This window comes from Galleria mellonella, unplaced genomic scaffold, assembly GCF_026898425.1.
Source record: "Galleria mellonella isolate WM207_F2 unplaced genomic scaffold, CSIRO_AGI_GalMel_v1 utg19, whole genome shotgun sequence".
NCBI classification, from domain to species: Eukaryota; Metazoa; Arthropoda; class Insecta; order Lepidoptera; family Pyralidae; genus Galleria; species Galleria mellonella.
In genome coordinates, this window is record NW_026442028.1 from 4,738,728 (window position 1) to 4,882,906 (window position 144,179).

At 34.1% G+C, this 144,179-nt stretch overlaps 1 protein-coding gene across 2 annotated transcripts; it reads left to right on the forward strand.

The window, feature by feature from the left end:
* The first annotated feature begins 4,434 nt into the window (after positions 1-4,434).
* Positions 4,435-121,089, forward strand: LOC113521143 (knirps-related protein-like). Of its 2 annotated transcripts, XM_052894062.1 has the most exons (4): positions 4,435-4,932; positions 39,108-39,270; positions 94,187-94,264; positions 117,543-121,089. In XM_052894062.1, exons 2-4 carry the CDS (start codon positions 39,196-39,198, stop codon positions 118,569-118,571), a joined length of 1,182 nt encoding a protein of 393 aa, XP_052750022.1. In that variant the 5' UTR covers positions 4,435-4,932; positions 39,108-39,195; the 3' UTR covers positions 118,572-121,089. The 2 variants fall into 2 exon arrangements, with proteins under 2 accessions (XP_052750022.1, XP_052750023.1); XM_052894063.1 differs by lacking the exon at positions 39,108-39,270.
* The last annotated feature ends 23,090 nt before the right edge of the window (positions 121,090-144,179 follow it).

Here is a 144,179-nt window from a genome sequence, read left to right on the forward strand (position 1 = left end):
TTGACTTTTTATCACAACAGAATATCAGTATTTTGCTCTTTCAAGCAAGGACAATCAAAGCAATAAACTGAGTTGTGACCATTTTTTTGTTGCTATGGCGCACACACACAAATGTAATAATGACTTAAATGACATAATATAGTAAATATTTGTATGCCTACGTCGCTTAAACCTTTTTTGCATGTTTCTTCTTTATTGGTGAAATAAATCAAGGTGTTATAATTCATGTTCAAAAAGAAAGGAAAAATGGTTAAAAAAATAACTTTGATAGCTATGTTTTGTTTTTTGCAATGGACATTAGAAAGGTATCCAGAAACGATCAACTTAAAGTGAGCTTGTTCTTTTGTATAATTTTTGGGCATTCAATGTTATGATGGAAATTTCCACTAATATGCAAAGAAGGGTTAAGAGAAGCAGATTCTGTCGGGGATTAGTTTGCCATCTCCACTCCTTAAGAAATTTTGTAAAAATTTTAAAAATAATAATAATAAGTTAAGTTTTATTTCAAAATAAATGTTACAAACATCTTTAAACATAGGTGAAACCCTGCTTCCTAAATAGATATATTCTGTAGGTACTTTAGGATATATCCCTATTCCTATATGTCATAATGGCAAAAAATATATACATAATAAAAAAGATATCTATCTATTACGAACAAACAAACATACAAAAAACATATCTATTTATAATAATAGTATAGATAACAGTTTATTGTAAATATATTGTACGCTCATCACCGCATTTATCATTAACCGCATTTACGTTTATGGCATTACAAAATGCGAGAGATTATAAAAAATTAATAACAGTCCATCGAAGAGCAGACGGCTGAACACGGATATCTTATGACAAAGTGCCTGAACCCTATTATGCAAATGCATGCATAATTTACTGAGACAAATACCACGTAATATAATGTATGCATTCATATATGCAAGCTAGTATTGTACTGCGGTGGATACGGAATCGCCATAAAGAGCCACTCAGTCCAATGTTTACTTAGTACTTACTAGTTTTCCTATTTTATAAGCTGCTTATGTTTACTAATGCACACGAATTTTTATAGCCTCTTGAATAAGTAAATATTCTCACGACTATAGTCTCTAATGGGGTAGCCAGAGGTCTCTGTAGATAATTACGAACAAACAAACATCCAAAAAACATGTCTTCTCTGTATATAATAATAGTACAAATAACAGTTTATTGTAGATATATTGCATGCTTATTGTCATTTATCAATTTAACCACTTACCATCAGGTGGGCCGTATGCTTGTTTGCCACCTTAGTGGTATAAAAAAAAAGACAGCGTTGTTGTAAAAGAACGCTCGACATGACCATAGTAAGTCGAGCATGTTCGAATTCAAAGTGGCCGAGGGCGAGCCTACCGCGGTCGCTCGAACTAATTTAGTTTACTTTGGATGTTTTTGAAATCTTTAATTTTTATATAATACTAGCGATCCGGCCCGGTTTCGCTTAATTAGATAATTACTTACTATGTATATACTTATATAGCTTGTTTCGTGAACAATCTTTAAAATCCGTTCAGTTGTTCTTGAGTTTATTCATTGTAAACATAGAATAAATTTTTTCCTATTTATATTTTTTTTTTTATTGGTGTAGACCTTTTGCTTCCTACTTCGATCGCTAAAGTTTCAGGCGTAGAAAAGTCAATAAATAAGCTACTTCTAGATGGCGTATCCAGATAAATCCTATTTGCGTGATACCGGAACAACCATACAGTCAGACCAGAGGGATATTTTGTACAAAAGTCTTTTGCTTGGGTACCTTTATCCCATTCGTGTTTCTACCGTGAAGCTGTTGTGTTTGCATGGCTGTGTTTCGGTTTGAATAGTGGGATATGGCAGTGAATTTACAGGGTACAGAGGAATAACACCTGAGTCCTCAGGAACGGCAACGCATGTGGGTATCATGGGCGAAATAAAACACTCTGTTATATCCATAATACTGTTTATGTCTATTGACGACGGTTACCACTTTCGATCAGGTGGGCTGTAAGCTTGTTTGCCATTCTAAGTTACATAAAAAAAGGAGAAAAAATAAGACAAAATTTCTAATAATTATTATACTGGGAACAATATAGAAATTGGATTAAAAAATATAATCACAATGATATATGTCACCATCGTAGAAAATACTTTGATATCAAAAATATTCCTATATATATATATGGTTTTTGAAGTATTTAGGTATATAGTTTTTTAAATAACTTTTTTAAATCTTACCTCTTTATTTTTATCATTATAAATATATTTTACTAACCAGGAGACCATCAAGCGACGTAAATATACATCCTTTGACAATGGATGTATATTTGCGGTATTTAGAGTTGAGACTCCGGGTCCATGGGGCCCCGAGGCCTTTCTTTTCAAAGAGATTTCACGACGGCTAGTGAAAACCTTTGGTGACCGGAAGGCTGCACTATACTTTGGTCAACGCATTTCCATTGCTATTCAGCGTGGAAATGCAGCAAGTATCCTAAGCACCGTACCAGCTGGCAGTGATCTCAAAGAAATTTTTTATCTTTAAATATATTTATTTTTTATTTTTTAATTACTCTTTATTTAGATATTTATAGTTTCTCTTCTATTTAGATATTTATAGTTTATTAAAGATTATATTTAAAAAAAAATCCGATTTCCATTATGGCAAAACCAGTTATTTCGATTTAATACTAAACTACTAAATCGCAGAAAGCCGGTAAGCAACATCGTAACTCCTAGGTGAGGTACCTAGGAGACTTGCTGCATTCAGTTGGCAGTGATCTCAAAGAAATTTTTTATTTGTAAATATTTTTTTAAGGACTTGTTTTTGATATTTATTGCACGTAGATGTAAGATGTGTTTTTATAATATAGATAGATAATTTTTTTTACTAACTTAAGTTTGAATTATGTATTACCTACTTTTTATTCTATTCATCTTACCTCGCCAATCCATTTTTTATAGTTACAATGAAATGCTAATCCTGCATACGCCATTGAATTAAGCTCATGGTGTAGGTAAGTACCTATGAGTGATGACGAAATAACTATATATATATATATATAATAAGGTGAATACTTTAACCGACTTAACATTAAAATAGTAGCTTATCATCCTCTTTTATATATTACATGTTTATTTATATTTTATATATCTATTTATAACACGAAGGAAAGAGAAGAATTCATGCGCCACTTTAACTTAAATAAATTTAACGTTGGTCTTATTCAATCTATGTTAGCTGAACATAAATCAGAAATTTTTTAACATCTCTGTAAATTATTGATGCCCATTAATTCTTCTCTTTCCGTGTCTTTTCGGGAAAGTAGATAAAGCTTTATTTGAGAAATCAGTTTAAGGTACGATAGGGCTGATATACCTGAAGAAAGTAAAAGCCCTTTAAATAATAATAATAAATATATATGTAAGTATATTTGTTATTTATATATATAATTATTTGTTTATATATATCAATTTTAGTATGTATGTATATCAATAATTACTAGTACCGCATCCGAGTATTCTAACACTTCCCAAATGTTGACTGGGAGAGAATGCTTTTAGCATTAAATCCGCCATGTACACATACATGTGCTTATGAATAAAATAAAAATTATAAAATAATTAGGTATAAATTATTTGTAATGTGTTGGAGTTTATTTTCCGTAAACCACACGTAACATCGCAACAACTAACATAAAAAGACAGCTCACTAAAACAACGCTAAAAGAACAATAGAACAAAAAAACGTCAACTTTTATATCCTTATTTAAATATTACTGTAACAATAAAACAGTTTTGTTCTACAGATAATGCTTTAAACGCTACGCTAAAAAGTCTATTGTTTAAAAAAAACAACCGCTATTCTTCTATAATTTGTACACGATTCCTTAACACGTACCGATTTGAAAATAATCGAATGGAATATAATCGAATCGGTCGTTTAAACAGAACAATAACTCATATATAAATGTATCTAATCTCGAATTTCGATTGACGATTTATGCAAATTTTTTGGATGGATCGTATTACTCGGATACCAGTTGAGAGGTCGACTCCCATAAGACAACTTTCTATTGGACGGACGTTTTAATAATTACCTTCACAATGGAGATTATACGTGAAAGAAAAGCAACCAAATCGCATTAAACTATAGAGTTAAGATAATCGCGTCGCGATCTATAACGTCGCGCGCGTATCGTTTTATTAATCGCGCTACGCCGGCGCAGGCGCAGTGGCAAAGTTCACGCGATCCCACCACGCCGAGACCGGTAACGCACCGAGCGTTAGAGACAAAGACGGGTATACAACCGTACCCGTACAAGTGATAGAGACAGCGATACGGATAGACGTTGCGTTAGAAGTTGACCACGCCCCTTCAGCATTCGAAGCTCCGAATCCTCCTCCACGAGCATTCGTGCGCGCGCGCCGTACAGGCAACACGCGACTCGCGTTCGAAATTTGGACTTTTTCAAAAATGGAATCGCAAACCGCAATTGCAATTCCATCAATAGAAAATGGCCAGTGTGCGGACTTTTTAAATTTTTCTTTTTTTTTCTAGAATATATTTTGCATTACTCGTAGACTATTAAATAGCGTGTAAATAGTTAAAGAAAAGACAATAAACTTAACAGTGCGGTCGTTTAGCGTATCGCTCGATTTCAGTTTGCGTTTTCAGTTAGGCGGCTCCTGTAAATTGTTCGCGGCGACATTTTTGTTTGTTTTCATCGAAAGTGACTGGACTGGTGACATTTGAAATCGAAGGTATTCGTAATTGAAGCACAGCGTTTACGTGTCGTCTAGTGAAATTTACTGACTTTGAAAAATTTTTTTGGAAAGTATACAAATTCTCTGTGAAGTGCTTCTGGATTAATTTTCGCACAACCAGCTGATTCAGTTGTTAAAAATCACACCAAAGAAATAAAGGTAAGCAGTGTTTAATACAATTATCCGACCCCGTTATTCTCTTGATTAATATATAAAACTTACTTTCGTAACAAAGATTTTATTTTAGTTAAATTGTAATAAAAGTTATAAAATCGTAAAATCAATATAATTTTAACTTTTAAAATGACGCGTCCTGGATTCCGGGAGTTATACCTACAAAAGACATCAACGCACTCCATACCAATCGTATTCACAAAAAACAATGTGATATTACAAAATAACACAAAGTGAAATCACAATATTATTATATTAATATTTCTAATAACAGGTATCAATTAACATAAAATATTTATTATTTTAATTGTTATTATTAAAAATTATAATCTAAGGGGCATTATGTAAAGATAATATTTGACCCAATGACGATAAAACATAGTGCTTTACACGTTATACAACATTAAACTTATAACTACCTATATTTATGCAAATCAATGATTGATTGATTGATTTAATACTTCAATATAAATATTTTTATTGGCATAAAATATTCAATTATATATTCCGAATTAAAAATACAAATCCTATAGACACTTTCGCCTTTCGGTTTCTCAAGGTTTACTGGGAAAAATACCTTTAAGGGATAAGTCCGTCTGTGTACATTTTTGTTATAATCTTATATCTGTACTATAAATAACTGTAGAAAAGTATAGAAATAAATAAATAAAACTACTCAACTGTGATAAATACTTTATTTCAGTAATAAATAGTGTGAAATCATAATATATGAAAATATTCGGTTTCACTTGATACGCGCGCGCGGGTTACAAATATGAAGTGGGTCAATAAACACCTATGTGACAACTGACTATTTTACATTTTCGACACAATTGTAATACAATATTGTTGCTAAAATGTAACGATCAATACTTATAAAGAAACATTATCTTTATTCTTTTTTATACTTATATATATAATTTTAATAACCTTCGTTTCGAATATAATATACTATTTCAAGTGAATTTATTTACTAAACTTAATAATTTCCAGACTAATATTTCCTTAATTAAAAAAATTTGATTGTGATATTTATAGTATATAAATTTTAAAATCATTAATAATTAATTTATATATTAGTATGAAATTTTTAGTTTTGATAAAATTTAATTACTAATTTTTAAAATCGGGTATTAATTACACTAAACGTGTTACATTTTCGATTGGACTTTTAATAGTGGCGTCGATTCTAAAGCGCAATTTTACTAAACTTATATCTCATAACCCATTATTTTAACTTAATAGTTTCGTGAAATTACCGTTTTGTGGACCATCACATTATAAATTTATAATAACTTTGACATAAATATATTAAAAACTTTGTTTATTCATCATGATCATTTAGATAAAGATTACGCTGTAATATCGAAATGAAATTATTTATTTTACAGATAAGTAATTTAGAATGGCACCTCAAAATCAAACCTAAATTATACGGTCAAATATAATGTTAAAATAATGTTTATTAATTTTATCCTAAAATTCCTAAACAAATATATTTAATAACTAAAATAAACGTTTACTTAAATATATTAATGATTTAATATAATTAATTATATAAAAATTTATATTAATAAAAATATGATAATGAGTATGTCACCTACTGACACCATAACTGGTATGCAATAGAATATTTACACTACCTGCTATCCCAACGAACATGTCCTGAAATTGCGAAGAACTTACAAAGTTGCGATTAAAATAATAACAATAAGGCCCGCATGGCTGAACATTTTACACCCATAAAAACTAAAATATTACGCACAATATAAATTCAAATTATAATAATATTTATTACAAATTTTTATATCCATACGTGATAGGAAAGTTCTTAAAAGCTAATTTGAACTCTACAAACACTTGTAGCCACCTATTATCAATTTAATTTATTATATAATTATTATTATTGGGTGTAATTATATATATTTATTATTATAATAATTTATAATATAACTTTATAACATAATTAAAGTATTACGAAATAGGGTAGAGTCTGTAACAAATCATTACTTTTACTCGACTAAAAATTCAACAAAATTATGCAAGATATTTGTGATGATTTGTAACGATTCTCGAATCGAAAATTTGATTCGAGCTAAAGATAACAATTTATAGACTGCTTAAGTAGTCTATGGTGTCTGTACTTCTATACTTATGTTATAAAGAGAAAAGATTTGATTGTTTGTTTGTTTGTTTGTAATAAAGAAAATCAACGACTACTCTATCGATTTTAAAAATTCTTTCACCTTTAAGAAGCTACATTATCATCGTGTAACATTACATATATATTATTTTAGAAAATACTACATAACTGAGCGAAAACCTTTGTTTAATAATGTACAAGAAACGGTTAAAATAATAATGACGCTAATTAAAAATTAATTCAATTTAATTAAAATTATTCTAATAACAGACTTTTAATATATTCGTTATTGGACCAGTATATAAATACTGTAACTAAAATATATAAACATTGCTATGTATTAACTCTATCCCATTACAAACTTTCGCATGTACAATATTAACATGATTCCATCAAACCGTGATTTTAATATCAATTCTATTTAAAATAATAACACATTAAACAATTACAAAGCTATAAAATCACAAATTGACAAAACCAATTCGTATCGAACACATAATCGTCGCTAAAAACGTAATTAAACGCAAAAAAATAGACAAAACAAACAAATAAATCGCAGCGACCTCATTCTAAATCGACTATTGAACAATTCGCCATTATGTACGATTTTAAAGATTATTTAAAAACAGTAATAAAAACATAATGTTACGGCCGAGACAATATGGCGGGCATGCGAACGTTTCCCACGGGGTGTGCGATAAAAAAAATAACAAAAACCACGCGGCGGACACGTAACATTATCTCGGTGACAACGAACAATAACAATTGTTTAATAGAATTAACATCGAGCCAGCGTCGAGCCACTACGTTCAGCCACTTCACTTATCAATCCGTATCTTTGTCAAAATTATAACTCTTAACAGTTTATTGACTTGCCACAGTTGGCCACGGATTATTATTTAATTGTTTACTTGTTTTGTTTATTGCAAACAATTAAATTAAAGTGAAATTAAATTACAGTGACTTTACCTTGTGGTTTCACCCGTAATTTTATAGGGTTAAAAGCCTCACTGTCTTCAATTAAAAACCCAAAACAAAACCTCACTATCCCCAATTAATAACCCAAAACTAAAGCTCACTATCCTCAATTAATAACCCAAAAACAAAAACTCACTATCCTCGATTATTAACCCAAAACAAAAGCTCGCTATCCTTGATTAATAACCTAAAACAAAACCTTTCTATCCTCGATTAATAAAACAAAACCGACTGGTAGTTCCGAAAATTAGCGCGTGCAAATATGTAGACAAATTCTTCTATTTTATATATGAATTATTAGCTTTTACCCGCGACTTCATCCTCGTGATTGGTATATGTTAACTGACCGGAATAAAACGTAGCCTATATTCTTCTCCGTCCCATATAATATGTGTATACCAAATGTCATAGTGACTTTTTAAGCCATTAACGCACTATAAGTTAACAAACAAACTCACTTTCACATTTATAATATTAATAAAGTTTATAGATACACAAACTACTTGTACCATGCGGTGTGGTCCCGGCATAGATTGGACCACCGATTCTTTTCTCGTGGGTGTAAGAGGCGAATAACGTAAAGAAACGTAATGCTCAAGGGCTGGGCAGCAGCGTCCCTCTTAGAACATCACCAAAGTCGAACTGCAGTTACCAACTCACCTGCCAAGTGTGGCAACTACTGACAAAACTCTTTTTACAGGAAAACCTATGTTCAGCTGTGGACATTTAATGGCTAATACATATAATAATATAAAACTTTATTACATTTTTATGTGTATACATCGCATATAGCTTATTCAAGTAACGTTTAAAAAATCATATAATATGTTATTTTTTATGCAACTTACTTATTTTTACCAGCGGAAGACTTTGTACAAAAGTCATTTGCTTGGCCATCTCTGTCCCATTCGTGTTTCTACCATGAAACAGTTGTTTGCATGGCTGTATTTCAGTTTGAAGGGTGGGATATGACAGTAAATTTACAGGGTTCAAAGGAGTAACACTTGACTCCTCGGAAATGGCAACGCATGGGGAGTATCATAGGCGAAACAGTATACTGTTATGTCCATGGTACTGCTCATGTCTACAGGCGTCGGTTACCATTTTCCATCAGGTGGGCCGTCAGCTTGTTTGCCATTCTAAGTTGCATAAAAAAAAGACTTAGAATAGCAAAAAGGCTGTCGTCCCACCTGATGGAAAGTGGTATATCTACCTTTAAACAGGTTTTGTGTAATAATGATTTTGCAGAAGTCTCAGTACTTAGATATCAACATCAAATCCCTAAATAGCTTATTTGCATACTTAATTGAGATTGAAGCGAAATGCCTTTAGTTTTTCTCGTCAACTATGCTTTAATTAATGCTTTGTATGCCATTTAAGGTGCAATTTGCGACGATTGCTCATTCCAGTGCAGGGCTTGTTCGTATACGCGTGGCTTTTTTTATAATTTCCCGATCTAGGACCGAGGCAGTGAAGTAAATAAATAGTTAGCTAATTAAACGCTGTCGTAGAGTTAAGAAATTATGATGAAATAAGTTTTACATTTATAAAATATATAGTTTAGGTTGAATGGGCAGGATTAAAGGTTTTTTTTTATACAACTTAGAATGGCAAACAAGCTGACGGCCCACCTGACGGAAAGTGGTAACCGTCGCTTATAGACATGAATAGTACCATGGACATAACAGAGTATACTGTTTCGTCCATGATACCCCCATGCGTTGCCATTCCTGAGGACTCAGGTGTTATTCCTCTGTACCCTGTAAATTCACGCCATATCCCACCCTTCAAACCGAAACACAGCCATGCAAACACAGCTGCTTCACGGTTGAAACACGAATGGGACAGAGGTACCCAAGCAATCGACTTTTGTACAAAGTCTCCCTCTGGTATTGTACTATATTAATAATTATTGTTGTAGTAATAAGTATTATATAAATCCTTTAGTAATAATATGGATAAAATCATATTACGCCGGCCCCAAATAATAATTGGGATAAGGATAGGAGATGATGATTAATAATTATTGTTGAACATAGCTTCACATATAATAGAGGTTTTGCTAGTAGTTGCCAAGCGGCTGTCGGGTTGGCAATCGAAGTTCGGCTTTTGGTGATGTTTTAAAAGGGACATTGCTGCCCATTTTGCCAAAATCAGCTCCCTTAGTCATTTTGACCATTTATTTTGATCTAAAAACTAAACTAATGCACCTATTTTAATATTTACGGGATCAATCTGTAAATATATTTTTTGAGATAAAAAAAAAGAATTATCCAAATCGATTAAGAACTGACGGGATTAATAGATAACACAATATTTACAATCGAAATCGGTTTTTTTTAGTAGGACATAATTTTTAATTATTAAATTAATATACCAACAAAAAAATTCAAGCCAAATAATAATTTCCTTTTGTAAAGCATTGTTTCAAATTGTATGAGCGATTTTCATTGAATCACGGAACAATAACACAATAGTATATCAGTCCTTTACCTCTAAATGACAGGAGTCAAGTAAAGAAAAAGGAAACAAAGCATAAAAGACAGGATAATGTAACAAAAGGAAAAAAAAAAACAGAAGAAAAGAAGAACTATCCTTCCAAGACTTGTTTTTAATACTTGCCCTAATTGTAATTTTTTTCTTTTTTTGTTTTGGAACTTAGAAAGGCAAACAAGCTGTCGACCCACCTAATGGAAAGCGGTAACCGTCGCCTATAGACATGAACAATACTATGATATGAATTCGTGAAAATTTTACAAAATATACTATGTTAAAGTTAAACCAATATTGGAATCAACTATATTGTTTCCAAGAGAATTGGTAACTAGGCATGATTCCTCTAGATATTGATGAGGAAATAAAACTACATCATGCTACTATACTAATAAGAAGGTATAAAATCTGTGAGTTTGGATGGTCGGAGGGAGACTTTGTACAAAAGTCGTTTGCTTGGTTACCTCTGTCCTATTCGTGTTTCAACCGTGAAGCAGTTGTGTTTGCATGGTTGTGTTTCGGTTTGAAGGGTGGGATATAGCGTGAATTTACTGGGTACAGAGAAATAACCCCTGGATGGCAACGCGTGGGGGGTATCATGGGCGAAACAATATACTCTGTTATGTCCATGGTACTGCTCATGTTTATAGGCGACGGTTACCACGTTCCATCAGGTGGGCCGTCAACTTGTTTGCCATTCTAAGTTGTATAAAAAAAATCTCTAAGTCCCTAATTGCGGTTGCTAATCCGCGCGCCAAGCGTGGTAACCATTGGCAAAATCCCACAAGGGGATGTCTTATATTCAGCAGTGGACGTTTAAAAGCTGGTATAATAATGATGATTCATTCATTAATTAACTTAATAATACACAACTAGTTTCCATTTCCAGATTCAACATTCAAAGCCTCCCAGTGTTGCGGTTCGCGTGCCCATAATTATACTGTGCCGCACAGATAATTGCATCCATTGACACCACGCCAAGCATTATGGATATGAACCAATATTATGTCTTTATCACGCAATTTATTAACATGATAAACATCACGGGTTATTGACTTTCGTCCAATTAGTGATTTGTTGCCTATTGTACTCTGCTTATTAATTAGCTGACCCTTGCTGGGTGCTGTATTGAATCTACCAGGCTCATTTTTTAATTATCAGCGTAATAATAGTCTGTCTCGTCAAGTTAGAACAAACAATATTTGTTATGCTGTGAGATACTGTAAGTGTAGTGAATAATTTATAAAAAAATAATAAATAAATATGGATTTGTAAAATTTTATTAAAATTCGTTGACCGATTTCGGAGATTAGCGTGATTTTTATATATTATATTAAAATTAATCGTTCAAATATTTATTCATATATTTATTTATTTATTTAATACATAAATCCGCAGCACTTAAAAAAATAACTTACATGCTAAATTTCTTATAAATACAGCCAATAATGGATTTTATTTATACAAACGAAAATTATATTTCTAAAGCAAGGTAGGCAAGTTAGAGTGGGTGTATGTAAGTAATATAAGTGCATGTATGAAAGAAACCATGTATAATAATGAGTGTCCTTAGAGTCAGGTTAATTAATATACAAAATAAATAAAATCCATATTGCTGCAGTTATATATATATATATTTTATTCAACTTAGAATGGCAAACAAGCTGACGGCCCACCTGATGAAAGTGGTAACCGTCGCCTATAAACATGAGCAGTACCATGGACATAACAGAGTATACTGTTTCGCCCATGATACCCACCATGCGTTGCCGTTCCTGAGGACTCAGGTGTTAATCCTCTGTACCCAGTAAATTCACGCCATATCCCACCCTTCAAACCGAAACACAACCATACAAACACAACTGCTTCACGGTTGAAACACGAATGGAACAAAGGTACTCAAGCAATCGACTTTTGTACAAAGTCTCCCTCTGGTATATATAATTTGTCTCTTCCCCTTAACCCTAAATAGCACTTCCTCATTACTAATTCGATCTTTTCAGTTATTTTTCTCCATTCATCTCCAGCACCACTTTTCAAAGACTTCAAGTTTATTTGTTTCTTTCTGGATTAGTCTCCAAGTATCACAAGCAAAGCTATACTCCAGATATATCTTTGTTGTATTATAACTAAAAAAAAAAATCTATATAAATTTAACACAATAACCATTGACTGTTACAACGCGAACGATTATCACTAGTAGACAAGTCATTTTCAAAGAGAAATCATTGGAAATCATTAAGGGTAGACATCTGGTAATGTCGTGAAACGATTCTAAAACTTGAACCTTATCTTGTTAAGTTTGGGTCGTTTCGAAAACGTTTCGCGCTAACGGTCCACCGGTTCCTTTCAGCTCGATGGCTAATTGCTAAGAAATTAGTCGCTTGCAACACACAGCCATAGCCATAGCTTTGTCCGCGTTTTTTAACTCTCGCAACTGTCGTGAATATTTCTCGTTGGGTAATTATCCGATTTGACATTGGGCCTCTTATCGGTAAAGATGTAAAGTGTAAAGTATTTAACTTTACATTCTCTCTGTGTTTATTTACAATTGTATGGTCATCGAAAATATGTATTATATATGTTAGTGTTACTTTGTTATACTTAACCAGAGGGAGGCTTTGTACAATAGTCGATTGCTTGAGTACTTCTGTCCCATTCGTGTTGCAACCGTAAAGAAGTGTTTGCATGACTGTGTTTCGGTTTGAAGGATGCGATATGGCGTGAATTTACATAGGCGTAAATTCACTGCTATATATACACGTCCCATATGGAATGAAAAAGAATAGGATTTTAGCGATACGATCGCCCATTGTTTTCTCATTGTGATTATTTGTTGTAATAGTTTATATTTATACAATAAAGAGGATCAATAATAATAAATTTAAACAATAAAGAGTATCTATCTATCTATCCCGGTCACGTGGACGAAGTCGCGAGTAAAAGCTTACTATTTATATAAATAGATAGAAATTGAGATTGGATGCAAGAATAGTATACCTGTAGATAGATGCAACAACGTGATGCGAGCCCTAAACGCCGTAACCCGTGCTAACCCCGTGGCCTTCCTGCCCGCACTCCAGTTCCCACGTGTCGGTAATGACATCATAATCGTAATGTTGAGGAGCGTGTACACTATCCGACACATCAGTAAAATTATGTAGTTTATTAAGCGACTTAAAAAAAATGAGCCCTCAATTTGTATGTACATTTATGTGTGTTACCCATTTTAACAATTGATAATCGTTTTTCATTACCTAATTTCAAAGTATTTATTTTTTTCATTTATTTATTTATTCGACAAAATATGTATCGTGTCATTCGTTAACAACAATATGGAAATATTTAAAAAATCTAAACTCAGGACATAAGGTGACTCATTACATACGAGTTCGAGATAACCGCGTAAACAAACCGTTGCTTTTATAAATTCAAACATTCTCTCCAAACATGTCTTGGAGTCATATATTTTTCTTAATTGCTAATGAATTACCAATCGTGTTCTTATTTGCATTCACACAAAGTTTGCTCTTGGTCAAAAATTATAATTCCTATTCCAAAAAAAAATACAAAAGATTAATACCGTATCACACAGTTCACGAGATGGCGTGTCGCATTAAATTATATATAAATTAATACACAAAACCTGTTTTTAATTCATCAACAATGTTCAACTGTTTTTATGTGTCTTCCATATTTTTTTACACGCCACAACGCGACGTATTTGCCATTTCGGATCATCAACAACCGTCGTCGTATGTCGAATTTGAAAAATCATTTTGTTTTCAATTGATTTTTTTCTCGTATCAATCTTATATTAACTTTATGACATTTCAAGTCATTGTTTTTTTTTTTTTAATATGTTTTTTGTGTCTCGATGTAAAATAATAATCTAGCCGTATGGTCCCGGCATAGAATAGGCCACCCCTTCCGTCCCTGTAGGTGTCGTAAGCTGCGACTAAGGGAGGGCGAGGGATAGGCAACAGCGTTTCTCTTAAAACATCTCCAAAACCTAACTGCGGTTGCCAATCCGACTGCCAAGCGTGATAACTACTAGCAAAACTCCCTAAGATGGAGGCTTGTGTTCAGCAGTGGACAGTTAAAGGCTGATATGACAATTGTTCCTATACATATATGGCTGTGTTTCGGTTTAAAGGGTGGAATGTGGCGTGAATTTACTGGGTACAGAGGAATAACACCTGAGTCCTCAGGAATGGCAACGCATGGGGGGTATCATGGGCGAAACAGTGTACTCAGTTATGTCCATGGTACTGCTCATGTCTACAGGCGACGGTTACCACTTTCCATCAGGTAGACCGTCAGCTTGTTTGTCATTCTAAGTTGTAAAAAAAAAAATACTCAACTGAGGTAGACAGCACCACTTCAATGTTAATAATTTACTAGCAACCCGCCCCGACCTCGCATGATTTTATAATAAAATGCAATCCTAACTAATCGCTTATAATGTAGTTTTCCATAAGAGAATTAATTTTTTTTTAAATCTAATTTTTCCCCTTTATAATATTAATTCAGAATAATGACTTAGAACAAGTTCTAATAACAAAATGGGTCATTGTAACTTGAAATAATGAATAAATAGTAATTTTCATTTATTTATTTGAACTTTAATACAAGAATAATGTACATACGAATAACTTAAAACCGAACAGCGTGACGTTTCTCTACCAGTTAAAAAATGAAATAAATGTATGACGTTTTTGTGCATTATACATAAGAATTATTAATTCACTCTTGCGCCACCAGCCACTTCTATATGTTCTCCTTTAGCCAAAGGTTGTTTGTAAGAGATCGCCCTAGCGATAAGACTGCCTATTGTACCTGTATAATGTATATAAATATAATAATGAGTAGGGATAATATTTATATTATTATATGTATCACATCTCCCATGTTTAGAACTAACAACATTTTTCATCGTGCCTCCCACCAAATTGTTTATAATTACTCCTCTCCATCCAAAGGTTGCCTGGAAGAGATCGCTCTTAGCGATAAGGTCGCCCATTGTTTTCATCATTGTGATTATTTCTTGTAATTGTTTATATTTATAATAAGTTTACTATTGTAATCTTTTGGAGGAAACAATAAATAGTATCTGTCTATCTATATTGTAACCTGTACTTCATGCTACTTGTATTTACAGTTGAATTGTTTATATGTCATTGTATTTTTATGTTTTTAGTTCAATAAAGAGTTAAATAAATAAATATTTTTATTTAAAAAAGCTTACATTTAAGCATTTTTGAATAATATTTTTTTCATTACACTTATGGTATGTACTCATGGAAGCTACAGTGCATTGTGAATGTACCACTACAATATTACCGTCTGAATCGCGTGTGTGATTTACTTTCCGTTTCGTATTACACTCGTCGTGTAGCGGAGGAAATATAACTTATATAACGCACTTTTTAAATTTTTAATCACAATAATCTTATATTTTGCTCCATTAAAAAAAATTAACCATGATAAAATTGATATGAGAATGACACAGAACAAACTCTGTATTTTTTTTATTATTATTATAATTATCAAAATTTATTTATTTAAATGACTTTCTTGAATAAAATAAAATATAGTACAAATAGCGGACTTAAAGAAAGCATTTTCTACCTTTAGGATGTACGTATGTATGTAATCACGAATGCGGTACTTCCTTATTATTATCCTTATTGGGATAGATAAGAGAGAGTAACAGCTGATAATGTTTACCTATACACAATAAATTATATATATATAATTTATATATATATATATATATATAATTTATATATATATATATATAAATATATATAATAATTTATATAATTTATATATAATTTATATAAATTATATGTATAAAATGTCACCAACATATTAGAATAAAATATAATAGTGACCCCCAGCTCTATCGGTTTACATTGTAGAATGTAATATTCTTAGTTGCGTGAGAGATAATAAGCGAGAACGCAGCCAGATCTGTCGGCTCATAATGACGAATGTACCGGAATTAAACATGATGGTTTCGATAAATATATTGTTAAAAAATATAAGAAAGTAAATATAATAATTGAAAATAAATATATATATATATATATATATATATATATATATATATATATATATATATATATATATATATATATATATATATATATATATATAGCTCGGAATATAAATAGATATCATATATTTAAAACTTTCAACGTAAATATTTAGAGACCATTATTAAGGTACTCAACTTTCGACGGCACAACCGCATGGATGGCTAAAATTTAACGCGTCCAATAACGCTACGTACTATAGAGTCGTGATCACATACTAGTCCGCCGTCCCGCGGAACATCCGACGGCGTTGTTTATAAGACACGGCCGCCTCGTCACGTTGCCAACTGGCGACCGACATCGGTAACGACAAATCGTGTATCGATTTGTTGAATGACAGAAATGTTTTATGTCCTTCGTAGAATCACGCCTTTTGCCGTCATGACGACTAGGAAAGTAAAATCGTAGTGTTGTTTTTTTCCTTTCCGTGCCCATCCCGAAATAATGTAATAAAGGGGGGAAGGGATTGTTAGTAATGGGGAGGTTAGTCCCCAATGCTATCAATATACCCTATCAGGTCGACCTCCATGCGATTCCCTCTAGAAACTATCGTGACAAATTTATCGTTGAATTCGTCACGATGAGCTAATTGACTCGCCTTTTCTTCCTCACCTATTCTCTCTCTGGTACCCCGCCAATGTATACCGATAGCGCAGGCTTTATCATCCCATTTACACCCATTAAAAAAAGCCTGTAACCTTTCAACTATGCTCAAAGATATCTCTGATAAAACTATATTTTACTCTTCTCCATCCAAAGGTTGCCTGGAAGAGATCGCTTTTAGCGATAAGGTCACCCATTGTTTTCACATTGTGATTATTTCTTGTAATTGTTTATATTTGTAATAAGTTTACTATTGTAATATTTTGGAGGAAACAATAAAGAGTATCTATCTATGCGGATTTTTTTAAATATTAATTGGCTATATCTACAGTATAGTATAGTTAACTACTATAATTATTCCCCTAACTAATACTGTTTGTTAACACTTAACGCCTCAACAGCGTAACCGATCACTATGGAATTTGATATAATTCGTACTAAAAATAATGGTGAAGGTCATAGTCTGTTTTCTATTTCGGCCAATATATATGTGCCGAGCGAAGTCGCGTGTTAAAACTAGTAATATATTTATAAGTCTTGTAAAATATAAATAAAAAAAAATACATTCAAATATGAATGTGTATAATTATACACCATTACACAGGTGTCGATAGATATATTATGAGTTATAAAATGTTTTGAAATAAAGCGCTTGTAATAAATTTATAGGCTTCGTATTGATGTATGTATGGAAAACAATTCGAATTTCCCCATAGTGTCATAGCGTCAGTTCACCGTTTCATTATAGCTGCTCACCCCAAGTAGCCGTGAAGTTTTATAAATCATTAAGTACAATGCCATCGGTCAGTTTACGACTATTAATTTTAATTAACTACAAACGAAGCTTATTATTGTATGGCCCAAGTTATAAACTGAAGCGTGTATATTGGATTTTCATATAAATAAAAATTAAAAAAAATATATCGAAAATATTATTCTTCTATTTAGTCTTACAACAACTAAAGAAAACATAACATAACTAAATAATCAATGTTGTTCTTAAGTTTCATAAATATACATTATATTTTTATATAAATTACAATAGTAAAATAACCATATGACTGAGAATGCTCACTATACTAAGTAAATCTACTTATTTTTACAATTAATAGACAATCTATTAATTGCACAATACAAAACTTTGAATCTAAAAATATTCATTTATCAATTTTCAAAATTCAATTATTCCAGTAAATCTATTTTTTTATTAAGAAAATAATGTAATAGGTAATACATAGTACGATACTGATTTTACTGCCTTTTAAAATTTTTATCATCATAAATAATATTTTATATCATTGCAATTCTGTTTTTTTTTCTACAAAAAAAAAGTACTTGTATTATAAGGAAACAATTGTACCTTAATTACGTTAAACTTATCGTTGACTGCTAATAACAAAAAGAGTTATCCAAATCAGTACAAAGAAAATATCACATAAAAAAAAAATACGTTCAATTTGAAAATCTCGTCCTATTAGCTCTTTAAAAACGAACTGTACTAATGTAACGTAGCGTAATTTAATCGCTAATCTCTCTTGATTCGCGCCACTCATTACCGCAGCATAGACGATGATTTCTATCTCTCCGTTCGCATGACCCCTTGCCTCACCGTACGATCTCTAATTACGCCTTAGCGAAAATTTGACATCGCCCATCTTCACTCCTCATACGCATCACAAACATATCTCCACTCCTCGCGGTAACAAAAAAAAAACTTTATCGCCCACAAAATAAAGTCCATTATTGGATTTTATTAGGAAACCAGGTTGCAGGTGATGTGTTGATATTTAATTTGTCAATGTTATCAATGACAGCCTCGTTATTATGTTTCGGTATTTCTTTTTTATCGAAAGTAACATGTGGAATGGTGAAAGATGATTTTGTTACTATATTAAACTACATATATTATTATAATACAAATATAATGCAATTTAACTAATTTTTTTAAAATAAATTGACTTATATTATTATTCTAGTTAATTAACATTATTTACTGTCATTTAATTAGAATAATTTACTTAAATTTAATTAGTATCTTTTGTATTCATTTAATTAGTTTCTTTTTAATTATATCATTTGTAAAGAAAATTTACTATGTTTCTATAACTACTAAATAAAAATTAATTACCAAAAATAAATTATTGTACCATGCAACATTGATCTTTGTAATCTTTACTGTAGAACTATATTTGAACTGTCGAGTAATTTGATATTAAATACATTCATAATGTGAATAGGTATATTTCTGGCATTCCTTAACCTTCCATCCCGTTAGTACATAAAAGAAAACAGTTAGGTAGCCGCTGGTAGTAGGTACACGAGCCATACCTTTCCCCGACCGACGCCACAAGCAAATCTACAAATAAAGGCGCCGTAATGTCTACAATCATGGAAGTGTCCTTTAGTACTCAAGACAAGACAATATAATATTACTCTTTCGGGCAACGACATAAAGTATAAACTTCAATTTGTTTTACTTTATAGTAAATATACAAATTAATAATAAAATAGACAAATTATTGTTTTTTTTTTATAATTTGTAGAAGTTTGTATATATTAGTTGTGTTGATTTGACAAAATTAGTATGTAGTATTAAATTTTAGAAATTATTCGAAAATTCAATTGTGTAACTAAGACTGCTCTCAACTATTGTTTTTTTCTGAATGCTTTTGTCTAAATTTATATGTAATCTTGTGTTACACTGTACAGTTATGGATTGCCTGTTCTTTCGTATCTACTCATTTCATGTCTTTCTTTAATATAATAATAATAACAATAAACTCATTTATTACTATTATTTCTTTATTGTCTGCGACTCCAACTATCTCTTCATCATCATCACCATATCAGTTATTAACTATCCACTGCTGAACATAGGTCTCCACCATAAGGAGTTTTGCTAGTAGTTGCCACGCTTGTCAGACGGGTTAGCAACCGCTCTTATCCTTTGGTTTTTAGAGGAACGTTGCCACCCATCCCTTGACCATTAAGTTCCCTTAGTCTTTTCAAGACCCACGGGAAAGGAATAAGTGGCTCATTGTATGCTGGTATCTCTATCTCTTACACTAGTATAATATTTACTTTATAACCATTACTTTAGTGGCCTCATGCGATATTCTTGTATTCTTTGTATTTTTACTCTCTTACTACATAAATTAAGAGCATTCACTCGCTTCATCTAAGTCCACGTTTAAACGCGATCACCCTTAATTCGTCCCAAGTAGTCGACGCGCACCGCATGGTGCTCGTCTCGCCGTCGTCTCGTGTGTACAAAACGCACTCTACCACAATAAGTAGCAATAAGTCGAGTGACATTTACTATTGAATTTCAATTTTACAACCGCGCCGTGTCATCCGGGCCGTGATTGATTTTCACAAATAACTTTTGACGGCATTGTACTGTCAGTCCGTTCGGCTTATTACGCGCCGTCGCCAATCGATGGAATCCATTTATTGTGTATTAACTTATTAATTGTGAAATACATTTGATGTAATACTCTACAGTTTTGATTTGATGTTAACACCGATCTTTAATCTTTCGCCGTACTGCCAATAAACATGGCGGCAAATGAGTTTTTTAATAGATGTAGCAGAAATGTGTTTCATTTATTAATGTTTAATGTTTATTGCTTACTAGGTATATTCCACGGCTTTGCTCGTATATGTTAACATCTAGATTAAAAATAATAAAATTAATTAAATAAAAGTTATTTTGAAATAAATAATTCTAATTCAATCGTGATAAAACTAATATAGAATCGAGTCAAAAATAAACCAAAATACAATATATATATATAATATATCTATCACGCCTATCTCCCGTTAGGGTAGGCAGAAACGTAACAACCTTATAGTACAGTTATAATAATATAAGACATAAAACAGCATAACTTAAACAAAGATATCTAAAAGTACACTTACTTAATTAAATCGAACATAATCAATTTCTAATATAGAACACTTACAGTTTTACGATTCGAAATAATAAACAAGATGGGAAAATCCGTAATTATATAAACATTAACAAATTGCTGGATCAATCAAGATGACATTAAAGGTACCGCGCAACGCACTCGGCTGCACCAATTAAACAACAATGGCGGCGTGACGTCACCTGCGCGTGCGCTATCGCGCGTAAACTGGCGCACTTAATTACGCGAGCAAGATCAAGGCTGCTACCGTATTCAGCGTCCAAATTATAAGTGGCAGCGGTTAATGGTGTAGGAACAAGTTGGTTTTGCGACGCAAAAATATAGATTAACACTGATTATAATAAAATTAACATTGATCAGCAATTATGAAACAAAATAAATAACATGTTACATTTTGTTTTACTGTTTATTAAACGATTGATATGGCTACGAGATGATTTAGTAAAATCGACCAATTACGAAATGAAGTTGGAAAAACAACTAATACATTATTTTAAAATTTAAATAAATACCAAAATTATTTATATTTGTAAGTGTTTAACTATTACGTGTCATTTATCATACAATTAAAATATTTAAATTAATAATTAAAAAAATGACGCACCAGTGAGAGATGATAGGTGAAAATGAAAAAGCAGATCAATTAGCCCATCGTGATGAATTTACCTAGAATTCAGCACGATGGTTTCTAGGGGGGACCACGTGGAGGTCGACCTGGTTGGGCATATTGCTAACAATAGGACTGGTAGTCCGCATTAATTAACAACCCCCTCCCCCCATTGCAAACATTAGCCCTGGTATTGCAGGCGTTCATAATCTACGGTACTTACTATCAGGTGGGTCGTATGCTTATTTGCCAACTCAGTGGTATAAAAAAATATGAGGTGGTAAAATATGAGTGGTATAAAAAAATATATACTACTTATCTAATTACAATTAACCCAAAATTTATTTCAATAGATTAGGAATGATGATTATCAAGCCAAAAGTAAAAAGTCTAAGGCCACGGCACATTCAATGGCATGACATACGAACATTTATGTCCAACAGTTGATTGATAACAGTAGTGTTAATGATGATCCAATACAGATAAGTAAATGAAGACAAATAACTCACGCAGTACGGTTATTAAATATTGTTCTAAACATCAATTATTATTTTTAGTAGTAGCCTGCCAAAGATATTAGAAGCGGCTCAGAAAGAGAGGGAGACTTTGTACAAAAGTCGATTGCTTGGGTACCTCTGTCCCACTCGTGTTTCAACCGTGAAGCAGTTGTGTTTGCATGGCTGTGTTTCGGTTTGAAGGGTGGGATATGGCGTGAATTTACTGGGTACAGAGGAATAACACCTGAGTCCTCAGGAATGGCAACGCATGGGGGTATCATGGGCGAAACAGTATACTCTGTTATGTCCATGGTACTGCTCACGTCTATAAGCGACGGTTACCACTTTCCATCAGGTGGACTGTCAGCTTGTTTGCCATTATAAGTTGTATAAAAAAAAAATATCTGGAGTCGAGTTAAATGCATTTATTATAATATTGTATGTTTTTTTTTAATAAGTGATAATGGTGTGGTAACCCCGTCTACGCTATCGGTATACAGTGGCGGGGCACCAGTGATAGATGACTGATGAGGATGAAAGCAGGTCAGTTAGCCCATCCTGACGAATTCAACTAGAATTAGCCACGATGGTTTCCAGGGGGAACCGCGTGGAGGTCGACCTGACAGGGTATATTGCTAGTGATGGGGTTATTTGACCCCATTACTAACAATCCCTTTCCCCCCAAATATTGTATGTTAGCACACAAGATTTATAACATTGATTTGGCTTTTGCTGTTATAATGTTGTAATTATTTTTAATGAATAAATAAATAAAAATAAATTAACTAATAAAATTATATAATTGCAGAATTCAAAACTGTAATTATCCGATTCACTATCCGCTATCTCCTATCACTTGCATTAACAACTGCGTGCACGCTACACCGCCGCTCGTGTGAACTGGGCCGAAGTCTTTTTTCACTTTTATCTATAAGTGGATACATTCACGGTAGAGTAAGCGGTCTGTCCGATATTAGAGAAATAAACACAGTGTAATGAATGCAATAGATACATACTGATGTTAGTGACGTAACACACATTTAGCTGTGCCCGTGACTTCTCCCGCTAAGCCGAGTTAAAGAAAATAGTTTATATTCTTCTTCTTGTAATATACGAATGAATGAATGAATGAAAACTCTTTATTGTTTCCTTCAAAAACTTATACAAATTATAAAAAATAACAATTGCCTATCGTAATAACTACTAGCAAAATCTAGTAGTTACCACGCTAGGTAGGCAACTTGGCGACCGTAGTTAGGTTTTGGAGAATGTTTAAAAAGGACGCTCTTCATTCTTTACATGGTCCCCCTGGACACCATCGTACTGAATTCCAGATATATTCATTACGACAGGACCTGCCTTTTCGTTCTCACTGGTGCGGCTACTAGCGGCCCGGTACGTGCTTTGCTACGTATAAAGTGTAATAATAAAAAAAAAATAAGATAAAGTTTATTTATTCAAACAAAAAAAAATATTTTATTAATTGCTAGCTATTTTAATTGTACTGTCAACACTGAAAAAAGTTTCAGTTTCACAGCACAATTCCCATCTTAAAAAAATTTTAATTTGACACAAAAATCCCCATTAACAAACTGATCCGCCATTTGTTGAATTCATTTGTTACAAAAAATGTGATAAATGAAGAACCGCTCGAGCGATTTTGTGCAAACTTCAAACTTCACATAAACCATCTACTAAATAGTGCGAACAAAGCCTAAACATTTGGTTTGGATAGGTGAGCCCGTTCTTGAGTTAAAAGGCCCGTTCTTAAGTTAGAGAAAAGTGGCATTAATTTATATATATAATATATTATATATATATATATATATAAATATATATATATATATTTAATTAGTACGACAGAAAACAACTTCAATATACATACAATGACTTCCTCGTAACGTAATTACGCATTATGGCTGTTTTTATCGCGTAAACATTGAGACGGAAATAAACCTAAAATAAAGCTAACCGCAAATCATCAATTCGTTAGAGCCACCTTTTTTTAACCGACTTCAAAGAGGAGGGGTTCTGAATTTTGTTAATTTTTTTGCTTCATCATCATCATATCAGACTTTAACTGTCCGCTGTTGAACATAAGCCTCCCCTTGGAGAGTTTTGCCAGTAGTTGGCAACCGCAGTCAGGCTTTGGAGATGTTTTTAAAGGGACGCTGCTGTCCATCCCTCGTCCTCCCTTAGTCGGCTTTTACGACATCCATGTGAAATGAAGGGCTGGCCTATTCTATGCCGGGACCACACAACCACTTTTTTATCTAAACCCCATAAACCGAATGGTAAAAATTCTTTTTTTATCTGAAAGGATAAACATTCAGATCAATCTGTAAGTATATCCCATAGAAATTCTATAAAATTACGGGTTTTCTATTGACTGCACTGAAATTTAGGCAGAGGAATATATCTATCTATATCGTCCAGAAAACTCTATAGACGAGGCATATATAATAATAAATCTTTTCAGTCCATTATTCTGCTAGTAATTCACATAATCAAAGGCAGGTTACAGACAGTTCTAAATACGAATCCAGAGGGCCTACCACGAAATGTTTACCGAAAGTTCGGGACCGAACGAAACAGATATTTAATCTTTAAATTATATAATACTTACCGTTTAAAGATATTAAACAATGTAAGCTTGTTTGCCATTCTAATTTGTATAAAAAAAAAAATGTAAAAATTAATGCTCCTTCCCATTCAGGGTTTGCTGGAAGAGAACTCTTACAGAGTTAAGCTCGTCTGTTGTACATCTTTATTTTATATATATTATATGTTTGTCATATTTTGTGTACAATAAAGTATAAATAAGTAAATAAAATATCGGTTCTTTGTACTATTATTGTTGGATTTATGATGTACAAAATATTAAGCTCCATTTACTTTGCTGTTTTCGGTATGAACGTAAATACGAAATTGAGTTTGATAATTCGGAATTTAATTTCATGGTAGAGTCCCCAGACTACGTTGCGCCGGCGCAGCGTTGACTTATCACGTAACTGCAATCATCCGTATCGCGTGATCTAATTATGAAGAATGTCATAACGTGCATCTTCACCTCGGCGTGTTACGAAATAATACAGATCTGTTCGGGTGGCCACCGTTTCCATTGTTGTACGGCTTCCGTTATAATCGGATGGTTTTTAAGTGATTACATAAAGGTCTACTCCTTTGTCAATTATCTATTTTAATATTAATAATAAATAAGTAAATTTAGATAAGTATTTTATGTTTTTTTAAATCAATAAAATCGATAGGTTTACTGCCGTATGATTTAGTGTCAATTGAGTGAAAACTTATTTAATTCAAAATTTTTTACCGCCATATTTGTTTTATATTTTCATAATAAAGTATAATGCTTTATTCTTTTATTATTATAAAAAAAAGCAATAAATATTTCTTTTTTTCCTGACGGAATCGGATCGCGGAAGAACAATGGAAACGGGAAATGTGTAATGTCAAAACGCATTTGAACTTTATAAGGAACCGGAGCGAAAATAACACGTGACACGTCAACCTGTAGCTGATTACTCATGTTATTATTTGAAATAAAATATTTCATACATTTAATAGATAAGTAATTAATGCTCCTTTCCACTCAGGGTTTGCTGGAAGAGAACTCTTACAGAGTTAAGCTTGCCTGTTGTACATCTTTATTTAATACACAATTGGAATTTGTTGATATTTTAAAAGGGACGCTGCTGCCCATCACTCGCCCTTCCTTAGTCGTCGTAAGACACTATCGGGAAAGGAAGGGGTGGCCCATTCTATGCCGGGACCACACGGTTAAGGAGACCTCCTTAATGGATAACAAAATGTATTCAACTTTATAATTCTCCTTGTTAACAAGTCAACGTCGAAATTCTAATGCTAATAGAGAACTTAATTCTGATATTACTCTGTTTTGTATGTATTTAGCGTGTCGTACATAAAACGGGTCTGTTTACGTTACTAATAGTCAGATTATGTCTGTCTGTTTATCCGTAGGTGCGATGTGGGCATTGAGTTATTTCGAAATGTTTACACTCGTATTGTTTAGACGTATTGTTAGTAAGCTGCTGAGGTTAATTGAGCTGGTTAAGGTTAACATCTGTTAGTGGATAACTTGGAACGGTGTTTAATTTACTATTTACTAGATTACTAGCTTTTACCGACAGCTTTGTCCACGTAACAGGAAAATTTATTTATTTAAACGTTAATGCACAGTGATACTATGTACATATGGCGGACTTAACACCGGTGGGGGGGGGGAAGGGATTGTTAGCAATTTTTTTTGTTTTTTTTTTATACAACTTATAATGGCAAACAAGCTGACGGCCCACCTGATGGAAAGTGGTCACCGTCGCCTATAGACATGAGCAGTACCATTTGACAAATTGTGACAAATTCAACAAGAATCGTTCACGATGGTTTCCAGGGGGAACCACGTGGAGGTCGACCTAATAGGGCTAATGTTGCTAGCAATGGAGCTGTCAAACTTCATTGCATTCCAAACACCAGAGGGAGACTTTGTACAAAAGTCGATTGCTTAGGTACCTCTGTCCTATTCGTGTTTCAACCGTAAAGAAGTTGTGTTTGCATGGCTGTGTTTCAGTTTAAAGGGTGGGATATGGCGTGAATTTACTAGGTACGGAGGAATAACACCTGAGTCCTCAGGAATGGCAAAGCATGGGGGTATCATGGGCGAAACAGTATACTCTGTTATATCCTTAGTACTGCTCGTGTCTATAGGCGACGGTTACCACTTTCCAACAGGTGGGCCCGCAGCTTGTTTGCCATTCTAAGTTGTATAACAAAAATACAAGTAATAAATAAATAAATACAAACAAACAATGAAGTCTTCCCTCTTTTTAATAATAATAAAGATAATAGAATATCCATGACATTGTTCATACATAAATGGAATGACCTACCGCACAACTACGTAAACAGATAACGTCGGTACATTTGCAAGTGTCTGTACCAAATATGGTGTCCTATGTGACTCCCGAAAGAAGAAGTTATTAATTTGACTGTACATTTTGTGCATATTTATTACACGAACTCTACAAGTACTACATTGATTTTAATCATCGTCATCACATCAGTTTTTAACTGTCTACTGTATATATACCATATAGGCTGCTCCCATAAAGAGGAAATTTGCCTATAGTTGCCACACTTGGCAGGCATATTGGCAACCAGAGGGAAACTTTGTACAAAAGTCGATTGCTTGGGTACCTCTGTACTATTCGTGTTTCTACCGTGAAGAAGTTGTATATACATGGCTGTGTTTCAGTTTGAAGGGTGGGATATGGCGTGAATTTACTGGGTACAGAGGAATAACACCTGAGTCCTCAGGAATGGCAACGCATGGGAGGTATCATGGACGAAACAGTATACTCTGTTATATCCTTAGTACTGCTCGTGTCTATAGGCGACGGTTACCACTTTCCAACAGGTGGGCCCGCAGCTTGTTTGCCATTCTAAGTTGTATAAAAAAAATCGTCTCATTGTTCGTTAGTTCATTTTATTCATTTTAAAATAATAATCTACTAATCTTATTATTTTTAATTCATTATTAGTTTCGTCACTACTGAAGTCGGAGTTTTTGTTATTTGCGCAACAAAATCTTAATTAATTAATTAATCTTAAAAATTTTTCAACCACAATGACTAAACTCATTTAGATGACGACTATTTAAAATACTAGTTTTTACCCGAGAATATACACTTACCTAAATAAATAGTAACCTATATCCTTCACTATCACATATATAATATGTATCGTATATAATCTATAAGTATGTAGGTACATTTGTATATGTATATTTGTATTTGTATGTATGTATTTTTATGTAATATTTGTTTAATGTATTCATGTATGTATATTTATATAATCATTGTGTGCAATAGTTCTCTATTGTATATGTTGTAATTTTTTCCCCGCATAATAAAATTTCTGTTTAGCCAAACGTTGACTGGGAGAGAATGCTATATAGTATTAAGTCCGCCTTTTGTACCAAACATTTTTTATAATGTGGTCAATAAAGAGTAAATAAATAAAAAATAAATAAATATTATATATAGTACGTTTATACCAAATTTCATAGTGATCGGTTAAGCCGTTAAAGCACTAAGAGGTAGCAAATAAACTCGCTTTCACATTTATAATAAATGGCTGACTTGGCAGTGGTCGTAATTCGACCATAACATATATTGTAATAAATGAATTTATTATGGTTACGTTTGACATTTAGTAAAACTATAGACAAATAATATTAAAGACAAACAATTATGTTTCCCCTCTCACCGTACTGGTTATGCTTCAAACTCTTTTCTCCTATATTCTTCACGACTCTGGAACGCGTTTCCTGATGCCATTAAGAGACTACCGACTAAACCGTCTTTCAAAAAAAGCGTTCACGCTCACTTTTTTACTTTATCCGAGCAGTAAGTGCTTTATATTATTCTCAATTTCGTGTATAATATAGTATATGTCATATATGTGTAAGTATATTTGTTATTCATATATATTTATTCGTTTATACATGTAATTTTAGTATGTATGTATATCAATAATTACTAGTACCGCATTCGAGTATTCTGACACTTCCCTATGGTTGACTAGGAGAGAATGCTTTTAGCATTAAGTCCGCCATGTACACATATTTGTACTAATGAATAAATAAAATAAATAATCTATTCTCAACTTAATTTGACCACAGACTTTAACAATAAACAAAAGAGTATTTATTCGTGCGTGTGTCAAATACATGGTAGTGTATTTCTTTATTGATTTAATATATTTTTTTAGCATATTTAAAAAAAAAATATAAGCATTCTGCACTCCTTCTCTACGTAAACTATAAGTGTGCCAAATTTCATACCCCTCCGTCCGCGCAATTTTCGTAAAAAGGGGTACAAAGTTTTATATATAATAAGGATACCATCAAAAAATCAGCTACAATACACAAAATTCGATAACGCACACATAGTTTACAAATCATTAGATGATATTAAATCAAGCAATACACTTGACTTCCGCAAAGAAACCTGATTTGATCACTGGTAGACAATTTGACTGCACACATTGGAATCATTACGTTATCATGAACACAATCATTAATCATTACACGAATTAAGTGCATATGCAATTACAGTTTTAATGACAAAAGACGTTATGTTTGTTTGTTAATCTATTTAAAATGGCTTGATACTGTCGTAGACTGGATAATTTTTTTTTAAATATACGATAATGGAATATTGAATGAAATGGTGATCTGTATTTACGGTATACGCTGGCGGGGCACCAGTGAGGGATGATAGGTGAAGATAGAAAGGCAGGTCAGTTAGCCCATCGTGATGGATTCACTTGGAATTATGTTTGCATGGCTGTGTTTCGGTTTGAAGGGTGGGATATGGCGTGAATTTACAGGGTACAGAGGAATAACACCTGAGTCCTCAGGAATGGCAACGCATGGGTGGTATCATGGGCGAAACAGTATACTCTGTTATGTCCATGGTACTGCTCATGTCTATAGGCGACGGTTACCACTATCCATCAGGTGAACCGTCAGATTGTTTGCCATTCTAAATTGTATAAAAAAAATGAGTATTACAATTGTGGAAATTTACAAAAATACTTAAATGTTTGTTACTCATTTACAATTAAGCGGCTGAATGGCTAAATGAATTAAATTTATCACCATTTATAAGCAAATAATAAAAAATCATACTCACATCTACCACAGCTTCATTGCACCATCATCTGTCAATAAACACATATGCATATGTATGTACTAACTTGCTGACTGCTTGACCGGTAGAGAACGCCGTCTGGTGTTAATTTCGCCAAATATTGTAATATTCGCCAAATATATGTACATGTATATTGTGCATTAAAATTCAAATAAAAAAACAAATGTATATATTTAAAATACCAAAAAAGAGACAACCTATTTTTTATACATCTTAGAATGGCAAACAAGCTGACCGCCCACCTGATGGAAAGTGGTAACCGTCGCCTATAGACATGAGCAGTACCATGGACATAACAGAGTTTACTGTTTCGCCCATGATACTCCCCATGCATTGCCATTCCCGAGGACTCAGGTGTTATTCCTCTGTACCCAGTAAATTCACAACTGAATGGATATAGAAGAATTATTTCGTAACTGAATATTTTTTTTCCAAATAACTTTACGGATCACAGCTTGTAATCGTCATAAATAAATTGTACTATACTTTTTCTAGCACCACCCATATCTTAACATGCTGTGCAAAACTAATTATCAACTCTAAAACAATAGTACTAAGTGTGAAATTCATACAAAACAGACCATTTCTAATGTGATCTAAGTCGTGGCTATATACTAATGAATACTAATTAAAGGTGCGGGGTACGTGATTGACTCTCTTACTAGTGGGGAGCAATTTGTGTTAGTAGAAATTTAAACGTCATATTTACATATACAGTACTATTTGAAATGGGGGGGAAAGGGATTGTTAGTAATGCGGACTACCAGCTCCATTGCTAGCAATATGCCCAACCGGGTCGACCTCCACGTGGTCCTGGAAACTGACGTGCTGAATTCCAGATGAATTCGTGACGTTGGACTAACTGACCTGCCTTTTTATTCTCACCTATCATCCCTCACTGGTGCCCTGCCAGCGTATACCGTTAACACAGGCGGAGTATACTGTATATATATATATATATATCAACTTTCCATCAGGTGGGCCGTCAGCTTGTTTGCCACTCAATGTAGCATAAATAAAATCCCGATTGGAAAGAAAGTGACAAAACAGTGTAATATTTAAATTTGAAGGTATTAGTTTTAAATTAATAAAAAAATGCATTAAAAAATCCTTAATTGAAAACTTTTTAAACACAAATATATTAAAAAGTTCATAAATACAAGAGTTTAATCAAAGCACATAAATAAACTGAGAATGATCACAATCAATACAATCCTATACCAATTTAACCCTTCGTGATGATGATTTCATATAAAAAGGCAATCGCGTGTACCGACAACATAAAAGTGAACAATTTCATTTTAAACGCTTATAATAATTTTTATTATAAAATAAACGTTACGTTTCATAATCACTGTGGGTTTTCTTAATTGACCGATTTGATTCACAATTGATACGTCGATGCGAGTAAATTGCTTTCAAAAGAGATCGTACGTTCGTAAATGTCATGGGTGTTACGATCTTTTGTTTCGAATAATTGATCTATAAATGTTCGGTGCCCGGCAAAAAATAAATAAATATTTTATATACCTTGAATTAAATGAAGCGATCACGGGTAACGTCTATTGAGTAGTCGATGATAAGCGTGTGAATATGTCTAATTGTTAATGTGTATAAATATATATTTTGTATAAAGTCATTGAGTATTTTATAGTGATATTTAAATGATTGATGCATTAACATTGATATTTTTTTTCTTTACAAAGTTATTGCTACATTCGGTTAGAACCGATTATTATTATTACTCTGTGATTTAAGCATAAAGATTTCAATATTTTCTTTTAAATTTAATATTTTTAATTTTAAACTAAACTAAAAATGATGACTAATAATTGTTTTCAGCGATAACGCCGCGTGTTACACTCATACAATTTGTTTGTATGTATGGCACTGTTACCAAAACCCAAATAAAACAAATTTTCTCTCACCCTTATCTTTCTCTCTCTCTAAACTTGAAATACAAAAATTAAAAGTTACAAAATAAAATATTCTAAATATAATATAACTACAAAACAAAATAATTACTTAATTGTAATAATTAAAAACAAAAAGTATACCATAATTCATGTAAAAAAAAGTCGTAACTTTCACTTAGTGGAACTTTTAACAGGTATTATTATGACAATATATTTATATATATTTATCGTTTATATATGTAATTTTAGTATGTATGTATATCAATAATTCAATCAATTATTCTGACACTTCCCTAGGGTTGACTGGGAGAGAGTGCTTTTTGCATTAAGTCCACCATGTACACATACATGTAATAATTAATAAATAAATAAATAAATAACACATTTGTTTGCAATTGAGTTTACTTAAATAAATCAAGTAAACTTAATTGTAAATAATAATTAATAAAAATTCTTACATTTTTTTATATAACTTAGAATGGCAAACAAGCTGACAGCACACCTGATGGAAAGTGGTAACCGTCGCCTATAGACATGAGCAGTACCATGGACATAACAGAGTATACTGTTTCGCCCATGATACCCCCCATGCGTTGCCATTCCTGAGGACTCAGGTATTATTCCTCTGTACCTCTCTGTGTAAATTCACGCCATATCCCACCCTTCAAACCGAAACACAGCCATGCAAACACAACTGCTTCACGGTTGAAACACGAATGGGACAGAGGTACCCAAGCAAACGAGTTTTGTACAAAGTCTCCCTCTGGTAAATTGCATTTTTGCACTATTATTGGGAGTCGGCTTTTATTATTGATAAAAACATAAATATTAATGTTTTATTTGCTGTCCGTACGTTGCAATTACAGATCGTTCTATATAACGCGTCAAACGGTACACAAGGTTTTCCCACGAGTTGATACCGGCTTATATTAATGTGGCACCTTATTACCACAGTTTTGTGGCAAACTGACCCTAGGGTCGGCCGCTGGTGGAGACTTACGCAAATGGCTGGAGGTAATCGCGAGACACCTAATAAATAAGCTTTCAATACATTACAAAATTCATATTTTCGTAAGTTATAATATTGTATGGTGTTTTAATGAGAGAAATTTCTAATAGATAGATAGATAGATACTTTGCATTAGTTACGGCACACAAACAACAACAGGCATGTCTGTTGACTAGAAAAAGTAATAAAAGGTAATAGAGTACATATACAAAAAAAGCAAAATTTCTTTTTCTATTTATACGCTTGCCATAGCAACACAAAATGGTCACAACTCAGTTTATTAATTTGCTCTCAAAAGAGCAAAACACTAATATTCTGTAGTGGCCAAAAGTCAGCCGTGGAAATCGTGTGTGTTATGCAATATATATATATATATATATATATATATATATATATATATACATACATACAAAAACCAATTTTAATAACACAATAGCCTTTAGTTTCAATTTCACTTGACTTTCTCGTCGTTTCGAATAAAAAAAAATCAATTACACTACGACGAAATCTCAAAAGCGTGTAAACTATAACCTTTTATTACTACACCGTTAATTATATAATAAAACACCATATTTACATAGCCGAGAATCGATATACGAACCGCTAGAACACAACTTATCGTCGAATTAATCTAAAAACAATAAGCGTTTATAAACTTGTGTGTGAAACACTATCACAACGTTGTGACTAGGAGAGCTGCAATGCGATACTCTAAAATTGCTAATTCAATTTTGTAACTTAATAAAATACATTTCAAAGTCTATAATTGAATGTACCGATAAATTTTAATGCGATACAATTGTGGCTAGGTCTATTATGGTGCCATTCGATTGTGAGTTGTATCATGTGAGTGTAAGATTGTAATTGCATTACCGATTAATTTATGTCTATCCGCGCGTACAAATCTTAAACCCATATCATAGTAAAGAGATTTTAGATAAGTTTTTATAGTCTTTGTTCGTTACTGTTTGACCCAGTGATCTTGTGAAGTTGTATACTGATTACTCTGATATGTGTAATAAATATTGTTTATCGATTGGCCAAGTTATTATTTCATCAGTTTCTGATTTCGCTTCGAAATCGACAGCGAGAGAGATTCTCAGTAACCCTGTCTGATCGGGGTCAATGTCCATATTTTTTTTTTGACATCAGATATTTGAAGACGAAATGAGATGTTTAGAGAAGACAATAAATTTAAAGTTCACTCGGCTCGGCTGGGATTCGAATTTCAAATTCAAATTTTCGAATGTTATCGAATCGATATAATTCCAAAATATTTTTTTTATACAGCTTAAAATGGCAAATAAGCTGACGGCTCACCTGATGGAAAGTGATAACCGCCGCCTATAGACATGGGCAGTACCATGAACATAACAGAGTGTACTGTTTCGCCAATGATATCCCCCATGCGTTGCCATTCCTGAGGACTCAGGTACTCTGTAAATTCACGCCAGGGGTGGGATACCTTTCAAACCAAAACACAGTCATGCAAACACAACTGTTTTACGGTTGAAACACGAGTGGGACAAAGGTTCTCAAGCAAACGATTTTTGTACAAAGTCTGGTTTAAAAATAGCTCGATTTTCATTCATTAATTTAATAATTTCATAACTAACTATTTAATGGTACAGCAGTTAAACCCTGCGCCTGCCGTTGGTTATAAGTTACCTGTAATGTACACTCATGAGATAGCTTTTTTAATACATGATAATGGAATGGTAACCCCGTCTGCGCTATCGGTATACGCTGGCGGTACACCAGTGATAATAGGTGAGAATGAAAAGGCGGGTTAGTTAGTCTGTAATGAATACACCTGGAATTCAACACGATGGTTTCCAGGGAAGACCACGTAGAGGTTGACCTGACCTGACACATTGGAGAGTTTTGCCAGTACCTGCCACGCTTGGCAGGCGGGTTTGCAACCGCAGTTAGGCTTTGGAGATGTTTTAAGAGGAACGCTGCTGGCCATTCCTCGTCGTCCCTTAGTCGACTCTTACGACACCTATGGGGAAGGAAGGAGTGGCTTATTCTATATCGGGACCACACGCTTGTATGATAATATTTAGTGTCATTTAATTGTTTAATTTTATATTTTAATTTAACTCATATTGCTTATAACAATTGAAGTATTAATTACTATGCCACCTCTTATCGTACCGCTCGCCAACGCCATGGAATTCATCCTTACACCTTAAAACCAAAATGGTCACGTACAGTACAGTTTCGGAGAAATTTTCACCCACGAATACTCAGACTGTGGATTGAGCTACCTGCCGATGTTTTCCTTGGAGATTACAGTATGGGGTTCTTCCAAAAAGACATATTAAAGTTTCTTCAGGATCAGCAACGCGCACGTGACACCTAGGGGTGTTGCAAACGTCCATAGGCTACAGTGACCCTTTACCATCAGACAACCTATATGCTTTTTTGCCACCTGAGTGGTATAAAAAAATAGGTTTTTAGCACAAAAAGAGACAATAATAGTTTAATAGCATCACACAAGCTGTACGCTTGTTTGCCACTTTTGTGGCATAAAAAAAGAGTATTAATTGCTTGAAATAATGTAATTTTTTCCTGTTAAATTATTGATAAACTAAAAAGAGAGCGTGCCCACCGCCACATACATATTGACAGAACAAACAAAAGTAATATAGTTACGAACGTATTCTCAGATCGGGTCCGGAAAAGTGGGTGTGAACACCATCGAACCGGAACACCTTGTAATGGGCACCGCTAAATGGTTTTAGGGTTGCCACTAATTGTTTTTTAATAAAAAAAAAATAAAAAAAAATCTCATTTGAATGAGTGATCAATTTCTTTTCTTTTGCGTCAATTATATAGTATATAATTGGTTGGTTTTATCATTGGTTGAAATAATAAAGAATAGAAGAGGCAAAATGCTGGGCCACCTTATACGAGATGACGGTTTTTTAAGAGCATAATAGAAGGAAAGATAGAGGGCAAAAGAGGAAGAGGAAGACCGAGGAATAACTACATGGGACAGATAAAGGAAACACTAGGCGTCATGTCGTATAGGGAGATAAAGGATATGGCCTGGGATAGAGCTGGCTGGAGGAAGATGCATGAATTAGTTGCAACGACAAGAGCAAGCTCTTAAATGAAAAGAGAGATATAGTACATTATATGAAAGATATAAGAATATTATATTGTGTTGCTATATAAGAAATTAAAACTTGGTTCGAAGTATTTAAATGTTTTTAACAGAGAATTAATTGATAGACGTTTGTTACTCTTTTACGCAAAAACTACTGAACGTATTTGAATGAAATTTGGTACACAGGTAGTTTACATTCTAACCTAACTATTAACTCCTAACTCACACATTTTCTTTATATAATAAATCACGTGAGTGAGGCCGCAGTATATAGTTAGTTGTAAATACTTTAAACTACATTTTACAAATTTTTTTATACAACTTAGAATGGCAAACAAGCTGACGGCCCACCTGATGGTAAGTGGTAACCGTCGCCTATAGAACATGCTAATATAATAAATGTAAAAGTGAGTTTGATTGTTACCTTATAACGTCTTAACGGCTTGACCAATCACTACGAAATTTTGTATCCACGTGCCACGTGGGATGGAAAAAAATTTATCCCAGTTATAAACATGACCGGAATGGTCAAGCGGTCGAAATAACATGTAAAAGCAAGCGTAATATAATTAAATATACACGGGTCATATTAAAACGATCATAAGGACGTAACTAAAGTAAAAGTTCCACAATATAAAGAAATATTTAAAATATTTTAATGATTATATATTTTTATTTTATTTAAAAATGTACATAATTCCATATTTAGCATAAAATATAACTTAATATTAACCAGAAAGTCCGGTGAGCCACTCCACGTTACTGGTCAGAAATAAATTTGTAAAAATTGTAATATAAAATGATTTATGGACGTAACGTGACCAAGGATCTTGATTATATATTAAATAATAATAATAAATAATGGTAGTAGCTAGCGAATCGTAAGATTGGAAATTGAATAAAAAATTCGAAATATTTGCCAACAGCGAGCTACCCGTGTCATCGGCTAAAAAGCGATTTGTCATCGAATAAGGTAGCAAAAGTATGAATTTATATATTTATACATCTTAATTGTTTGAATGGCAATGTATGGAAGGTATCATAAACGACACGTCATACTCTACTATGTCCATGGCGCTGTTTATATTTATAAGCGATGGTTACCATTCCTTTTTTGCTTCCCGTCAGCTAGGCTGGCAGTTTGTTTGCCATTCTAAATTGCATAAAAAAATATTGTTTAAATCATTGTATCCCGAAAAGAGACAAAATTCAAATTGGAAATGTCGCAGACATAAACTCTGTCGATTGAAAAAAAATGTCAACGAAATCGGTACATAGCATATAGAAAAAAAATTATTAAATTGAGAACTTTTTTTAAAGTTAGTTAAAAACATCTACGGATAAATTGTCATTGACACTTGCTTTTGGTGGAACTCCAACAGACTCGTTTCAACTGTAATTATTATATATTATACAAACAAAACTAATTATATATATTATAATAACAAAGTATCTTTTTACATAAAGCTGACAAACTAACCTTATACTTCATAATAAAATATCACTGGACGCAATATGTACACAACGCCATCTAGTACCAAAATAAGGTATTACAAGTATGATACTCGTATACTAAACTTGGATAATTGGTATGAGTACATTAAAAACTCCCACACCAATACAATAAGACACATTTATGTAAACAAATTTCTGTGAAACTACTACTTCTCGTATCTAAAACATGTCATTCATGGACGTTTTAAAATTCATATTATTATAGTTATTTATTTTAAAAGATAAAAAAGATACGTACCGTATAATTTTATCATAATTTCTTAACGTTTTCTTAGACATTATAATAATTTTAACGTACACCAAAATTCATACTCGTAAATTGACGATGAAAATATTATATTTCTCACTATGATTGTTATCAATCTACGGCGATGAATTAAAATTCTTGATTCTGTTTTTAGGAGTTTGATGTTATCTTTGCTTATTATATTTTATAAAAAAAAAATAATGATACTAATAAACGAGAATCAACTTTATGCCACTGTAAAAGTGTTCAATTTACCATGTCAAGAGAACAGTTCGATTTTCAAAATTTCAATTTAAAACCGGCTCCATCGAAGCTCATATAAAATCTGCACAGGGATCCGCTATATTCGATTATTAACTGACATAACAAGAAGCAGATTCACAAATCATATCTATTTTTAATGTATCGTCGTCAGCTTTGAACTTATTTTAATAGGATTTAATTCCAAAGTGAAATAAAAAACTCCATGAAATAAATAATTTTGTCCCAAATTTTTAAATTCTTACTAATAATATAAATGTGAAATTGAGTTCCTTTATTTGTTTATTTTATATTATATTTAGCGCTTTGACAGCCCGACCAATATCGTGAAATTTAAATATATATGTAGTATTCGTTATAATGAATGATATATCAACCAACGTAGACCGATCACGTGAATTCGCGAGTTAATAAAAAAATATGCAAAGATAAAAATATCTCAGTTGTGACAGCCCTGAAAGTGATGCGGCGTGTGGCGGAGTGGCAGTGTTGTGACCAACAAAAGCTGCTAATTCGTTCGCTATCAATCCAACTCGTACAAGTGCTAATTTGGAAACTCGGAGACTTTCGCCCGAGACTGTTTGAGCGATCATTATCAACGATACAGCGTGTGTACATCCCGCCTTATATGTAAATGTTGTTCATAGAGAAATAGACAAAACTGGTACATTCTGCACCATAAAAAAAAAAGCAGACTTAATTACTGACAATTCTTATTATGCAACTTAGAATGGTAAACAAGCTGACGGCCCACCTGATGGAAAAAAAAAACCATCTGAATAAATTAACTTAAAATTTAAATATTTTTAAAACAAAAGACTTAAAAACTCATTGGATACTGTCTTATAAAACTAAATAAATCTTTAATTTAGTAAAGTAATAAATTATTATAACAAGCATAAGGTGATCAAAATGTTCTATATTTATAATTTTTACTTTCGAAATCATTTTATAATCCAGAGTATAAGTCTTATCTCTCTCTCTCTTTTCAGTCATATACTCTTGACAGAGTGGTCGTGGTTTTTATAATGATAGTGGATCGTCGATGAGGCCCTCCTTCGCGATCGAGGTTCTCGCAATATGTCTCCATCTACTTCTGTTCGCAGCCGAGCGAGAGCGTTCCACAATATACTGCTGTGTGGCCGTTTTGATAAGGTCAGTCCTTCGCGTTGGTAATCTACCCTGAGAACGTTTGCCCCGTACCGACCTTTGGACAATCAGATGTTCCATACAGTTTTCATTCGGGATGGTATGGCCGAAGTACTGTACACTATATATAATAATCTCGGGAATTCGCACATTCCCTGACGGGGGAACAGAGAAACCAGTCCGGGACTGTTTGGCCCCTCTCTGGTGGTTTGTTTACGCCATGCGTAACTACGCATGTGTCATCGGGTGCACTATAAGTTCTGGCTTTTAGATGGTCATCACATTTGAGCCAACCGGCTCGCTCAACGCGGTCTTCGCCTGCCGATTGAGACCCCATGGGAGGAGGCCCGGCAAACTGCGAGATATATGAATGGCCGGCGGCACTGTGGTATTCAAACTATATATAATAAGTTTTATAAATGAGCTTATATAACAACCCCCAGTCCTTCACACCTGTCTTGTCCATGACTCACCGCTGTATGGGTTGAATAAAAAAAAAGTACCATATACCACCCATTACCATCACAAGCCACCGCACGCCTGGTCTATTAACGCGATCGTAACTCGGAAACGTCTTTTGTACTATGATTTTTATGCTAACCGTATTTGAATGCGCATGAGCATTGTAAGCGTATATTAACACAGCACTTAAAGTGTTAGAGCCTGCTGTAGTGTGGGTGTCCGGCGCAATGTATGGACAACGTGGCGGCCAATGTTTGACCCAACACGTTTGGCTATATGGAATAATATCAAGTATAGTAAAATAAGAAATTACTCTTAGAATATCGGCATAGGTTGGTATGATGAAGAAATGTTTATGTCTTACTAAAAAACCAGATATACTTCGTAACACTTATAACGCCATCTATTAAAAGTAATCTGAAGTAGCGATTCTCTTACAAAATTGCATATTTTTAATTTTTCTATTTTTCAGCTAAACCTTATAGTTTTTTCTAGTTTTTTTTTTTTTTTTTACTTTTACTACTCAGAACGCCATCTATTAAAAGTAATCCAAAGTAGGGATTTCCATTCAAAATTACTGTTTTTAGTTTTTCAATTTTTCAACCTAATCTTATAGTTTTTTTCTAGCTTCTTTTTTTTACTTTTACTACTCACAACGCTATCTATTAAAAGGAATCCAAAGTAGGGATTCCCATACAAAATTACCTATTTTTAGTTTTTTAATTTTTCAACCTAACCTTATAGTTTTTTTCTAGCTTCTTTTTTACTTTTACTACTCACAACGCCATCTATAAAAAAATATACAAAATAGGGATTCCCATATGAAAATACCTATTTTTGATTATTCGATTTTTCACCTGAACCTTATAGTTCTGGTTTTTTTTCCTTTAAACCACTCCTGTATTATAACGAAACAAAAAAACAAATCAAAAATTAAATCGGCCAAGCCTTTATGAGTTTTAGCGACACTAGTGAACAACAATTGATTTATATATATTTATATTCCAAAATAAATTATATGACATCAAAATTTGTAAATATAATAATTAAATTATTGCAATTGTATTAATAGATATTAATTTATATTATATTATTATAATTGTATAACTCCAGCAACCAGATTTTTTTACCAAGAATTTAGATAGATAGATAGATAAACACTTTATTTGAGCCATTTATGACACACGTAAATTAATAAATAAAATGATACAATCTGATTATTTACATTTTTTCAAATATAAAACAACATATAAAACAAAAAATGAATATTGGAGATATGTTTTCACCAAGTGTGTCGCAGTGACCCAAAAAGGCTACAGCTCAGTGATACTTTTGCTTAAAAGCAAAGCACTGATTTTCAGCTGCAACCTGAAGTAAGGCTACACGGACGCGTGCAACAAACCCAGAGTGTAACCTGTGTAACCAATTTAATAGCAAAAGGTAAAATTATATTATATAGATACATACTTATGAATTTCAAATTGTTTTATTATAAGCGAAAGTTATTTTAATAAAAAAAAAACTAAGAACATATATATTTGAAAGATACAATATTAATACATACATATGAATATAAACCTACATAAATATAGGAATATAACTGTATCATTTCCCTTCAAACCATTCATAAATTGATACTCTTCAACAATATTTGGACCGCGTATGGCGTCTATATTATCTTTGGGTCTTAATCCTTCTAACTGCGTCTTTTGTTACATGAATAATGAATAACAATATGCAAATCCTAGGAAACAATAAACGTTTCTTTTCACAACTTGACATTGCTACTCTACTATTGACAAAACGGGTTTCGGAGTGTCATAAATATGTCGCATTTTTGCTAAATAGACAATTATTATAATCCATTGTTAAGAATGCCATACTTCCTTGACAGCAGTTAACAGTCGACCGATGCTCGGTTGGAATACACCGAGATTATAATGCAATTGAAACCGCTTTGTGTTGCCCTTTGTTTAAATAAATACATCTTTATTTTCAGGTAAGGCATAGAGTAGTGACCGGTTTTTTTTAACGTGTGGTAAGTTCTTATTTTTTTTTTTTTTTTTACTCTTATTGATACTAGGAATAACTGCTAAAAAATAGAGCGTGAAAGCGGAGAAAGATTGTTACAATGCGGGCGTTATTTTTAAAATTGTATATTTACAAGAAAGGTTAAAAAAATATATAGTTTTAAATCACTTCTTAAGAAATATAGTCTGTTTATTCCGACAAACTATATCCACGTTTTGGTTATAACCAAACTAAACTATTTTTTTTTTTAAATATCTTTGTCGTCAATTGAGGTTGTGGTTGAATAGGCTCAAGTTTTACGTAAAAAAAATCCATCGAGACGTCGGAAAAAAGATCTTTTTAAAATTGTTGCCAGAATATGCAGTTTCTTGCATATTATTCCACATTCATCACTCGTACACGCTCGCCGGTTACGGGTACTTTATAATAAGATAACACTTACACTTGCTAGAATCATTATTTATATGTATTTACTTATATATATATGTATTTAATTAAATATATATATATATATATATATATATATATATATATATATATATTTATTTATTTATTTATTTATTTATTTATTTATTTATACCTATCGGTACACTTTTCAATTGTAAAGACATTGGAATTGGCTGGAAGAAGTCTCTATTGGAGATAAGGCACGCCTTTGTTTATTATGTTTGTTTTTACATTTCAATAACCTTTTGTGTACAATAAAGAATCATAATTTTTAACTTTTTTTTCATTTAAGTCCAGGACATATCCTGTACTGTTTTATTATATAGGTTCTATTATATGCATAGTATAGACTACCATATATACTATATATAGACTATATATATAGTATAGACTATAGGCTTTTTGATAATGTTTTTTTATAATTTAAATGAATACTTTAATCTTAAAACTTATTAAATTAATAATTAATAATAATTGACATGTAAGCGAAATTATGTTTATTTTATTTTAATTTGGTTATGATTATTCTTTGTCTTGTTAATTGTATTGTCAAATATTTCCTATTTATTTGTAATCGAGTAATGGTAATAGCATTTGAATGTTTCGATGTTAATATAATTACCTGTTCTCAAATTGTTGCATGCCCGGTAGGGTATAACTGTTGATACTGATGTCAAATTCAAAGCAATGGTTACTGCTATATGTATGTACACAGTTAGCAATAAAATTCTATTCTATTCTATTCTAGAATAGAGGTAGACTTTGTACAAAAGTCGTTTGCTCGTCCACCTCTTGATCGTGTTTCTACCGTGAAGCAGTTGTGTTTGCATGGCTGTGTTTCAGTTTGAAGGGTGAGATATGGCGTGAATTTACAGGGTACAGAGGAATAACACCTGAGTCCTCAGGAATGGCAACACGTGGACAGTATCATGGGCGAAACAGTATACTCTGTTAAGTCCATGAGTCTAGCTCTAGTTTATAAGCGACGGTTACTACTTTCATCAGGTGGGCCGTCAGCTTGTTTGCCAGTCTAAGTTGCCTAAAAAAAAAACAAAAAAAAACCAATTATCTTGATTTTCCCTAAATATATTTTTAATTATTTACTTCATGAGAACTTGTTTAGAAACACATTTAATTATTTATTTTTATTTATATAAATCTATAAACGTTTAATAACAAAATGTGTAGATTAATTAATGCGTTGAATATTTAAAAGCTAGACCGAACTAATTTCACTAGTAAAAGCCTTTGGAAACAGTTATTATCTCGCCGATACCTAATAGGGGTGGGCGGTCTCGGCCAGGCCGCTCCGGGGTCACCGGGGTCACATAGACTCCGATAGAATTATGTTTCGATTGTTTTACATTCGCGCCGCGCCGCTATTCTTTTCACAAAATGAGATATTGTTCGATCCATCGAGAGGCATCGAGCATTTTTTAATCGATTGTCCGTTTTAACGATCGATTTAACGCGGTGTGAAGCGATGTGTACACGTTTCAACTCGTGTTCCCGTTACGTCATCCGTTTAAATGCCTGAATTACGAGTATATTTATAACTTCTCGTATAATAATAGACGTTATTACTTTAGTACTAATGCCGCAATAAACTCTCCGTCCGATACGAAATTCGCGCGGTGATAAATTAAAAAAAAAAAGGAACACAAACAGTCCCGTAATTAACTGAAGGTTAAACTGTAATCAAGATGTAATTGTATAGAATCGCTTTTGACCCGGGGCTGCTCGTAATTTAATATCTCTGGACTATTACAAACAAACTGGTACTAAGCTGCACTGTGGAGCGGCGCAGGCGCAACGGTCTAACATTTTTAATAACTAGTTTTTTTTTTTTGTGTGTTTATTTAAAATAATTAAACACACAACGATTTTTTTTCTTTATATGCTATATCATTCTCTCATTTACTCATAAATATTAAAATGTATATTTCTTTTTACTGTACGTTTAAAATTAAATTATTCTTTTTATTAGACACATTTTTACTATTGGTTTCAATATGAAATCTTAACATTACATTAAGCACCAAATAATTATGAATACAAATAAATTTTAACTAAAAAAATCTTGTAATTTTAGACACTTTCAAATCGATATAAATATGCTTATTACATTTGTACAAATACTGATGTTAGAGTCTAAAGTAGTTATAGAAAATTTTAAATCAAATTACCACCCATATGGCAACAGCTTTCGTGAATTTACAGGGTACAGAGGAATAATACCTGAGTCCTCAGGAATGGCAACGCATGGGGGGTATCACGGGCAAAACAGTATACTCTGTTATGTCCATGGTACTGCTTATGTCTATAGGCGACGGTTACCACTTTCTATCAGGTGGACCGTCAGCTTGTTTGCCATTCTAAGTTGTATAAAAAAAAACAGCTGTATGTGCCTAGTCTCTTTGCCTTTCCGAAACTCGAGAAAAAAAATACAAAACATTGGTCTTCAGTGTTTCCAGCCAGAAACTTTAGATTCGTGTGTATTATTCGTAGCTGTAGGCGACCCGTCTCTAATGTCTCTGTTTGATCTCGATTAACCGACGATTATAGTGGTCTTTTAATAGCAGATTAACGAAATGGTACGCCCGGCCGGTTAATTCACTTTAACGTTTAGATTATTTTAATTGCTTTCGATGCTTACTAAATGTTGAAACTATAGAATTACTAACGGAAATTACGTATTAATTACAATGAGACATCCAATATCGGTGTTGCCCTCATGTGAATATGGCTTTTAAATTAAATAAATTTTTAGTTTTCGTAAATTTCTACCATGAAGCAGTTGTGTTTGCATGGCTGTGTTTCGGTTTGAAGGGTGGTATATGGCGTGAATTTACAGGGTCCAGAGGAATAACACCTGAGTCCTCAGGAATGGCAACGCATGGGGGGTATCATGGGCAAAACAGTATACTCTGTTATGTCCGTGGTACTATTCATGTCTATAGACGACGGTTACCACTTTCCATCAGGTGAGCCGTCAGCTTGTTTGCCATTCTAAGTTGTATAAAAAAAATTGATACTTCGTAGATTTAAATTTAATGCGGATTTAAAAAATCTTATTCGTTAACGATGAAGTCACAGGTAAAAGCTAGTCCACCATAATTTCGATAACATTTAAAACCCATTACACGATCTGTAATAACTTCATTTTGTTCACCACATGATAAAGTAATGCACCTCGCAGTTAGAAACCTGCAAATATAAACCGACCCAATTCCAACCTTATTTGCATAACAATACGGTTCACGAGTCTAAATTACAGATCACTTGTCCGAATTAAGGTGCTAGGTGCAATATCATCATTGCTGAATAGCCCGACGCCTCGGGCGTTAAACACGACTATACCTGCCTCTGTCACACGTGTACGCTTTTATATCTCCATCTCGCTCGCTCTCCAGAACATTATCTTTTTATCTCTTTAAAATCGACTATATTACATCTAAATGTTTGTATGATATTGTATTAAAATAACATCAATAAGATTATTAAACTACCTAAATGATGGCGATGAAAGGAATATTCTCCCGCGAACGCTCACGCTGTGGAATGAGCTACCTGCCGAGGTTTTCCCTAGAGACTACAGTATGGGGTTCCTCAAAAAGGGTATTAAGGTATTAAGGTTTCTGCAGGGACGGCAACGCGCACGGACATGCCTAGTATTGAAGCCGTCAGGCGGGCCACTTATATGCTTATTTGCCACCTTCGTGGTTTAAAAAAAAATTACAAATTAAATTGATTTTATACGGCAATGTAATAAAATTAATATGGAACTATCAGTAGCAATAAATATACATATACACACATATATATATATATATAAATTTTCATACAAAAAACAGAGAGCTCGTAAAAGGTACACAAACAAAATATAGGTGAAGTTAGAATCTCCTTTACGATGATTAAATATTCAAAAAGGTATTACTAACTGTACATTGGAATATATTGCAACTAGATATTAAGCCGTGTGGTCTCGGCATAGAATGGACTCCCCTTCCTTTCTCGTGCGTGTCGACTAAGGGAAATTAATAAGCGAAGGATAGGCAGCGTCCCTCATAAAATATTATCAAAACCTAACTACAGTTGTCAACCCGCTTGCTAAGCGTGGAAACTATGGACAAAACCCCCCCTTTATGGAGGAAGCCTATGTTCAGCAGTGGACTGTTAAAACCTAATAAAAAGTTTTTGACTTTTCTTTTGTTCACCTAATAAGGAAATGTGTACAAAAAGCAGCCTTATCTTTTTTCATCCCAAATATATATATAAAAAATTTCATATTAATTGATTTAACCACTAAAATGTTCCTCCATATATTCTCCTTTAACCAAAGGTTGTCTGTAACAGATTACCGCAGCGACAAGATCGCCTTTTGTACCTTTATATGTATATATTTTTTTTGATGGGTGAAAATGGAATGGTAACCCCACCTGCGCTTTAACGGGATACGCTGACGGAGCATCAGTAAAGGGTGATAGATGAGGATGAAAACAGGCCAGTTAGCTCATCATGATGAATGCATCAGGAATTAACCATGATAGTTCCCAGGGGGAACCGCGAGGAGATCGACCTGGTTGAGTATATTGCTAGCAATGGGATTCTCAGTCTCCATTACTAACAATCCCTTTTCCCCCTATATGTATATTTTGATCTGTACTCCATGCTACTGTATTTACAGTTGAATTGTTTATACGCCATTGTTTATTTTTATATTTTTGGTACAATAAAGAGTTAAATAAATAAATAAATAAAATGTTAAGAAATAAACATAACCATTTTGACATCTATGTATAATATTAATAAGGATTAAAATATTATAAGCAGTGTCATTAATAATGCAGTAATATTCACTAACACAACCAGTATTTTGTACTCTACCAATGCCCACGTAGTTCCCACGGCTCGCCCACGCACCTATCTACGCCCGCCCTTAGTATAGGTATGTTTTTATTTATACCCATTTAATTTTTAACAATTTAAATTACTTTATTTATAATACTTAGAATGGCAAACAAGCTGACGGCCCACCTGATGGAAAGTGGTAACCGTCGCCTATAGACATGAGCAGTACCATGGACATAACAGAGTATACTGTTTCGCCCATGATACCCCCCATGCGTTGACATTCTGAGGATTAAGATGTTATTCCTCTGTACCCAGTAAACTCACGCCATATCCCACCCTTCGAACCGTAACACAGCCATGCAAACACAACTGCTTCACGGTTGAAACACGAATGGGACAGAGGTACTCAAGCAATCGACTTTTTTACAAAGTCTCCCTCTGGTAAACATATACTTGTTATTTTTTATAATGGGTGAAAATTAAATGTTAACCCCGCCTGCGTTGGGGAGAAGGGGTTGTTAGTAATAGGGATTAGTAGCCTCATTGCTAGCAATATACCCTGTCAGGTCGACCTCCTCGCGGTTCCCCCTGGAAACCATCCTGAATTGATTTATTTTGATATTTAATAATATAAAGTACTTACTGCTGTGACAAAGTAAAAAATTGAGCCTGAACGTTTTTTTTTTTTTTTAAAAGACTATGTATCGTAAGAAGCGACTAAAACATTAATGGTCGAAGGGCAGCAGCGTCCCTCTAAAAACATTACCAAAGTCTAACTGCAGTTGACAACTCACCTGCCAAGCGTGGCAACTACTGGCATAACCTCTAATAGGATACCTATGTTTGCAGTGGACAGTTGACTGATATGAGGATACTGCTATTAAAAATACTATTGTATTCGCTTTTTGGCTTTTGCTTGTACCAAGAAATAAAAAGTGATAAGAGAAACGACTTTATCGCTAAGCAATCTCTTCCAGACTACCTTTTTGTAGAGGACATCGAGAAAATAAACGAACGGTATGTAATGTACTATCATATATTTATTTATTTATTTAAGGACAAGCAACAAAGCATACATTTATATCTACTTAAAATACATTATAATAAGGTTACATTATAAAACGCTGCCTCAATTAAAGGCCGCCACGACACGCGTTTACATAATATATTATTATTAGTAAGAAAATTTATAAAAACTACAATACTAGTTATTTAATAAATAGACTACAGTAATATTTTAAATTTGAAAGATTTGTACACTTATAATCTGTACACATGTGCAATGATACATGCCATGCTGTTATTAATCTGAATAAATTGAACAAAAGAATCTATACAAAGTTGATTTGAAATTGTTTAAGGTCGTGTTAATATTAATATTAAGCAATCGTGACAACTGACTATACTGTAACTGTAACTGTTATTTATTTATTTATTACATCCACTGGGTGAGCCTTACAGTCTTCTAATACGCCCACCCAGGAAAGCATGAGTACAACAACATATAAAAAAAAGGAATATTACCATATATACAACAAAAATAATATGAAAAGACTTAAACAAAAACGTCTGAACTCTCTACTACTCTGTGGTCACCCGACGAAACTCCAGCAAGTTGGAGGCAAATACATCCAATTGCGGATACTGGCCTCAAAATATCATTGAGTTATATATGTATATATGTCAGCTGATACGAACATACCCTTTATCTAACCATCTAATAACATCATTAACCGTTTTTATTGTACAAAAAACAATAAACAACTTAATATTCTGGATTCCTTTCCTGTATACATACATACATACTCATAGAGACGATAAACAAACAAACTTATTGGTATATATTAGTTAACACATCATACTGGCGGTTCTGTTATAAAAATATGCAATACAAATACGAATATGTGCAGTTAGACAGAGACAGTATGAGATTCTAGACATTTTTAATTACTGAATTAACATAAACAAGTCACATTGAAGCTACGATCAAACTTGCGCAGTTACGAGTGTACCAGATACTCACACAATATAGGAATAAAAAGTATAGTACATAAACTAATATTGTCGCAAAATGACACTAGAATTCAACATAAGGAGAATTAGAAACGTAATTAAATTGCGTTCCACAAAAAAACCGACTTTTTTTTTATACAACTTAGAATGTCAAACAAGCTGACGGCTCACCTGATGGAAAGTGGTAACCGTCACCTATAGACATGAGCAGTACCATGAACATAACAGAGTATACTGTTTCGCTCATGATATCCCCCATGCGTTGCCATTCTTGAGGACTCAGATGTTATTCCTCTGTACCCAGTAAATTCACGCCATATCCCGCCCTTCAAACCGAAACACAGCCATGCAAACACAACTGCTTCGCGGTTGAAACACGAATGGGACAGAGGTACCCAAGCAATCGACTTTTGTACAAAGTCTCCCTTTATGACTAAACTAATTATTTTGATTTAAAAACTAAACTGCAGAACCGATTTTGATAAAATTTCTAAGAAACAAACCTTAGTAAGTATTCTATTCAAATAAAAAAAAACCTAAAATCAATTTACAATTTATGAAGTTATGAGGTAACAAACATAAAAAAATACAACCGAATTGAAAACCTCCTTCTATCTGAAGTCGGTTAAAAAAGGACTAAATATTTTCATGTCTTCATATCTCTAAACTTTGTTTTCTACGATTCATAACGACTCAGTTCACCTAATAATGGTGTAACAGTAACTCGTGGAGCCGCTAATTGAAGAGTAACTTGTTTGATTCCTGTATAAAGTACTGTATAGATGATTTTGTTTGTATGTCAATTAGATAGATTTGGGTTTGCGTCTTATGACTTGAGTATTCCTGTTTTAAACCCATTAGAACGTATATGCGACTAATTTCTGTTTTATACGACGTTATATCATTTAAACCATTTATAACATTCACTTATGATTATAAATAAATGTATAGAATTATTCTGTATTACCAGTGCTTGATGAAATCGCTTTTTTTTTTAAATGACTTCCAATTTTTTTTTGTTTTCATTATGCAATATCTCTGCAATTCTATTGCAATTGTCGTTTTTCTTTGCGAATCGAAATCCTGCTTGTAGCGGAGCAACGTATTTGTAAATTTCGCGTTCTAAATTCAATTTAAAAATTTAATTCGAAATGCAGAATCAAGCGTCTGTTTTTTTACTAATGTTAGAAATGTCAAAGTGTGTTTGTTTGTTAACTATTAACGCCTCAACTACTTAACTAATGACTATGAAACTTGGTATACACGAACTATATAAGATGAAAAAGGTATAGGCTTTTTCCACTTTTTCTCCCAGTCGGCGAATATAATCCAGTTTTGATGGGTGAAAATGGTATGGTAACCCCACCTGCGCTAATGGGATACGCTGGCGGAGCACCAGTGAAGGGTGATAGATGAGAATGAAAACAGGCCAGTTAGCCCATCATGATGAATTCATCAGGAATTAACCATGATAGTTTCCAGGGGGAACCGCGAGGAGGTCGACCTGGTTGGGTATATTGCTAGCAATAGGATTCTCAGTCTCCAATACTAACAATCCCTTTCCCCCAATATAATCCAGTCACGCGGACGAAATTTTGGGTAATAACTTGTAAAAAAGTATAAACGAAATTCTCTTCCTTTTTAGATTCTTAGAAATTAAAACAATTCAAACTAATAACCATATTATTCTGATTCTAATTGGGACAGAATAGTAATATACAGTCCTGACCTGTTAAAAAAAATAGACGCAGTAGTTTGATCAAAACCTTAACAAGCTATTTGACTGTTTATAGTTTTTATCTTGCAATACAATCTGTCTATATGTCTACTACAGTTCAAATAGGCGACGTTAAGTTTAAACTATTTAGTTGACTGTACCCATGTAATATTAATTAATTCAGAATTTAATTTACGCGTTTGTAGTTTTATTATTTGTTTGTTTATGCTACTGCCTGCACATGTGCAACTGTGCTATTTTATTATATATATATATATATATATATATATATATATATATATATATATATATATATATATATATATATATATATATATATATGCGTATATTTATTTCAATTATGTTTTTATGAGTTTAAAATGAATAACGAACTCCTATTTAACGGAAATCTTCTTAAAATGTAGGCATTATCAAAATTTGTTTGGTTCACATTGTCACCCTTGTATTGAAACACTCTATATATCGTTGCAGCCACTCTCAATAGCGAACAACGAACAATACATCGTTATTTAGAGCCCAATATTGTATTATTTATACATTAGTTTCACGGACCTTCAAACACGATACTGTCGCAGAGTCGTAAATATTTCGTTCTTTCCTTTCTTTCTTACTTATTCCTAAAATTACATTATTTTTCTTTTTGCATTCCGTTTAACGGAAACTCTTTATAACGGATTAAAATATCAGATCTATTCCATTTTGCTATACAGTATTGTCACTTTATAACATAATAGAATACACAATTTGAAATAAAAAATAATACATAATTTAAAATAGGTTTAGAAAAATGGCACTTCAAAATTGACCTCATTTTTACCAATTTGTCTTGGATTTTACATCTAAGTAGATTTTGTACATCAACGGCTCACCCTCGCTCTGGTGGTTTTTTTTCTAACGGAATGGTAACACCGCCTGCGCTAACGATATACGCTGGCGGGGCACCAGTGAGAGATGATAGGTGACGATGAACAGGCAGGACAGTTAGCCCACCGTGATGAATACACCTGGAATTCACCACGATGGTTTCCAGACCTATTGCTAGCAATATACCTGATAGCGTATATTGCTAGCAATAGGCCTGGTAGTCCGCATTACTAACAATCCCTTTCTCCCCTCTTTCTGGTGCTGTGTAGTTAGAGACCCTTACACGTCTATAGGCTGTACACAACTGTTATCGTGAGTCAACACCATAGCCTAAGTAGTTCCAGAAGTTCCCATTACGTCGCTTTAGTTTCCCATACTCTGTAATGTTAGGAACATCGCACACCTAGTCGTTATTAAAGGGTTTACTCACGCTTTATCCGTATTTTTTTAATAATCTGCTCTCACTTGAATTACTTTGTAAAGACAGTTGTCTTATATCATAAAATATATAATAGAGCAAGTTTAGGTAGAAATATCAGAGGAAGACTTTGTACAAAAGTCGATTGCTTGGGTGCCTCTGTCCCATTCGTGTTTCAACCGTGAAGCAGTTGTGTTTGCATGGCTGTGTTTCAGTTTTAAGAGTGGGATATGGTGTGAATTTACAGGGTACGGAGGAATAACACCTGAGTCCTCAGGAATGGCAACGCATAGGGGGTATCATAGGCGAAACAGTACACTCTGTTATGTCCATAGTACTGTTCATGTCTATAGGCGACGGTTACCACTTTCCATCAGGTGGGCCGTATATATTACTAGGAATTTGTTTATGTATTTTTTTTTAAAGTCTCCATATTATAAACAATAAAATGGCCAGTGTCAATACGAATGTGTCGATTGTCCGTGGTCGTCAAGTGTGTGGTGCGCCTTAATAGAGTTCGCATCGTGTGCCATTATTGCGGCCACGTATGTCCCGGGGCGGCGGCGGCGCGGCTTTCCCAGGTATTTGGTGAATTGCCCGTTTTTACTGTTCCACTGTTGCACATAACACAGTACTAAAGTTGAACTTTTGAATGCTGTTCAATTTGCGACTATTATATATATATATATATATATATATATATATATATATATATATATATATATATATATATATATATATATATATATATATATATATATATATATATATATATATACATATATAGCGATATTTGCACGTGTCACGCCACTGTTAGGTAATTGAATTATCGAGTGATATTTTAGCCAGAAAGGATTCGAACCCGTATACCTCAGCTAGCTGGTAGAGTGCTTGCACTTGGAATTCTTTTTAACCTCTGTTCACCTGTTTTCGAGTTTAAGTCCTAATATATTTAATTTTTTTTTTATCTACAACATCTGTGATTTATGTTTTTTTTTTTTTTTTACTTGACATAACATTTTCGTTTTTAAGTGACCTTTTATTAAAAAGAACAAAACTAAGCCACAAATTAACAAAAAAAAAACAAATACCTAAGTCCTCAGGAATGGCAACACATAGGGGGTATCATGGACGAAACAGTATACTCTGTTATGTCCATGATACTGCTCATGTCTATAGGCGACGGTTATCACTTTCCATCAGGTGGGCCGTCAGCTTTTTTGCCATTCTAAGTAGCATAAAAAAAATTAAAATGGATGGAAAATAGCAACCATATATAGTCATAAATAACTGAATGCGTTTTTAAATTGACCAAACCATAGACATATTTAATTTATTAATCTTTGTCCAGGAGCCAACAACCAAAAAAAAAATACATTACAAACATAGACTTAGTCCAAACCATAGACTATGTACACGTCGCCACTAAAGAGTTATATACATCTGAAGCGCATAGACAACTGTTATAAAGATCAAATCGCGGCATAAACATCATAATATTATTCGTGCACCCGATCCCCGGCCGATGGTAAGCGATCTTATCGTGTATTTAATATTATAGTTTACAACGTATAAAAAGTCGACCCGATATCATCTAGGGCCTAAGTCCGGTGCTCATTTTAAATAACTTTATGGTTCACTAAGAAGGTATTATACTACTGTAGAACCTCATAATTAGTTATAGTGCATTGCATTAAAAACTAATAAAAATAAAACTCCGTTACGGTTACATGTTCTGCAGTTGACTTATATAATGACATTAAATCTATTTTACTTATTCCAATCGTTATGTCGGTGAACGGTCTTATCCCAACCAGTCTGGAACAACATCTCAGACGGTTGGGATTCCGGGGCGGCTCACTCCCGGGAAAGATGCAGAAAGCGGTGCTCTTAGATTCTGCCCGCATTGTACGCCGGTTTCTCTCCCTGGGGCCCTGAACCCCGGTCGACTGTGCCTCTTTACTTATTATTATTTTTATTATTATTATTTCTGAATTATTTAATAGATATTTTTATTTATTTATTATTAATTAACAATGCATGTTTAATTATCTAGTTATCAGTGTTATCGAGCGAAACAGTATACTCTGTTATGTCCATGGTACTGCTCATGGCTATAGGCGACGGTTATGACTTTCCATCAAATGGACCGTCAGGTTGGTTGCTATATTATTATATTGATATAAATTGTTACTATCAATTTTTTTTATTTAATTTTATAAATAACTGCACTAAATTTGACAATTAAAATGTGTAAATAAAAATAAATGCAATACTATTAAGACCTTTTGTAATAGTGTATTCTACAAATAAATTGTATGATTCCATTTGAAATTATCACAGATATACTCGCCGTATGAAGTAGTAGAAAGAAGTAACAAATCGAAACATTCATTTATTAATCGATTCTTGTTTTATGCCTACAACGATTAGATATTATCAGACTGTCTTGTGATCGGGTCCGTTATTCGATTATTTATATTTTCATTAAGTTCCAATAAACAAATTGTACTTTATTTTGTTACAATTTCATCAAACGTATCTCGAAGTTCTCGATTCGTCTATATTTTTGTACAATAATATATAATCTTGTTAGATCTGAACCGATTTTTATAATTCATTTTTAAATCGACTGTTTCTATTTTATTTAAATTTTGCGTCGATTGAAGCCGCGTTTTTTTTCTTGCACAACTAAATCTTGCTTGTTACAAAGCCCAATCTTCTTGTAGATTCACAATCCGTCGTTCTAAATTCAAATATTTTTTAGTCTAATCTGTATACCAAAACAGATCCTTAATCTATGTGCACGAAAAATTTCATTATTTATTAATGCAAAGTCTTAATAAATTTAAAAAAAAAGTATTTGTACCTTTATTTTAAAATAATAATACCAAATCATCATCATCATCAGATTTTGTTACATTTTTTTATTGTTTATTTTTTATAATGCGATAAATAATGAAAAAAAAAATAACTTCACACTATTTACTAATAATTTAGGAATAATTACTTCCATATGATTAGTAAATAGAAATCTGTTGATTAACAAAAAAAAAACTTTACAAAATAAGACGTCGTAGAATGAATAGGGCGCAACATAATTTTTGGAATATTTTTTTTTATACAACTTAGAATGGCAAACAAGCCGACGGCCCACCTGATGGTAAGTGGTAACCGTCGCCTGTAGACATGAGCAGTACCATGGACATGACAGAGTATACAAACATTATAGTAAAAACTTTGTGTAATTTAAATTTTATTCAATATAATTAAATATAAATCTACGAGTCGTACGAAAGGTCATGTTATTGTACAAGTATCTCGCTAATGCGATATTAGACTAACGATTTTAATTCGTGTAATTAACAGAATGATATCATAAAATACATCACTCTACACTTCTCGTGATAAACTGTGTATATTAGAAACGTGACCGGTCCTGCCAACTACCTAAATGCCTAGCCTTGAAGATCTTACACAGTGTTTATATAATATTATTAACAATGTGTTAACGGCCAACGGGAATGTAATTTGAACGGTAACTAATGTTCAATCATCAATTTTCGTATTATCAGAGGGAGACATTGTGCAAAAGTCGATTGCTTGGGTACCTCTGTCCCGTTCGTGTTTCAACCGTGAAGCAGTTGTGTTTGCATGGCTGTGTTTCGGTTTGAAGGGTGGGATATGGCGTGAATTTACTGGGTACAGAGGAATAACACCTGAGTCCTCAGGAATGGCAACGCATGGGGGTATCATGGGCGAAACAGTATACTCTGTTATGTCCACGGTACTGCTCATGTCTATAGGCGACGGTTACCACTTTCCATCAGGTGGGCCGTCAGCTTGTTTGCCATTCTAAGTTGTATAAAAAAAAAAAAACACTTATTGTACTCCCACAAAATAATAAAACAATTAAAGTTTGGTTTTCTGTATATTTGTAAAATATATTATGGGAATCAATAGTTTACAATCCCCTGTTATATATATTTATTATCACTTTTATATAATATTACTATTTGTTTTTTCAAAATTTACAGCTGGTGACCTGTAATACAGGTATTCTTATACCTATCTCAGGCCCCAATCTCTCACAATTATATTTATAACTTGATTACTTTAATATAAGTACGTCTCATTGTATCTCACTGTGATGAATTGTGAAGTGAAAATAAATCTATTTATTTATTTATTATTATTATAATTGTTCTCATTTTCTATTGTTATTGTATATAATATTGAAACTGGTCTAAGCTAACGCTGTGCGTAGCAATTAACGGTGTACAATTTAAATAAAATTATTTAGTTATAAAGCTTATTATAGTCAATGTAATGTGAATTGTATTACTGTTGCTGTGACGAAATATATAAATAAATAAATGAATAATTTATAAATTATAATTGTATTGTTAAAAAATTAACAGTTTTAATTGTATAGAATTTTGAAACGAAAAGTCTTTCGCGAATTCTATTTGAACCCTTTAACACTCACATTAAAACTGGAAGTTGAACGAAATGTATTTTTTTTTTAATTTTTCATTATCATATACCACAGATATTAATAGTATAAAACATTGCCACAGATAATATCACATGTCCTGCCGAGAGCTTGAAAACAGAGCGTATAGGTAACGAAACGCAATTCTTTGAAAATGCTAAGATTGAAGTCAAATTGGTATCGCATTATAAATTTTATTATCCATGTAATAAGGTCTAATGTACAGTAAATGAACCGTAACCACCCGCTGAGAGCGTCAGCAGACCAATTCGAAAAATAAAAATATCAATTTTTTAAAATAATAAAATCTTAGAGCGGTCACACGGACTCATAGCGGCCAGTATTAATTTTACCTGAAACCGTTAAGGAAACGTTCGACATTGTACCTTATAGGTAATAGGATAAGGGTTAAATGTTAACTTTTTATACTGTCTGTTGTACTGGTAAAGATGCGTGGAACCGCATAAATTCGAATAAAAATGTCAAAAATGAATTCTCGAGATCGTAATCGCAATAAACTTAATAATATCGCGATGAAATTTGAAATAAATAAAAATAAACAATTGATGTGTGGATCGTTAAGAATTAGTGTACAATGCGGGTCGATGGTCACTTTTTTCATTTGGGTGCACCATTTTATGGAATATTATTTTTTTTTTAGAAAAAAAGGATTGTACCGTTTATATTCTTTTATTGTCTCGTCATATTTTGCGCAACTTTGATCCATTTTCAATAGTTGCATTTATTAATGATTACAGTAAAAAAATTGATTACTTCAAGTTCTCACCTTTTTGGGATTCGAACGTGTAACCTGTTACCGAATAGGCCATCACGTTAAGTGCTACCTTTAAACCTTGACACCCTGTAGTTCCAATTACTCTCACAATCTATCGGCGAGTCGCGATTGGACGAGGAAATCTAAAATTTCAACACTATACCACTGATAGTTAGGGCATGGTGCCAGTAATACGCGACAAATGATTTCAAATTCCTGTGCCGTAATTCTAAGAAAAACAAAAACATTGTACTTTTTTAAATTTCATAACTGGCCACATGCAACATATTTTCTCTCTTTTATGTATAAAAAATACTAAATGAAGTTGTTTTTAAAAATCATAATTAAACCCTATTAATGTTATAAATGTCAAAATTTGCAAAAATGTTTGTAAGGTTGTTACTCCAAAAAAGCAAGATAGATAGATAGATAATTTATTTACAGCAGAAGAAACTGCGGTAAATCGCTAATAACATATAATTCTCTAGCTCATAACGTAAAATATAATATTGTATTAAAATAATTTTACTAACTTTCTAAATATAACTTTATTATATTTATTTAACTGCATTTTAATGTAAGTTTTATAATCTTTTTATATTCTTTGTTTTTAAAAACAAAAGGACCTAATATATTCACTAAAATTATTTCTATCAGCACTCGCCTCCGCCTCTGCCTCCGCCTCCGCTTCCGCCTCTCGACCCGCTGTTACTCACACCGCTTCATTAGTAGCCATAAATCGAACATTCGTATGTCACCAGATTGACACTTTAGTTAGCCATTACTTAGTATAAAAGCCGCCGACGTTGTAAGGAAGTTCTTTACACGGCAGTACCCACTCGGTTTATCGCATTTGATTTCAACTAACTCATGAGAAAAATCTTACTATCCCTGCACAGTGTGGTGCGGGGCTAATTGTGAAACCGTAAAACACAGACCTGCATCTCTTCGTACAAAAAAGTTTGTATGAAATCTATGCAACTAGTTCAATCTTTTATCCTATCGATATCGATATTTTGGACAAAAACATAAATAGTCATACCACACTATGAATATTCATTTATTTTAAACAGGTTTCGAAAAAGAAGGAGATTTTCTATTTAGTTGTCTTTTTTTATAATTGTCATCTCATAACTCTGTTATTTATAAACCACTTCAGAGAAATTATTTTTGTATCTAAAAAAGTATAATATCAGATTAGTTCCAAACAAATTTTGTGAAAATCAATTTAGTAGTTTAGTTTTAAAACAAAATAACTGTTTTTACTACGATTTAAGTAGATTTTTTAAAGAAACTAGATATTAAATTATTGAGAAATCTGTACTTGTTATTGTAATATGTTAATTAAGTTAATATATGAATTATGTTAATACTAGATGGTTACATAGATTCATACTCCAATTTTAATTATATAATAATTTAATTCTCCGTATATTGACTATTTTATTTTGATAAGATGATCGTTACTTGGATTAAATGATCCGTCAGCTTATTTGTCGTTCGCAATAGAAAAATTAAACTTATAGTTACTCAAACACCTGGCCTACTTAACATTATGTAAATATCTAAAGTAGCTACCCACTTACTTAGTTTGTATTAAGTATAATTGGTACAAATGTATTGGTGTCGTGAGAGCGTAACCTGTTACCCCTCACGTAGCAACCTTTGCTATGTATGGATCATAATGTATCTGTGATTAATTAAATTAAAATGTCATTTCCTATTTTAATCGTTTTACAGTTATTATTTCTTATTTTAATAGTTTCTTTTGAGAAGACAATGTGCACGTGACAACCCTGGTGTTGCATGTTACCTAGGTTATGGTAACCACTTAACAAACATTGTGATAGTTTTCCATTGTCTTAAAAAAAAAGAAACATAAAAATACACATATTTATATCGTTGACTTAGATCATATTATACAAAGGCCAGTATCAAAACGTCCCAAAAAACGGAAGCTTGATGCGTTTTTTAGCAAATACATCGCCATTTTTCAGTCTGGCAACTAACATACCGTAATAATGTACTATTATATTTTGATATACTTATAATTATTAATATAAATAATATGTTGAAACATTTAATGGTATTCTAGGTTCAAACTGGTACTAGCTTCCAGAGCCGTAAAATTTCTTATAAAAATATGTATATTTTGGCGCCATAAATATTATTGATTTTTTATAAAATACAGATTATAAAATTAACTATCAGGGAACGCAAGCTTATTCTCAGCGGCCAGTATTTTTCAATATAATAATTTCTGTACAATATTAATATGAGAATTAATGTAATTAATAACTTAAATTATTATCGTTCTCTTCCCACAAGTATAAATAATATTTCGTAGTATATTGCAAAAATAAATCGACTTTAAGACCCATTTTATGTATTAAGACGAGTAAATAAAGATATTAAAACCATGTTTACGTGTGCCATAACTTTAAGGGTTCACAGCCGTGTAATTAAGACCCAACAGACATATTATGGTACGCTGTCATACGCAGTTGCTATAATTGGCATTCTTGGTATTTTGTTCTAATATATCTAATCCCATAACATGACAAGGATTACAATTTGACATGTTTATGGTACTAATATTTCATAGACTAACATGTGTGTGGCACTTTTCTAAGTATGGATATTTATTAATGTCGTGAGTATCATTCAATTAACATTTGAATACACATTTATAATGGCAAATGAACTAACTGTGCATACTGAATTCATCTTGCATGTCTTTAGCTATTCTTAAATTAAATTAATAATTAACCACTAATTAAAAAATGGCTTGATTCTAACAAAAAAAGCAGGATATATTTTATAAATAAATTTAATTTTAAATAAGAAAGTATTTTTAATACCAGTAACAAATATAAGTACCATTAATTTAAAATTATTCAATTTATAATAATTTTAATTGCATCTCAGATAATAATAATGAATCTTATATATAAATATTACTTAAAGTACATATATGTATATATATATATATATATATATATGAATATTTATGATATTAATAGGATAACGAAATATTTACATTAAATTCCTTATATTTTTATTAATCCCTATACCGCATTAAAAAATTAAAAATCATTGAGTCTAATAGTGCAGAGCTAAAGGACTAAAGGTGCAGACAAAATAAATTGTTTTAATTTGTTCATGGCAGTGCAGTTATAACTTTAAGTCATATGTGTAAGCGAGACAGGTGGTACTGTAATATATGCAAAACACCCGGCCAAGTTGAGTATCCGTTTTGAAATAACACCATATTTACATTTAGTGTATAATTCAGTTTGGCTGGTTTACGATCGCAGCGCACCGAGGTCGCTGCCAGTTTACTAAATCTCCCGGCCAATTATTTCGCGAATTATAGCGGGCTAGAAACATCGTTATATTGTTGCTTTATAGCTTTTGTGTATACATATTTGTATATAGATATGGGAACTGGGGATCTTACTCTGTTATTAATAATTTTGGCTTATTCTATGCAGTGTGTGTAACCATGATTCCTAATATGTTAGCTACTGACGAGTGACCAAGGACCGGGAGTATTGTTCTATATCTATGATAGTAACTACTGACACTGACGTCCAGATTTTTAATCGCATAGATAAAGAATAATATTTTATTAGCTCGGTATATGTAACCATGTAGATTAAGAGTAGCAAATGATGTAGTGATTATTTGCTCTGTGGTACTTATATACTTTATAATCTAAGATATTATACGTGACGTGAGTACAAGTAATTGTTATGCAACATCATAGAAAAAGTTTCTTAGTTCAACTATTTTTTTTTTGTTGTTAATGAAAAATATTTTTGAACATTCTTCCTCACGTATTCTTCTATCATCACGGAAATTAATAATTATACATAAAACATTAGAGTGACGAGTCTAATGCTGTAATAACAATTATGCGAATTTTAAACAATGGATCCACTGTTTAAGTGTCAATTCTTAGATAAAGGGAGTGCCCAGTATTAATTTATTAAAATTTAAATCAGACATTCTGCGAAATGACGATACGCGTAAATTAAGCTTACGTCCCATGGTCAGAAACTCAGAAGTAATCAATTCACTCGCTCATCATTTTATGCGAGACTGCATTGTAGGTTTTTATCTTATGGATAATAATGGAATGGTAACTCTGCATGCGGTAACGGTATACGCTGGCGGGATACCAGTGAAAGATAACAAGTGAGAATGAAAAGATCAGTTAGCCAATCGTGCGGAATACACATGTAATTCACCATGATGGTTTCTAGGGGGGACCACATGAAGGTCGATCTGATAAGTCAATGAAAAAACCCAGAAAGGATGATGAGCTAACTGACTTAATTTCACCCTCACCTATCATCTCTCATGCATGCCCCACCAGTTTACATTGTTAGTGCAGGCGAGGCTACCACTCCATTGTCATCCATTAAAAACAAACGCTATACGCTGGCGAGCATCAGTGAAGAATGATAATAAATGAAGATGAAAATGCAGGTCAGTTAGTCCATCGTGATGAAATACACCTAGAATTCAGCACGACGAATTCCAGAGGGGACCACGGGAAGTCGATTTGACAGTATATGTTGGAACAATAGGACTGATACTCTGCATTACTAGCAATCCCTTCCCCTGCATTTTAGGCTAAATAGGTACTGTGCACTTCTAAACATTTAAGTTTTTGACATTTTAATAGGAAATTGTAAAAATTCGTATTTAGTTATTCTCTACACTGACAGAATATCAGTGCTGCAGTCTTCTGTAGCTTTATGCTGAGTTGGTTTCCTTAACAACCTATTTATCTGTAAGTTCTACTGCAACATACACTAGGAACTATAAATGAAAATATCAACAAGCGAATAATTGACCCAACTGTACGGACTAGTGAAGTGGCAATGGGCTGGTTACATAGCTTGAAGAACCGACAACCGATAGAGTAAAAAAGTTTTAAGTGGCGACCCCGACTAAAACACAATGTAGAACGATCCCACACTAGATGAAGTGACGACCTCAAATGCGTTGCAGGGAGTCGATGGTTACAGGTGGCTCAGGACCTATCTTGGAAGCCTATGTTTAATGGACAGATAATGGCTGAGATAATGGTAATATGGTACAAGTAAAGTCTGATAGTACACAGCAAAAATCTATTAATTGTTTGATTTTTTTAGTAAATTAATTTAAATAGTTGCTTTAATAATTACAACAAATCTAGGTCAACTTGTCATTATGCTTTATTTAAATAGATCATATCTATGTTATTCTTATAACATAAACTTGTTTGTGTGCCTGTAATGGTGAATAAACAATTTAACTATATAATTAACTTGTATGGTATCCGTGACGCAGGACCATTGTTTGTGGGAGAATTTAAGCAAGTTCCTTATTCTATAATAAAATTCTATTATGGATACTTAAATGACTTAAATTAAAATAGTAAAGTTTCATTCCGATCCATCCCGACCGTCTGGATGAGTGGCGGTCCTCCATCGGGCGTAGACACTTTCTTCCACGCATAACCAAAGGGAGCAACTCCTAGCAACAGTATTTGTAACAAAACTGTCATAAAACCTCTTTTTATGTAACATTTCCATTTCTCCAACACAAATGTTTTTACCCAAACTTACGCAAAAAGAATCTCAGTCTGGCAACACTGAAATCTCAAGTCCCCAATACCCAGCAATTTCTACCATATCGCACCCGTCAAATCGTAATACGGCGTGCAAGCAAACTCCTCCGCGACTTCGAGTGTCTGTCTGTCTGCGACCTTACTCAATGCCGGACATTCAATTGCGTCGGTTCTGTAGCTGTACAACGAAGATTTACATACAATCCTGCAGGGTACATTTCAATAAATGTGAGCAACACTAAACTGGGAGATGTGGAGAAATGTGAATGCCGGCCTTAGCACCGCTACAGTGGACGCTTTATTATTTAAATAATAATTGAAATTTATATGTCTTTTTTTTATAGAACTTAGAATAGCAAACAAGCTGACGGCCCACCTGATGGAAAGTGAGAACCGTCGCCTATAGACATGAGCAGTACCATGGACACAACAGAGTATACTGTTTCGCCCATGATACCCCCCATGTGTGTATGTTTGTCAAAGTCTATGTCATGTCTATCAAAGTTATAATTAAATTAGGATTAAATGATATTTTTTTATATTAAATTAGTGATTTAATACTGTAAATTAATTTATATCTTTTATTTTTATTATATTTAGCTTTGAAAATGAAGGAGTGTCTTAATTCGACTGTTTTTTTACTTTATTAATTTTTAACCATTTTTTTTTTATTGAAACGACTTTTAGGTTATGAAATAATCCTGTCATTTTCTTTACTAATTCTATATATTTTTTTCTATTCATAAAACTTCGGCATATAAGCAGTTAACTGTCCACTGCTGAATAAAGGGCACCCCCATAAGTGTTTTGCCAGTAGTTGTCAAGCTTGGCACGCGAGTTGGCAACCGTAGTCAGGTTTTTAGTGATGTTTCAAGAGGAATACTGCTCCCGCTCCATCGACCACTTAATTTCTCTTTAGTCGCCTCTTATGTCACCCATAAGAAAGGAACAGATGACTCGTCCTATATCGGAACCACACGCCATTGATAGAATTTGCTCCCGTGTTAATTTTTATTGCAGTAATTTTTTTTTTTTTTTTTTGTAAATCTTCAATTATAATATAAAATTAACACAAAATAATATAAAGTTGTCATTAAATAAATATGTCAATATATTAAAGTTTAAATGTGATTGTACAGCTATAGGAATTCTATTAATTTAAAGACATGATATTTACCAGAATTCGAATGTACATACAATACAATTTATTATACAAATACAATAAACCCTTCTTGCATTTCACCGAAAACAAACATTATCTCGGTACAAACCGCGCCCACTGTGGAACGAACCACGCGTGAAAGGTTGAGCTCATCCCGTGACCCGCGCATGCGCAGAAAGTGCACCTTAATACCATTTAGTAGCTTCGGCCCTTGAAATATGTGCCTCGCAAACAATTCTAAACTTTCACACAACGAGATAAGCTCCGTATTTGCATAGCGTACACTGAAATTTTACATGGAGCCCGATGAAAAGCGCCAAAGAAATCTAGGTCTTGTTGCGAAGCAATAAGACTCAAGTGCCCAAGTGGAGAGGTAGACTAGAAAGTTTGACTCGTGTAACCCTGCAGTGCCAATCGAAGGAAATATAGTTTTGATTTTGAATCTAGAAAATTCATTAAACATTTTGTTGCGACCGTAAATATATAATCATGTATAGGAACAAACAAAGAACCTCGATATTACAAAGTCAGTTAAATCATCATCATCGTCAACATTACTAATGATTTCAAAACTAAACTGCTGAACTTATTTTGATAAAATTTCTATGGAAAAAAAATTATATATCCTTTCATAATTAATTGAACTAAGTGTTATTTTGCAAAAGTCCATATCACTTGTTATTTGTTTGGAATTATTTTGTTTAACTCCGCTACCGTTAGTATGTATGTGACTGTGCCAACACTCGATATTACAACCAGAGGGCCTACCATGAAATGTTTTCCGAAATTTCGGGGCCAAACGAAACAGAAATTTGATGTTAAAATTACATAATACATGCCGTTTGGAAATATTGAAAATGTTAAAATATTGTTCTTTTGAACTTTTATGATAGGATGTATGACAAACGAAATGTTAAACTCCATTTATTGATCCGATTTTGGTATTTATAAACTAAAACACGAAATTAAGCCCGAAATTTCGGAATTTCATTTCGTGGTAGACCCGCTGAAGTTCCACGACCATCCGTAATTAACCATCAAACTACGACCGCCATTTTGTTATATCCTTTTAATTTAAAAAAAAAATCCAAATCGGTTTACAAATGACAGAGTTTTGAAGTAACAAATACAAAAAAAAAATACGACCGAATTGTAAATCTCCTTTTTGGAAGTCGGTTAAAAATGATAGCAAACAAAGCCACGGTCACACCGTTTGATAATAAATGACAGTGGATTTACATTATTGTAATGTAGTAATATAATAGTGGATATAAGGTAGGATGCGCGGGCGTTGCTGTGCGCTATTGGCCCACATTCGATCCTCGGCCGACGGTCGCGACCGTCCGGTTACCACACATCCGTCACCACCACCGTGACCGTTGGTCACCGTATCCCACAAACTAATATTATACTATCATCAATAGATAGATAGATAGCTCTATAGTCGGCTATAGCCTCAATGGTCGCGTACTGCGCGGTTTCAGAGATGTTTCCTCCTACGAACACTCAGGTTGTGGAATGAGCTCCCTGCCGAGGTTTTCCCAAGAGACTACAGCATGGGGTCCTTCAAAAGGGGGGTAAAGAGGTTTCTTCAAGGTCGGCAACGCACGCGTAATACCTCTGGTATTGCAGGCGTTCATATGCTACGGTAACCACTTACCATCAGGTGGGCCGTATGCTTGTTTGCCACCTCAGTGGTATAAAAAAAAAGATAGACAGATACTCTTAATTATTTCCTCCAAAAGATTACAATAGTAAACTTATTATAAATATAAACAATTACAAGAAATAATCACAATGAGAAAACAATGGGCGACCTCATCGCTAAAAGCGTTCTCTCCCAGGCAACCTTTGGATAGAGAGAAGTAATTATAAATATTACGTACTTTGCTTTGTACAAAAGTCGATTGCTTGGGTACCTCTGTCCCATTCGTGTTACATCCGTGAAGCAGTTGTGTTTGCATGGCAACGCATAGGGGGTATCATGGGCGAAACAGTATACTCTTTTATGTCCACGGTACTGCTCATGTCTATAGGCGACGGTTACCACTTTCCATCAGGTGGGCCGTCAGCTTGTTTGCCATTCTACGTTGTATAAAAAAAATACTAGTCCCCAGTATTAACAATCCCAACCCCCCAGTCCGACTAACTGGGCGACACGCCTATAGTGCGCAGTACATTGCATCACCGCATCCCGGAAAACGGACTCATCGGTTTGATAATGACCGGGGAACGCATACATCGGAAATAGGTACATACACATATCATACATTTCGCAATACAATGCCAATACGCACTAATATGGCAAATAGCTGAGCAAAATCATACAATAGGTAGTGACCTTTGCTATGTTATTTATAACACTCTTTTTTCAAAATTTGTTTTTTTAATTATTTAATTACATTTATTTCAGCATCAACTTATGTGCTTTTCTATGATACATAAACACATAACAATTATTTCACCATGACTTTTTTTTTATACAACTTAGAACGGCAAACAAGCTGACGGCCCACCTGATGGAAAGTGGTAACCGTCGCCTATAGACATGAGCAGTACCATGGACATAACAGAGTATACTGTTTCGCCCATGATACCCCCATGCGTTGCCATTCCTGAGGACTCAGGTGTTATTCCTCTGTACCCAGTAAATTCACGCCATATCCCACCCTTCAAACCGAAACACAGCCATGCAAACACAACTGCTTCACGGTTGAAACAAGTATACAACTTTCGTGCAAGTAAGATTTTCAATACAAATATTATGGTTATTAAAGATAGCTTACTTTTTCGAAGCGAACTCTGCTTGTAAGAGGGGTTTAGTGGGTGGTAATGGAATGGTAACCCCGCCCGCGCTATCAGTATACGCTGGCGGGGCACCAGTGAAGAATGATAGGTGATAATAAAAGGGTTAGCGCATCCTGACGAATTCCACTAGAATTAACCACGATGGTTTCCAGGTGGAACCGCGTGGAGGTCGACCTGATAGGATATTGCTAGCAATGGCTCAGTTAAACCCCATTACTTTCCCCTTTGTACTAAGGGTTAGTAAATTGTCGTAAAACTCGAGACCTACTTACCTAGTATTAAGTGAATTAGCTACCATTCACAGCGCACTGTGGCACCAAGGCGACGGACGTACGGTACGACATTAGTATTAGTGTCGTAATATGAATTTGATGAGCCGTTATTAACTGAAGGTCGGGTAGGATCGCGAACGTGCGCCGCGGCTCAAGGCTCTTACATACAACTGCAGCCGACCTCAACGGATTCCGAATTGTCGTGCCTACGTCGATTCGATGGAATATTTCTGTGTTTTAACTGACTTAAAAAAAAAAAAGAAGAGTCTTCATAAGACTACCAGATAATATAAGATAACCAGAGGGAGACTTTGTACAAAAGTCGATTGCTTGGGTACCTCTGTCCCATTCGTGTTTCAACCGTGAAGCAGTTGTGTTTGCATGGCTGTGTTTCGGTTTGAAGGGTGGGATATGGCGTGGATTTACTGGGTACACAGGAATAACACTTGAGTCCTCTGGAATGGTAACGCATGGGGGGTATCATGGGCGAAACAGTATACTCTGTTATGTCCACGGTACTACTCATGTCTATAGGCGACGGTTACCACTTTCCATCAAGTGGGCCGTGAGCTTGTTTGCCATTCTAAGTTGTATAAAAAAAAAGATTAATTAATTAATTTAATTGTGGGCAATACCAGTTAATTTTCATTAAAAAATTAAACTACTCTATTGATTTTGATGACATTTCTATGGCACCGATCTGTAAGTGTATCCTTTTATATAAAAAAAAATCCAAAACGCTTCACAACTGACGATTTTATAAGGTAACAAATATAAAAAAATACAACCTAATTAAGTACCTCCTACTTTAAGAAGACGGTTGAAAATAGAATGCAAAGTTGAATGTAGACCGCGGACCTGGCCTGAGACCTGGACTCACTTTTTTGTTTGATGGGTGAAAATGGTATGGTAACCCCGCCTGCGCTAACGGAATACGCTGGCGGAGCACCAGTGAAGGGTGATAGATGAGAATGAAAACAGGCCAGTTAGCCCATCATGATGAATTCATCAGGAATTAACCATGATAGTTTCCAGGGGGAACCTCGAGGAGGTCGACCTGGTTGGGTATATTGCTAGCAATGGGATTCTCAGTCTCCATTACTAACAATCCCTTTCCCCCCACCTGGACTCACTTATACCTATATTTGTATTGTCTTGTAAAAATGTTAACAGAGTCTTCCGAATTAGTGTGCGTACATGAAACCAAATAGTGATAAATATGAAAATATATATGTAAAAATAAATAAATAAACTTCATAATGTATTAATTATAATGTACTTAATACATATATACGTATTAATAATAAAAGCAACAAACATAATAAATTTATTGATGTAAATAATTCACAACATGACAAAAAGGTTATACGTATAAAAGCGGGGATACCATAAATTTATGAGGGCCGACAAAGTACTTATCAGTGCGTATCATCGGCGCACGCGCACCGGCTTTGACACATGAATGCGCGGGCGCCCCTACTCATCCATATTGATCCATCGATCCAGCGCCATCTATGAATTATTGCGGCCCGATCTAGATCTTGATCCAGTGCCGCCGTTGAATCTAATGCATTTAAAATCGACTCAGGTGTGGGAAATAGATTGATGTTTTTATATATGAATATTATTATACTGTAACTTTGTTCTCTTCTGATTTATTCTACAGTGCAACCGTGTTACGAGGGCCTTGAAACACAGAACCTGTTTCTCAATTGTAGTGTCACTCAAACTGATCTAAGCTATTTTTGTTGTAGGACTCTAGGAAAAAAATACAACCTGTTGCTTAAAGGAGAAGTAAACATACGAGTATATTGCTCTAAAAAAAAAGAGACGAGATATTTTTTGGATACCCTACATTGTAAATATTTTAATTTATAACATGAAATCGCGTATTTACATACATATATACGTTTGTAATAAACAGTTTTTGGATCCACAAAGAAAAATGGTAAATTCAAACGTCAAAAAATAAAAATGAAATTAAATAAATAAGTTTTATTAAATTGCTAAATATGGCAAAACTCGGTTCAGAATTGGCGACATATTTACATGACAGTAGCAAGAAAAAAAACCAGAAGAAAAAAAGGCTCTTTTAGAAGTCACTTAGAAAGGTGAATGTAGCAATATGACAAACGTGCATGATGTTTGTCGAGCACACATGGGCTTGCTATTTTAGACATAGTACATTTAAACAAATATAAATATTTTTATTGCATAGAATGGGCCACTCTTTCCCATGGGTGTCGTTAGAGACGACTAAAGGGATTTAATGACGAAAGGATGGGCAGAAACGTCCCTCTTAAAACATCACCAAAAGCCTAACTGCGCTTGCCATCCCGCCTGCCAAACATGGCAATAGCAGTGGACACTTAACGGTTGATATAATACAATTAAAAATATTGTTAACAAAGATTTAAAGGAGTAATTGTTGGAGTTTTATGCGGCTTCTTCTTAATTCATAATATAATTTCGACCCTATCAATAGAATCATAAAAGGTGATGACTTAAAAGAGCTTGTAAGTCTATTTAAATAAAAACGATTATGATTTCGATTCGATTAAAATCGATTCAATCGTTTAAATCGATTAAAATTTACAGACTGTCTCTGCCAATTGTCTTGTACTCTAACTTTTTTGAAACAATCCCGTTCCACTGCGTTAGAAGCGGTAATATTATATTATGTATCAGCATTGCAAAATTATAGACTCACTCGACATTTGTTGCAAAACATGATACCACTTGAGTACTACGGACAACAACTACTTACATTTTATCTTATTACCTATATTGGAGCAAAGCAACAATTCAATCGAATAACTTGAGATCAAATATTTCATTTTAGAGATACCTAAGTTACAACTTCTCCCTGTCCTTCTCTCTCTCCCTTCTCCTTCATTTAAGTTCGTCACTTTATTTAGTGAGGAGTCGTCACTCAAGAGCCTTTCTTCTCTATATTCACTCACTTATTAAATAATCAATTAGAAACATTGAAAAATGTTCATATGTTTTGAAAATTGAAAGTTGATTACGACATTGCGTTGTTACATTTCGGCAAGCTTTGATTATGAGTGCTTTTAATACCGAAAAAGGGAAAGGAATTAATAATTGGAGATCTAACAGCCCCTAACTGGCGATATAACCTATGAGATCGACCTCCACACGGTTCCCTCTGGAAACAGTCTTGATTATTTTTTCAAAAATTCGGCCAGATGATCTGCTTTCATTCTCATCCATCATCTTTCAATGGTGCCCCACCAACGTAAACCGATAGTTTAAACGGGATTACCATTCCATTATCATCCATAAAAAAATCTTTTCTACTTACACTTAATCATGAAACAAGAAAGAAAGAAATGAGACGAAGAAACAAACATAGGGTTGTCATCCCCAGAGTAAAGGAGATAGGTATACTTAGAAATTTCATACATACCTATACCTAGGATATATACGATATAAGAGAAATATGTATATATATGTATGATGTCTCAAATCAAGACAATAAATCATGTCAGATTACAAAACTGTGTCACAAAAGGTACATAAATTACAATGTACAGAGTACAGAGGTTACATATAAAGCATTAGATTATTAAACTGTGCTAATTGTCCAATACACTACTATGTAGGTAGGTACATAAACATATCAGTTGCGCAACGCTAGGCGGGGCGACCACGACCAATCGTTTGAGAGCATTGGCGCATGCGCACCGCGTGCCGCCACCATTATACCTACAGATTAAAAATTTATTTTTGACACATGCATCGGCTGTCAAACAATCGGTATATGTGAGGCCCGCGTCACTTCGAGCAAAAAATGTTTCTATAAATATTATGCAACCATACTATCGAATATGAAATTTTTACACTAGGTATAACGTTGGTAGGTCTTTTGTCATATCTGTCGATATTAACATTTTTAACAGAACTACATTTTGTACTGTATTGTTCTGTATACTAAGAAGATTCATATATTTTATTCATGTATTTATGTATAGTTTTAAATGGTGACATAAAACTAAGTATTCTATAAAAAAAATATAAAGACAAGACAGTGACTACTTTTGAATAACCTACTCTATCCCCCGATTTTTGGCAATATCCGATGCTATTTTTATAAGTCTGATGGTATAAAAAATCATTTTTCAATGGCATATATATTGTAAAATGTATTTATTAGTCCAGTTGATAATATAAATGCAAAAAATTTTGAGAATAGATGAATGAATGCTTGTTACTATTTGACGCAAAAATTAGTAAACGAATTTGAATAAAATTTGGTACACGAGTAGGTTATATCCTAACTTAGGATATATATATATACATAGGATATTATTTACTGTCTTAAACCATGCAGGTGAAGCCAAGGGATATAGCTAGTTTTAAATATACCAAAACGTCTGACCATAACAATTTATACATAATTATAATGTAATTAATATTCTTGTCGTCGTATCGTCGTGGTAAAGAAATGGACACAGATTAGTTATCGTAACAGAATCTACAACTGTTGACCACAGATAACATATACTTTCTTATCAGAAATAAATATGTAACGCATCTGTGATTGCACATGCCAACCTAAGAACAAGGAATTACATAGGAGTGATAAAATTGTCATTTCATTGCAGACTAGTGTATAAAAAATGTTATACAGCCATATAACCCTACCAAATTCAGATACAACCTGCTTGCATACTGTCTACATAAACTGTGTCGAATATATAATCTAGTAATGTCAAATTTGTCATTGACAAATAATTGACATATCAAACATTTTCTATGCACTAGCCTGCTATGAATTGAGAAAAATGACAACTGATGGTGTATGTTTCATCCTCTTTTTACTAATTATATTTGCATAAGAAGGAAAGAGGCAACTGTATGATTTACAGTTTTTATTTTATCATTCCTTCTATGTAATTCCTTGTTCTTAGATGTCAACTAATTCAATCCTCCATAATATACAGTATGCACTTTCTTGCACTTAGTACTAAAAACATGCAAGTACAGTTAAAAGCGACAATAAGCTCGCAACTTGTGCAAAATTTCTTTTCTGCGAATAGATCGCGTTTACGACACCTTTTGTTTCGGTGCGCAGGCGCAGCGTCGGCGCGCCTTTGTGCCTCTTCCATATTGTACCGACGGAGTTTTTTACTATTTTCCTCTTGTACAACCATTTTTTATTGCAAACGGCCTATTCGCACACTTTTTAAGTTTATTGCTCTAAATGATAAGAGATAGTTTAATAGGTTGTCACTTGGCTCTTTTTTTAATCTATTTTATTGCCTTCACGTCATTATTACCGTTATTTTTGTTTGTATATTTTGTCTTCTATACAAAACTGGAGTACATTGTTGTATTTTTTTTTTCAATCATTAAAAAAGTAACCGTCTAAATAGGTTAATGACGTCATTAATGGTATAATAAAATAGGAAATACCGAGAAATGGATAATAAGAGCTGTGAATTTGATATTTTTTGGGCTTTTTGTCCGTTAATTCTTGCATGTGGCTTTCAGTAATAGAAAACCAATGACTTGGACTACTTCTAGATAGTGATTAAATACATACCAGATTTTAAGTTACACCTTCAGAAATAAGTATGAAAATTGAATTCAATTTGGTTCAGCAGTTTTCGCATAATACCGGACCAAACTTATATACAATCAAAAATTCTAAAAATTTTTTTAATATCGTTCGTACCCATGATAGTGCAGGCTCTGCTTAGGTCTTTTTTAAGCAGTTTTGATGATGTTCCTCTTGAAACATCACCAAAACCTAACTGCAGTTACCAGGGAGGGAGGGATTGTTAGTAATTGGGAGATTAGTCCCAATTGCTATCAATACCCTATCACAGTCAACCTCCACACAGTTACCCCTGGAAACCATCGTGACTAATTTATCGTGGAATTCGTCACGATGGGCTAACAGACCTGTCTTTTATGCTCATCGATCACCCTTCACTGGTGGGCACCAGCGTATCCCGTTAGCGCAGGCGGGGTTACCATACCATTTTCACCCATAATAAAAAACTGCAACTACCAACCTGCCTGCCAAACGTGGAAACTACTAGAAAAACCAATATGAGACATCTCTTAATTCATCAATTGTTATATTAATTTCTCATTTATAATAATAATAATAAGATAATATGCAGTTGACGGCTGATGTGATGATGATGATGGAAATTGTGCTTGTATCATCATCATCATCATCATCATCATCATGACACAAACACAATTTCCAACCATCAAAATCATTATCATCGTTACGCAATGGGAAGTTACACACAGTAACATAACAATAACTAATTAGTAACAATATTAATGAGATGCCCGCATCTCGTATTCGGGCGTAGGTATCGATACATTGTATTCGAATGTAAATCGATTCGGGAGCCATTGTCTGAGGTGACAATGTGCGCACGCCCTAAGGCTAACCGCCAATTGATGACTTAATAGATTTATTTAATATTAATACACGATAAATAATTGTTAATTTAGAGAGAGAGAGAGAGAGATTTCGTGTAAAGTTTATTTGCATGGGTAGATATCTCTGCCCCAATCGAGTTTCTCTGTTGTGATCTTTTGTGCTCGACACACGAATGGGACAGAGGTACCCAAGCAAATGACTTGTACAAAGTCTCACTCTGGTATATCTGAAAGTAATATACGATATGTGATACCCTTATCAGAAGGAAACTTTCTATAAAAGTCGTTTGCTTGGGCACCTCTGTCCCATTCGTGTTTCAACCGTAAAGCAGTTGTGTTTGCATAGCTGTGTTTCGGTTTGAAAGGTGGGATATGGTGTGAATTTACAGGGTACAGAGGAATAACACCTGAGTCCTCAGGAATGGCAACGCATGGGGGGTATCATGGGCGAAACAGTATAATACTCTGTTATGTCCATGGTATTGCTCATGTCTATAGGCGACGGTTACCACTTTCCATCAGGTGGGCCGTCAGCTTGTTTGCCATTCTAAGTTGAATAAAAAAAAACCCTAATGAACTAAAAGCGTACAAACTCACGCAAAAAAAAAATATCTATAGTATTGATTTAAAAGGAATAAAAAACGACAATACTATGATACGAAACTATAGATGATCCATAAAGATGCGGTTCTATAAACGCGGACAAGCGACACAGGTCGCCAGTTGTCATGGGAAGTGGGCGAGGTGAGTCAGCACAACGTGTGGACGTACGGCTTAACCTGCAGTTTCATTAGTGCGACTGAAAAAGGACACGGAAATTATTAAAAGAGAGAACAGAAAGCGATATTAGCAAAGATATGGCCATAAATAAGAGACAGATAACGCATATAAGTCTTATATCCTTAACTCATGCTTCTAACAAAAATAATTCTCAAGTTATTGATCCGACAACTTTATACTTATAATAAATATGTAAAGAAGTCAATTCTGTACATGAAATATATTTCCAAAATAACTATCAGGCGGTGATTAGTGATCGACACTGATGCCAAAAATGCAATCAGTAAAATTTTTGCCTGTCTGTCTGTATGTTCGTTATAGAAACAAAAACTACTCGACGGATTTTAACGAAACTTGGTACAATTATTCTTCATACTCCTGGGCAGGTTATAGTATACTTTTCATCACGCTACGATCAATAGGAACAGAGCAGTGAAGGGAAATGTTATAAATGTCCACCCGTGCAACGCCGGGACGGGCCACAAGTACTTAATACGTTGTAAAAAATATTTATCAATTTTATTCGATTTATGTCTAATTTATCTGTCTATAATATCGAATAAAATGTTAAATATTTTAAATAAATTTTCTAATTTTATTAATTATTACACGACTTCGGTATCTAGCTAATAGACATTTTTTTTTATACAACTTAAAATGGCAAACAAGTTACGTCCCGCCTGATGGAAAGTGGTAACCGTCGTCTATAGACATGAGCAGTACCATGGACATAACAGAGTATTATACTGTTTCGCCCATGATACCCCCCATGCGTTGCCATTCCTGAGGACTCAGGTGTTATTCCTCTGTACCCAATAAATTCACGCCATATCCCACCCTTCAAACCGAAACACAGCCATGCAAACACAGCTGCTTCACGGTTGAAACACGAATGGGACAGAGGTACCCAAGCAATCGACTTTTGTACAAAGTCTCCTTAAATATTCTAAAATTCAATTACACTAATGAATATAAACTACGGGTATATACCTGAAATAAAAAGATTTATTTATAATTATTATTTATTATTCTAGCAATAAGAATCACTTTCGAAATGATGGCTAATAAGTGATTTTTATTTATTTTTTATTTTATCATTGCTACAGACATAAATTTTAATAAATTTTATATATATATAACTTCAAACAATTGATTAATATGGCTACAATAGATTAAGAGTGCGGTCTTTACATAGCATATTTATAAGATTGTATATATCGTTAAATGGATGTTAAAACATCTACAATGATGCAAAAGGAAAAAAAGATGCTTGAGGCATTCGAAATGTGAACATAGAGACAAATAGAAAGGATAAACTAGACAATAGAAAAAACAATAGACAATAGAAGAGGCAAAATGCTGGGCCAGCTTATACGATATGACGATTTTATAAAGATCACAGTAGAAGGAAAAATAGAGGGCAAAAGAGGAAGAGGAAGACCTAGGAATAACTAAATGGGACAGATAAAGGAAACACTAGATGTCATGTCGTATAGGGAGGTCAAAGATATGGCTTAAATAGAGCTGGCTGGAAGAGAATGCATAAATAAGTTGCAATGACAAGAGGAGACTCTTAAATGAAAATATCGTTAAAAATTACTACAAAATACATATTTATAAATACACAAAAAAAAATTTGCCAACTAATAGAAATATTGTGAAATAAAACAATGAAGTGACAAGTAATCGTACCAACGGAACATCCATTTAATAGAATAGAGTGCAAAGTATAGCTTACAGCAAACAATAGGCGTATTATATATATATTTATATATATAAAAGTGAGGTGATAGCGCTTCGCATCATAATACCATTCCGTGAGACTATCGGCGAGTCATCGGTTCGATATGTAGGTCAGAGGTCGCCTCGAGACCACGAATAATATAATCGACGTAGAAAGCTCTAATACAGTGTATCATTAAAATCCGTAACGAATATAACACCTATTTGTTGGTTTGTCATTCATCCGGCCAAGAATTAACAACGGGACGGCCAAATGTGGCGACACCGCGGCCCAATGGACAGTTATAAACGTTATGTTAACTGTTTATTATAAACTTATATAGTGATTTATTAAATACTAGCGGCCCGTGGGGGGAAAGGGATTGTTAGTAATGGAGACTGGGAATCCCATTGCTAGCAATATACCAGGTCCACCTCCTCGCGGTTCCCCCTGGAAACTATCATGGTTAATTCCTGATAAATTCATCATGATGGGCTAACTGGTCTGTTTCTATTCTCATCTATCACCCTTCACTGGTGCTCCGCCAGCGTATCCCGTTAACGCAGGCGGGGTTACCATACCATTTTCACCCATCAAAAAAAAAACTAGCGGCCCGTCCCGACTTCGCACGCGTGGACATTTTTACAACGTTTTAAAAAGTGGTTAGTGTGACGTAACGATAATAGTTGGACATATAGTATCACGAAGTTTTTGTAGTTATTGATATTTACTTCAGTATTGTAGAACATACTTTTGTTCTATCAACAATAGTTTCCGCAGCACACACGACGCAAGAAATTTTATGGCATTTTTTACACCTTGATAGATAGATAGACAGATACTCTTTATTGTTTCCTCCAAAAGATTACAATAATAAACTTATTATAGATATAAACAATTACAAGAGATAATCACAATGAGACAACAATGGGCGACCTTATCGCTAAGAGCGATCTCTTGCAGCCAACCTTTGGATGGAGAGGAGTAATTATAAACAATTTGATTGGAGGCACGATGAAGATCCTATTACGTTTATTAGTTACGTTACTAAAGTTTTAGTAAGGATCCCTAATCTTTTCTAGCAATAAATATAGCCTATGTTACTCAGGGTGAATGTAGCTTTCTAATGGTGAAAGAATTTTTGAAATCGGCAAAGTAGTTTTTGAGTTTATTCATTAATAAACATACATATACACAAAAATACAAATCTTTCCTCTTTATAATATTAGCGTAGATGTAGGTTGCATAAAAAGGCGGATAGAAAACAGTCCCTGTCGTACGAATTAATGTCTAATTAATTAAATAAGTACGAATGTGCAATTCTCTATTAGTATAAGAAGATGGAACCGGTATTTTGTAATGTCACTAGTGGTCACAATCTATAAATTACACGCATATGTATAATTGCATATGCACGGACGACATATGCGAATACATTAAACTGGGAATATACATCTGCATTAAAGTCGACTAGTGTCGAGTCACGCAACAAATAGTAATATTGTTCGATTCCCTTCGTTTCCTTTAAATTTCCAAACGCGAACTCATTCATTCGAATTACAAATGCCAAATTTGAATTTGGAATGCTGCGTCATCATTTTCTTAAACTATCATAGGTGCGTTCGGAAAAGAATAACAATTTTAAATCTTATTTTAAACGTAATAATAAAGCGTTCTTTTATTGTACAAAAATGTTATGCATACGTGAGATTCTACGACCATTAACAAGGGTTGGTGCGTTCGTTTGACGCAACTGTTGAAATATTTTGTCACAACAATTTGTCACGGCCTGTCAGAAAATGGCGAGTCAGGGTGACAAGTCCACGCGGGTCGGACGTCCCGGGGGCTGAATCCATGAATTATATCAATTAGGGATAATAAATCATTCGTTTTTATCGATAATCGATCGGTTAACGGAATCCTTTATGGATCAAAGGTGAATTCGAATAATAAATATTGGAATGATACATCACGTGTACGGAAAGGCAGTTTTTTGCTGAAAAGGGCATGTGCCCACTTTTTTATTTTTCCCCGTGGCACGTCATTTTATAAAAAAAATATTTTTATTATTAAGAAGAAAGCAAAACTAAAGAGATAAGTGTGATGTTTTAAAATAAAATATATCTTAAAAATAAAATAGCTACATAATTACTGCTTTTCTACAACAATTTTCAAATTGTCACCGCATAATTGCATTTCTGTTTAGCCAAATGTTGACTGAGAGAGAATGCTATATAGCATTAAATCCGCCTTTTTTACCAAAAATTTTTTTTAATGTGGTTAATAAAGAAAAAATAAATAAAAACAAAAATTGTAAGTAAATTGTGCATTATTGTAAAATATACTTTTTTTTGTAATATTTTGTTTTTTAATGTAAATATGAATAGCATCATGCACATCATAGAAACTGAAATGTACATGATACCATTAAATTATACTATTAACTAACGACTCGCTGCAACTTCACACGGGTAGCGAAGATAGCTGCAATCTTTGTAGGGATCTCTATTTTTTTTTTTTTAAATAAAATACAATCCTTGTTATTCGCTAAAAATGGCATTTTCTGTAAATGAAAAAGTCTTCATAATCGATAATTTTTTACATTTATCCAAACATAAATCATATCTTTCTTCTTCATGATATGAGATTATAGGCATGTATAATATGGATACCGATTCGATATCTTTATATTGGGTTTCTCTGAACATTGATGGCGGGAAAAAGGGTCATCACTCATTTCGATATCGCCCATATCGGTCGGATATCTATTTTCAAATATGTTAAAAATATGTTATTGAATATTATTTTTTGATAACAGACTTTTAACATATTCGTTATTGGACCAGTATACATATAGATAGTATCTATCTATCTATCTTCAGCATAGAGTACACAACATAGTTTAATGCATTGAAGCGATAAAAAAAAACAAATCCACGTGTTGTTAAATTAATTCGGTTCACGGTGGCCGGTCCCGAAGGCGACTCACGCGCACACCGGAACGCTGCTCTGTTCAATTGAACACAAAACGGCGCGTTACGCGCTACATAACTACATAAAAGTTGTTCATTTACTTAAACTTGTTAAATAACTACTAAAAATTTGTTACATTATTTAACTTCGTTAAATAATCATTTGAAAATTATTTAAATTAACAGTTTAACAGTTGTTAAAATATTTAAACTCGTTAAATAACTAGTTATTAACTGTTTAAATATTTAAAATCATTAATAAGCTGCTTAAAATTATAACATTTTTAAATTATAATTTTTAATTATAGCTTTATAACAATTTTGATAAGTAAATTTTATTATAGTATGCCACTTTTATAAAATTATAGTATGCAAACATACTTTACGAAATAATATAGTTAAAATAAAATATATTAATACTTTAATACGAGAATTTTATATGTATAGATATTTTGTATATTTAAGTATATATTTTTGGTTATAAAAAACATAATATAATTTAAATAAAATCTATCAATTTCAAATACAGTAAACGCTCTACATAAGCAACCTCTCAAAGTAAGTAACATTCTTTATATTTTATTTATTCTACTTAGCTTAATTAGTAAAAGAAATAATACTTTACCGTTTGGAAAATATTTTTCCAAACGGTAAAGTATTACCGTTTGAAAAAATATTTTAAAGTATTTTTATACTCCTTTTTTCTTTATAAGCAACTTTTCCTAATATTTTTTTATTGAAATTGCTTTAAATGAGTTGCTTATATAGAACGTTCACTGTATTTATTTGAAAGTGGTAAATTTTATTTAAAGGCAAAAACTCTTTGAAATACTACAAAACAATATATATTATGAGGCGGACAACTTTAAAATATTTCACACAAACACACTTGACAGACAATAACAGTTAATTAAACCGTTATTAGGTTCTAAACTGTGATATTAGTATTAATTATTTGTACTACTGTGGCCAGTCGTTACACTAATTGGTCCGCGGAGCGAGATATACTTCACTCTAATAGGTTATACTCATTCACGTTGGCTTTATCGTAGGGAAATTTACAAATGGTTCAATTATTTTTGTATTATTTAGTCTAAACTAAACTAAAAGCTGTTTACGACTGCAATCTCAAGATTTTATTATTTTAAACTATTTATTATTGTATTTCAAATAGATATATAGATAGATACTCTTTATTGTTACCTTCAAAAGATTACAATAGTAAACTTATTATAAATATAAATAATTACAAGAAATAATCACAGTGAGAAAACAATGGGCGACCTTATCGCTAAGAGCGATCTCTTCCAGGCAACCTTTGGATGTTTATATGAATATTATCATTATCAGTGATAGGAATTAGCAGCGAACTTTAAAAAAGGGCGAGGACAAAAGATCATACAAAAGTCGCAGTGTCATAGGTTTTTCTGCTTGAAAAAAGGCCGTCTTTCCAAAATAATAATATTAATATTATAAAGAGAACAGAATTGATTGTTTGTAAGAGATTTACTGAAAAAGTACTCGATTGATTTTAAAAGTAATATGTTACTTCTAGATTATGTATTATTTTTGAAAATTCTATTTACCCGTGTGAAGTCGGGCCAGATCGCCTAGTTTGTTGTAAGTATAGATTATATAAGTACTAATATATTTAGGTAAAGGGTCGAATGACAATACGTCTCAAAAATGACAATTTTTTTTAATAATTTATTCTTTTATATATATATATAAATGTAAGGCATTATATATCATTTACAGTCTCCCCCGGTCTCTTTAAGGTCTCCCCAATAAGGTAGGCTTTGTCTCTTTCTGATGATATTTTTAATATAATTTCTTACAATTGTTTACGTTTATAATAAGTTTACTATGTTGTAATCTTATGAAGGTAACAATAAAAAGTATCTATCTATCTATAATATTAGTAAAGATAGATAAAAAATAAACTAATAGGGTGTCAACACTGGCCACTCCTATCGAGGTATCGACTCGAACATTACACATAACAAGTTACATATCGGGTCCCGATCGCTGCCTAGCCTAGTACAGAGGTCACAAGGTTCCTATACCCGGTAATAATGGTGATGCGCTGCCAGTTAAGAGTATTTCGACGCCTGCGCAGATACGACCAAAGATAAACTATAATGTAGGTATCATTGTTGTATAATATATTCAGTACTGCTGTAAATCAGTACCTATACTACATACATAAGTTTCAATTTAATTTAGATCGTTCCATGTTATGATGAAAAATGGAATGCAATGTTTCATTTATAATATATAATAATATTAATGAAAGTTTTCAACCATCAATTTTTTAAGTCGGTTATAGAATAATCTCTATAGGTAGACAATCTGCCTTCCAAACAGTAAAGAAAAAAAATATATACCCTGTCGGGTCGACCTCCACATGGTTCCCCCTGGAAACTATTTTGCTGAATTCCTAGTGTATTCATCACGATAGACTAAATAACTTGCGTTTACATTCCCATCTATCTCATCTCTCACTGGCGCCTCACCAGCGTATACCGTTGGCGCAGGCGGGGTCACCACTCCATTGTCATCCATTTAAAAAAAAAACACACTAATATCCTACTACTAAGCGCGGTCTCCCTATAAGAAGACGACACCATAACACCTCAGTCATCAGGAGTACCAACTCTATATACCGTTACAATGTTTGCCAAGTCAATAACCTTAAAAAAAAGAACATTTAAGCGTTTTCGGAACACATACGAAAGATCGCGAGAAAGTGCCTTCACATATCTAGACACATATAAAAAAATAACTCTGTTATTACTGTAAGTGGATAAAAAAAAATAACCACAGAACAAGACAATAAATACGAAACTGTAATTTTAATCTAATTTATCACATCTAGACCGCTCGTTAATAAAAAGCGCAAAATCCGAATCGCTCGCTTTTTATCCGCGCCGCGTCCGCATATCCGCGGTACGGTTCCTTCACATTACGAATTGGTCCCGCTCACTTACTCGGAGCTGTTTGTGAGAACTCGAGATCACTCCTCACTACACTATTCCGTTGGGGGTCTATTGCGGTATCGCTAGACAAATGTCTATTACTTATGTCGCATACTTACCAGAGGGAGACTTTGTACAAAAGTCGATTGCTTGGATACCTCTGTCCCATTCGTGTTTCAACCGTGAAGCAGTTGTGTTTGCATGGCTGTGTTTCAGTTTGAAGGGTGGGATATGGCGTGAATTTACTGGGTACAGAGGAATAACACCTGAGTCCTCAGGAATGGCAACGCATGGGGGGTATCATGAGTGAAACAGTATACTCTGTTATGTTCATGGTACTGCTCATGTCAATAGGCGACGGTTACCACTTTCTATCAGGTGGGCTGTCAGCTTGTTAGCCATTCTAATATGTATAAAAAAAAATACTGGACATGACAAAAATTCATAACTTATTTATGTATCACAAAATAAATAACTTTAAAATTTATATAAATATAAAGTATTTAACACCGTGTTTGTAAAGAAATTAGCATAAAGGTATACATGTCTCTTATAGGATAAGCGAAAAGTTAAAAAGTACTAACAGGGAAGGATTTATCAGTAATGGGGACGTCAATCTCCATTGCAAACAATAAACGATCAGCTCAACCTCCACGCGGACCTGGAAACGTGATTATTTACTAGTGAATTCGCCACAGTAGGTCATCTGTCCTGACTTCATCCTCATTATTTCATCTTTCACTAGTACCCTCTATTTATACCTACTCTTAGCACAGATTGGAGTACCATCATTCCAACTTCATTCATTAAAAATAAAAAACCAAATTCCTCTATTTTTACAACAACATGCATATATCGATGTGTCAGTCCCGGCAAAGAATGGGCCACCTCTTGTAAGTGTCGTAAGAAGCGACTAAGGGACGGCAAAGGATGGGCAGCAGCGTCCCTCTTAAAACATCACTAAAAGCCTAACTGCGGCTGCCAACCCGCCTGCCAAGCGTGGCAATTACTAGCTAAAAAATCTCCTTCCGGGGAAGCTTATGTTCATCAGTGGACATAAGCTTCCTCCGATGATGATGATGCATAGATAGCGATGTGTCTGAGCGTCCAGCATGATATCTATCTATCTATCGCCAGACTCACGGTAGAGCGCGCTCTCTTAAATATCAAGCTCAATCAATCGAACCGTCAAGACCTACCTATTACGAAATAAACCAATTCAGTTAATTCAATTTGGTAACGGTTTAAATCGAAGTCATATTCATTTCACAACCAAGTCATTACACGGTTAATTCTTATTTGATTTGTAAATATCAATACAAATTAATGCCATAAAATAATAAACAGTTTAAATATAAAATAGCAAACTAATACTGGTTTTTAACCACGAATTTCGTTTGTGTTACTGCGAAAGTTAAAATTGGCTGGGATAAAAAAATAACCTATATCGTTCGTTATTATTACCTATACTACTTACATAGAATGATTTAATGACAATTGTTTAAAATGGAAAAGCGTCACGAGGTAACAAACAAACTAAATAAACTCACTTTTACATTTGTTCCGTTAATAAGAATTACAAAGTTAATTTAAAAGAAAATAAATAAATCCTTTTACATACTAATATTAAAAATGTATAACTGTATAATAAATTTATTATATTATTTTACTTTATTATTATATTTATATAGTAGTACATTGACCCATTCGATATTTTTCGACTAATAGTAATAATCTATGATAATAAAATCAGACCTAACATTAGAGTCAACAAAACAATATCGCCTACCATGAAATCTTTTCCCAAATTTCAGGACCGAACGAAACAAATATTTGTTGTTAAAGTTACATAATACATACTGTTTAAAAATATTAAAAATGTTAAAATATCATTCCTTTAAATTTTTATGGTAGGATTTATGATGAACAAAATGTTAAGCTCCATTTACTAGGCTGATTTCGGTACGAACAAAAACACGAAATTAAGTTCGAAAATTCGGAATTTCATTTCATGGTAGACCCCCAGCTCTAGTTACAAATTACTCAATAGTTAACTATATCTCATAATATTTACCATAGTTTATATATATATGTATATATACATAAAACTATGGTACACATATGTGTATTTCTTATGTATTACTATAATTATTTTAGTACGTTACTATAATTATGTCACATATTTTTCACCACGTCTGCCCTTCATACGCTTTCTGTTTTCACCTAATGGTTAGCTGGTAGAGAATGCCATATGGCATTAAGCTCGCCACTTGTACAAAGTTTTATTGTGCAATAAAAAATAAATAAATAAATAAAGTGTAACACCAGAATAGACCCCATAATATTACATCTACACTGACGGCTCACAACGCGTCACCGTCAAAATATCGCACCGCGTCCCAGAATATTTCAGATATAAATCGCCGTTAACAATTTTAACGCACTGCTGATTGTAATCAGTGATCGATCATTTATTTGTTGATGTTGATTCGTTTATAAACATCGTGTAAACTGTTCTATTTAATTAGTATATGTGTGTGTGTGTGTGTGTGTGTGTGTGTATGTACGATTTATTTTTATTGTGTTGATATCATTAATATGTACTTTTTTTTATACAACTTAGAATAGCAAACAAGCTGACGGTCCACCTGATGGTAAGTGGTAACCGTCGCCTATAGACATAAGCAGTACTATGGACATAACAGAGTATACTGTTTCCCCCATGATACCCCCCATGCGTTGCCATTCCTGAGGACTCGGGTGTTTTTCCTCTGTACCCTGTAAATTCACTGCCATATCTCACCCTTCAAACCGAAACACAGCCATGAAAACACAACTGCTTTACGGTTTTTTTTTTAATGGGTGGTAATGGAATGGTAACCCCAGCCTGCTATTGGTATACACCGGCGGCACCAGTGAGGGATGATAGGTGAGGATGAAGTAGGTCAGTTAGCCCATCGTGACGAATTCAACAAGAATTGTTCACGATGGTTTCCAGGAGGAACCACGCGGAGGTCGACCTGATAGGGCTGATATTGCTAACAATCCCTTTCTCCCCACTGCTTTACGGTTGAAACACGAATGGGACAGAGGTACCCAAGCAATCGATTTTTGTACAAAGTCTCCCTCTGGTATAAATACTTTAACTTTAGTTTAAGCATATTATTCGTAGATAATTATAGTAGAGTCGTCCTCCGTGGCGCAGCGGTCAACACGCCCGCCTGCGACGTGGAGGCCCTGGGTTCGATCCCCGGCCAGGTCATGATGGAAAACGATCTTGTCCTGATTGTCCTGGGTCTTGGATGTTTATCTATATATGTATCTATTATAAATATAGTATCGTTGAGTTAGTATCCCATAACACAAGTCTCGAACTTACTTTGGGGCTAGCTCAATCTGTGTGATTTGTCCGTATATATTTATTTATATTTATTTATTATTTATTTATTAATTATTTATTAATACAATATTAATTGCTGTATACATAATTAATATATTTAAATATTTATTACATAATAAATAGATGTGCTAAATAGATTAAAGGCATATGTCGCAAACTTTATTATTAAAATTGACTGGTAGTATGAATACGATAGCCCGATCCTCTCATTGTGGGTCAAAATTATTGTAGGGGCCATAAAATGAATTTTGTATTTTTTTTCTACTAACATACATACCTTAAGTCAATTGTTACTAACAAAAATGGATCTTAGTAATCTGTAATAAAGAAAATATTATTTATATTATTATTATATTATTAAAGCAACTTTTTTCAATTTGTATATTAAATCGTATTAACATTATAAAAGTTTGTGAGGATGTATGAATTAATGGATGTTTGTTGGTCTTTCACGTAAAAACTACTGGACAAATTTGAATGAAATTTGCTACTTAAGATATACTCTAACTTGGAATGTACTGATACACGCGGGCGAAGCCGCGAGATACAGTTAGTAATCAATAAGAATAAAAAAAAGCGACTTCCATCATACACGAACCACTAAATATACTTAAAATTCTTGTTATTTTGTAGTTTTATAGCTCTTAAATGAAAAGCGATAGTTACAATCGCCACAAATTTAATACAAAACCAATATAGTAGAAAACCAGAAACTAGAATCATAACAATCGGTTAGGAATCGACGTCCCATCAACAGAATAAAAAGAAACAGACAGAAATCTTATTTATTTATTTATATGTTTGCACACTTTAAAATATGTCTACAGGGCGGACTTAATGCCTGATGACATTCTCTAAGAGTCAACCGTTACGATCAACAGAGAGAGTAAATGGCGGTGCATTGGTCTAGCAAAATCAAAATTTGTAAATGGTATAAGTATTTTGATAAATAACAACATTTTAAGGCTTTTTAGATGGCCTTAAAATGTATTACTTAATAATTTAAATTCGTAATTTTATAACTAAATCGAATTAACTGACGTATGTCGAACGTAAACAACAGGCATACCCATTTTCGAAAAGTCCAAGCGATCCTCCGGTGCTGTATTCTCGTAACCTCACATTATGATCAAGTGGCACCTGTGAGCCTTGCTACAAATTCCCATAACAGTGGTGCGGCATTCCCACGGAGGTCGGCAGTCGACACTATGAAGCTATCCGTCGATAATGGCGGTCGCGCAAATGACAGAGCGGGCGCGGTTCACACGGCTCGCTCGCTGTCGAACGCTGTTTGATTTTCGAAGCGAGTGATTTTGTAATAATGTTCCAATTCCAAATTTATAAAGGGACTATTACACCGTCAAATATTATAGGACCATTTAGATTAATATATAAACTTTATTTTATATTTCCTTCTCTTTATCATCGTATTCATATCGGCCGTTTACTGTCTATTGCTAAACGTAGATCTTTCCTTGTTCTGAAGTTTTGTTATTAGTTGCTACACTTGACAGATGGATTGACAACTGTAACGCTTTGTTTATATTTTTTTGAGGGATGCTGCTACCCATTAAGACCTTGACCATTAGATTCCCTTAACCATCTATTTGCTGAAAATAGGTTTCCCCCATTAGGAGGGGGAAGAGGGTTTACTAGTAGTTACGAAGTTTAGTGGACAGATTGGCAACTGTAGTTAGGCTTTAGTAATATTTTAACAGGATCATTGCTGCTAATCTCTCAACCATTAACTTCCCTTAGTCGCCTCTTACGACATCCATGGGAAACAAAGGAATGGCCCATTCTATACCGAGCCCATACGGCACTTTCTTTCTCTTACACTAGTATATTACGCTTCCTTAGTGACCTTTAAGGCACCCTAAAAATATAAAAGTAAAGCTTAAGCCTTATTCAGAAAACTGTAAGTCTACCATGAAATAAAATTCCGAATTTTCAGACTCAATTTCGTGTTTTTATATTCATACCGAAATCGGCCTAGTAAATGGCGCTTAACATTTCGTTCGTCATAAATCTTACCATAAAAGCCCAAAGGAAAGATATTTTAACATTTTTAAACAGTTTATATTGTGTAATTTAATCATAAAATTTGTGTTTCGTTCAGCTTCGAAATTTCGGAAATCATTTCATGGTAGATCCTCAGCTTACAAGGTGCGGACGAAGGCATATAATGTTTAGAAATGGCAACGCATAACGGGAACCAAAGACGTCGTAATACAGTCTGTAATATCCATGGTGTTATTGGTATCTACAAAAGACGGTTACCACTTCTCATCAAGTAGATCGCCAGCTTGCTTGCAATTTCGATTTAAATAAAAAATAAAATTACAAATGTAATAAATCAAGAACTAACAAATGCATTACGAAAATAACTCGGCCGATTCTTAATCTCGGCGCGGTCGGAATATGAAGTAATTAATATGCTAATTATGCGCCCAGATCCCATCCCAGATAACTGATTGTCCACCAGTGACAACCTTTTCGGTATCACAATTTTTCGCGAGTCGTATCGTGTCATAAGCTTTCGTTTCATACGCTTGAATAAATAAATCTCATCCCGCAAATTTCAGCTTTAATCCTATCAGTTTTGGGCGTTAAGTCGTTTGTTTGTTTATTGCTTCGCAATCGAGCGGCGAGCCCTAAAAAGGTGAATGCGACTGACAAATTAATTAAGTTGTAACGCAAAGGATCGATGTGCTGAGTAGAGTTACACGCTCGAATACTCGCCGACTCGGATCGTGCTCGACGGTGCAGAGGGTTATTCGGACTTTTCGATCGCTGGGTCAATGCACTCGCGAATTTTTTGATATTTTTATTGTATTTTTCTTCAAAACAATATTATCGACGTGTTGTTATCAGATTTTTGCCCGCTTCTTCGTACGCGTGGTTTCAAAAGTAGAAAAATTCAATGAAACATTTTGAGACAGGCTTTGCCTAGTGTGTCATAGCTATAATATTGTACCATAGGCTAATTTTGTATATGGAAATAAAGTTATTCTTATTCTAAATAGGGCACTTCTAAATGGCGGATAAAGATAAAACATAATTCAGACTTAAGTTTTGGTCGTTCGTGAAAACCTTCCTCGCCTTCCCTTAGTCGCCTCTTACGACACCCACGAGAAATGAAGTGTTTTGGGTCAGCTCACTAAAATGTACTTGTCTGGTGGGCCGGGACCTAAAATATGGTCGAGCGCACGGTACGATGTCATGTCTAATCACTATGACTGATTTTCTTATTAATTGTTTAACCAGTTGGTTATGTATTCAATATTTTCTTCTTTTTGAGTATTTAATTGAATTATGCTAATATTCACACAATTAAACTTAAAAGTAATAATAAAATTATTTATGTCATTAATCCCGGTAGATTAAAAAAAATTGGTGCTTCAATGTAAGTTTATTTGAATAAATGATTTCTATTCTATTCTATTCTATGCCGGGACCACACGGTACGATGTCATGTTTGGTTCTTTGAAATTGGATCACAGATCTATATTTATAAAAAGTTATGTCGCCAGTTCGAATTGGGGCCGACCACGATATACTCATTTGTTGCAATATCCGGCCGTAGTACCTTCCTAATGCTCCTCAAATATTGCGTCTAAACTGCGCCCACCATGTACCCTCTTGTATAGGCTTTCCGTCACCCGTATCCAATAGCGATAACGGGATGACCTAAATACTGTACCGCAAACCATAAAAAAAATCCCTTATTGGTTGGGGGTGGGGGGGGGACGTTGCTAGCAATAAATTCAGTCAGGTTGACCTCCACGTGGTCCCCCTGGAAGCCATCGTGCTGAATTCCAAGTGTATTCATCGCGATGGGCTAACTGACTTGCCTTTTCATCATCACCTATCATCCCTCACTGGTGCCCTGGACTGGAGTTACCATTCCATTATCATCCCATAAACAATCCCTCACTGGTATTTGTAAAACACTATGTTTCCCTTTATGGACTCCCGCGATACAGAGTCGCCTAGTACGGGGTCCATGTACCCATGTTACATGTTCCTTGTGTGAAATAAATAAATAAATAAGTATATAATTACGTACTATATTATTTCATCTAGTGCACGCACTACGAGTATACGGTATCACCCACTACTATGTCACGTTTTGTCACCATTGACAAGCCACCTCCCACTCACTGTTGGAGGACATAATTATAATATGTACCGCCTCTTATCTACCTACTTATCAATACTATGAATGTATGTTAATTTACATTATTACCTATGTTTAATTCCGACTAAAATCATATTATTTCACCTTCTTTTCAACCAGATTCAGTTGTATTGTTTTGATGATGAAATATTCATCATCATCATCATCATCATATCAGTCGTTAACTGTCCAATGCTGAATCCTCCAGAAAGGCAGTTTTTCCAGTAGTTACCATATTTAGCAGGTGGGTTGACAACCGCAGTTGCTGCCCGTCTCTCGTTAAGTTCCTTTAATTTACCAGAGGGAGACTTTGTACAAAAGTCGATTGCTTGGGGACCTCTGTCCTATTCGTGTTTCTACCGTGAAGCAGTTATGTTTGCATGGCTGTGTTTCGGATTGAAGGGTGGGATATGGCAGTGAATTTACTGGGTACAGAGGAATAACACCTGAGTCCTCAGGAATGGCAACGCATGGGGGGTATCATACTGCTCATGTCTATAGACGACGGTTACCACTTTCCATCAGGTGGGCCGTCAGCTTGTTTGCCATTCTAGGTTATATTAAAAAAAATTTTGCAGATAGGTTGACAACCGCAGTTGCTGCTCGTCTCTCAACCGTTAAGTTCCTTTAATCGCCTCTCACGACACGACACCCATGGGAATAGAAAATGTGGCCCATTTATTTATTTATACTTTGTCACACATTAAAATATGTCTACAGGGCGGATTTATATAAATAATATCTTTATTGCACTTGTAAATTACATACATACATATCTGTCACGCCTGTCTCCCATTAAGGTAGACAGAAACAATGGAACGCCAAATGCTTTGATTCAAACAGACCTCTTTCGCTTCTTCCACATTCATCAATCTTTTCATACACGCTCGCCGGTTACGGACACTTTTAATTTGGCCCTTCTTCAGCACGTAGCCTATTTGGTTGACATACGTCCGTCTAGGGCGGCCCCTACTGACATATCCATTCATTCTTGTTCGATAAATCTCTTTTGTAATTCTTCTTTTATCCATCCTCTCCAAATGGCCAAACCGACGCAACATTCCTTTCTTTTTTTAAATTACATGTAATATAATGCATTTATAAATGTTGTGAGCAAAGATGGACTTATCTCTGACAGAGATCTCTTCCAGTCAACCCAATGCAGTTAGAAAACATGTTGTTAGCGGGCAGCTGAAGTGCTACAACTATTAATATTTGGAGTACATAAACAAATATACAGTTAAATAAAATATTAAAATATATAATAAAATATTATCTATTTAATGCCTGATGGCATTCTCTACCAGTCAACCGTTACGCTAAACAGGGAGAGTAAATGGCGGTGCATTGATTTAACAGGGATGTATTAAGGGGTGGCGAATTCCAAGCCGGGACCACACGGCACACACTATACTACGATCTGAAATTAAATAAATTAATTCATTAAATAAAATGAGACACGTAATTCCATTAATTATAATTTTGCATTAACATACTTAATAATTAAAGGCGAACACGAAGAGCGAATACCTCATGCGGCGAGTACCGTTGCGCGTGCGCAAATAATAAAGAACCGAGACACACGGCCGATATCATAAAAACGACAAATCATTGGTGACATCGTTTCTCTCTTAAAAACAAGGACGGGGACTTGTACAGAATCGTGTCCGATCTAATTTAGAGCGGGCGGCGGACAGATGAGCGGAGCGATAAGCGGCGCGGGTCGAGAGCACGCTGCGTGATTTACTAGATGCGAGACGAGAGCGCCGGCACTGAGGTATTCGAGTTGACTGGTTGAAACCGAGTATACTTTACAATGAGTGTTGGTATAGTCTCATTGTTCAAAAATAGAAGGAGTTTAATCAGGAGTTGGAAGCAAAAAAAGATAAGAACGTGTTTTTAACTTGTCATTAGAAACAACATTAGGAGAGGAACAGAAATGTCTATTAAGGTTCTGAATATCAAAACTAGTGGAACTGCCATTGTAATTTTTTCCAACTCAGTTTAATTCATTCAGTTCAGTGCATTAATCTTATTAAAATGGAGTATATGTATAATATAAAATTAAATCAACATCATTCACATGCATTAAACCAAGCATTATTTCTAAAAAAACATAACAGAAATATAAATATAAATAGCATTAACAATTGACAATTGACCAACAATTTTGAACCTTCCAAAAAATATGTCGTTGCTTCCAACCGAGTTCAAAGAATGTAGGTCCTCGATTCGGTTATATTTTTTTATGTTTGATACCTCACAACCCTATTAATTATAAATAAATTTGGATTTTTTTTTTATCTGATAAGATATACTTACAAATTAATCTCGTAGCAATTTTAACAAAATCGGTTTTGTAGTTTGATTTTTAAATCACAATAACTCGTCTTGCCGCAATTAAACTCTGTTTCCTTTTTTTTTTGTTGAATGCAATCTTAATTATAAAAATCCATGTTTATTTGAGGAAAAACATTCAGTCTCACCATTAATACATTTCCTTAATTGTAAACCAGTAATTTTAATTTACTCCGATATATACATTGTAAATGTAAAGTATACTTTATCTCAGTACAACAGTTTGCCAATGGGCATCCCGTCGCGATGTGGACGGTCACCGCACCTGATCCGCAGCGTCGACAAATACATTTTATGGTCCGTTCTAATACAACTGTTGAACAAATAAAAAATTATATGAATAAAAAAAATCCGTTGCAAGATTATAATGAATATAAAGTTGAAAAACGAACTGAAACACAGAGATACGTAGATAAGCTTAGATAAGCGATTACGAGTACACCGTACTGTCGTCAGATAGCACAGCGCTGCGCTGGGCCATTGTAGGTTTTATTATGCTTGACTAAAAATCTCCCGTCTTGTTTAGAAATTCCATGAGTAAATACATTTAAAAATATATATATATATATATATATATATATATATATATATATATATATATATATATATATATATATATATATATATATATATATATATATATATATATATATATATATATATATATATATATATATATATATAAACTCTTTTTACGAAACATAAAACTAATTAAAGAATCTACTGTTAGGCGGAACGAATTTCGCCAGGTCAGCTAGTAAGGAAATAAAGATTAAACACTCTTATGGTACTAATAAAATAAAAATATTAAAAAAAATACAATAAAATAATACTCACACAGGTTAATAAATAAATTCTCTGAAGGTGGGAAATATCAATTCTTATTTTATGCATCGTGTACTACAAATTAACATAACAAATCGCGTACTGAACTATTTAATAAACATGAGTTAATATTGCACGACGTTACACGACACGTGAAGGAGAACATACTCAAACACATACCATACATACATCAATTATATTATTAGTTATCATAGTTATAATCGCAACTAGATTAAAAACAACTATGTTAATAAATTTACTAATATATTATTTATATTTTATATATGTTACATTATATTTTTACCAGAGAGCAGACTTTGTACAAAAGTCGTTTGCTTGAGTACCTCTGTCCTATTCGTGTTTCAACCGTAAAACAGTTATTTGTATGGCTGTGTTTCAGTTTGAACGGTGGGATATAGCAGTGAATTTACAGGGTATAGAGGAATAACATAACGTAACCTGAGTCCTCGGGAATGGCAACGCATGGGGGGTGTCATGGGCGAAACAGTATACTCTGTTATGTCCATGCTACTCCCCATATCTATAGGCGACAGTTACCACTTTATATATGTCTATAATTCACACCTATAACTAAGGCTCACCCAGCTCTTGGATGTAATAAATAAATAAATAAATAAATAAATAAATAAATAAATTCACACCTATAACTAAACTTATTAATATTCTGAATAAAAGAAAAATTACGTTACATTTAACGCAAATAAAAAGCAAAGCAGCGAAATGATTTCAATCGATAAATCGATACATTATTAATCGTTGCACAAAACGATTTATCGGATGCAATAACATGCGCCATGGTCCTCGAAATTAACATCTAAATGACTGATTGGAAAATGGTTGATCTCCGTCATGGCGTATTAATACTGAATTGGGTTTCTGTGGCGCTGTTCTGCGTAGTTTGTATCAAGCGATAAGAGAAACAATATTACAGTTTCAGTCGGAATAATAACGCGGTATATTCACTTATTTTTATCAAAAAATACAATAAGTTGTTAGTAATTTTTTATTATTATTAGATTTTATATAAATTTTTATTTTAATCATGTACATATTTAATAGTGATTTTGTATTGATTTTAAACTTTTTAACACATTTATTCTTGTAAAATATGTAAATTCGTTACAGTCTATTTAAGGTGTTTAAGTATCGTAAAACATCTTTGAGCTCTTAAGAAAAATACAAGCTGTTATGTTGCTTTAATAGATATAATTTTAAAATAAAATAAACAAGAATATGTGTACAATTAATTAATTATATTATTTACATTAAAATTATTTTCTGTTTTAATTTGCAGATGAATCAAAAGTGCAAGGTGTGCGGCGAACCGGCGGCCGGGTTCCACTTTGGCGCCTTCACCTGCGAAGGATGCAAGGTAAGTCACAAATTTATTTATTTATATATATATATTTTTTATACAACTTAGAATGGCAGACAAGCAGGTGGGCCTTCCACCTGATGGAAAGTGGTAACCATCGCCTATAGGCATGAGCAGTACCATGGACATAACAGAGTATACTATTTCGCCCATGATACTCCCCATACGTTGCCATTCCTGAGGACTCAGGTGTTATTCCTCTCTACCCTGTAAATTCACTGCCATATCCCACCCTTCAAACCGAAACACAATCATGCAAACACAACAGCTTCACGGTAGAAACATGAATAGGACAGAGGTGCCCAAGCAAACGACTTTTGTACAAAGTCTCCCTCTGGTATAATATATGAGACATAATATAAATTAATTATTGGACACTTTTTAAATAATTAAGTAATAATTATTAAACTTAAACCTATTCGAGAAGTTCATGGCTTGATTAAAACCACTATAATATTAGTTTTGAAATAAATAGGTGACAGGCTGGAAAAATAATTATATTTTTTATGAACATACGTATATGTGTATACCTCTAAATCCAATTATATTCCCTTCACACGTAGTAAAATAATAATTACACGGTAATTAATTATTTGCAAATAATAATAATAATAAAGTACTAACATCATTGCCCATTATTCGTTTACACAATATTTGATCGACTAAAGAGAGTTCTCATTTTTAATAATAATTGTCAATAATGTATGAGTATATTATACTTTTTTTTTAATTTATTTTAATGGTCGAGGAATGTTCAGCTGCATTCTTAAAACATCTCAAAAGCCATACATGTGGTGAGCACTCTTGCACTGGTCTCATATTATTTTTAAGAAATCCAAAATTACTTCATTAACTAGCTTTTACCCTCGACGCGACTGGAATATGTTCACTGATTGGCATAAAATGGAGCCAATGTCACCAGAGGGAGACTTTGTACAAAAGTCGATTGCTTGGGTACCTCTGTCCCATTCGTGTTTCAACCGTGAAGCAGTTGTGTTTGCATGGCTGTGTTTCGGTTTGAAGGGTGGGATATGGCGTGAATTTACAGGGTACAGAGGAATAACACCTGAGTTCTCAGGAATGGCAACGCATGGGGTGGTATCATGGGCGAAACAGTATACTCTGTTATGTCCATGGTACTGCTCATGTCTATAGGCGACGGTTACCACTTTCTATCAGGTGGGCCGTCAGCTTGTTTGACATTCTAAGTTGTATAAAAAAAAATCCCGTACAGATAGATGGATAGATACTATTTATTGTTTCCTCCAAAAGATTACTGTAGTTAACTTATACTAAAAATATATACGGAATTTTCATAGTGATTACTTTAAGTTACTAAGATTATTTACCTTCCTTAGAGAAGGTAACAAACAAACAAACTCACTTTTCAATTTATAATATTAGTTAATATACACAATACATATGAAGCAATGATGTAAACAAAGTCAATTATTAATTATACAAAACAAATATCCGTAATTGAATAATTGCAATAATTGTTGTGATTCCGATATTAGAACTGATTCGTCCTCCGAGAACTAGATCCTCCCTGGCGTTTCCGATTTTTCATTTTAAACCTTACATTGTTAAATAATAGGGAACACATTACAATGACCATGTAACATTAGATATCGCCCAATATCCGGGAGATCCACTTCAATAATTCGACCAGCACGCATTAGTTCCGATTTTTATTTATTATTGTTTCTAATTTATAATGTTCCTCGCACTGTATTTGGAATTTAATAAAGGAACCCATTTATCTAGCTAGCACTGTGGATTTGTTAGAAATTTCGAATTACCAAACCTCAATGTTGCAGGTTGAATTGATATTTATTTATTTATTTAACTCTTTATTGTACCATAAATAAAAATATACAATAACAAGTGAATAATTCAAGTGAAATACAGTAACGTAAATACAGATTGAAATATATACATAAAGGTACAAAAGGCGGTCTTATCGCTAGGGCGATCTCTTACAGACAACCTTTGGTTAAAGGAGAACAGATAGAAATGGGCGGGTGGCGCAAGAGTCAATTAATAATTTTTCGTGCATAAAATACAAAAACCTGTAATGCACAAAAATATCAAATACGAGTACATATAATAATAATACTATAAGGTTAATTGAGACGTATATTTGAAGTGACTTGTGATTGACTCCCAATTGAGTTATAACTGGTAATATTAACAAATAAAAATTATATTATATATTAAATACTTCAAATTTCTCAACGGGCTATGGAGGAGGCTAGTCTCTTTGCGTGATAGAATCCGAAACAAGGATATCCGCAAAAGAACCAACATTAATTTATATTTTTTAAATTTAAAATTAAAAACAAACATTCGTAAGCTCATGATAATTTAAATAGAGAACGTCAAAACACCGAAAAGCAAGTGAAAAGGCGTACAAAATAATACGAAGTGAATTTCCTTGACTTCCCATCAAAAATATTGAAAACACTCATCCTCGAAGCGTGCTCTTTATCCGATTGTGTAATAGATTCGCAACCACATCAATGCGAGTGGAAAAGAACGACAATGGAACGATTGCGCAAGCGTCGCTAAACGGCGCAGGATCCACGGTCAGGCGGCCAGTCGGACATTTGACAATACCCTTAGATCCAACCTGGTTAGCATTCGTTATAGACGTAACACTCCAAGATATTGTCTGGTAGACGTCTGTAAATATTACACTAAAGATTAAAAGGTTAGAGCAGCGTTTACTCGTCATTTATAAACAATAGATATAGATTTTTTCAGTATTTACTGGATTATTAGTAGTAGGATCTAAAAGACCCATTGCTAGCAATATACCGTATCAGGTCGACTTCTACGCAGTTCCCCCTAAAAACCATAGTGGTTAATTCTTGTAGAATTCGTCACGTCGGGCTAACAGACCTGCATTCATCTTCACCTATCATTCCTCACTGGTGCCCCGCCAGCATATACCGATTTTGTATAGGCGGGGTTTTTACCATTGCATTCTTACCCATAAAAAAAAAACTACTCCAACTTATTATCCTCCAAAAATAATAAGTTCAAATCTGGTCAACATCAAAAGTTCAGTGATATATGTTATTTATCTATTAACTCTTAGTTAAGTATTACCTAAACTTGAAAATTTGACAAAATAAATAAATAGTGACTTTCATTACCTCGTCAAAACAAGACAGTCCATTTTTTTATGCAACTTAGAATGGCAAACAAGCTGACGGCCCACCTGATGGAAAGTGGTAACCGTCGCCTATAGACATGCCTATGCCTATAGCCAATTCCTCACGTCTTACTGTATTAGATAATCTAACTCAAAATTTTAGAAAAATTAATTATATATTTATATGTGTATGTGTATGTATATATATGTATATGTTTGGTTGTATGTGTTTATTTATGTATGTATATGTATATGACTATGCTGTCACAAATATTATTTTTTACAAATCTATCTTTTTTAACGCGCCACCTACCTACTTATGCTTTAATCCTTTCTACTCAAAGGTTGTCTGGAAGAGATTGCTTAGCAATAAGACCGCCTTTTGTACTACACTATACGTATTGAAAATTGTTTTAACAAATCATGTTATGTTAGTGCAATAAAGTGTTAAATAAATAAAAAAAAAAAAATTAAATTAATAGAGTACCATACCATACATACTCGTTTACCAAAAAGAAATCATTTCTACAAACTATTACAACAAACACAGCTTTTTCTTAAATCTTATTGCATAAAGAATTAATTGAATTCTAAAATCTACTCTTGCGCATTTTGCTATAACTCATTTTACAATATTTCGTTTGAATATTTCAGCAAAAAAAAATCAATAAGGCGGTTTCTACTTTCGTATCAATCTATCTAACTTCATACCAGGTCTCTCCATCTACACGTCTTCAAGCTCACTTAATTAAATTAAACGTATAATTAAAATCAAGGAAAGATAAATAAAATACAATATCAATCAAACAATATATCAAATGATAATCACTCTGTCCACTCCGCATACCTTGGATAGAAAACAGTGAGTTAGAATGGCAATAATCAACTAACAAATATCTACTGTATGTACACATAATTGAAATAGTACCTGGATAAACAAGTCCACTTGCTAGCTAGCTGCTTTATCTGAGATCTATTAAGGTAGTAATTAAACGATTCTTTGTGGACAGTTAATAATTATAACATTACGGCGACTAATGTAAAATGTCAAGAACAAGAGGAGACATTAAAATAGGGATAAATATCTCGACTGCATGGAGGGATCGACCATGTTCTGTATAAATATTCAGCAATATATAATGTAGTGGGGGAATATTGCAAGATACTCGTATCTAGCTGTTGGCGTGCATCGTTAGCGTTATTTGTTAATATATGTACATTATTAGAGGCATGTATTGATATATTTGAGGGGAGTTATATATTAAAAAAAACATACAATGAAAAGTTGCTGCTCTAAATTTTTATACAACTTTGAACAGCAAACAAGCTAACGACTCATCTGATGGATATTGTTCAATTTCAAAATTGAAATGTGTAAAATGTTTTCAAATTCAAATAAATTATAAAATGCAGATGCACTTAAAAGTTTTTACAATCAAAATTTACAAAAAAAAAAATGGGACAAATAAGAATCTTTACAGTTAGTAAAGAAAATAAATTCAAACCCACATTTTTTTTAAACAACTTAGAATGGCAAACAAGCTGACGGCCCACCTGATGGAAAGTCGTAACCGTCGCCTATAGACATGAGCAGTAACATGGACATAACAGAGTATATTGTTTCGCCCATGATACCCCCCATGCGTTGCCATTCCTGAGGACTCTGGTGTTATTTCTCTGTACCCTGTAAATTCACGCCATATCCCACCCTTCAAACCGAAACACAGCCCCTACATATAGCTCTCAAATATTTATAAATATTAAAAGCAAATATAATAAGTGTTTTACTAATGTTTTGCTCTTAAAACATCTCATAAAGCCTACCTGCGGTTGGCAACCCGCCTGCCAAGCGTGGCAACTAATGGCAAAACTCCCCTTATGGGGAAGGCTTATGTCCAGCAGCGGACAGTCAACGGCTGAAATAATTATAAATCTATCGGGAGGTAGATTTTCAACACGAAAATGTAGGCCGTATAGTAACATCTGCATGATATAAATAACATCGGCTTAGAAACCAAAGGTCGGTCATGGTGCGCGGTTCGGAAATCGTATGTTTCCCAACTCCGGTAAGATCACCGTCCGTAAAATGACCATAGACCGAGTATTGAAACAGTTAAACATCTCTTTGAGAGAGTTACACAAGTATTTCGATAAGAACTAAAGGTGAATTAGAAAAATCCATGTTACCATGTCAGAATAAATCGGTATTTAACATCGCATTTTTAAGAAAGGAGGTCTCCAAAACGTCTTTTTTAACTAACTTCAAAAGGCTCTATTTGATTGTATTTTTTTTTATACAACTTAGAATGGCAAACAAGCTGACGGCCCACCTGATGGAAAGTGGTAACCGTCGCCTATAGACATGAGCAGTACCATGGACATAACAGAGTATACTGTTTCGCCCATAATTACCCCCCATGCGTTGCCATACCTGAGGACTCAGGTATTATTCCTCTGTACCCTGTAAATTCCCGCCATATCCCACCCTTCAAACCGAAACACAGCCATGCAAACACAACTGCTTTACGATTAAAGCACGAATGGGACAGAGGTGCCCAAGCAAACGACTTTTGTACAAAGTCATCCTCTTGTAAAAATATACAATAAACATGTAAATGATGCAAGCAAAAAAAGTCGAATAAGAGAAGGAAAGGAAAAATAAACTAAAAGGTACAAATAGAAGAATGCTTTTCGAATTTGTGGTTGGAAAACGTATCGATTTAGAAAAGAAAAATAAATGTAATAAATAAATAGTATTTTAAAACAATCGCACATACTTCATCTATACAATATTTATCATGATTTCCATTAATTATATCACATCTATATAAAACATGTCAATCAATTCACACTGTATCCTCCGCGAACAATGATCGTAATTTTTCAATGCGACGATCAAAGCCTAATCCTTGATCCATACCCGAGGCGGTCCGTTGCGACGGTAGCACAAACAGCTCGCTCGACCGTCAATTTGTCTGGCGCGTCGCTAATTAAACGTAGAGCGGCGTACGCGCACCGTTTGTATGTAAATCCGTGCCGCGGCGCGCGCGCAGCCAATTGTTGCTGGATACGCTTTTATTGGCTGTCAACCGGCTGTTACATGCCATTTGGGGGACTTTATTAAACCAAATCACTTTGTTACCGTCAATTGTATTGAGTAAATATTGTTTTTTAATTTGACAAGCTGTTTTATAAAATCCTTATTAATTTTTTTTTCGATGGGTGAAAATGGATATGCCCAACCAATTCGACCTCCACGTGGTACCACTTGGAAACCATCGTGCTGAATTCCAAGTGAATTCATCACGATAGTCTAACTGACCTGCCTTTTCATTCACACCTGTCAGCCATCACTGGGGCCAACCAGCGTATACCGTTAGTTCAGACGGGGTACCAATTCCATTATTATCCATTAAAAAACGTTCGACCGTTTAAGTGGGGGGAAAGGGATTGTTAATAATAGGCTTTCATAGGAATCCATTGCTAGCAATACATCCTATCAGGTCGACCTCCGCTAGGTTCCCCCTAGAAATCATCATGACTAATTCTTGAAGAATTCGTCACGATTGGCTAATTTACCTGCTTTCATCCTCACTTATCATCTTCAACTGATACCCTACCAGTGTATACCGATAGTTCAAACAGGGTTACCATTCCATTATCACCCATCAAAACAAAAGAACCGTTTAAATGTGATTGAGTAATGAAATAAACATCTAAACATCTAAACTTTCACATTTATAATATTAGTATGGTACGAAATGGTTACATTAAATTACAAATGAACTGTATCACAGTGATGTTTAGCCGAGTGACCGTAGCCCAGTGCCAGCCAGTAGTTAGCCGTAATAGCGACCGTGATTGATGCTAGGAGCGCTCGGCAAAAACGTGTGAACCCACAGACAGATACACATTCGGGTTGCGTAACGCGGTGCGAACACGAAAACGATTTGGTGTAACCGACACTGCGTTTAGTTTGTTGGGAATTGAAATAGTTCTGTTTATATTGAGGTCCGTATCAAGAGAACTTGACGAAGACGTGACTGGGTTTTGTTAAAATTAGATATCACAGAAATACTTGCCTTTTTATGCGACTTAGAATGGCAAACAAGCTGACGGTCCACCTGATGGAAAGTGGTAACCGTCGCCTATAGACAGGAGCAGTACCATGGATATAGCAGAGTGATACCCCTCATGCGTTGCCATTCCTGAGGACTCGGCTGTTATTCGTCTGTTCCCTGTAAAAACAGTATACACTATTATGTCCATAGTACTGCTCATGTGTATAGGCGACGGTTACCACTTTCCATCAGGTGGGCCGTCAGCTTGTTTGCCATTCTAAGTTGTGTAAAAAAAAAAGAAAGAAAATCTTTATTGACAACCAATTGTATTTACAGAACCAAACAAAAAAATGGCAATAATATTAATATTGATGATGATGATGATGATTATGTTTGATGATTATGTATTTAACAATTGCAGTAGTAAATAAAGCTGATTATGTATTTAACGGAGCGACAGTACGCACGTCCAGCCGTGCACCGGCCGATTAACAATGAGCGGCAACTGTCGGCCGACACGAATTATTTTCAAATTTGGAGCACATTCAAATTGCGGTAACGCACGCGAACGGAAAACGTTCAACGGAAAAAGATATTCGGGTTAAACCGAGACGCTTTGTTTCGTAACAGCCGCGCCGTAATAAATCATCGCTTCTAATTTGCTTTTAAAGGTTTTTTCTGGAAAGAATTATCTCTATGTGTAATCGGGTATTGTTCGGGGACAATCGGCGACAGTGGCGCCGCGCTCCATTGTGCGGCGCGGTGCGCGCCGTCCAAAGAAGCCGACGCCGACGCGCAGATCGTAATTTGTCAACCGCAATAGTCACTTGGACAAAACAAAAGTCGCGCCTTTAATGGTGCGCTTAATGCGAGTTAATTAATTGGACTGTAATTTTATTCGTAACTAGCCAATGCCCGCGGATTTGGTTATGGTGCCATGTTTCCTCTTTGAGTAGAAATTTGTAGAGTAAACCTATATTCCAATTTTAAACTTTCTAGACTTAGTAAAAAATCAATAAACGATTTTATAAGTATGGATTCGTGAGGGAAGGGCATTGCCAATAATTGGGTCTGGCATCTCCATTGCTAGCAATATACCAGAGGGAGACTGTACAAAAGTCGATTGCTTGGGTACCTCTGTCCCATTCGTGTTTCAACCGTGAAGCAGTTGTGTTTTCATGGCTGTGTTTCGGTTTGAAGGGTTGGATATGGCGTAAATTTACTGGGTACAGAGGAATAACACCTGAGTCCTTAGGAATGGCAACGCATGGGGGGTATCATGGGCGAAACAGTATACTCTGTTATGTCCATGGTACTGCTCATGTCTATAGGCGACGGTTATCACTTTCCATCAGGTGGACCGTCAGCTTGTTTGCCATTCTAAGTGTATAAAAAAAAAAGGCGAAGTCCGAACTCCATACGGTTCCCCTTAGAAACCATCATGGTTAATTCTTGTGGAATTCATCACAATGGACCAACAAACCTGCTTTAATCCTTGGCCTCGCCAACGTATACCAATATCGCAGGCGGGATTATCATTCCTTTTTTAATATCATTATCATTTCAGCCATTATCCATCCACTGCTGGAAAGAAACCTCCCCATAGACTGCCATAAGGAACGGCCCTGAGCCACCTGCATCCACTGACTCCCTGCAACACATTTCAGGTCGTCACTCCATCTAGTGGGGGGTCATCCTACACCGCATTTACCCGTATGTAGTCGCCGCTCAAGAATTTTCTTCTTCGAGCTATGTGACCAGCCCATTACCACTTCAACTTGCTTAATTCCTTCAATCCTTTCTCACCTAATAAAAATTAAAAATAAAAATTATAGATTATTTAATTGCTGAAAGTGATTCGAAATTCGAATACATTAATATTGATAGGGCATTCAGCGTGACACACCTCGCTCTTATTCTTCTGCATTCAAATGAAAATATGATTGGACAGCGTGAAGGACGTATTAGTAATTAATAAATCACTGTTACTAACACTTTAGTAATTAATGTAACAACGATTAAACGCGCGCCTGTTGCGTTTGTTTAGGAAGTGTGATGCACTTGTGTCTGATGTTTATAGCTATACTAGTTTTGTCCGCGTAGTGGTATGTATTATTTAACCATGAAATTCCCTTACGACACCCATGGGAAAAAAAAGGATGGCCTATTCTATGCCGGGAACACACGGTGACTTTAATTACTATTAATTATAATTTATTACAAATTTCTTTTATCAAAATCTTGGATCTGTTGCATTTTATACCAGTAATAATCGAAACAAACATTCGAAATTCAAACGAGCCGCGAACAATGACCTTGCAATAATATCGAATTAAAAATTAGATCAAAACGTATCGTTTCATTTGGCGCAACGAGCGACGCGCGCGCTGCGCATTGAAACAATGCCTTGTTTATTTGCAATACCATTCACGGGGTGAATCGATTCGTCTCGATTCGTACCGCAATCGATACGAATTTGTACTCACAAACTTTTGCGTGTACGGTCCCATTTTATTTGTAACGACAAACGTTCGCCGCGCGATATTGACGTCTGTGCCCATGATCGTTTTGTTGATTTAAGGTCCACAATCGGCTGTAACGCAGACCTAATGATTGTCATTGTTTTATAGAGGTCGTTTTGTAATTGTCAAGCGACGCAACCCAAACAGTTGGCACATCGATCAACTTATTGGAGCATATCAATAATTTTTATTCCTGTCACGAAGCCAACGGTGGCGTTCGGGTGACATATCCATCGATTATGCCGCTGAATAATGTATGCGACGGGCTCGGTTAAAAGATCGATTTACAAATAAATAATCGATAATCTGATTACTATAAACATGTGACATTAAAGTCCCATCCGAGTTGCCTCATCTGTCAGATTTATTGCGCTCTTTAAATTGAAGAGATTGCGATGCAAACCTGTCAATTAGCTAGTTAATAAACTAATGAATAACATCGCAGAGTTAAATTAGCAATTAAATACGTTTAAAGGCTTTCTAGAGTACAAATCGCTTATTTGCAACAGTGCACTAAGAGCTGAGCTCTGTCATTCGTAACAGACTTTTAAAAGAATTAACCGCATTATCGAACTAATAAAAAAAAATTGACAACTCGGAAACAACTGAATGGCTTTTGTTACAATTGCAACGTTGATGAATATTCTAATTTCAAATTTAAATAGTCGATTGAACAACGGGGCAATTGAGCGCGGCATCGAGTCACGTTAAACGAATAATCGATTTTATTCGAATGTCAAGCACAATCAAAACATCGGTACACCGCGTCCAGGTCAGTGCTTCCGAATGCAAATGCGAGATGACACGAACTCGCGTCTCGGTGCCGACTTCTTTTTGCCGTTTACGAAACGGTACAAATGGGATTTTGAACTTTATACACTCGAGAATAGGATGCGAGGTGTGATGGTCTAGTTTTTTTATTACTGTAAAAGAAAGGTCAAAAATTTAAGTTCGTAATGTTATCTAGCATATTCTCACGCTTGTTTCGATTCGCGTGCAGCCATTATTACGGGCTCCACTGAAAAAGTCCAAATGCTTGTTTAAAACAATTAGTCACAACAATAAAAGATTACTTATGTAACCACATAAGCGGTTCTCGTTCTGTAACTTTCATTTCTAAGTTCCCATAAGATTTCTACGTCAATGCCATGGCAATATTTATAATTCTAACCTAAAAAATGGACTGAAAAATTGATTCTACGAAAGCTGTCTTACTATTAAAAAAAAAAAAAACAATTTTAGGAGTAATAGTAAGAGATTGTCCTAGCGTTAACACCGTCTTTAGTACATTTATGGGTATATTTCAATCTGTATTTATGTTACTGTATTTCACTTGAATTGTTCACTTGTCATTGTATATTTTTATTTATGGTGCAATAAAGAGATAAATAATAATAATAATAATGTACGCATAGATTTATGCTTTATGTGTGGCTTATAGTCAATTATACAAAATATAACTAATTTCGAAATGCCATCAGCATCATCTCAGCCATTATGTCCACTGCTGAATACAGGCCTCTCCACTAGACAACCATAAGGAATGGTCCTGAGCCACTTGCATATGTTGCAGTCAAAACTGTTAACCAGTCAAAAGTACTGTTGACTAGCAAAATCAGTCAAAAGTGGTTTTGACGTATGCCTTAGTCAATAATACTTTTGACGAAAATAACAGTTAAAAATATCTAATCTAACCGGGGGGAAAGAGATTGTTACTAATGGAGACTGAGAATCCCATTGCTAGCAATATACCCAACCAGGTCGATCTCCTCGCGGTTCTCCCTGGAAACTATCATGGTTAATTCCTGATGAATTCATCATGATGGGCTAACAGGCATGTTTTCATTCTCATCTATCACCCTTCACTGATGCTCCGCCAGCGTATACCGTTAGCGCAGACGGGGTTACCATACCATTTTCACCCATAAAAAAAATACTACAAATTTGCAGTAAAAAGTACTAATAACCAATAATTTTTTAGTCAATAGATTGATTTTGCTAGTCAATAGTTAAAAGTTTCGACTGCATCACACATCCACTGATTCTCTGCAATGAAATTCCACATTTTATGTAAAAAAAAATAATTACGAATAAGTAAATATAAAAGACACACGATTAATTAAATACCAATTAATTAATAATTTATAAATATTTAGAATAGAATTTTATTGCAAACTATGTACATATACGAGTATATAGCAGTAACCATCGCTTTGGATTTGACATCAGTATCAACAGTTATACCCTACCGGGCATGCAACAATTTAACAGGTAATTATATTAACATCGAAACATTCAAATGCTATTACCATTACTTGATTACATATAAATAGGAAATATTTGACAATACAATTAACAAGACAAAGAATAATCATAACCAAATTAAAATAAAATGGACATAATTTCGCTTACATGTCAATTATTATTAATTATTAATTTAATGAGTTTTAACATCAAAGTATTCGTTTAAATTATAAAAAAACATTACCAAGAAACCAGGCTTTGAGTTTAATTTTAAACATATGCTTGTCCTGACATTTAATGTTTAAGGGAAGATGGTTAAATTTAAAAATTATTACTAAAATATAGAAACTAGTTACACTTTTTTTTCTACAACTTAGAATGGCAAACAAGCTGACGGCCCACCTGATGGAAAGTGGTAACCGTCGCCTATGGACATGAGTAGTTCCATGGACATAACAGAGTATACTGTTTCGCCCATGATACCCCCCATGCGTTGCCATACCTGAGGACTCGGGTGTTATTCCTCTGTACCCAGTAAATTCACGCCATATCCCACCCTTCAAACCGAAACACAGCCATGCAAACACAACTGCTTCACGGTTGAAACACGAATGGGACAGAGGTGTCCAAGCAATCGACTTTTGTACAAAGTCTCCCTCTGGTAGATTTTTTTATTACATTTTGTAATAATAAAATTCTAATATTATATAAGAATTATTATGAAAAAACACTAGGATACCGTGTAGTGTTTAGTAAATCCATTCAATACATACGCTGCGGTAGGTAAGCCACAACAATATTACCATAAAATGTGTACCATAACATTTTATATCGAAGTTTATGGAGTCTTAATGAGGCGGCTAGGCGGTATCACCCTCGTTTATGGTGATTACATTGTTCATGTTACATATATAGATATATATTTCAAAAGCCTCGTATTGAAGTGCAAGTGTTTTTTTATAAATTTGAATAAATGAATGAATGAATATACTTTATTTGCATTATACAATATAGGAAATAAGCAAGACAATTAATAAATGTAACGATACAGTTGTATAAGTACAGTAAGGCGGTCTTATTGCTGAGAGCGATCTTTTCAAGACAACCTTAAGGTAATGGACTAATTATTGTATCTACAAGTAGGTATGATAGTGCTGTATAATTAAAAAAGCATCCAATTTAAATATATATATATATATATATATATATATATATGTTGTCGTCCTCCGTGGCGCAGCGGTCAACACGCCTGCCTGCGGTCTCGAACTTACTTTGGGGCTAGCTCAATCTGTGTGATTTGTCCGTATATATATATATATATATATATATATATATATATATATATATATAAAATGATTTATAATTTATAAATATTTATTTTTACTTCTGTTTAGCACTCACTACTTCCTATGTCACTGTGTTAGGTTGACTGGAAGAGATCTCTTTTAGAGATAAGTTCGCCTTTGCTAACATTGTTATTAACTTATTGTTGTTACTGTATGTTTTAGTGCAATAAAGAATATATAATATTAATAATTATATCAAAATCGGTTTAGTTATTTAGTTTTTAGATCGAAACAACTAGTTTTGTCACAATTAAAGTCCTTTCTGAGAAATACAATCTTTAATTATTAATAATAGAGAATTAATTACAATATTTTTTTTTTTCTTACACGAAACATAGAGCAGTAAATAATTTTTAAATTAAATACATAAATAATTATTTATTAAATATAGATAAACTATAAAAAAATTAAACTGTGCGTCAAAGTTTACACAAATAAATAGAAGCTAGTAAATAAATAAACACTATTCAAGCGCATGACAAGGAAAACTCAAATCAATCCAAGTCGCCTGGCTTTACACTTAGTCACTTACCTATACCTACTATGAGATCAGCTCACTCCATATTGTTAAGTCAGAATAGCAAATAAGCTGCCGACCCTTCTGGTGAAAAATAGTAATATTGCTTATAGGCATGGTCATCACAGTGTACACTGTGACGTCCATTGAAGGTACACCTAATGCATTGCTATTCCATTTATATATTTATTATATATCTTAGTTTATTAACACATTGCTTAAATACGTCTAAAAACTCTTGAGTTCTTCACTGTATAAATTACTACAGTTTCATGTCAGGTTAAGGACCTGGTGACTTGTGTTACGGATTCCTCGTATACCGAGTTCAATAACACCTGAGTCGCCAGGAATGGCAACGCATGGGGGGTATCATGGGCGAAACAGTATACTCTGTTATGTCCATGGTACTGCTCATGTCTATAGACGGTTACCACTTTACATCAGGTGGGCCGTCAGCTTGTTTGCCATTCTAAGATGCATAAAAAAAATATATAAATGGCGAGCTTAATGCGATATGGCATTCTTTACCAGCTAATCACTTAACTTATATATTTATATGTGGGTATCCATGGTCACCCATCTAAACAGAGATCACTTACCTGACCTCATTGATCGACACACATTTCGGCGTCTCAACCAAGATCACTCGGTATAACTTTACTGAACACATTATAACTGGCCCATTAAATCCGATCCATGTTTATAGGCGATAAATAATAACGGATCTATAAAAACTAACGTATAGACAGGCATTCGATACATCTGACTAGACTAAATACAATTTAAATCTAGGTTTACTATATATTAAGCAAGTCTAAACTTTATTTTGTTTGTAAAAAAATAATAGTCAATTTCACATGATTAAATAGGTTAACATATATTAGTAAAAAGTGAATTATAAAAAGCAAGCTGAAGTGGCAATGGGCTGGTCACATAGCTCGAAGAAATAATAACCGATGGGGAAGTAGGATTTTTGAGTGACGACTCCGTACTGGCAAATACAATTTAGGTCGATCACCACTAGATGGAGTGACGACCACAAATATATTGCAGAGAGTCAATGGATGCAGGTGGTTCAGGATCGTTCCTTATGGCAGTCTATGTGGAAGGCCTATGGTCAGCAGTGGACAGGCAATGACTGAAATGATATGGCGTGAATTTACAGGGTACAGAGGAATAACACCTGAGTCCTCAGGAATGGCAACGCATGGGGAGTATCATGGGCGAAACTGTATACTCTGTTATGTCCATAGTACTACTTATGTCTATAGGCGACGGTTACCACTTTCCATCAGGTGGGCCGTCAGCTTGTTGCCATTCTAAGTTGTATAAAAAAAATATGATAATAATTTTAAATAACACTAACTATCGATCCCTGTTATAAATAGCAGGATGCAGTAATAAAATATATATGTATTTGTGATATAAAATAATAAGTTTAGTAAAAAGAATACGAGACATGTCTTATAAAAATCTGGTACATAGAACGAACACTTAAAAGTAATACATTGTTCTAAAAAAACATTGTTTTAAAAAGGAATACGCTCTTTTCTTGAAGGTTATGTTGTCGTATCGGTTCGGAAATACTGCTGCTGGAAGTTGATTCCAAAGAGTGGTTGTGCGTGGAAGAGAGTGCCTTGAAAAAACGCAAGGTGGAGGATAATGTTGTTACTGTATGTTTTAGTGCAATAAAGAATATATAAATATTATTCACTCAGTGTAATCCTTTTCTTTGTATTTTTGCTAAGTTTACTGCTGCCATCTTTTGGAAGGAACAACAAACAGTATTTAAATAGTATTACATTTTTATTTTTATACCGAACGCTTATTACTGTAGCTTACCCTTGAGACCGCATAACGCGCGGGCAATCTCAAATTATTAATCCATACATCTGCACAACCTTACAGTAGGTGTCAAGTACAAAGCACTACTTATATCGGCTCATCTCGGCCCTTCAATAAGTAGTCTCTAATAGTGCATCCTCCGAGTAATAAGGTTTTATTCCACCATTAACCGTAATGCGGTGTCTTGATGTTTTACAGCAATACTAATAGCCACGTAATGGCTTCCAATAATGAATCTGCATATACTAGTACGTACATAGGAACAATCGAGGTCCTGTAACATGTGACCCCGTTATTGTAATGGACCGTAACATGTGTGTGTAACATTGAATTTATTGATATTTATCAATTGACTAGAAAAAGAATTAGATTCTCGAGTTAGTTGTAATTTTTTTTTATTTTTGTCACCTAATAACTCCGTCAGTTGTAAACCGATTTGAAAAATTGTTTTTTTTTTATCTGAAAAGATATACTTACAATTTGATCTCGTAGTAATTTATCTGTTCTCCTTTAACCAAAGGTTGTCTGTAAGAGATCGCCCTAGCGATAAGACCGCCTTTTGTACCTTTATGTGTATATTTCAATCTGTATTTATGTTACTGTATTTCACTTGAATTATTCACTTGTCATTGTATATTTTTATTTATAGTGCAATAAAGAGTTAAATAAATAAATAATAATTATTTTTTATTTATTAAAGGTATACACAACAGGTTACAATCAATAACATGATAGACTTTATATAAAGATAATAGATTGAACCAGATTGAGACCCAGACTCGTGTACACACAGCATGGTTAAAGCAGTCGGCAAATAGTGTTAAATTATAAAGTTATATAAAGAAAGCGTATGAATTTGGTAAATAACAATGAAGTACATGCAAATAATAAAAATACATAAAGATATGGACATGTTAAAGAGACTTGATGGCTGATTTTATTAGTGGCAGTGAATTTACTGGGTACAGAGGACTAACACCTGAGTCCTCAGAAATGGCAACGCATGGGGGGTATCATGGGAAAAACAGTATAATCTGTTATGTCCATGGTACTGCTCATGTCTATAGGCGACGGTTATCACTTTCCATCAGGTGGACCGTCAGCTTGTTTGCCATTCTAAGTTGTATAAACAAAAAATATTAAAATAGATTAAGTCGTTTAATTTTTGAATTAAAATAACCGATTTTGTCACTGCTGAAATCGGATTTGGATGGACGGTGATGGAATGGTAACCACGCCTGCGATAACGATATACGATAGCGAGTCACTAGTGAGGGGTGATAGGTGAGGATGAAGAGGCAGGTTAGTTAGCCCATCATGATGAATACACCTAGAATTGAGCATAATGGTTTCCAGGAGGGACCACGTGGAAGTCGACCTCACGTTCGTTTTGAAGACCTTTATTTGAAAAGTATTATTGATATAGTTAACGCCAAATGTATATGCACACACGTGTGTAAAGTACATAGGTACAAAGACATACTGGTTATTCTTTGATAAATTTGTATAGATCTACTAGCTGACTCGGTAAACGTTATTTTACCATATACATTATTTCTAGAACTATACATGAGAATATATCGTACTACAATTATTATATTAGATTGTCATCCTGCAACACTATTGCGGCATATAAAAATTGCGATAAAATAACAGGGGTTGATCGTAAAAACGTGAAAATTGTAATTTGTATGTATTTTTCAATGCTAAATCGTATTAAAATAAAAATAAAAAAAATTGTCAAAAAAATAAAAGAAGAAATCTGGGGGTGGGTCACCCCTATCATTGAGGGGTATGAAAAATAGATGTTGGCCGATTCTCAGACCTACCCAATATGCACACAAAATTTTATAAATATCGGCAAACACCGCGACACGAGAATTTTATATATAAGATAATATGTTTTGCTAACATTAGCGTTCAAAACAACACTCTCACACTTTCAGCATCAGCTGAGCCAGTTCCTTTTGGCTAATGAGACACTTTTTATATATGTTATGTCATATTTTTGTATTTTCTCTTGTAATTGTGTTTTTCTTGCTATAAATATTTACTATACTATTCTAAAAAGTGTTCCTCCAAACACAATGGCAGTTTTAAAGCCTTACAAAATAAATTCACACTTTTTACCTATTTATGCCTTAAAATATATATTAATTGAATATGTTTAAATAAGAAATAGGACGTGACATATATGTATTATGTATATATGTAAGCCAAAAATAAAATATTTATTTATTTATTTGACACTTTATTGCACTAACATTACAGGATTTGTTGAACAATATTCGATAAGTATAGTGTAGTACAAAAGGCGGTCTTATTGCTAAGCAATCGGTTATCACTTTCCATTAGTTTGTTTGCCATTCTAAGTTGTATAAAAAAAATCTTTAAAAGTTGAAAAAGTGTATAAAACCCCTACATCAAAAAATTACATTTGCTAATAGCCTACGCAGACAGAGGACTTTTTGTCGACGGACAAAATGTCCGTCATTGGCGCAGACCTTAAGAATGTCTATGTAAGCAAAAATAATTATCAATGAACATAACCAATTAATCAACTGCGTCCCTGATACAGTCGTGTATCAAATCTGGCAACCCGGCCCGTCACATCCATACAGAATGTCAAAGTTGCCAATTAAACTGATTATTGGCCAATTTCATTGGCAACTATAGGTATACAATTAGCGTTGCACACGTGGGCGCTCAGCGCTCACACGACATATGTCGATTAATTAAGACGTCTCCAGACCGACGGATTGGCGTTAATTGGCCGACTGAATATTATCGAGATCAACTTGCCAGTCGTGTCTTATGTGTAGTTATTATAATTTATTTAGGAGCGTTCATACCGAAGATTTACTGTAGTATGCCGACAGCTGATTTTTTTTTTATAACATATTCTGTGGCTCGCCAATACACATTTTGCATCGGAACTCTACATATATTTTTATCAATATCCAAAATTACAGTACTAATTATTAAAAATTTTACTGCATAATTAATATTTCTATTCGCTGTCAGAACACTTTTTAAATTAGTTAATCAAAAATATTAAAATGAAGTAAATTGTTTTTAAAAATTGACATATAAATCCGAAGTTATACTACTTCGGTATGAACGCTCTTAACATGAGAATCGAATGATAAATCTTTACATTTTGGCTTGATCTTGGCTTGATATTAAATTGAAAATCAATTATACAATGATAACGCGCATCGTTTGATGATTTCCGTGACTTTGTCAACATAATTTTTTTTATGTCATAGATAATTTTTTTATTTTTTATATAACACAACAATTGTCAACGACATTGTACATACATCCATAATTTTGCAATAAGATCCGAAGCATTGGCTTCGAGATTCGAGATGCGATGCGATTCGAGATGCGATGCGATTCGTGATGCGAGATGTTAGCGAACTGTGATAATGACGACGTAAAAGGACATTAAGATGTCTGTATTTTTGCGACTTAATCACACTCGAGCCACTGAACGGATTTAAATGAAATTTAATACTTAAAAATCTTAACACATATGCTACTTTTTATGTTAATTCATACAAAAAAAAACCATCATAGATCGCAAGTCTTACTCGTGCTCTTAAAATAGATTAGATAATACAATAACATTAAACACAAACTACTACAAGAGTCAATCTTGGTATTTCCACATTCACCGTCCAAAAATACTGTGTATAACTCGACCAATTAATTCGCATCACGCGCGGATCGCTTTTAGATGGTATTGTTTCAGTTTAAATTCTTACTGTATGACGCGATCGTTGCACGTTGCGTTTATCATTCAGCCAGTGTGCCGGTTGCCAATCATTTTGGTTGGACACAAGTTAACACGTGTTTAGGTGTTGTCAAACCTCGTTATGTATATGGCGACGTAACACGCGCCACGAACGGTCATTCTAAATTCAAAAACGTAGAATCGAAATGGCAATTCAAATTTGAAATAAATTCTGGTAGGCATTTGGTTGGATAGATATTAAATTCGACGAATAAAATGATAAATTGCCTAAATTCAAATTCAAATTTCGAATGACAATTCTACAATGACATGACGATGTCATTGCTCTGTTTGACATTTTGCAGCGACTGTTTATAATTCAGACAGCGAGTCAAGTTGCCAATCATAACAGCTATGTTCAAGTCATGTTAAGATGCAGCCATACCACCGTTGACTTATAATAAATGTTATGTACTAACAATTTACCTATTAAATAGTATTTATTTGTGACTTTATTTCTTACAACAGTAAACAAACAACCGGGTAATTGCTTTAGTATTAATAAATTCCCACTTTTTTTTCTTTAGTTTTAATAGAGACCATAATAGACGTCTATACTGGTATGTAAATCGTGACAACTTAATAAAAATATTAATTATATGCCAACCTTTATTAATAAGCGAGATTACTATATTAGAATCCACATTTACACCATAGACAACTCATAAAATTAACATATACCTTAATTGGCTTAATATTGACACTTAGTATGCACAACCGCATGACTTTAGTACTTCAGTAGAGTGATTATCCCTAACATTATAATATAATTATTATAAAAAAAACCCTTTGCAATCCATTACCTTCTTAATATTACAATACAATAGTAAATTAATAATCACAGTACGCAATGTAATTGAAAAATTATAAACGGTCGTTAAAATTATCGCTCGCTAGCGCTCCATACTTAGAAATTGGCGCCTGTCTATTGAATTATCACTACTTAGTATAAAACAAAGTCGCTTCCCGTCTGTCTGTCTCTATGTATGCTTAGATCTTTAAAACTATGCAACGGATTTTGATGCGTTTTTTTTTAATAGATAGAATGATTCAAGAGGAAGGTATAATACATGCATAATATTGTAGAGGAACACTGATAATTTTAGAGGTTTTAAAGTCGATTGCTTGGGTACCTCTGTCCCATTTGTGTTTCAAACGTAAAGCAGTTGTGTTTGCATGGCTGTCTTTCGGTTTGAAGGGTGAGATATGGCATGAATTTACAGGGTACAGAGGAATAACACCTGAGTCCTCAGGAATGGCAACGCATGGGAGGTATCATGGGCGAAACAGTATACTCTATTATGTCCACGGTACTGCTCATGTATATAAGCGACGGTTACCACTTTCCATCAGTTTGTTTGCCATTCTAAGTTGTATAAAAAACACTGATCCTTTTTAAAAAAAAGGTCTCGTGTAATGTGATGTGATGTACTGTAGAGCTTTAGACTATAAATCAAACATTTTTTTAAATCAATATCTGTAAAAACAATGTTTGTCTCATCTCTCTATCCATATTTTAATTTTATTATATTACATAAGTTTAGTGCAATGTGAGGACGTATAAAAACAAAAGCTTAAACGTGTGTAACAGACGGAACCGAACCTGTGGCCTATATCGGCCGGAAGTGACTTCGACAGCGTAAGAAACTCTGTCTTACACGGGCACAGCGTCACTTCCGGCCGATATAGGCCACAGGTTCGGTTCCGGTCTGTTACACACGTTTAAGTACGGTTTTGTTTTTATACGTCCTTCGCATTTTGGCCATATACGAGAAAAACTTCATGTAATGTAATTATTCTTTACTTAGATAGTAAGATTTATTTGCCAGAACATTGTTTTTACACATATTGTTTTATTGTGAAGTACAAATGTTCGCTTTATAGTCTAAAGCAGACCAGGGCAAATGGCGGCCCACGGGCCGAATCCGGTCAGCGGTAGAATTTTGTTTGGCCCCTGAAACATTGTATATATTATTATTAAAAACACAAATATTAGTTTTTGTCTGACATAAATTGGTGCATAAAAGTTTTTAGATACAATATTAAGCAATACTTATACACATTATCAGGGCCGGTGAGAGCCAAAATGTTCTCCCGGACAACCGCTCTTTTCAAAGCTTAATAAATATTTTGATTCAAAAATGTTGGTTTTAAAATCCATTAATTAGCAAAAATTAAACTTAAAATTAGTTTAAAAAAAAACTTTTTTTATCGGGTAAAATTTTTATCTGCAATGTGGCGAGAGACTATCAAAATATTTGCCCACCCCTGGTCTAAAGCATGCCAATTCATTATTGGCTACTTACAAATTATTATATTTAATACATTAATTATTCATTCGATTTATAACAATAGACAAATTTTACAATACAGACGTGATATATATATATATATATATATATATATATATATATATATATATATATATATATATATATATTTTCTCGTACTACAATTATATATATATCGATTGTATATATATATATATATATATATATATATATATAAAAATCGCGATTAAAAAACAGCAGTTGATTGTAAAAGCGTGAAAATTTGAATTTATATATATTTTTCAATGCTTAATCATAACAAAATAGGAATAAAAAAAATTGACAAAAAATTAAAAAATATATATATTTAGGGATAGGTCACTCTTTTCATTGAGGAGTATGAAAAATAGATATTGGCCGATTCTCAGATCTACCCGATATGCACACAAGATTTCATAAAAATCGGTAAAACCGTTTCGAAGGAGTTTGGTAACAAACACCGCGACACGAGAATTTTATATATTAGATACATATATATATCTTTGTTACCTGTTAATACTTTTTCATAAGAAAAGGAGAGAGACTTTGTACAAAAGTCGATTGCTTGGATACCTCTGTCCCATTCGTGTTTCAACCGTGAAGCAGTTGTGTTTGCATGGCTGTGTTTCTGTTTGAAGGGTGGGATATGGCGTGAATTTACTGGGCACAGAGGAATAACACCTGAATCCTCAGGAGTGGCAACGCATGAGGGGTATCATGGGCAAAACAGTATACTCTGTTATGTCCATAGTACTGCTCATGTCTATAGGCGACGGTTACCACTTTCCATCAGGTGGGCCGTCAGCTTGTTTGCCATTCTAAGTTGTATAAAAAAAAAGGGTTTCTGTTTCAAACTTAATATTAATAGTACAATGAGTCACATCAGAAACCGTGTTAATTAACAATGATCAATACATCTGTATCCAATTATGGTGGATTGCTCATGCGAGCCGTCGCCTCGGATCACTTTCTGCGCCTTTATCCACCGCCTCACGTGCGCCACTGTTAACTATATTTACATGACATGTTTAATTAACGTACAGCCAATTAATTCGCGTATCCAATATGGATTTGTGCTACCGTTTGAATGCTTCTGCGTTATATTTAAAACTGTTTTTGCTTCGTCAATTAAAAATTATAGGCGTCTATAGGCGACGGTTACCACTTTCCATCAGGTGGGCCGACAGCTTGTTTGCTAAAAAAACTAACTATGAAGTGTTGGATTAAATTCATATGAATTTAATTTCATGTGTATTAAATTTGTAGGTATTTCATGAGTCAAGACTTTTTCTTGAATAGTATTAGAACCCTTCATTATTTACAACATTATATCCTATAAATAACATTAGACAAAATTTTAAAAGTAACTACCCCCAAAATAATTAATTTAAAAAAATTGAAACTACATCTTCAAATTTATATATACTCTGTAATGTAAACTCATAATAATATGTTTTTTTGTCTCTTTCCAGTCATTCTTCGGCCGCTCATACAACAACTTGAACTCCATCACGGAATGCAAAAACAACGGGGAATGCGTCATCAACAAGAAAAACAGAACTGCGTGCAAGGCTTGTCGACTCCGGAAGTGTCTTATGGTGGGTATGTCCAAGTCTGGCTCCAGATACGGTAGAAGGTCCAATTGGTTCAAAATCCACTGCCTATTACAAGAACAGCAAGCTGCACAAGCCCAGTCTCCGCCGCGAGTACCGCCGCCCCCACATCATTTAGCGCCACCATTTCCACCACATCTGTTCCCAGGCCTGGCGAGGCCGCGAACGAAAGAGGAACTCGCATTACTAGGCCTCGATGAGTACAAACCATGCTCAGGCTCTCCTGACTCGCATCGTAGTGGCTCATCACCAAAACTGGATGAGAAAGCGAGGATCACACAGTCGCGGCCACCAGATAGACCACTGACACCGTCCAGAGACGCCTTCATGCCATTACCCTTAGCCAACATAGCTTCCTTGCCCCATTTTCCACATTCGCCGTTCTTACCACCACCGCCCTTTAGCCCGTTTGCTGCCAACCATCCCTTGCTATTTCCACCAGGTTTCCACCCCATATACTCAAGGCATTTGTTAGACCATGCAGCGCTGCGACAAGCTGCAGAAAATAACAACGACGTCCGAATCGACGACCACAATGCCGATTCATCGAAGCGATTCTTCTTGGATGAAATTTTAAAGCAGCAAAGGTCCGCGCAGCCTACACCACAAGAAGACACGTTCTCCGAAACAGAATTCGTTCCCACTCCTTCAACGGAGCGAAGAACGTCTGAATCTCCGCAAGAGAATCCAATGGATCTATCGGTGAAATCGGATGGTAGGTCTAGTTCTGCCCGACGGAGGTCAGACGACAGTGAAATTATAACACCAGATAATGAAGACGGCGAGTCTGCCAGCGGCGCGGGCTCTGTCAGTGAAGAAGAAGACGTATCCTACTCACAAATAAAAAGGATTAAGCTCCATCCGCTGGACCTTACGACCAAAGTATGATAACGCGCGCGCCGTGTTCTAGTGCCGTTACAATGAACTATCAACAACAGCCATAGAAAGTTCATATTTTCGTCTCTATCCAGTGATCAACTCTACTTTCTGACCATGTGGTCCGGCATAGAATAGGCCACCCATTCATTCCTCGTGAATGTCGTAAAAAACGACTAAAGGAGGACGAGAGATGGACAGCAGCGCCCATCTTAAATCATCACCAAAACCTGATTAGCTTGCCAATCTGCCTGCCAAGCATAGCAACTACTGGTAAAACCCCCTAAGGGGAGGCTTATCTGCAGCAGTGGACAATTAAAGGCTGATATGATGATGAAGATCAACTCTGCCCCTATTTTTATCTAATTTTGTTCACCAATAGAAATCAAGCATAATTGATCAAAAAATTTTTTGTTCATTCATGTTTGCTATTGGTATATCACCAATAGCCTTTCATCATCATTATAACAGCCCTTAATCGTCCACTGCTGAACACGCTGAACATTGGCAACCGCAGTCGCTTAGAGATGTTTTAAGAGGGACGCTGCTGCCCATCTTTCGCCGCCCCTTAGTCGTCTTTTAACGCGAAATTGGTAGGCGACTATCAAGCCTTCCTTCTGGTAATCGTGCTTTCTGGTCGCTTACCAAAGCCGCCCAAGGAAACTTTTGTCAGTCGTCTTTTCCGCCACTTCGGAAACCGAATGGTATCTTGGCCTACAGAGCTAAAGAGAAAGCCGATCTATTAGGTAATCTCTTTGCCGCTAACTCGACTATAGACGAAGGTAATTCTGCACCACCTACCATCCCGTGATGTAGAAACTCTATGCCGGAAATTACCATAACACAATATAAAGTCTGACGGGAGTTATTATCCTTAGTTGTCTATAAGTCGAGTAGGCCAAACGGTATACCAGCAGTGCTCCTAAAGCAGTGTGCTCCGGAACTATGTCCTGCATTAACGCGTCTCTTCACGATCTCGTAATCCACAGGGCAATTTCCTTCGACATGGAAGACCACCCTTGTACATCCTGTACCTAAAAAGGGTGATAAGTTGGACCCTTCAAATTACAGGCCGATAGCGGTCGCCTCCCTTCTCTCTAAGGTGACGGAGCGTATAATTAACGTACAGCTATTGAGATACCTAGAGGATCACGATTTATTGAGTGACCGCTAATTCGGCTTTCGCTGTAGTCGAAGTAAAAAAAATCTACAGAGGTCGGTTTTATTTTGCCGACCTGCGACTTTCTTTCTCTCGTGTCATTGAAAGGTGTCTGTTGTCTTCTTATGATATTACTTCATTTCACACGATCTTCAGCCTCTCGCAGGCCAGCTGCAATTGACAGTCCCGTAACGGCGGTTACTTGGTCCGACCATCGACTAGGTGATCAATCGATATGCGACACTCTGGCTAAATTACAACAGTAAGTTACAACGGACAACATGTGGTCAGTTGCAATGAAGTTGAAGTCATAAAATTTGACAAGTTAAACAAAAGTCTTGCTCCATTCGTTAGTTGACTAGAATTATTTTGTTTAATTCCACTATCATTAGTACACGTGCCACTATAATTACTGTAACTACTACTACTGCTAATACACATACTAACGGTAGCGGAATTAAACAAAATAATTCTAATCAAAATAAATAATTTTGATAATTAAACAAAATAATTTTGATAAATGGACGCGCGTGGCTGTTGCTGATAGAACATTAGTAAATAATTTAAGGCCAGTAAATCGGATTGTGATTTTAAAAATAAGTAAAAAGATAAAAAGCCTATCGGGATATTGTAAATTTTTATTGATTAAATAAGAGTCTATCCAAATACATACATTAAGTAGTACATAATAATATGTTATCAATACAACAAACCCGGTAAAATGGTTATGTACAAATTGTAATGTAAATAATAAATTATTTTGTATAATGTAAGCCATAGTTTAGCTTTAGTTATTGTAAATGGATACCAACAGTGTGTTGTAACATTCCAATAGAGACGTTAAAAACCTATATTTTTATATGTAATCGAATTTTAATTTATTTCATTTAGTAGAATTTTGATTGAAGAGTTGTTTTGACAATTTGAAATTTATTAAATTCGGGTGCATAAAGAAGTGTGGCTTGTGCATTGCCTTCGTTTTCCATCTATCCTTAGTGAACTTTAACCATGGCTGGTCTTACAATGTGTGTAACTATATAAATACACGTAATATTTTTTTTTATACCACTCGTACGTATAAAAACAAAAGACATACTCTGTACATTCCTATAATATTGCTCAAAGAACCGTTGTAATATTTTTTTTTGTTCTATGTATTCTAACGTCTACTAGATAAAGTGGCCGTAGTGAAGTTAGTCACGGAATATACGAATATACTCAAATATAATACTGTGTAGTGGCGCGTCAGGTTGTGTACATAAATGTGTATTGTACTAGTAGTTAGCGCGTTTCGAATTATATGAAACATTGTCACGTTTGTAATGAATGCATTCCACGGCGAGTTGAAAAATAAAATAATCATGCACTCGACTTGTTCATTTTTATTTCACTTGTCAAATAAATAGATAGATAGATAAATACTATTTATTGTTTCCTCCAAAAGATTACAATAGTAAACTTATTATAAATATAAACAATCACAAGAAATGAAACAATGGGCGCCCTTATGGCTAAGAGCGATCTCTTCCAGGCAACCTTTGTATGGAGAGGAGCAGTTATAAATAGTTTGATGGGAGGCACGATGACAATTCTGTCCTTTTTAAATGCATATGGAAATGTAGTATATATATATGTGTGTGTGTGTAGTATATATATATAAGTATATATGTATATATGTATATATATCCCTACTTTCTCTTCTTTCTATTACATATGTATATAGTAAAAGATGATAAGTGAGAATGATTTGAAGTCAGTTAAGCCATCATGGAGAATTCATTATGACAGAATAGCGTGGACGTAAAGGACTTTTTAATGGATAATAATGGAATTGTAACCCCGTCTACACTATTGATATACACTGGCGGGGCACCAGTGAGGGATGATAGGTGAGGATGAAAAGGCAGGTCAGTTAGCCCATCATGATGACTACACCTAAAATTCAGCACGATAGTTTCCAGGGGAACTGCATGGAGATTTGACAGAATATATTGCTAGCAATGGATCTAGTAATTCGCATTACCAATATCCCTTCCCTGGATACACATGGCAAGTGTATTCATGAAATTTATTGTTATTATTTTAGGTTATAATACCCCGCTGTCATGAAGAACGGGGCATTTAAGTCCGGGAATTCTTCTTCTTATTTTTACCGAGAGCAGACTTCAATTTTACCAAATAAATATAAAACCATACTAGTAATGCCTCTTAGTTACAACTATTTAAATCGATTCATAATCGATAAAAGCCTTCTGACTGGAACTGAACTGAAATGAAAACTTAATTTCCTTTTTACATCTAGTAATAAATAAAAATAAAAAATAGTACCTAATAAATAAAAAAAAAACTTTAAAATAGGTGTTTACTATATACTTTTATATCACTCAATCCTGAATTAAAATATAATTATTTTAACAAATAAAAATGATGGCAAACAAATAAAATAGATGCCTAATACAAAAGTATTAGGCATAATGGTCTAATACAAAAGACATCAACGCGCGTATTCGTATTGTTTGATAAAAATTTAATTCAATTTGTTACTACAAACAAACACACAAACATTGTACGTAGTTTGAAAGAAAATATGACTGTCAGTTTTCATCATATTTTTAATTGATAATTTACAAATTATAATAATACAAGTATATTTTTCATTAATATTATTTTTATTAATTTCATTTTTATGAATAAAAATTAAATTTTTAATGAAAATGAATTTATACAGAGAAATAAGTATATAGTAAATTAAGTAAAATACAAAAGTACACTACTAGCTTTTACCCGCGACTTCATCCCGTGACCAGAGTATATAGCATAAGACAAGAATACGACGGACTGAGAACACTTTGATACTATTTCGTGGATATGTCGCTACATACATATATATGGTAAGATTTTTAAATGAAATATAAACTTATGAAAATCAAAATTAACTATTAACATACATATTAATACGGGTGACATTTTTTAAAGTTGTTTGCTTGGGCACCTCTGTCCCATTTGTGTTATTACCGTGAGGTGTTTGCATAGCTGTGTTTTGGTTTGAAGGGTGGAATATGACAATGAATTTACAGAGTACAGAGGAATAACACCCGAGTCCTCAGGAATGGTAACGCATGGGGGATATAATGGGCGAAACAGTATACTCTGTTATGTCCATGGTACTGCTCATGTCTATAAGCGACGGTTACTACTTTCAATCAGGTGGGCCGTCAGCTTGTTTGCCATTCTAAATTGCAATAAATAAAATAATAATAAGTAAAAAAAATTAAGAAATATGTCCGTGTGGTCCCGGCATAGAATAGGCCACCCCTTCCTATCCTGTGGATATCGTAAGAGGTGATTAAAGGAACCTAATGGTAGCGGGATTTTTTAATGATAATGAAGTAGTCACCTCGCCTGCGCTAACGGTATACGCTGGCGGGGCACTAGTGAGGGAAGATTGGTGAGAGTGAAAAGACAGGTCAGTTAGCCCATCGTGATGAATACACTAATACCAGAGGGAGACTTTGTACAAAAGTCGATTGCTTGGGTACCTCTGTCCCATTCGTGTTTCAACCGTGAAGCAGTTGTGTTTGCATGACTGTGTTTCGGTTTGAAGGGTGGGATATGGCGTGAATTTACTGGGTACAGAGGAATAACACCTGAGTCCTCAGGAATGGCAACGCATGGGGGGTATCATGGGCGAAACAGTATACTCTGTTATGTCCATCATACTGCTCATGTCTATAGGCGACGGTTACCATTTTCCATCAGGTGGGCCGTCAGCTTGTTTGCCATTCTAAGTTGTATAAAAAAAAAAAAAAAACTTGGAATTTAGCACGATGATTCCTAGGATGGAGTACGTGGAGGTTTGATCTAACAGGGTATATTGCTAGCAATGTGACTCGCCGTCTGCATTACCAACAATCTCTTCCCCCAATGTTAGAGGAATGTAAAGTAGCGTCCCTCCTGAAACATCGTCAAAGCCTAACTGCGGTTGCCAACCCGTTTGCAAGCATGACAAGCATGACAACTACTCCCTCCCCCCCCCCCTCGAGAAGACTTATGTTCAACAGTCAACAGTTAAGGACTGATATAATGGTAATGATATACAAATGATCAATTTAATTTATTTTCCTATTTCTGAAACGAATATATATATATATATATATATATATATATATATATATATATATATATATAAAAAATTCTCGTGTCGCGGTGTTTGTTACCAAACTCCTCCGAAACGGCCTTACCGATTTTTATGAAATTTTGTGTACATATCGGGTAGATCTGAGAATTCGCCAACATCTATTTTTATTTTATGATGACTTGGCATTGAAAAATACATACAAATTAAAATTTTTACGCTTTTGCGATCAACCCCTGTTTTTTAATCGCGATTTTTATATGCCGCAATAGAGTTACAAGTTAAGAACCGAATATAATAATTGTAGTACGATAAATTTTCATATATAGTTCTCGAAATAATGTATATGGTAAAACAACGTTTGCCGTGTCAGCTAGTATATATACATATATTGTTATATATCATACATATGTATATATATAACAATAGGCACGTACCTATTAGTTAGAGCTAGCTAAAATAAGCCTAACTCCACGGCCTCGTTCTGTTCGCAGTTAAAATTAAACATAATCGGTGTTCATAAGCGAACGTCCCCAGTCGAATGTAAGAGTCGTAACGTAGTTGCTTTTAATAGGTAATCCAATCGCATGTGAGCGGCTATCCTTGACCCGCAGACACGGGCTCATCACCGCGCCGAGATCTACAGACGCTGGATACGACACATTTAACTATATTTAAAACCGAATTAACTGTAAAGAGTCTTTAATTTAATTTATTAATCTTATCCTACTAATGTTATAAATATAAAAATTTGTAAATATTTATTTTTATGTTTTTGAACCGATTACAAATAATTAAATTGTATAACAAAAAAAAATTGATATCGACTGTGACTAAACTAGTTATTTTTTATTCAAAAACTACTAAATCTATTTCGATAAAATTTCTACAGGTCCAATCTGTAAGTATATACTTTCAAATAAAAAAAAAAGAATTTTTCAAATTGGTTTATAAATTACGCAGTTATGAGGTAACAAACCTAAAGAAAAATTGAGAACCTCCTTATTATAGGGAAAAACAGTTTATTTTCATATAAAAACTAAATGATTTAATATTTTTTTATAAATTTTTCATTTAATTTAACCAATCTGTAAGTATATTTTATGATGTAAAATAAAAAAAAATTCTAAATCGACTTGCAACCGACAAAATTATGAGTCGTAATAAACGTAAAATAAATACAGCTGAATTCGGAATTTTCTTTTTTTTTGATGTCGATTGTAAGCAGAAAGAGAGAGAGAACTTTACTTGTTATCACATACAAGCTTTTTTAAATCGTTATATTCTTTTATGATTCGCTGTAGTATCGGAAAGTTATGTATAGAGAAGAATTTAGAATAAAAAAACAACAACAAACAAGCGGTACGCGGTGGCAGAAATAAATATATCAGAGGCCGCCATAAGACCCATAATCTTAACTTTACATTAGTGGTTAAAAGTTTTTATAGTGTCAGGGATTATTTAAAACATAAACCACAGTTTTATGTAACGAGTTGACATTAATAGAAAACTATGACTGTAAAACGCGTGTATACTTGTAGTACTTGTAAACAGAGGGAGACTTTGTACAAAAGTCGATTGCTTGGATACCTCTGTCCCATTCGTGTTTCAACCGTGAAGCAGTTGTGTTTGCATGACTGTGTTTCGGTTTAAAGGGTGGGATATGGCGTGAATTTACTGGGTACAGAGAAATAACACCTGAGTCCTCAGGAATGGCAATGCATGGGGGGGTATCATGGGCGAAACAGTATACTTTGTTATGTCCATGGTACTGCTCATGTCTATAGGCGACGGTTACCACTTTCCATCAGGTGGGCCGTCAACTTGTTTGCCATTCTAGGTCGTATAATAAAAAAAATGTATAGAGAAGAATTTAGAATAAAAAAACAACAACAAACAAGCGGTACGCGGTGGCAGAAATAAATATATCAGAAGCCGCCATAAGACCATAATCTTAACTTTACATTAGTGGTTAAAAGTTTTTATAGTGTCAGGGATTATTTAAAACATAAACCACAGTTTTATGTAACGAGTTGACATTAATAGAAAACTATGACTGTAAAACGCGTGTATACTTGTAGTACTTGTAAACAGAGAGAGACTTTGTACAAAAGTCGATTGCTTGGATACCTCTGTCCCATTCGTGTTTCTACCGTGAAGCAGTTGTGTTTGCATGGCTGTGTTTCGGTTTGAAGGGTGGGATACGGCGTGAATTTACAGGGTACAGTGGAATAACACCTGAGTCCTCAGTAATGGCAACGTATGAGGGGTATCATGGGCGATACAGTATACTCTGTTATGTTCACGGTACTGTTCATGTCTATAGGCGACGGTTACCACTATCCATCAGGTGGGCCGTCAGCTTGCTTGCCATTTGCTATGTTGCATAAAAAAATGTACATAATGTAACGTCGTAACATTACTTTACGTTGCAATTACAACCAATTAAAACCCAACGAACGTCCCACTGCTGGGAATCGGACTCTCTGCACAAGAGGAACGTATAGTCTATCATTGTCACACTGATGTGACAATACAAAGACCTCTACGGTGTTTGTTTCGGGTTTTTCACCTCCTACAGTGACATACAATGGTACATTTCCAAACTTTTAATATCTTCATGTGATTTAAAAAGGATGAAAAAATCTTCATCTGATGTTAATTTCACGACCTCGGTGCTACAGTGATGGACAAGTTGCGTCGCGTTAATAAGGTTTCGAGTTTGATTCCCGGACGGGCCAATTTAGGAAACCAACTTTATAGAATAGGTTCTGGTATTCCTAGTTCTCTGTTAAGTAATACATGTCCTGGAGAACTAGACTATAGATGTGATTATTGACATTTTAATAAAAAAAAAATATAACTTGCTCCTTCATCTGATATTGACTCTGTCTACCCCGCAAGAAACTTAGCAAGTATATAGACAGATCTAAATTCAACAAGAATAAAAAATATAAATAAATATGGCTAAATATATTAGACAACGCCATCTGATATATATATGTTTACATTATTACAAGTAATAATGTAAGTATGTATTTCCTTCAAAAGATTACAATAATAAACTTATTATAGATACAAACAATTAAAAGGAATAATTACAATGAGAAAACAATGGGCGGCCTTATTGCTAAAAGCGATCTCTTCCAGTTTGATCGGAGGCACGATGAAGATCTTATTACATGTAATATATATATATATATATATATATATATATATATGCATACAAATTTGCATATGTACACAAACAAAACGAATGCTTAATTACATAAAAGCAAGATAAAAAGGCAACAATGAGCAGCCTAATCGCTAAATAGCGACCTCTTCCAGGTAACCTTAGGTTGGAGAGGACTGCCAGATCCAGCCGCTTTATTGCCCGTGGACTGTGGCAAGTGGTAACGACTTGTGTAACAGTAGTAAACTCAACTCACAATAACTGCCATGTTATAGGTCATATTCTATGGCTGAATACGTAATTAGAGGAGTGTGGAGACACCCACATACTGGAATGTTCAGGTTTTAAACATAATATTGAGGAAAATATACTATTTATATATATATTTCCAGTAAGTACCGTACTAGCCGTGCAGGTATATATATGTATATATACAGGGTACCTCAATTTAACATTTTTTTTTTAATTTTTACCACAGAATTATACCTTTTTGGGATAAGTATATAGATGTATTTAAAATAAAGTTTCAAAACGGCACGATACATTTTTTTACACCAGCTTTGTTCAAATTTCAGATAGAAAACTTTTAAACGTAAAGTTTGCATCTAGTTTATGTTCCAATTCTCTTGTCGTTGTTCAATATGCTTGAATATCATTTTAATTAGGAAGACTTATGTATTCTTAACTACCTTGAACAAAAAACAACAATAAAATAAAAAAAAATATAGTAAAATTTAATATTTAGCTTACATGGATGATATTTTCACAACATTTTGAAAACAAAGCTTAACTTAATAACTACAAGGCCTAGAACTATAAATTTTAGTATTTTTGTTAGTTAATAAGTTTTACTTCCACTAAGTAGGGGACGAACGGGTTATGGGGGTAGTATGGTTATGGTTTGCGGTACAGTATTTAAGTCATCCCGTCCTCGCTATTGGATACGGGTGACGGAATGTCTATACAAGAGGGCACATGGTGGGCGCAGTTTAGACGCAATATTTGAGAAACATTAGGAAGGTACTACGGCCGGATACTGCAACAAAAAAAGAGTATGTGGACGGCCCCCGAACTGGCGACCTCTGCTGTCTACCGGTTTCCATTTCGAGGGATGACCGAGGTAGTATAGTTAAGTACGGGACATCCTGTATACAGATAAGTATGACTTTGAAATTCTTAGATTATATAGATGGAGCATCGAGTCTCAAAAACGGGTCAACTTTTTGTCAGCTAATTGGTTGACTGGTTTTTTTTATGACTGTTCTATATATTGACGCACATAATGTATCGTAACGTATATATATTATTTCATAAATGAGTTGTAATGCATGGTACCTCTGTCCAATTCGTGTTTCTACCGTGAAGCAGTTGTGTTTGCATGACTGTGTTTCGGTTTGAAGGGTGGGATATGGCGTGAATTTACAGGGTACAGAGAAATAACACCTGAGTCCTCAGGAATGGCAACGCATGGGGGGTATCATGGGCGAAACAGTATACTCTGTTATGTCCATGGTACTGCTCATGTCTACAGGCGACGGTTACAACTTTCCATCAGGTGGGCCGTCAACTTGTTTGCCATTCTAAGTTGTATAAGAAAAAACCTGTACCGCAATTTTATTCCTCTCCCCCCCCCCCTCTCCCATCTTACTTCGGGTGTCTTATCGCCGATCAATTAGCGAGAACGGGACACCTAGTTTAACTAAGTGTACCAAACCAAGAAAATAAAACCAAAGAATTAAAAGAAAAATTAAAAGAAAATCCAAAGAGACGTCTTAATTTTGTTTTTAACAATTACAATAGTAATTCTCACGCTTCATGAAATAATAACACAAGCACTCACTACAAAATAACATCGATAAATAATTCAACATGTCATTCTTGGCGGTCTCAATCGAAAATTCACCACCTACGGCTCGGAAATAGTGCTAATGCCGCAGCTGCACGCCTCCAAGAATCCAGTTCCTCAGACCCTGTGGTACAGCTGGAAAAAAAACCCTTCCCTAGCAATATATATACATCGTTTCGCAGTATTATCGCCATACGCAGTGCTATGTTTTAAAAATAATGAGAGAGCGCGGTGTGCGCTCACCGCGGGGCGTTGATATATGGTGACAAGTATCATAGATCACGCTATATGTATGTATGTACGTACGTATCCTCGTAACAGTGTCTTGTTTATATTGTTTTTGAATTATCGCCCGATTTATATATTGATAAGGGAATACACTGGTTTTTAATATTCCATATAATAATAAAACAGCAAGATTTAAAGATCTATGTGCGATAACGAATTTTTAATAAATAAATTAACTATAATATTAAAACTATTATTTATTAATGATTATTATACTAATAGAATAAATGTGAAAATTTATAAATATATCTGTATGTTTGTTACTCTATCACGCTTGAAAGGTTGATGAGATTTGTATAAAGTGTTTAACACGAATAGGTTATTCTATGTTTTTTTTATACAACTTAGAATGGCAAACAAGCTGACGGCCCACCTGATGGAAAATGGTAATTGTCGCCTATAGACATGAGCAGTACCATGGACATAACATAGTATACTGTTTCGTCCATGATACCCCCCATGCGTTGCCATTCCTGAGGACTCAGGTGTTATTTCTCTGTACCCTGTAAATTCACTGCCATATCCCACCCTTCAAACCGAAACACAGCCATGCAAATACAACTGCTTCACGGTAGAAACACGAATGGGTGCTAATTCATGCGAAAAAAAAAACATTTAGGCATACCCTTATGGTGATGGAGTATGAATGCCATGTACCTTTCTTTCTTTTCAATCGACTTCAAAAAGAAGGAAGTACTCAAATCTCTTGTGGTTTCTTTTTTTATATTTTTTTAGCTCATAATTGTATTAGTTATAAACCAATTTCGAAAATATCTTTTTTTTTTTTTTTTTTTTTACAACACAGGGGGCAAACGAGCATGCGGCTCACCTGATGGTAAGTGACTACCGCCGCCCATGATCACCCACAACACCAGCGGCATTGCAGGTGTGCTGCCGGCCTCTTTTCTTGAAGGTTATGTTGTCGTATCGGTTCGGAAATACTTATCTAAAAGGATTGAAGTCGGTTTTGTTTTGTGAAACCACCTTAATGATCCACAGGATCTAAATCTAAACTAAAAAAATTACGAAAACAAACTTATAATTAGTAAGATATACGACCAAAAATGTCACCACTCAGTTGAGTGTCTAGACCGGTGTTTCCCAACGTGGGGCCCACGCCCCATAGGAGGCAATTTAATATTTAAGGTGGGCAATTAAAGAATGGGCTCGAAGTGACTTTAACCCTCTTGCTCCGGACCATTTAAATGCAATGCTACGAGCACGAGTCTATAGGTGCTAAATTTAACAAAAAAAAGTAAATAAAAAAAATACTGTAAATATAATTATTAGGTATAATTTCGTTTGACATTACCAAAATATCGTCTTGATTAGAGTCGCCAAGTAAACTTTGTCGGGAAAAGTTATGAATGGGAGTGTAAAAATATTAGAAATGTTCAAGTGGGGTATGGCACAAAAAAGGTGGGGAAACACTGGTCTAGACATTCATACATTACGCCTTAATAATTATTCCCTGTGGAACCAACGAAAACGGTAGATGGCGCTACCGACAATACATATGCGTATTCTGTAATATTGGACGCTCACATGTGTTACTTAAACAAGTAAATATAGCAATAAAAATAATTTCATTCACTCAATACAATTTGGCATAAAATAACCGAGATAAATCACTGATTTGTAATAACGTTCGCACGATACTAGTATTATTGTAATTAATACAGCTCGACCGCGACCTGCGGGTCACAGCTGACGGTTTTTTCTGATCGGACCGTGTCCATCGCATTCTATCCAGTCACATTGTGGTGGCAAGGTGGCCTACAGAGTAATGAGCGGTATAGAGACAGACTTCTAGGTACAAACAAGAAGATTTTAAGACAACTAAAAGGAGGATAGATTTGATTAGATTAGATTCTAAATTTAATTTGTATTTTTTTTTTGTTTGTTTGTAACACTTTATTTATACAGTAAAGTCTTTAATTATAGCGAGACAGTGTTCTTAAGAAAAAATAAGCCCACACCTCTCTTGTTGTCCGTGAGTTTTTTAAAAATTCCATAGTGAGGACCCCCCTATTCGCCGATTTGGCCCCGTGTGACTTCTTCTTGTTCCCAAAAACCAAATTGGTACTTGAATTTGTCATAATGAGATAAAAAAATTACGATTGGTGAAAACAAAAACAATAGCTAATTTTAAAAAATTTAAAAGTATGAATGAATGAATGAGTATACTTTATTTGCATTATACAATATAGAGAATAAGCAAGACAATTAATAAATGTAACGATACAGTTGTATAAGTACAGTGAGGCGGTCTTATTGCTGAGAGCGATCTTTTCAAGACAACCTTATGGTAATGGACTAATTGTTGTACAAGTAGGTATGATAGTGCTGTATAATTAAAAAAGCATCTTTTGCAATTAATAATAAAGTTAATTTTGAGATGCATTAATCGCGGTCTAAAGGATATCCTCCTTCGATCTAAATCTAATTAAATATCTAATTAAATAAGAAATAGGGATCAATTTGATGGTATTTTTTTTTTACTTGTTTGTTTGTAACACTGTTATTTTTTATACAGTATTATTTATTATATACAATAATATATTTATTATACAGTAAAGTCTTAAACTGTAGTGTACAGAGTTCTTAAAAAAAAGAATAAGTACAGTTGCGAATTTACCTCATAGAAAGGATTGTTTTACCTTTGTATATCGGATGAAAATTATGAATTGGTGGAGACAAAAGAAATAGCTAACTAAAAAAAATGGAAAAATATTAGGTTAATTTTGAGACGCATTAATCGTGATCTTCGCCAATTCTCAACCGATTTCGATGACTTTTTTGTATGCAATTAACTTTAACGTTGGTTTTGTTGAAGTCTGATTTTCTGTGAAACAAAATTTTATATTATTTCAAAGACAGGAACAGTTGTGGTAAATACAAAATTTGTTGCTTCTACTATGCTCTCTATCTAAATGGTAGTACTTATTTATTTGTTTTTTTTTCCACATTAAATCCAATTTTAAAAAGCTGTAAAGTTTATAATCATGAATTAGAGTGTTATTTATTTATTTAAATAACTTTATTGACCAAAAGAAACTGAGTAATAAAATTACTTTAAAATAATATATATATATATCAAATTACGTTCGAATCTATTAAACTGTTTTAGCGTCATTATACGACAAAGTTTCTTATTATAATATTAGTTTGTGAATCATTCAGAGCCGAGCGAATTGGCTATTTAAATAAATTTTTTTTTTTTTATAAAAATTAGGCAAACACAATAAACAAGAGATATTAATATTCGCGTTACCATAATGATGTCGAACGGAAAACAAAAATGTCAAGATGGAATCTATACTTATAAAATCTTTTGTCCTTACTGACTGTCAATCATCGTATCAGCGTTTAACTGTCCGCCGCTGAACTGCTGAACATTCCCCTTGGGGAGTTTTGCCAATAGTTGCCACGCTTGGCAAGCGGATTAATAAACGCATTTAGACTTTGGAGATGTTTTAAAGAGGGATGCTGCTGCCCATCTCTCGCCCTTCCTTTGTCGCCTCTAACGATTTCCACGTGAAAGGAATGGGTGGCCCATTCTATGCCCAGACCACACGGGATACTGAACTGAACTGAGACTAACTGTCACTGTACAACCAAAACCGCTAAGTCTAGTTTATTTTGTAATGTAAGCATCTGCTAAGAAAGGATTTTTGAAAATTTCAACTTAAAAATATGAATGGATGATGGAAAAAGCTAATAGGTCTTTTATGGAAATGGGCATTAAATGTTGTAATAAAGTACCGAAGGATATTTTGGATTTTTAATAAATTTAAAATTAAAAAACACTCATTGAACTAAGTCACACAAACAAACATTCTAAACGATTATTTGAATGACAAACGTGCATGGTGTTAGTCGATCATGCACAGGCTTTTTAATGACAATGTAATTTTAGACATAGTACATTTATATAAATACTCATAATGTTGACAGAGATTTAAAAGAGTAACTGTTGAGTTTCTTGCAGGCTCTTCTTAACAGATATCAACTTTCCGAAGCCTGCAATAGATTAAAAAAATATTTAAAAATGCTTGTAAATAAATTTATTTTAACAAAGATAATTTGAATTTAACTTTTGTATAAAGTCTTTGTTCTTTGAATTTAAAAACTAATGAAAAATACATATGAATTTAAAATTACAACTGAGTGTTTCGGGTATTCTAAATATTTACATTTTAAATTTAAGAAACGAAGCATATGCGTATTACTATTAAAGAAAAGCCACGGGCAACAACTAGTCAATGTTCCACAATTATAAACTTTTATATCGATTGACAAGTCTTAAATTTGAATAATTAATTATGTGGACATTAACAGTGGACATTTCCAATCTGAATATTATAATAGATTATGTAAATGTAACGCTCCTACAAAATCAACTCGAATGGAGAGTACATTCTTTACATGCGATGTATCGGATTACGAATACGTTTGATTTCTAGTTTATTTTAACGATAGCCAACTCGAAATTCGTGTTGTCACGAAATAAATAATCGTACAAGTGTATCGTTGTCATTTTATGTCGGATTTTTTCATTCCATACGCAGTGGCTAAATAATCTTAATATTTTGTATGAGTGAGAAAAAAAATCAAATCAAATCATTTATTGCACGAATTTGGGTACATACATTACATTACATACACATATCGGCGTGTACAATATAAAATTAAAGTATTAATAACTTATATAACAATAAAAACAATATCAATAATAATAATAAAAAAATGTCAATAAAAATAATTAAATTGCATGTCTAATATTTTATTTTTTTATTTTTTATTTATTTATGCTTTATTGACCACATAACAAAAAAAAATGTCTGGTACAAAAGGCGGACTTAATACTATATAGCATTCTCTCCCAGTCAACGTTTGACAAAACAGAATTAAATTTATCATTGTAATAGTCATGTAACGTGTAGTAACACTTGGCTGTCAAATATTCTTTTGCTTTTTTCTTAAATACGTTTAAACCGTTTATTTCTTTCTGTTTAAAAAGAGAGAGGACCATCATTTGAGCCGGTAACTAATCACTGCTGAATATAACCTATATTTTTATTTTATTTTCTTGAAAATTTTTTTGACTGAAATGAAATTCTGATACATTGGTTACATAGACATTTTAACGAAATCCATTCAATAGTCTAGTTTTAAGATTAAAATAAACTGGTTATGCCATAACTGAATTCGGTTTTTTCTTTTTGGAAAACAAATTTAAATTATTATTCTATACTGTGATTTTTGTACTTTTTATGTATAATTATTGCCAATAAATGTTTTCTACTGTATTCTACCGACCGAGTTATATCAGGATAGACCCATAGCTTTATATCATTTTTCATACCACTCGTGTAAGCGTTAAAGACTTTTATGGAGACGTTAAGACGCTACGGAGACTTTGTACAAAAGTCGATTGCTTGGGTACCTCTGTCCCATTCGTGTTTCAACCGTGAAGCAGTTATGTTTGCATGGCTGTGTTTCGGTTTGAAGGGTGGGATATGACGTGAAATTACTGGGTACAAAGGAATAACACCTGAGTCCTCAGGAATGGCAACGCATGGGGTGTATTATGGGCGAAACAGTATACTCTGTTATGTCCATGGTACTGCTCATGTCTATAGGCGACGGTTACCACTTTCCATCAGGTGGACCGTCAGCTTGTTTGCCATTCTAAGTTGTATATAAAAAATGGAAATGAAAAAATAGAAAACATCTGTGTATTCATATTTTATAATAAACTAAAATAATAATTTCACTTCTTATTAAAATTTGTCTGCATTTGTCATTCTTATAAATGGTGCACTAAAATATAATATACTAAATAAAATCACCATGTGGTCCCGGCATAGAATAGGCCACCCATTCCTTTGCCATAGGTGTCGTAAGAGGCGACTAAGGGACGGCGAGGGATGGACAGCAGCGGCCCTCTTAAAACATCTCTAAAGCCTAACTGCAGTTTCCAATCCACCTGCCAAACGTGGCTACTACTGGCAAAAACCCCCCAAATGAGAGACTTATGTTCACCACTAGACAATTAAAGGCTAATGATGATGATGATGATGATGAAATCAATAAAATAATAATATATATTTTTAATAATACAATCAAAACGGTTCTAGCTGCCTCTACCGCCACGTGAATACATGTTATTATGGTCTATTTATACAATAACTTTCATTCAAATTTATCGTGATTTCAACAATTTTATAGTGATTGAGTAACAAATACCCGAACAACTTTGCATTTATAATAAAATATAATATATTGTATTCCGGTTAGAAACTAAACTTTGACCTCGCGGGCTGTCCGCGCTTTCATCTCGCCTAATCTTTCGATATCAAATTACGAAATATAATCGTAGTTTTAATTTGATATATATATTTCTATAAAAATCTAATAACTGTGTAAATTATTATATCGATTGTAATTTTTTTTTATACAACTTAAAATGACAAACAAGCTGACGGCCCACCTGATGGAAAGTGGTAACCGTCGCCTATAGACATGAGCAGTACCATCGACATAACAGAGTATATTGCTTCGCCCATGATATCCCCCATGCGTTGGCATTCCTGAGGACTCAGGTGTTATTCCTCTGTACCCTGTAAATTCACTGCCGTGGGATATGGCAGGTACTTCACGGTAGAAACACTAATGGGACAGAATTACAAGCGACTTTTGTACAAAGTCTCCTCCTGGTAAATTAAACTCTTCTGCGCTAAGGCTCTCGTTTGAGCAAAATAAATAATCTTCGAGTGTTGCCAGTTACACACATACTAATGGTAGCAGAATTAAACAAATCCTATAGGCGACGGTTACCACTTTCCATCAGGTGGGCCGTCAGCTTGTTTGCCATTCTAAGTTGTATAAAAAAAAAGGTCGCCCATTGTTTTCTCATTGTGATTATTTCTTGTAATTGTTTATATCTATAATAAATTTACTATTGTAATCTTTTAGAGGAAACAATAAAGAGTATCTATCTATCTACTTTTTGGTTTAATTAATTTTTTAAAATATATTTGCAAGTGGTCTCTGATTCGCGGTAAACTGTAAAGAGAACACCCAATGCAAGAATTATGGTGCATTGTGACAATGCCTGCAGCGCGCACGAATTAGCGCCGAGCACTGCACTGTTTAGTCGCAACTGCCGCTATTTGCCTGCATTCTTTATTTTTACATTTAACCAACTTAAAAAAGAAGAAGTTCTAACCTAACTGGGCAAATAAGCTGATGGCATGATGAAAAATAATGAATATGTAGGCTACCAACCTATTTCAAACCTACGTAGTTGTAGAAAAAAAAATATTGTAATGTTCTTGTCAGTCTTCTTGTCTTAGCAAGTATATATAATTTGACTTAGACCATAAACTATAAATATATTTGTATCTCGTAATTAAAAAATAAAAAAAAATAAAAATGTATATATATATATATATATATATATATTAATATATATATTAAATATATATATATATATATATATTATTCATTATACAATATATTATTCATTAAACCTTTCTTTCTTGGGGGAAAAGGATTGTTAGCAATGGAGTTTGACAGCCCCATTGCTAGCAATATTAGGTCGACTTCCACGTGGTCTCTCTGGAAACCATCGTGAACAATTCCTGTTGAATCGTCACGATGGGCCAACTAAACTGCTTCATCCTCACCTATCATCCTTCACTGGTGCCTCGCCAGCGTATCATAATAGCGCAGGCGGGGTTACCATTCCATTATCATCCATTAAAAAAAACCTTTCTTTCTTTCACTCCTTCTGATTCTGTACATATAAATATCATCAAGCCCGCATCTACACATAGTGGTCTACAGACATGAACAGTATTGCATGATGTGGACAAAATTCTATAATGTGCATGGGAATATCATAGAATACTTTATAATGCACATAGTACTGATTTTATTGCCTCTCCTAAGCACTTTTGTCTCACACATGCTTCTGCCCTGAAGCAGCTATGCTCGCATGGCTGCGTTCGGTTTGAAGGGTGAGATATGGCTGTGAAATTACAAGGAACAGAGGCATATAGTCGTAGTCCTCAAGAACAACAAGACATAAAGGGTACCGTGGGTATCATGGAGTACTCTATGATGTTCATGGTGATGTTCATGTCTATAGGCAACGGTTATCGATTTCCAACAGGTGGGCCGTCAGCTTGGAAGTCGTACTAAGTTACATAAAAGAAACTTCACATGGCATGTCATTTGGGATGTTTGAATTGAAGCATTTGGCGTTCTATTGTTTCTACCCTAAAAAGAGACAGGCATGACAGTAATGTATGTATTTATGTACCATATATCATGTCGGATAATTTATTGTAATTAACTTACCCCTTCTAAATTTAACAGTACTGTTTATCTATATTAATAATATAAAGCTGAAGACTTTGTTTGTTTGCACGCGCTAATCTCAGGAACTACTCGTTCGAAATGAAAAATTCTTTTTGTGTTAGATAGTCCATTTAACAAGGAAGGCTTTAAGCTATATAACATCATGCTGCGACCAATGGGAGTGAAGCATCAGTGAAAAATGTTGCAAAAACAGGGAAAATTATTTATAGATTATATTGTGTTATGTTAAAATGACATTTTAAAAAAATACCACAAAAATATTTATTGGTTCCATTTTAAAATATTATAATTTATGCAATTAAGTCAATATAATCAAGTCTATAATAAAAAACTTGTATAATTCATGTTTATTTAAATATTTATAATAATAAACTATCTCAATAAAATACTACCTACCTGCCCACCTAACAACATTAGCCATTTTTCAATAAATATTAGAAATACATATCTTCTTTTCATTTAAGAGTTTCCTCTTGTCGGTGCAACTAATTCATGCATCTTCTTCCAGCCAGCTCTATTCCAGGCCATATCCTTGATCATCTTATACGACATAGGACGACGAAATAGACGGCAAAAAAGGAAGAGGAAGACCGAGGAATAACTACATGGGACAGATAAAAGAAACACTAGGTGTCATGTCGTATAGGGAGAAATACATATATAGGTTAATAATTACTAAAAAAATAAAAAGAAAATAATAATTATCATTCATTTCAGTCATTATCCGTCCTCTGCTGGATATATCCCTCCCCCATAGACTGCCATGAAGAACGATCCTGAGCCACTTGCATTCACTGACTCCCGTGCAACAAATAATAACTAAATTCTACTTAAATAATTATTAAATTTGAGGTAGTTAAACGCTATAAAATCTATTTCATTTTCACTCTTTACTCGAATATAGAGGGAGTTCTTTTAATTAACTAATTACTGATATTCTATTTTTTTTTTCAATCTGGTTTAAAATATAGAATATCGTTCCATATCCTTGACAAAATATTAGTTTTTGTACTTTTCTGAACCTTTGACAGACTTGGATTTAGCTGTCTTTGATTTTATAGGCCTCATTTAAATTATTTATATTTCAATTCACTCATAATCTTATTTTCTGATATTGCTCACAACTTAGGTTACATGTTTGTTTTGATTATTTACTTAATTTTCTCGCACTCTATAATTATTTTAAAGTGAATGCTGTGAATACCTATAATAGGCGTGTGCATTAATATTGATTTATATTTAATGTTTGTTATACCTATATGTTATAATGCAATATGCCTTTGGTGTTCCTTATATAAATAAATAAAATAAAAAAATAAATTTATTATACAAGTATACAAAATAGTGTAGGTACATATGGCAAACTTTTTCTTTCGGTCAACAACCATAAGGTAAGCAAATAATAAATAGGCGATTCAATTACAATTAAAGTTCAGAAACAAATAATATATTATATTGAACTATCAAAATAATGTAATCCTCTAAGTTTATAGTATATAAATTCATGTTTTTTTCCTAATCTTCCAATATAATTCGAACTCATATCCCTAATCTGGAATTTGTGCTTACTACTTATACCAGAGAACAAATACGTAACTTAGAATATATAGGTATTGGGGGCAAAGGGATTGTTAGTAATGGAGGCTCAGAATCCCATTGCTAGCAATATACCCAACCAGGTCGACCTCCTAGCGGTTCCCCCTGGAAACTATTATGGTTAATTCCTGATGAATTCATCATGATGGGCTAACTGGCCTGTTTTCATTCTCATCTCTCACCCTTCACTGGTGCTCCGCCAGCGTATCCCGTTAGCGCAGGCGGGGTTACCATTCCATTTTCATCCATCAAATATATATATATATATATATATATATATATATATATATATATATATATATATATGTGTGTGTGTATATACAATAGTAAAATATGTAAAATTTTCTTAAAATGTCATTAAATTGTTTCAATACTAAGACACCGAGTAAGATGCAAACAAAAAATACCATTGTATTTGAAACCTACATTTTAATCTAATCAAATAAGGTTATCAAATGTACAAAGGCGAGCTTAACTCTAAAAGTGTTCTCTTCCAGCAACACCCAAAGTCGAAACGAGCATCAATGTCAGCGGGTAGAGCGGTGTACAATATTGTGACAATTAATAACAAAAAAACTAGACAAAATTATTAAATGAATTAGATTGTATTTAATCGTATAAATACACATATACCTACATATATAGATAAATAAATTATATGTTCGTAGACATAGAAGATACTCTTTAAGTCCACTCTTAAAAATATTTAGGGATTAACTCTCACGGATAGACATGGGAAGAGAATTCCACAATCTAACGGCATATATTTACCAGAGGGAGACTTTGTACAAAAGTCGATTGCTTGGGTACCTCTGTCCCATTCGTGTTTCTACCGTGAAGCAGTTGTGTTTGCATGGCTGTGTTTCGGTTTGAAGGGTGGGATATGGCAGTGAATTTACAGGGTACAGAGGAATAACACCTGAGTCCTCAGGAATGGCAACGTATCATGCGCGAAACAGTATACTCTGTTATGTCCTTGGTACTGCTCATGTCTATAGGCGACGGTTACCACTTTCCATCAGATGGGCCGTCAGCTTGTTTGCCATTCTAAGTTGCATAAAAATAAATATTATATTTATGGTATATAAATAGCCAATCTAACCATAAATTTTGCTACTAGATTTCTTACTACAGCTTCTAGCGCCATAGTCAACATTCCACACAAGTTGCCCAGTGTACGGTGGGGTTTAACAATCGAATGAAGACATAGGTCATTGGTTCATCAAACAACGATAACTTATAATGACTTACTCATGAGTTCAATTCGTGATCAATTCCACATTGAACATGTGCAACTTTGTAAAGCGGTAGTGGATTTAAGGCTGTACACAGCTCATGTATGTATCTCATCTCATATGGAGAGAACGTGCTTCATTCGTGACATTTATAATTCTATTTGAGTCGATTTATTATGCGATACGGATAACTAGAGCTGTCCCTTCTATCTATTGTAGTTTTTTAGTATAATACTTTTCACATTATTTTTTAGTATTCAGTTTAAGAAATAAATAAATAATATAGAAAAAGAAAGAAATATTTTATACACAGAATTATGCGACTCACACATTAGCAGAAATGAAAAAACTGAATATAACAATATATTTAAAAACCAAAACAAAAACAAAACAAACAAAAAAGAAAATAATAAGTACATGAATGTATTTGTGTGTATGTGTGTGTGTATGTGTGCGTGTGTGTGTGTGTGTGTGTGTGCGCGTGTGCGTGTGTGTGTGTGTGTGTGTGTGTGTGTGTGTGTGTGTGTGTGTGTGTCGCAATATTCTGTGAAAAAGTCCGTGCTCCACATATTGCTGCAGCGTTTAAAGCGCTGTAGCGCTGTAGCGCTGTTTTTCAGCATAAACCATAGCGTCCAAAGTATAGAAAATTATAATATATAAGTGGTATATTGATAAATACGTGTTTTTTTTTATTATTTTTTTATACAACTTAGAATAGTAAATAAGCTAACGGCCCACCTGATGGAAAGTGGTAGCCGTCGCCTATAGACATGAGCAGTACCATGGACATAACAGACATTAATAAATACGTGAAAAAAAACAACGTGTGACCGCTTTTCATCTCCAAAATTCGTCGTAAACATCGAGGTGATTTATTTACATTACCTACAGCACACAAATAACGACAGACATGCACAGTAAAAAGAGATAAAAGAAGAGTAAGGGAAAATTTCACCAATGTATCCTCGAAATAAAACGCTACACCGAAACGCCTGACTAGCGTCGTAAAAATAGACTTTAATAATATTTTCTTACAAGTAGGCAAACAAGCATGCATTACAATTAAAGGTAAACAGTCACTGTACCCTGTGACGCTTGCAACACTTGAAGTGATACCTGCACATTGCCAACCCTGGAATCTTAATACATCTACCGTGAAGCATGTGTTTGCATGGCTGTGTTTCGGTTTGAAGGGTGGGATATAGCGTGAATTTACAGAGTACAGAGGAATAACACCCGCGTCCTCAGGAATGGCAACGCATGGGGGGTATCATGGGCGAAACAGTATACTCTGTTATGTCCACGGTACTGCTCATGTCTATAGGCGACGGTTACCACTTTCCAACAGGTGGGCCGTCAGCTTGTTTGCCATTCTAAGTTGTATAAAAAAATCTTTTTTAAAGAACCCCATACCTACTGCAGTTTCTAGGAAAACCCTTGGCAGACAGGTTATCCCACAATCTGAGAAGAAGTGACTCTTTCACAGAAGGGACTATGGTATTAACTTAATTTTTATGCAGCTTATAACGACAAATAAACTTATCTGACCCTCACGCGTTGGGCTAAAAGGGATTGTTAGTAATGAAGTCTAGCAGTCCCATTGCTAGCAATATACCCTATCAGGTCGACTTCCACACGGCTCCCCCTGTTAACTCTTGTGGAATTTGTCACGAGCTAACTGAGCTACTTTCATCCTCATCTATCATCTCTGAATAGTGCTTCGCGGAGGGAAGATATTGTTAGTAATCCAGACAATATACCCTCTCAAGTCGACCTCCACGTGGTTCCCCCTTGAAACCATTGTACTGAATTCCAGGTGTATTCATCACGATGAGCTAACTGTCCTGCCTGTTCATCGTCACCTATCATCCCTCACTGGTGCCCCGCCAGCGTATACCGTTAGCGCAGGTGGGGTTACAATTTCATTATCACCTATTAAAAAAATAGTGTTTCACTAGCGTATGCCGTATAACGATAGTGCTGGCGGGTTTACCATTCCATTGTATACTCTGTTATGTCCATGGTACTGCTCGTGTCTATAGGCGACGGTTACCACTTTCCAACAGGTGGGCCGTCAGCTTGTTTGCCATTCTAAGTTGTATAAAAAAAAAAAATGTTAACCATAGGAAAACCCTTAGCCGTTACCATTAAGGTCTAAGGTCGTATGCTTCTACAGATAAATCTTTGAGTAATTTCACTTTTGTAAATATTCAATAAGTAGATAATCACAGAGACATGCATCATAAATATTTATAAGGACCGCTTGATTATAGCAATTAGGCGGCTAAATTAGATAAATATTCGATTACGCGCAATAAATAGCTGTGTATAGTTACCACGGTTCGTTTGCCTTTGACCACGTTTAACACTCATTATCTGTTTATTGGTATAATTTGTGATTAATCTTAACTTTTACCCGACCACAAAAGATAGGAGGATAATGTTTTTAAACCGATTTTCAAACAGAAGTGATTTTCAATTCGTCTCTATTGTTTATATGAAATAAACATTTTTTTTTATACAATTTAGAATGGCAAATAAGCTGACGGTCCTCCGTAGACCCTCTGGTTTTAGCTGGTAGCCAATTCAACTGTTCGGTTATTTGATACCATTTTATATGTGATTCTTTAGATTGATATAACTTTTTTTATTTATATAACGATTGAAATAAATACTAAACGTTAAGTAGGGCAAACCGCAGCGCATTAGTGAAAACCGTATTCAAATCTGTTAAGCCGTTTCTGAGATTAGCATGCACAAACTTACCCACAAACAAACAGTCAAAAATTCTAAAAATCATTGTTTTTGGTTCTATTGCGTCCATAAAGCCCCCGTATAATAGTTTTTCTTATATATCTTCCATGTTATATATGTTATTCAAGGCACTTTCTCCCACGCACAGCCACTCTTTGGAGTCAACTTCCAGCAGCAGTATTTCCGAACCGATACGACATCATAACCTTCAAGAAAAGAGCATATTCCTTTTTAAAAGGCCGGCAGCACACCTGCAATGCCGTTAGTGTTGTGGGTGACCATGGGCGGCGGTAGTCACTTACCATCCCGTTTGCCCCGTGTTGTAAAAAAAAAATGTACAGGCAGCGAACAGTTACGATTTTATTATATGTATTGATTGTATTATAATAATAAGTTTAGGAAAGGTTTTGCTGGAAGAAATCTCTTATTAGAGATAAGCTCGCCTTTGTACATTATGTTTGTAATGAATTGTAATTAACAGTATGTCTTGTGTACAATAAAGAATAAAGAAAGAATAAAGTTTATAATAACAAATCTATTAATAAATTTCCTACCACCATTTTCTACCACCGAAACTGTACAATATGATCAGTTGATTCGTGGGACAACACTCGAAACATCTTCTTCAATCTAATGAATCTCAAATCGATAAGAAGTAACAATCGACAAAGTTACGCGTCGATAGTTTCACACACACCTCGTTGTTACATGAGCAATCATTACAGACGGACAGACAAACGGACGTAGTTAACACGTTTGTGTACTGGGGACACCACACGTACTGGTACATGTGGGACGTCCCGTTTGATGGGGGTGCATGTAATATTTCTAATAAGATTTGTATAAAAGATGTAGTTGTTTGTAAAAAAAAAATATTAAAGGCTCTTACAGAACAAAAATCTATATACGAAATGGGATCAGCAGCTAGTTTTCTACCGACTTCTAAAAAAGGAGGTTCTCAATTCGATTGTATTTTTTTTATGTTTGTTACATCATAAAGCAATTTGGATTTTTTTTTATCTCTAAGGATATACTTATTGA

Bases quoted from the DNA above. Each gene is read 5' to 3' on its own strand.
- LOC113521143 (XM_052894062.1), top strand. From the start codon at position 39,196: ATGTCTCCATCTACTTCTGTTCGCAGCCGAGCGAGAGCGTTCCACAAT. The intron at 39,271-94,186 runs GTCAGTCCTTCG...TTTAATTTGCAG, and splicing joins TGTGTGGCCGTTTTGATAAG to ATGAATCAAAAGTGCAAGGT. The intron at 94,265-117,542 runs GTAAGTCACAAA...GTCTCTTTCCAG, and splicing joins TCACCTGCGAAGGATGCAAG to TCATTCTTCGGCCGCTCATA.